The sequence below is a fragment of the Pinus tabuliformis genome, chromosome 2_1 (assembly GCF_031772625.1).
Source record: "Pinus tabuliformis cultivar Carrire ecotype Pingquan chromosome 2_1, CPIR1, whole genome shotgun sequence".
Lineage (NCBI taxonomy): Eukaryota > Viridiplantae > Streptophyta > Pinopsida > Pinales > Pinaceae > Pinus > Pinus tabuliformis.
Window position 1 is genome coordinate 837,250,495 of NC_142299.1, and position 144,179 is coordinate 837,394,673.

Below are 144,179 nucleotides of genomic sequence, written 5' to 3' on the forward strand. Positions count from 1 at the left end.
TCTCAGCTCACAAGCTAGCTCTTAGCCAACACTTAGCCAATTCTACAGCTCTCCAAACCCCTAATCTCTTGCGTAACTCCTAGGATGAATAGCCCGTAATTAAAGGGAATTCATGCTTCCAAAACTGCACAATCCAAGCATAGGATCAATCTCTGATGCATGCATGATATTTACACTCCAGTAAATAATACAATTGATAGTACAATATGTATTTGGGGAAAGCCACTGCTCAAAACCTCGTTATGTTTATTTCATATATCAGAAATATGAGTGAGGATACAAATATTTTTCTCACTAGAGCAATTATGTACAAGTGTGTTCACGTCTCTCAGCTCACAAGCTAGCTCTTAGCCAACACTTAGCCAATTCTATAGCTCTCCAAGACCCTAATCTCTTGCGTAACTCCTAGGATGAATAGCCCGTAATTAAAGGGAATTCATGCTTCCAAAACTGCACAATCCAAGCATAGGATCAATCTCTGATGCATGCATGATATTTACACTCCAGTAAATAATACAATTGATAGTACATTGTCCCTGCACTCTAGTCTCAACTGGGTCTTTCTCAGAATCAACATGCATGAGTATCTGATGAAGGAATATTCAGTTAACTAGAGTGACACTTGTTGATGCACTAATGCACCAATTGACTATTAACTCTCTATTAGTTCCTCAAACAATTTCGAACTAATTTAACTAAACTTAACAAAGTAAACTAAGTGATCTGATTACAACTCACAATTAAACTCATCTTGGACCCCTAAAATTTAGGGAGAACATATACATGACTACAGAAAGACTTCCAACTCGAAATTCCTAAGCTAATTAAGTTAATTAAACTTAATTAACTATTTACAAGTTGCTATGAGAATAGAATTTGATTTTAATTGTTAGTTTAATTCAAGGACAAATTAAACAAGAATTTCTTGTTGACATTTCTCAACAGTATCTCTTTTTCCTTGTCTTTGCTCATCCTCCTGCTTAACTCATGTGTTAGAAGAGCTTTCTCATACAGCTTAACGAGATTTGGTTTTCACTCTTTAATCAAATTCTATGCTTCAGTTTAGAGTGGCTTTGGAGCATTTACTCTCCACACACCTATTCCAAGACCCTAAATTCCCTAGACTAATTGTTGTGTCTATGAAAAAAATAAAAGCCTAGTTCATTTTAAATTAAGCGCTTGATTTTATTGGTTGTTTTTTAGGTCACAGGTAGCGAAATTGAAACTTATGATGTTCTAACGCAAAAAAGAAATCAACAGAAAACTAGGCTACATGCAAATGCAACTTCTTTTTCTTCGATGAAAATCGATCTCTACAGGGTTCTACGAGAAATCTATGAAAGAAAAAACTCTTTTCTTTTTCTTTTAAACACACTCACACATTCAAAATATATCGAAAGATATTAAAATGCCTCAAATGAAAACTACCTTAATGGATACTAGAATGCCTAAATGCAAGATTCCATAGAATTCTCTAAACAAACAAATGTGCTATTTTAGTATCCTAAAGTCAAAATTTAACCAAACAAGGAGAAGCAGATATCCAAGAAAAATATCTCGTAAGCGAAGCAAATTTCAACCTCAAACAAAGATTCACATACTTACTGATAAAAAAAAGATCAAAAACCAAAAACTAAAGGAAATAAAAGGTAAAAAAAAATGTTTTTTCTTTTTCTTTTTAAGTACTTCAAGTACAAGTTTCAAGAAGGCAAAGCAATCAATCACCTTAAGATCAAAATTAAGTGAAAATACACCAAATTTCACCAGCCATAAATGATCACCGAGATGATAAGACCAAAGTGACTAAGAGATCAAAAACACTTGAACAACTTGATCTAAAGGACACATAAAAGATTCAGAAAACAAAAAGATTTCAAAGAACCAAAATCTTTCACTAAACCAAAATTGCAAAGACCTTTCTCAAATAACCAAAAAGAAACTCAATGAGCCAACTTCAAGGATGCAAAACGAAGCAGTGAAAAGATTGGATTATAAAGCAAGTTGAGAATCAACTCACTGTTCTAGAGGCATAGAATAGTCAAACACTTTACCAAAAGGTCTGAAATCCAAACTAAGAATGCAAAACTTCAAAAAATTGCAAACCCTAGGTTGACAAAATATTTTGCAAAAGAGACAAAGAAACCAACACCAACAAGAAACAAGACCATTCTAGACTGCAAATGACTCTAAAAGAGTAGGAAAACTAGGCTACTCCCCCAACTGAAGGAAAAAATTTGAAAAAATTCAAATTTTCCTAAATATATGTGACTGTGTATAAGTAGAGTCACATGTACACATGACTGTTTCTAAAGAAACAATCGTATACGTGAGTTTCTTTGGAAGAAACTGCATGTGTACGCAATTGTATACAAGAAAAAGCGCATATATGTAGAAAAATGGGGAAAAATAAGAAATATTGGCCTGATCCATAAGATCGGATTGATTTCCTAAACTGCAAATGAGTCAATAATACTAAAAAAATCAAGAAACAAGATAGAAAATCCCATATCAAGGAAAACACAACCCTTCTAGGAAATACGAGACTGTATTCCTCAACCGAGTCGCGAGCTGTTGATGGGAAAAACTTCCCTAACGTAAAGGTTGACAACCTCAACAAATTGAAGGCAGACTATCAACAAGAAGCATACATTCAAGCAAGCAAACTATGTAAACTACTAAAGTTGGGTTTGAGAGAAGTACTCATAGGTCCTACATTTGATGTCGATCTCATAGGGTCCAAACCCTCTGCTTCCTCCAAAGTGATCAGACTTGCAACACAATTTAGAGAAGAATATACATAGAAAGTAGTTCAAAGTTCATGCATAATAAACATGTTAGATCATCAAGCATAAACATATAAATCATGATGTATTAGGCATTAATCATAAAAGCATGAGATCATAAAATATGAAGAACAAGACGAAGCTTCTTTATTGGTATCACCAAATAGTAGTGGAAGAATACAACTTGATCCAACCACAGCACCAACGAAACCTTCCTTTGGATTCGTCCAGCCCAAGCCTCAAAGAGCACCTCTCAAGCATGTGAAAAAGGATTTCATATAATCGAAGATGAACATCTCTGCAAGGAAACAAGGGTTTCCTATGACTGGGAGTGAAAGAGGCACAGGGAAAATCAAATCTGATCTGGGGATAAAAGGTCTATAATGTTGATATCTTATCTCCTTCTATGATTTAGGCCTTCCCATGAGGTGTATAAATACCACCAGAAATCAGTTGATTCAGTTAGGCCACGGGCTCCTGTAGGTGGGCTTTCGGTGAAACCCGTAAACCCTGCCCGAGAAATAGGAATTTTTTTTATTTTTTTCATATTTTAAATTATGTACGTGAGTTCTGTATTATGGTACCTGTGTGTGTATTCACTTTTGAAAGGGAAGAGTCATGTATGGAATTGAAAATATTATTTTTTAATAAATGATCAAGTCTGAATGGGAAAGGGCTACCCAAGGCCATATCAGAGCATCATAACTATTGAAGTGTTGAATGATGTTATAACACTTGTAATAATAACAGTTGATTTCACACTTGCAATATTAATAGTTCGTGATTATATAGGGAACCGAAAAATTTTGCAGTTAACCGGCATTCAAAATGTATTGATTGAGAGAGTGTTTTCAGGTACAAAATGGAAATGGTTAACAGAGGAAGGAAATAATATATTTGCATGGATATGATTAACTCACTTGCACGTATTAATGAGAACTTTCACTGGTTGATTGCGTATGAGCAGTATGTGAATCTACCAACGAAAGAGAAGAACAACAAGATTTGGACTAGTGGATTGGCGAATGTTGCATGTGTTCTAGAAGTTTTTTACTTTAGAGACAATTTTCATTTGTGTGAAAACAATTTTGATTCACGAACAAGAAAAATTGTGCTACCAATAAAAAAGATTCATCTAAATTCGAAGGCATTAAGATGGATATTCAAGCTACAAGAACCTAATATGCACTTAAAATTGTTGGAAGCAAATAGTTTCCCAAAGTCACAGAAGACGAGGCTAGCATTATTGGAGAATTCATTTCGCCAAATTCTCAGGTTCCTTTCAAACTTTCTGTTATAGATATTTCTTATTTTAAACAGTCATTTAGGGTCTTTTGTTGGCTTTGTGCCGACGTGATGGGCTCAAAAAATACAACAAATGTTGCAAAATGTAGCCTCTATATGCTTTATCACATATATAGAAAAGATTGTATATTCGACTCGGTTGATACCATTTCTAAGGAATTAGCTTTTCAATTATTTAATTTGTCCAATACTAGTAGATTCTTCATGATGGCATATCTGATAACAACTTTCATTTTCAACCATGTATTCCATGACTTGTCATATAGTCCTAAATTCAATGTGAATCAAGAACCAATGTATTTTTGGTATCTTAACTTTGGAAGCTTAATGCTTCTTTAAAATTTTGCTTAATTCAAGATGTCTTTGCAAATCAGGTCAATTGCATGGTAACTGGATAAGAACCTCATCAAATATTTGCACAAGCCCTGTTTTTCCTATGGGGGTATGCATGAAAAAAGAGAAAGTAATACCCTAATTTGAATTTATGGATTTGAAGATAAGCCAGTGTTGCTCCCAAAATTTGTTATAAATAAGTATTTTGTTGTTGAAGTCTGCAATAAATATTGTGACTAGCTGGTTATATTTGAAAGCAAAAAGAAAAGACAATTTATCTCTTTGTATTTTGATGTTGGAAAAATCACAATGAAGAATGTGGCTCATGTTGCAGAGCTTGTAGAGACTTTACATTCTTTTAACTTAAATGTTGTTGAAGCCATTAAAGCCTTTTATAAAGAGGGTATGTTTAACATAACATGGAAACTATTGGGTATGAGAACTTATTTCCATGAGTTAGAGAGCAAAGCGAGGAAATTCATAATACATTAACAAGAAATAAAGGGCTAGTAATAGATACTAAAGAAATTGTTGAAGAATCAAGCATCAGTACTTCTGGAGAGAAATATATACCTTCCATAATCAATACTGGTGGGAGTTCATCTTGAAGTCAAAAAAAAAGAGAAAAGATATTGCAAGTACAAAACTACTTCACGGTTCACTATTAGGTAGCAAAAATGATAAAGAGCCTCTTAAAAGATTCACTCCAAAAATATTGTATACGGTTGAATCAACCAAATCCTAAGACTTGTCAAAACAAGAAGCGTTGAAGAAGCTATAGACATGGAATTTGACAATGTTGTGCCACCTAATTAGGTTAGCGCTTGTTTGGTACAAAATCAGAAAACAATGCAACAAATTGTTGAAGAAATTATATTTTTCGATGATCATCGTATCACATTACAAAATGAAAATTATGAAAACGGCAGTAAAAAATTGAAGATTAAAAAAGTAAAGGTTCATAACAAAAATGTTATTGATCAAGCAGAAATGAATGTTGATCTGTCTGGGTTTGGAACCACGTGGCTCATGAAATTGGATCAAGCTATTAGTGACATATTTTCACAACCTGTTAGCCAACACAAAGTAGAAAACCTGAGACTAAAAACAAGAATAAAATAGCCATAAAATGCTCTAAATCTAGGTCCTTTGTTAATGACTCCATTGTCAATACGGACACCACCATTGGCAATTTCTACCGCCGACACATCACATAGATTTGATAAGCCCATCAATCTCCTTAATGCGGTGAAAACATATATTATCAATAATATATGCGAAAGATTGCAAATTATTGAACATGCACGGCAAGCAATTTTTTATTTATAACATTTAGTACAAAGAACTAAGTCATTTGTCTAGTGCATTGAACGTGATCTCGAAAGAGACAAGTATTTCATAAACAATGACTTACATGCTTTTAGTGAGAAACTTCATTTACTTTTTGATCTAGAGAAAAAAAAAGCTAGGAATTGTTGAATGCTAATTGAATGAAGCAAATCAACATGGTCTCGGAGAACCAGAAGATTGGAGAGCATTATTTTTGAATGTGAAAAAATAGGGAATCAAACTATTAATGCCTATGTCAAGGCCATAGATATTGTGTGGGATCTAAACGGTCCAAACATCACATGTGACTTTGTATTAATTCTTAGACACATGTTGATGGTTGAATTGGATAAGCTAAAATAGTCAAAGACAACATAATTAGATAGTATAACTGATTTTAGTACAAAGGAAATTAGTAAATGGCTAATTGTTTTGTCAATGTTAATGAACAAAACTATGCTTTAGCTACACAGTTGCAAGAAAAAGATAGGGAAATTGAGAAGAGGATATTCAATCATCATGTTAACTAGGAAATTACAGATTCTCCCACGAAATATTACATCTAGGCCAAGCTAAATAAATTCCTTGAACAAATTGAAAATTTGAAAACAGTTGAAAGTTAAACAATGAGGATTTATGCTTTTACATATTGTGAGCTAGATTAAATCTTAGAAGATTCATTTTCCTATTTACTAATGATTAATTGTTCAAGTTTGTTAGATATGTTATCATGAACTAAGCCAATTTATCGATTCAGTTTATTGCTTTTCTTTGCAAGTACATTTTTTGTATTATGGTTCATGGGAGCCTAATCCTAGTTTCCATTGAGACAAATGCATTTACTTTTGTTGTTAAGCATAAATATTTTGATAAGTGCCTTTGGAATCAAACATTATTCAATACACGAAAATCTTTTGAAGTGGTTTCATATCCAAAATGTGAGTTCGGTTACATAACGCCTTCCATTTGCACATGCCTTCCTTTTTCCAAATAGTTTTGATTCAGAGCTAAATTATCATTTATTATGTGTATTTAATTTATTATAGAACAATTGTTGTTATTTTTTGAAATGCAGGTGTGGAAATTTAAAGAGCCAAAATGCGAGATGCCCATAGTGAATAAGCTAGTGAGCTAAGATATCAGAAAAGCCTCATTATGGATATAAGCAACCTCTGCAACAAAAAATATTGATCAGCGTAAAACAGTAGTCGTAAATATTGTATTTAATTCTGATTACTATCTTCCGATTATGAGTCGATTTACCAATTTTGTAAAGGTTCTCAGGAAATGTTTTGCATGAGATCTTGTATAGGTCTGAATTATGTGACATTGACCAAAAACATTAATTGAACATAAGTTTTGGAGAACTTGCTTTGATATTTTATACTATATACAATGTTCTGTAATTGAATTCTCTATCATTATCCAAAAACATTGATTGAAGACAAGTTTTGGAGCATATGCTTTGCACTTTTATATTATATATAATGTTTTGTAATTGATGACGATGAAAATGAACATTCAACAATAGTTTTGGATCTAATATATATGTTCCATTTATAGTATTTATTTTAATCATAGTTATGATGATTGACATTTGAATCTTGATACAATTCTTATTACTACAATTGTATTCGTTGTTGTTTAAGAATTTTAAACCACAAATATTGATTACTCTGTCCCAATTTTGAGACTATTCACCAATTTCATGGACAATTCTAAGATGATGTTTTGCATAAGTTTTTGAAAATATACTTTGAGCTTTTATACTATATCTAGTGTTCTTTTATTGATCAGAATGAAAATGAATGCTCAATAACAGTTTTGGTTGTCAGGAATTTATTACATACTTGGTGTATATTTAAATTGTAGCTAAGATAGTTGGAATTTGAATCTAGGTACAATTTTTGTTATTGTAACTATTTTCGTTACTGTTAAAGACTTTTCAAGCACAACCAATGATCACTCTATTCTAATTCTGAATTTGTTTGCCAATTTTGTGAAGTGCTCTGAAATGATTTTTTTGCAAAAAAATTCGAGGATATGCTTTGTGCTTTTACCTATATACATTGTTTACTTTCACACAGACTTTAGCCTATTACATGACTTGCTTTGGCATAGTAATTGGTTGGGCACATTCTTATATGTCTCAGCTTTTTCCTTTCACTACACATACTCAGTTTGGCATGTTCGTACACATTTTTGTCCTCGTAGACTTCTTCGGTATACCTATTTTCTGCAAAGAAATTGTTACAAATACGCACAAGTTTTGAATTTCCGTACACATTATGCCTTTCATAGATTTTTTCTGCACATTCTAATCATGTACAACACTTTTACGCAACTCAATAATGGTTAACCAAACTTACATTTTTTCCATTTGCAAATGCAATATGCGTAGTTGGCATATTTGCTTTAGCTTTGCACACATATTTATTTGACAGTCTTTAATTCATATATGCCTTGGTTTCACACATGTCTTATTTAACATATCTCTTAGTTGACAAATGACTGTAATAATATTTTCATCTTGTAACCGGAAGCATACTCTAGGTAGTTGGGTCAATAATCAAAGACATTTGTGTAAAATATTTACCCAATTTGCAAAAAAAACATTATGCGAATGTCTTTTTGCATAGATCCCTTATTTTTACCAGTGTTGGGGCTGGTAAGATTTTTTTCGAGAAGAGGCACTTGCAACATAGGTCAATAAACATTAGCAAATGAGAAATACTATCATTGTTCATTTTTTTTATATGTAAATGGCATTGGAAATCTAAATACAGTTATCGATAGACATTTTCGATTCCATACACTTGTTGCATTGGTCTATATGCCATCTTTATTTTTCCATGTTTCTATATGAGTAGTTAGAATAGTATATAGAGAAGCTAACCTCGAATTACCTTCTGCACAAGTGGATTTGAAACTGATTATCTATGCGACTATGTAGGGCAAACCATAATTAGTTTTTTAATACTAGATGTTGAACTTGTTATCACCTGGATTGATCCTCAGGCTGAAGGAAGGCAATGCCAGGGTAACCACAAACCACGCTTAGCCAAGTAGCTAGCTCTACTAGGCCAGGAGAGGGCTCTCTCCATAAGGGTCTTAGCCAAATTGAATAGATCTAGAAACTGATATTAGGCTAGGAATAGTAGCACAAGGTTTGATTTGATTTTGAATGGTTTTGTGGATCAGGAGGGGCCAAACAGTTAGGGCAAGGAAATTAGGTCAAAAGTGCAGGGTGTTTGATGGGGCAAGGTAGGCACAACGATTAGAATCTTAGGGTTTGATGGATGAGGTGAAAAGACAGGTGAGGAGCTAGGAAGAGCATGTAAACCTCATGGATTCTTCCTAAACTGAATAAAACACAGACTGTGAAATGTCTACCCAAAATAAAGCATAAAAGTTATGGATTTTGCCTTTCAGACTTGTATACATTCACATAAAGAATATGAAATGATGAAATGGAGTCAACAATACATTTTAACACATGAAAACATAAGAAAAACTGAACTGAGCATCATACCACATGGATCCCAAAGAAATAGCTACAATTTTTCATTAATCTCCTGCTGTAACTGGTACAAAATGGTGTCTATCAAAGCCTAAGCAATCCCACTGAGTCCAACCTTTACAATGAGAAAGAAAAAGAAGATATAGACCTCAATTAAACCTCCTCCCATCCTCAAGGATCGAATGCCTAAGATGAGGAACTAATCCATCAAAAGCTAAACAAGAAACTGGAATCTAGGAAACCCTAACAACTTGCCTCTAAAAGGGAGGAAACTGATTCATTTGATTTTCAACATAACTTTTGATCCAATGAATCTACCCTCCAGTAACTAATATTCATCTTATTTACATGCCTAGTCACCATTTACATCAGTAAAAACATCATCCATGAGAGAGAACCCAAAATTTACAGTCATGGCACAGTAAAGTGAAAATTTAGCAGAAAATTGTCCTATGTGTGGTGCCAGAAGGCTATGCGCAGCACTTTTTGCAAGGCCAATTTGGAGGCCTTCCCGGTGTACAAATTGAGCTCATGATAGCTCATTGGAAATCATGTCTTTTCTACTTTTCAAATTTGCCTTTAGTTTCCCATTTGGAGTTGATTTTACCCCTCAAAAATTGATTCTCCCAAGATTGCTTCTATGCGCAGCGCCATGGTCAAAAAGAGGGCAGAAAGGTCATTTTTTAGGTGTTTTTTGACCTTTTGGCTGACCAGTTTTGCTCCAAAAGCTTAGAAAATGCACAGGGTGCATGTACTCATCATTGTGAATCCAAAAATGTTGACCATTTCCTCATTGGATGCCCCTAGGAAAAGCACAGCGCTAGTGGCACTATGCATAGAGCCAATTTTTTTGAAGCAAAAACTGCTAAATTCTTCAAAAATTCAAAAATTCTCAAAACTTACTCAAAATTTATGGAGAACACCACCATCAAGTGTCTGGGTCAGCAAAGGAAGCTTCATCAAGCAACCTAAGCCTATCACCCTCATTTTTGCCTTTGAGGGCTTGTTTTAGCCTTGTCTTCATTTGCTTGACTCTTATGTTACAAATCTTGTTCTGGGCCCTGTAATGGCGAGCCATGTGCCTGATGATTTGATTGTCCCTGTTGGCCCTTTATAGCAGCTTCTCCAAATGCAAATTGACCCTATCAAGCCATATTTCTCTATCCTCTTCAATCTCCTTTTCAAGCCTTTGTTCTATAGTCAAGGTGGTTGGGGTTTCTTCCTCTTGCATTATTGATTTGCCTTTGTCACCTTGCCTCTTTGCTTTGAGAATTTGTAGCTCCATGAGGACCTATTTGTCACTTAGTTGCTTGTTTTCTTGCTCAAGGTATGAAATGACATACTTAGATCTCGCTAAGCTATCCATCAGTGCTTTGATCTATGCATCTTTTTCCTTTATGATTATATTTTCATTTGTCGCCTCATCTTGAGCCTCCAAGTCAACTATCTCAATGCCATGATGAATGTGTGGTTTTTCTGGTTCATCATGTTCCATCAAATCAAATTCCCTTTCTTCTTCATCATTGAGGCTTTCCTCCAGCATCTTTTCCTTCCCTTTATGCACCTGTTGCACCTATTGTACCTGTTGTGTTGATGAAGAAGGCAAAGCCCCTTCCACAGTTTGTGGAGCAAGCATTTGCCTATGAGTTGGTGAAGAAGGCAAGGCCTCTTCCACATCCGTGGACTAAACACTTTCCTTTTTGCTGCAAACAACTTTCTAGCCCCTCTCTGATATGTTTTGTAGGTTTCTAGCTTCTCAGCAACTTTAGTCTCTCTAGCCTTCTTACTTTTCTTTACTTTGGCACTGCTAGAAGGCCTTTCTGCTTCTTGAGGCACCGATGGAGGAACCTGAGGACCATTGAAGATGTCATTGGCAATAAATGTATCCCAGGAGATGTTGAGGAGTTTGAGATGATGTAGCACAATAATCTTAATCAAGGAATAGTGATAAATACTATTCATTTGCTGGGGGTATGGCCTTTTCTGTATAGTGTAGGCCATCTTCTCAATATTCCTGAATAAGAAGTACGGGATGTTCATCATTTTCACTCTTGTCAAGTGCATAAGAAGCCTAATATGATAAGTGTATAATCTAGAAAACCTGTCCTCGCATGTAAAATACTTCATAATGATCCTCATCATAGGGGCATACTTGTCGTGAAGGAATCTGAAAGGAAAGGTCCTCTTCTTTTCATTCCTGTACCTGGATTTGATGTATGGATCATACTAGTGCTCATCCAAATCTTGTGCATTATACCATTTTTCCCCCACATTCGGAATCCTTGTAGCATCAGCAATGATGGAGGAGGAATCTGTAAATGTCACCCTAGCAAGAGTTACCTTGTTATCATGGAGATCGGCTACAAAAATCCTGGTCAGCTCAGGATGATGTTGAACTCTTTGTATCTGCTAACAAAACTCATAACATCCCAGATGCTTGAAACAAGAGACAATCATAGGGGAAGCCTCTAACTCTCTGATGTTTGATGGTTCCTCTCTGATAATTCTGCCTCCCTTATGCGGTTTTTTTTTATGCTGAGGTTCATCTTCCATGCTTTCACTGCCACTTTTTTCCTCCTCCTCAAAATCTTTATCCTCTTTATCCATGTTTTTTGAGTTTGAATCTTTAGAAACCCTAGAGAAGGTAATCAAGAACCGAGTTATGGTGAATAGGGATAGGGGAAGGGGAGAGGAGTTTGTGTGATGTAGGATGAGATATGTATGATGTGAGAGTGAGAAGGGGGGTATTTTTTAGTAGGGATTGTTTTGTAAGTAGGGGTTTAGGGATTTTGTTTGGGGGATTAGGGTATAGGGCATAGGTGTATTTGACAGTAGGGAATAGGGAATAGGGATGATATTTAGGGATATGACAACAAGATGTGGGAATGAGGGAAATGAAAACAAGATGTGGGAATAAGGGATATGACAACAAGATGTGGGAATGAACAAGAAAATGGTAAGCAGGGAGGGTAGTTAGACAACCTAGGGTTTGAAAATTTAAATAGAAAACAAACTCAAAAATCGTGAAATGAGTGCTAGGAGGATGGTTTAAGGAGTGTACTTACTTGCTTTGAGGCTCTAGGTAGAAAAAGGAGTGATTTAGATGGTTGTTAGGATGGTTTTGATGGTTGTTGGCCCTGTGCACAGCGCCATGTACAGGTGCGCAGCGCCCTGTTGTATGCGCAGTGCCGTGCAAAAATACATCGGCGCACAAGCTCTATGCATAGTGCTCTAGTTGTATGTGCAGCACCCTACAACTTCACCCCATGCACAGTGCTCCTTAGTCTATGCGTAGCGCCCAACAACTTTGCCCTATACACAACGCTCCTTGCTCTATGCGCAGCACCCAAGGTTTCTTCAGCCACCAATTCGTTGCAACTCCTTTTTTCTCTCTTTGTCAAATGAGCATGATGAAGTTTGAAAAATGCTTTTGAAACCTTATATAGAGGATGATTTTGATTTTTCCTTAGAGAAAACCCACTTTATAATGTTTGTTTGGAACTTTTACTTTGTCTTCAAATCTTTGTCTGATGCTTTTCTTTCTTTGTCTCTTTTCAGGTGGATGATGCTTTGATTGAGCTTATTTCTTCAATGGCCCATTTCTTGTAGCAAGGAGAAATGCTTGGGCAGCTTATGGGAACACTTATTACATAAAATGACTTGAATTACATCAAAAAATATGAACAAACTAAAATACTCTGTTTTCATCTCAAAAACATGTTTTTGAGATGAAAATTACATCAATGAAATTAGAACTTTGTACAATAACCATGGCTTGCTACCAATCAGTCTTTGTTTATTGGTCTTCCTCATACCTTTGCTGCCCTTTATTTACACTAAAACTATGCTTTTGAGCTTAGAAATGAACCCTAAGACCTAATGGAAACATGATTGCCTTGACTCTAAAAATAGCATAACTAAAACCATAACTGAATGCAACATGGATATGGGTCAGCAAATGTACCTCATGAGGGAAAATTTGATTTCTGAGAAGAAGACAACCATCAGTGGACCATTTTGGCATGACCTAGTGGAATGATAAAAAAAAATCAGTATGAGACACCTAAAATGAAAATGCAAAGAGTAGATTTGATCCCTAATGGAAGTATGCATATATTTTACTAATAGAACCGTCTGAAGCACACAAAATGTTTGTCATTGCAAGTTCCCGCATTAATCAATAAAAAAATCCAATGAAAACATATAATCTAGGGCAAGTTTTATTATTTTGATTATTGAAATCGTGTAGTTATATGTTTTAATCTTTTAAAATTTGAGAAATGTTATATATTTAAATCTTTTTTTTAATTAAGTTAATTTCATTGTACGAAGTGTGGAAATGCAGAGAAAGCATTCATCGTGCTTCTTACGTACTTTGCACAATGAAAGTTTCTTCCTCACCTCTACATTCTACACAATGAAAATATAGCACTAAGTATTGCTATATACATCAAACTCTAATGTAATCTAAAGTACTATGTTATATAGTAACACTGCAAAAAAATGATTCAATGGACATTCATTCACACAAAATGAATTATGTTTTAATGTGAAAGGTCAAGTGTTTTTAGTGTGTGGAATAATGAAAGTGTAGAAAATGATTATGTGTGGGAGAACCTTTACGTTCTGCTTTTCACATCTTTGCACACATTTCCCTATCGCAGAAATCGATGTTGTGTAACATTTCTTTTGCACATTTCGATTGCATATGTCTCTGTCTTGGGTTAGTAATTTGTGTTTTATTTAGTTCTTTTGGCAAACTCCGATCAGTGGTATCACAACAATCCTTTTTCTGTCTTTTTGTGCATGTCTCCAAGGCATCAATTTTCATGATTTTTTTACACATGTGAAATGTCACATAAACTTAATCAATGTTTGGTGGTATGCATTAACGTCTATTAACAAATTAATTAAGGCTTACTTTTGCGAGTAGCAAAAGCTACATTGTCTCTAAATATAAATATACTTTTGAGATGTGTATAGACATAATGCAAGGGATTTGATAGTGCAAGTAGTAGTTAATCATCACATAATAAGCTTAATAACATTTAATCCAATGCATTGTGTAATGATTAGTAATTGTAAAGAAAACAACAATGTGCCGAGCACTCTAGAGTCAATATTAAAAAAAAATGTAAATTGTTTTGGCATTTTTCAGTTAATCTACACGTAATCAGTCTATCGTGCACTCTGCATCAAGTATCTATCAAAACAAATTGCAAGAATGGGAGGTGACACCATGTAGAAAACACCATATCAACCATCAAGTCATTATGTGGTAGAGCTAGTTCATCACGTCTACGCACAATATTTCAGTGCGGTTGTATTGATAGTATGTAAAACAATTTTCATGATGAAAATGAATTCATATTTATTTTAGTTCATAAATTTATGCCACTTAGTACACGTATATCGACGATATTAAAGTAGTGGCAATTTGCGAATTAAAACAACAATATGTTTTTGGAATTTCGAGATTTATTTCCACTAATTCCCATAAACACCCACTTTGGTATTTTCAATTGTTATTTATTAAATGTTCTATGTATGAGATATCGCACGCCAAATAGTAATAGTTACAGAATACATGTCATATCGAGAAATCTATAGTTAAACGACATTAAGAACGTTAAATGGATAGCAGAGGAATGAAAAAAATTATTTTCACTGATACGATTAACTCACTTGCTCTAATCCATGGGCGTTTCCAGTGATTAAGGGTGTATAGGTAGCATGTGAACCTAGTAATGAAGGAGAAGACACTATAAGGTAAAGACCTTCTAGGGGAGGTTTTTGTGGAACTCCCTATAAAAATAGCCCAAAAATCCGTTTGTGGTGGAGTCCACTAGTGGAGGTGGGCAGGCAGATGTTTTAGCATTGTCTTTTGGATGGTGCATATAAAATCTACAAACACACCAGTACTTTACTAAACATACAAGCACCAGTGCTTCATATAACATGGTGCACCGTGGAAAAATTATTTTTATAAAACTAAAAAAACACATTGTGTTAAATAAAACAACGCGTTGGTTCTTTAATAGTAGTTATCACTAGTGCCCTTCATGTATAAAAACGACCAGTAAGGAGAATCATTGTAGTTTTAAATTTTAGAAAAATGCGGTGATATTTTCCAATGATGCTATGGTGCAGTAAATGTACTAAAATGCCCTGGGCTTCTTCTAAAGAGCATCACTAGGCATTTTTTAATTTCTAAAAATAGAGCGGTGCTATAGTACAACCACAAAACTGATGTGGTACATGTATAGAAATGTCCCGAGGCATCTTGAAAAAAGCACTACGGAATTTTTTAATTAAAAAATAAAACGTGGTGCTTTTGGATATATCATGTCCCAGTGCGATTACCTAATGCACTGAAGGAGGGTTAAATAAATAAAAAACCTTCTTGGCTGTAATTTTCATTTTTACCATCTATAGTGTGGAAGAGCTTTGAAGCATCGATGCCACTCTTTCCACATGCAAGCGTCCTGGCATTAGTGCTTCTCTTGCTCACCATCTTTTCGTACTGTTCTCACTGTTTGAGCTTCCAATATTTTCAAACGATGTTAAAATTTGTTTTTCTCCATTACACATCCACAATGCTTCACTGACAACCAAATGTACTATTAATGTCTATGTTTCTTTGTAATTTAAGTTTTTAGCTTATTCGAATTGCAAATTAGGTTAATTTTTTCACTGTTTTTGAAAAAAATATATTGCACAGTGCGCTCGATATGTTCAGCTTGCACTAAGCGCAGTGCACCCTATAAATTTACACGGTGCACCACAAGTTAGTGCATGAACATAATGCACCGCAGTTGTTGTGGTGTGTTTTGTAAATGAAAATGCACTAGAAAATATATGACATATTGTACGTTGGTGTGTCACACCCAGTGTGTTTATATTTACCAAACACACCGCAAAAAATAATATTTACAAATATATTTATAGCTCGATGCGTCCGATAACCTGAACATTCCATACAGGTGTGAAAAGGTTATATGTGCACATTGATGGACAAGTGTGTCACACCGCTATCAAAAGTTAAATTTGTGAACCAACAGTGGTGCATCATTGTTATACTGAATCAACAACTGTGGACATAAGTGTCTTCCCTAGGCCTATTCGACTGACCTAGAACAACATAAAGCAAAGGGAACAATGTCTTCCTTAAAGTAATTGAAGGATGGGATGAAGCCTACCTGGAATCTGTCGCAAGCTTCATTTCTTGCTCAGCTTGTATGCTTCAATCCTAGCTCTGATCTTTATAATTAGAACTTGCATAATCAAACAAGACAAGCCAAATATCTATGACATCTATGTAGCATAATCCAATAACTTCATTCAATAGATCAACATGGTTTTGAAATAAATGAAATCATAACATCATGTATAGGAAAACAATATACTCTTTATATTAATAGAAATGGAGAGGGTTACAACCAAAAATAGGAGTTGATCTTCTAGAACAACTCCCCAATTTGACTTGTCCTTTTTTTCCACAAAGTATGCTTCTATGTCACCCTAATGCATGGAATTATGACTCTCAAAGTAAAAACATGAGGGTAGAATCAATCTCCAAAAGCCAACCCCTTGCCCATGGATGGCTATAAATATATAGATGAGGGAGGTAGTTCATGAATTCTTATCCATTTACCAATCTAGGCTTGAGATCCACTTGATATGGGAGGATGAGCCCAAGGGATAAGAGGTGAAAATTTCAAGGTAGGATAGTATAGGATTCGAGTCTCTTATCCAAGGTAAATGGTTGAAACAACCTCAGGAAGCTTCTGGAAGAGAAAGCTTCAGGATTTTTTCTATTTTTCCTGAATTTCTAGAATCAGTGCACCCCTAAGACTGAAGAACATGTTGGTGATCAGCGCGGGTGCAGAGAAGGTCAACATGGTAGTCAACGATGGTCCCTAAAGGGATAGGGTATGTTGGGCCTTAAAATCTTGGGAAATCAATAGTTAAGAGTAGAAACTCGGGGATTTAGTAGAGTCATGCTTAGGGATTTGTGTAGGGATGACGAAAGATGTTGAAGGATGTGAATTCATCCCATTTGAAGGCCTATTGACCAAATGTCACAAAATGGCCTATAACAGATTCCCCCCTAAAGCACAAAGTTAGAAATGACAATTGATGATTGAAGTGCTTTACCTCGTGACAAGTCAGGATCAAGAAAAATTTCGAGAGAATCAAATATTATAATTCATTTACACCATGATATATTTTCTGAGGGAGGCATACCCATGCTCAGCACATAAGCTAACATTACATGTACAATGACCAAAACAAATTTCCATGGATGACTAATGGTGGACCCATAATTGGATGATTGTCTATGTAATCATATCCATCATACATTGTGATCTTGTATTACACCTGAAATCACAGCCCATATGGATGAAACTAGATTGGTGTCTTCTATTTCATTCCATGACCAACCAATGTACGAGTCTAACCATGTGAATTAATGAGTTGAAGTCAAACATGGTAGACACCACCTGACTACCATCCAATGATGTAAGTCGTTAACGGACATGAAATAAACCATCAATGATGTTAATGGCTCTCAAGGTACTTTAGTACAATCTGTATCATGTGAATGAATGAGTTGATGTTGAATACCACATAGCATATTTCGGTTGAAGGCCAATGATGTAAACATGTCACCGAGAGAAAGGAAACTTATCATTGATGTATGCAAGCACCAAGGTACCAAAGGGGTGTTTCTAAATCAACTTCCTAGATAATGAGCTGATATCGACAGGAAGCAACCTGTCATAGGAGGGCCTTGATATATCCCCCATCAACGACATGAAACGAGTATGATGATTTGAGACAGAATGATTAGAATGATGTTGATACAGAACTAGATCAGGAATGACAGAGATGGAATAAATGCTTAAGAGTATTTTAGTAGATATCAATTGAATGACTTCTCTTGAACACAGTGGCAACACTGAAATGGAGTTGGCATCATTGATCTAAAACCAAAACGGAGGCTTTCAAAGGGTATGATAAAACAAAAGACAAGCAGATTTCCCAACCCAACAGCCACAAAGATGAAGTGGACTGTCATGTGAAAGAGGGACTCACTGCCATTAACAGGTGGAGTATCCATTTTCCCAAATTTCCCAACCAATACTGTTCAGTACCTCTTTATTTTTGACAAGATTGAGCAGGATAATATATGCGTGATCTGTAAGTTCATCCTTCGAATGAATCCCTCCGAGTATGTTTAATGAACCCATAGAAGGAGTGGTTTGGTCCCATCATGATTGATGATTCCATCGTTGTTTGATGTTTTAATGAGTCCAAAAAAGGTGAAAACTCAACATATTTTTCATGTTTAGAGAGCTTGAAAAAGAGGCGAAAAAAAATCTCCAAAGATTCTTTTTCATAGATAGTCTCTTGAGACTGAAAAGGTAGAAAACAGTACTCAGGAGAACCTCTTATCCAGTTCGCCTAAGGTGTTCATTTTTCGTAAGTGGTCTATCTCAGTCCAGAAAAGGGTTAAACTTATATTGACTATACATATTTTAATTTAATTTTATGAGTTTGAAAAGACAAGTGCTCAACAATCTTTTCATATTTTGGGAGTCTGAAAAGAGATGAAAGAGAACTCTAGGGGGGTTCATTTTTCGTAATTTTATAAAACCTGAAAAAGTGATAAAAGTTTACTCTCGGTCGAAATGATATTATTCCATTCAAAACATGACAGAATCTATTAAACAACTTTTTGTGCTCCACAACAACCCCCCATTTCATAACATTTTATTTACAAAATTATTATATGAAATGGGTCCCTTTAGAAGTCAATTGGTATCAATATTGCATTATTTGTAAAAAGTCCGCAAACCAAATGAAGGCATTATATAAACCTTTTGAAAAACCCATATTGAATCAAATATAACAATCTTTTATCATTGTGATAAAGCGATCGCAAGATCGCATATCGCAATGACATAGAAGACGCAAATAAGTGACATATGGGATCCCGCCGATGCGATATCGCTATCGGCTATCGGCAAAACTCCATGCACATCATAAAGCACCCCATGCCATTAGCCCCGACGCGATGCGCAATCGGCGATAAGCTATCGGTGATACTTTATATGCAGGCAAAGCACCTTAAGTCATTCACCCTGGTCCGATGCGATTTCGCAATCGGCAATCGGCAATATCCCATGTATAATAATAAGGCGCCCAGATTCTACCCCCGATGCGATGCGATTTCGCTATCAGCGGTCGGGGTATGCTATCCGTATGTTTATATAACACCTATTCTCCCGATGCGATGCGATATCGCTATCGACGATCGGCGTTTCAAAATTGTCAACATAAAGATTTAAAGTGTTCCCGATGCCCGATTGCGATATAGCGCGGATTTCGAAAAAGCCGTTAAATGGAGGGATATTATGATCCATTTGTATTTAAAGTTTGATCTCTTAAATAATCCATCACCTGCACTCAACTGCCAAAATATCCATAGCACGCTTAAGCGAGTCATTCAGCCGAATAATGGTGTAATGAGCATTTAAGGGGTGGCAGGCCTTAAACGGCCATTTAATGTATCTGTAAGATCTTCCCATGGATTGGATCTGCAGCCATTTTTAAGAGTTAATCTCTCAGCACACTTTGAACGATATATCTTTCCATATTGGATTTTCATTAGCATATCTCTGTGTTACGTTTATTTTTGCCGCTGTGCAGAATTCATCCATAGAAGGAAGCTCAAACAAGATGGGGAAGAAATCTAAGAAGACCGCAGGCGCTTCCACTACACCAGATGCAGGACAAGCTCTCATGGACAAGAAGAAGGGCTTAATATCTGATACTACATGCACGGGTCTCACCAGAGTTACTTGGCAAGGCACTTACAACCTAATTGAAGCCGAAGAACCAGTAAAGATAGTAACAGAAGCTACTACGGATCCTACTCGGAAGTCTGAATGTACTCTCAAGGATTTAGCCGACTCTTTCCTTTACAGAATAATGGCCAGGGAGAAAATTCTCCCATACACAGACGTAGTGCGGTGGGCGATTCAAGAAATCCCAATCTTGGATAGAACTTTCAGCACTAGAGATGGAAGAATATTCAGATCGTTCAGGGCGGATGATCTAAGGCAAATGTATCATTTGCTCGAGTCGGAGAAGATATATAATAAAGCGTTCCTGGAGAAGTTTGCAAGAGAAAATGAAGTTGAATCCGAACCCATCCGGGATTGGAGACAAAATCCAGCCAAACACAAACACGAATCTTCCGGTAAGTACTCGGTTGATTCTTTGGCTTCTCCTTATTGCTATGCGGGAATAATGATGTGTAGATTATGGGGATTGCATGACTCTGCTAATTTTACCATAGAAATGGTTCCTCTAATGGAGGCAGCAGTAAATAGTATAATTATGGATTGGGCCACCATCCTTTCTGACAAATTAGCACAAGCTGTGCGTGATTTTAGAAATCAGACTGTCGTCTCTGAAAGAAAAATTCCCCCATTCTATTACAGTGCATATATCTTAGATACATTATGTTTCAATTCTGAATTTCCCGTGCTCGGCTGGAGGTGGACGCCACAAGATCCCACGGCTATCCACATATACCATCAGAAATTATGGAAGTCCTCTTACAAGCACCATCTGTACCAAATCTGCAATGGCTTTATGGTGCCTATTCATTATTCTATTTTTGATAAACCCATTCCCAAGATTTCCTATCAAGCTTCGTTTGATATAACAGCGGTAGCGAGTTGGTTTGGAGAGGAGAGATTTACCTACATAAGAGTTTTCGGCAGCCAAGCCAACCCACATGTTCTCCCTTTGTATATACCAGATAAACTGCTAGCAAGAGAAATCGCTTATCAGATTACAGCTGAGAGTGTTACACAGACTCTCAAGAAAGAAAAGAAGAGGGGCTGGCCCTCTTTTCCCTTGAGGTGTGGTGTCTATACTCTACATGATCTCAAACATGCAGAAAAGGAAGCCACAAAGATTCAATCCTTAACTCTGGCAACTATCCCAAATAGGCCATATGATCCAATGAAAGTTGCCTACAATGCACTAGAACAGGCCAAATTGACAAAATTTGAGCACAAAGAAGATTTGTTTGACGACCTATTCGTTTCAGCCGAAAAAATAGGTCAGGCTAAAGAATTCGCTCGAATGAAATATAATGATGAAGGGCTGACTGAGTTTAATAAGCTTAGAGAACAGAGGTTGCAAACTCTGCCTCTAGATTTACTAGCAACAACCCCAGCGACATCATCAAGCGAGCCTGTTCGGCAACAGTCAAAGGAACCTCCGGTTGAAACAAAGGATCATAAGAAGGAACAGGAGGAAAGGCAGAGAAAAGAACAAGAAGAAAGGCAGAAGAGAGCACACGAGGAGAAACAGACGAAAGAGAAAGAGGAACAACAAAAGAAAGAGCAAGAGGAAAGGCAAAAGAAAGAACAAGAGGAACAGCAGAAGAGAGAGCAGGAAAAAGTGCGGAAGGAGTCCCAAGCTGAAAAGGAAAAACAAACCACCATTGATGTCAATATAGATACTAATATTGACCCTAAATTGCTCCAGGAGTGGAAGCAATTTGACTCTATCATCAATGGGTTGGAATGTTCCAAGGATACAGACACTTCCAAGACAAACGATACACAGGACATCACTTCACCTCAGGTTCTAAGTGGAACCAGCGGCCCACTCATTTCCAAGGATGTTGAAATAATACCAAAAGATCCCTCCGACCAAATCATTCTCCAGGTAGAAGATATTCCTCCCCTGGATGTTTTCTACAGCCCGAGGCATAAGGCAGTGGTAAAAAGACAAAGGAAAAGGAGGAAGATTGATCAACCTCCCCTTTTTCCAGAACAAACTGTAACGGGCAGCGTGGTTTGGAAGGAGGAATTCGACCCCTCGGATGACCTAACAAAAATGTCACAGTATGCAGGAGCCTATTCGGCAGCGACAATCGACAAGGCATCGGAGGTAAGTCTTCTACTAAAGACTAAGGACCAACAAATTTTCGCATTACAAGCAGAGTTGGCTGAATCAAAGCAGAAGGCAAAGCAGGCGGAGCAGCAATTGTCGACACAACAACAAGTGAACAGTCAATTAACTCAGCAATTGCAGGAAGAAAAGCAAAGGGTCGACCAAAGCGCGATCCAGAAACAGAAGGAATTATCAGAGGCATTGGCACAATTGAGGGCAGCAAACGAGCAAATGATGAAAACAAAAGATGAGCAAATCGCTCAATTGTCATCGCAGCTCGAAAAGATAAAGGGCGCTCAACAAGTGGGTGAATTCAGAGCAGAAGCAGTGCAAATAAACACTGCATTAATATCCCAAATTAGGCTCCTGTGTCAACAAATCGCTTAGGCAGAGCCATTGTGTGAGCTAACGACATCCATAAATCAGCAGGTAGGGAAAGCCGGGAATGAGTTAGACCAAGCCGAAGAGATCATAACCGCATATCTTGACTAGCAAGATTATGATCAAGGGAAAGCAACAAATTTTCCAAGGATCCTAGAAACACATAAAGATATACTCTTCACAGAATGGCACACTCAGGTGATGAAAGCGGAGAGAGCGGCTTCAAGATGTAAATCAACTTCCAGCAATCTAGTTGATCTAGTTAACAACACTCTCTACTTAGCAAATATGATTTCCCAATGTACACCAGGAAAGATGACAACAACAAACACATTGGAACAATCATGCTATCCTGATTTAGAGGAAAAGGGGAGATTAATCGCCGGGATTAATAGTTTAACTATGGAAGCATATTGGCTCTTCCTGGTAAAGCCGCACACACAGAGAGCCGCCCTTAAGTGCCTAACAGATGCGATCGGGTATATAATTCCTGATATTCAGGATGCCACCTATGCCGCCCAGCTCAGCTCGCGCCTCAACAAACCTCCTGAAGTAGAGCCAATGCTTGCGATAAGTCAGCTCAGATTTAAAGGCAAGCAGCCTACCTGATGAATCATCCCGCCGATTGCCAGATCGCTGAGAAAAATAGGATCAAAATTTATTGATACCGATTTAGTTGCATTTCAGTTTAATAGATATTTAGATTAATTTAGTATTTATAGACCCTTTCATTGTTTTGGAAAGGGTCGTAAAGTTTTGTACCAGACTTAAAGACTGAAGTTTGCACTATTGTGCTTCAGTCAATATTCTTTTATGAAACTGGACCAGGTTTTCTTAATTCAACAAGGAGGCTTTTTATGCAATTGTGCACTATTGTCTTTGTTGTGAATGTTTCTGCGTTGAAGAAAGAATTACAAGTAGCGATTGATATCGGGAGTGTCAAAGCAGCTCATATGGTATTTCTATCTATGTCTGAATTCATTCCTGTCATGTGAATTGTTATTTGATTATCCTTGCTATTGTTGATTATATGCATGCGCTGTAACAGCAGATCTATATTCATACCACTATTGGATGTTTTATGATATGCTTTCCTTTTAATCATGTATATGTCAATAATATAAATGATGAGTGCGGTAATATCGCTGTAATCGTTGGGCTTAACTATTTAGGCACAGTAATCTTGAATGAATTAATATCTATGTCTGATCGATGGAGTCATCTATATGCCTGTCCTTAGACACAGACCATTAAACGCTGCACTTTAAAGTTCAATAGATTCCCGGGATAGGTTATAGTTCTTGTATTCTTGTTAAATAGTTTAGTTATTCGCTTACCGCTAGCTTAGTTTATAAATCATACATTCATCCCATTTATCCACTTTTGGGAAACTGGTCCCATTATCCCCAGTCGGAGCCACTATTCCAAACGGAAAAGGAGTTGTACTAAGGTTCGGACCGAGTGGTTATCCCCGATGTTGTTGCAGCGATTTTCGAGGCTTCAACATTTTTGGCACTAGAAGGAGGGCCATCAACTGTGAATGGCACATAAACCAAAACCTATAAGCCATTCTAAGAGTAATCCTCCCTCCGAATCCCCTCGATCTTCCTATTTGCATACTGGTTCGCCGGTATCCAAACAAGAAGAAGAGGAATCAACTACCACTGCTCAAACTCATCATACTCCAGAACAATTAAGTCTTGAATCACCTGAAGTCCAGTCTCTTATCCACAAACTTCAGAGCTTCTCGATTTCACCACAGAAATCTGAGGTATCACAAAGCAATGCAACTTCGCAGTTCAATTTACCTCACCCTCTCACCAGACTTCAGAGCGAAAAGCTCGGTATTGAACCCACTGAGTTCCCTTTACCCAAAAGGAAAAATGCGAAGAAAAATACTAAAGGATCTGATAGTGAAGAGCTTTCATACACATCCTCCATTGCATCTTCCCCTCTGCAAAGTCAACCATCCACTCCCCCATTACATATTGTTGTTCACCAGGGATTAGAAGCTTCAACATCCCAACCTGCCCACTCCTCAGTATTATTTCCTTCCCATACATCTGGAATTCCAACAGTAGTATCAACCACTGTTGCTATTACAATGGCAGATCCATGGACCAGACCTGGTGCAGTCAATATGCCTGCGCCATTGCATCCATTACCAGATTATCCTGAAAAATGGCTACCCAAGTTTAATCCAGATGATGGAACCCAAGCTGAGGAACACATCAATAATTTCATGTTAGCAGTCAACTTGAAAGGAGTAACAAAACAAGATGTTGTTGTTAGACTTTTCCCTTACACCTTACAAGGATCAACAGGATCCTGGTATTTCTCTTTACCCTCTGGTTCCATTACCAGTTGGAACACTTGCCAAGAGCAGTTTCTTACCAAATATGGAGATGATAGGTCTTTGGCAACTTTAATAAATGATCTCTCCAATCTTAGAATAGAGCATAGAGAACCAATAAAGGAATTTAATGCTCGCTTCAATAAACTCCTAAATAAAATCCCTACAGCCTCCAAACCAAGCAAACAAATTCGGAGCGAATGGTATATAACAGCTCTACCTGCCAATATAGCCATCTTTGTAGATAGAGCCGGGAAACCTACCTTAGCCGAAAACATGAAAGAAGCGCTTGCTGTGGAGAAACGCATCAATGCCCTGGAAAAGAAAGCTGCTCTGGAAGACAGAAAAGCCAAAAAAGTCTCTTTCAAAGATGACTCAAGAAAGAAAACCCCAAAAGACCCATACGACATGGAAGGTTTGCAAAAGGTCTTAAAAACGTTATCAAATGAAATGGTCGAAATAAAGAAGCAGGTAGTTGAAACCTCAACCAAAAGACCCTTTAGAACTTTTAAGAGAAATGAGTCAAAGCCCCCAAATGTCATATCTAACGCAGACTCAGAGCAAGAAGAAGAAGAGGAAGAGGAAACAATCACACCGACTGATGATGAAGAAGAAGTAGTAGAATGTCATGGAATGTGGGATTTTATACTCCCCAACTCCGATACTGATAATGAAGAAGAAGCATTACTGGTTACTACTAGAAGTAAAAGTACTCCCGAGCCCGTTCAAGTAACATCCAAGAAAAGGAGTGCTGGTGCCGCTACAACTAAAGAAAAAACGCCTGCTAAGAAATCACCTGCAGCTGTTCCCCAGAACCAGCCTTCAACTTCTAACACTCCTTCAACATCTAAAACATTAGTGGTATCAGATTCAATGGAATATAATATTGTTGATGACATGAAGAAAACTAAAGCAAACATTACTATGTTTGAACTTAGTAAATTAAAGCATCAGCAGAAATTACTTCTTAAGGAACTGAATGCTGTTCCCTCTACACCACTTCCTAGTGCAAAAGCCGCTAATGATTCAGGCCAACCTCCTCCAGGTATGGTTGAAGCTACCAATTCAGTTCTAATTGGAGATAGATCAAATTCTCATACTCCACCCTTCCTGCTAACCTATGAGATTTACAACAGAAACCTGCACAACTGTTTAATTGACTCAGGGGCATCATCTAACATAATGCCAGCTTCAGTTTGCTCTAAACTGAACATTGAACCCCAGAAGTCTGCTATTCATATTGTACAGTTGGACAAGACCAAAGTGCAGGTTGTAGGAGAAATTAACTCCGTAACCATCAGGTTGTCTGCTGATCCCAGAGTAGTACAAAGGATTGACATCCTAATAGCCGATATACCTGAATTTTACGGTTTAATTCTGAGTAGGGATTGGTCCGAAAAATTGCATGGGTATATTTCCACTGATTGGTCACATATGTGGCTTCCCTACAAGGGCAAGCCAAATCAAATAAGGATCGATCGAGAGAAACATATGACCCACACAGTTACTGAATTTGAGCAAGAAAACCAACCCGTAGCGTTCAACAACAACATTTTGGGGAATTATTCGTCAGAGTCATTCTTTGGCAACTTTGTTGCCCAACCATCTCCTTTTTCAGTCAATCATTTTACATCTCAGATTGAAAATTTTTCACAAACTGATAAGTCTAGATGTTTCAATGATGCTGAGAAAACTGTAAATACATTTGTTAATACCTCTTTATTTTGGTCTTTATATTTTGATGGCTCTAAGTCCAACGAGGGCTCGGGAGCAGGTTGCATTTTGGTTAGTCCAGAAGGAGAAAAGACAATGTTGTCCTGTAGGCTGGAATTTGAATGCACTAACAATGCAGCCGAATATGAAGCTTTAGTCCAGGGACTGTATAAAGCGATCGGTCTTAAAGTGCAATATTTGAAAGTATTCGGCGATTCTGAAATTATTGTTAAACAGGTGAGGAATGCAATCCATTGTCTTTCAAATCACCTCAAGCACTATCAATCGCTAGTACAAGACCTTACTTCGCACTTTTCCGCATTCAACATTTCCTCCATCCCCAGGTCTCAAAACTCGGCAGCCGATCTCCTAGCCAATGTAGCTTCTAAGCTTCTACCTTCTGAAGACTACAGCCTAGATAGATTTTCCGTAGAATTACTTTTTAGGCCTTCAATTCCTGACAATGTCACTAATTGGAGAGTATTCAATCATGATGAGGATATTTTACAATTTCTAACTTCTGAAAAGTCCTATGACGATCAAATTATTGAGGAAAATGACCATGATCTACAAATGAAAGAAACACCTCAGGAAAATGCAATTCCTAAGCCTGTGGTAAAGCTGGAAGATCTTTATGATATTAAAGACAGGTTTAAACCTGTAATTAATGCAAAGCTCCAAAGCTCTACCCTTAGGTTTGAATTGATAAATCTAGGTACTGAACAAGCTCCTCAAAATATTAATTTAGGATTAGGACTTTCTTTTGAAGAGAAAGAGGCATTCATTAGACTGTTAAGGAAAAACAAACAGGTCTTTGCTTGGAAGTATGATGATTTGAAGACATATGATACATCCATTATCCAGCATACCATTCCCATGCTTCCCGATCAGAAACCGATTCAGCAGAAGTTAAGAAAAATACATCCAAATTTGGAGAGCCAGATAAAATCGTAACTTAACAAACTCTTGAAAGCCAAGATTATTTTTCCTGTCCGACACTCAAACTGGGTCTCTAATATGGTGCCAGTCAGAAAGAAAAATGGCGACATTCGAATTTGTATGGATTTCAGAAATTTGAACAAAGCAAGCTTGAAAGACAATTTCCCATTACCTACTATGGAGAAAATACTCCAATCAGTAGCAGGCTCTAAATTGATGTCCTTTCTTGATGGTTTCTCAGGATATAACCAAGTTCTGGTTCATCCTGATGACCAGCTTAAAACCACATTCAGGACGAAATGGGGAACATATGCGTATCAGAAAATGCCTTTTGGACTTATAAATGCGGGAGCGACATTCCAAAGAGCTATGGATATAGCTTTTAGAGGGTTGATTAATAGAACAGTAGTCGTCTATTTAGACGATATTACTGTATTCTCTAAGGAGAGGTATAATCATTTGCATGATCTAAATCAAATCTTCCAGCGTTGCAAAAGATATGGTATTTCTCTTAACCCTAAAAAGTCTTTCTTTGCTCTTGATCAAGGAAAACTCTTAGGTTTTATTGTATCCAAAGATGGCATTTATATTGATCCTGATCGGATCAAAGAAATCTCTGAAATCCCTTTCCCATACAATAAAAAGTCGATGCAGTCATTTTTAGGCCAGATCAATTTTGTTAAAAGATTTGTTCCAGATTTTTCTCAAATTATTTTGCCACTTCAAACAATGATTAAGAAGAATTCAGTCTTTAAGTGGGGATCAGCAGAAAAGGAAGCTTTTGATCTAATCAAGCAATCAATAATCAATGCCCCAGCCTTGAATACTCCAAATTTTTCCAATCATTTTACATTGTATACCATTGCATCCGACTTGTCTTATGCTGCAGTACTCACGCAACTAAATGATCACAATTTGGAAGCACCCATTTCGTTTTTTAGCTCAAATCTTCAGGGTGCTGAATTGAATTACTCCGATGTAGAAAAACAAGCCTTTGTTGTATTTAAAGCAGTTAAACATTATAGACCCTTCCTTTTGAAAACTCACACAAAGGTTATAGTTCCTTTCCCAGCAGTTAGGCAACTATTAATCCAAAAAGAACTAGGTGAAAAAAGGGAAAATTGGGTCACAGCACTTCAAGAGTATGACTTAGAAATCAGGCCAGCAAAGATTGTTAGGGGCCAAGGTTTTTGCAGGATATTGGCAGGAGCATCCAACATTCCAGAATCAAGCGATACAGAGCAAACTGAAGAAATCAATCAGATAAGTGTTACTGATTCTGAATCTCAATATGCAGATTTAATCTTTTATTTAAAGAATGGTTATGCACCTCCAAACTTATCTTACAAGAACAAAAGGGCAATTAGGTTGAAAGCAAAGAATTTTACAATTATTGATGACGTCCTTTTTAAGCAGAATTATGACTCCATCTTATTGAGATGTCTTGAGAAAACTGAAGCACAAAAGGTTTTGCAGGAGTTACATGATGGACCAGCGGGAGGACATTTTGGAGCTGATACAACAGCTCACAAAATTATTCACGCTGGTTACTATTGGCCTACCCTGTTTAAAGATGCCCACGAGTATGTAAGGAGATGCCTCAATTGTCAAACTTCTAGTGGAAGACAACGTAAATCAGCTTTCCCTCTGCAACCAGTCAACATTGAAAAACCATTTGAGCAATGGGGATTGGACATCATTGGGGAGATTACTCCACCATCTTCCAAACAACATAAGTATATCCTTACTACTACCGATTATTTTACTAAGTGGGTTGAGGCAATCCCTTTAAAGACAGCAAATTCTGAAGCAAACATTGAATTCATAGATCAATTCATCATTACCAGGTTTGGTGTCCCAAATGCTCTTGTTTTTGATAATGCATCTTACTTTTCAGGCAATGCTATGTTTGATTTCGCTATTAAAAGAGGATTTAAATTAAAATATTCTGCTAATTACTATCCCCAGGGTAATGGTTTAGCAGAGTCTACTAATAAAAATCTGATCAAAATCATTAAGTGAACTATCGAACAGAATCATAAAAACTGGCACAAATCTTTAGTGTTTGCATTATGGGCTGATAGGATAACACAGAAAGCTTCTATAGGATCTTCTCTGTTCAATCTTGTGTATGGAAAAGAAGCAGTACTACCCACAAATCTTGTTCTTCCTTCTTTAGCCCTAGTGCAGTTCATTGAGGAAAGTCCTTCCTCTTCTATTCAGCTTAGACATGACCAAATCCTAAAATTAGAAGAGGAAAGAGAAAAAGCCAGGATTATTCATGCCAAACATCAGCAAGTCATCAAGGCAGCTTTTGATTCAGTCTCATCCAGTTCAAAACAATTCCAAGTCGGTGATTTAGTTCTGAAATGGGACAAAGCCCATGAGGATAAGGGTAAACATACCAAGTTCCAGAAGATGTGGCTTGGACCGTTTCAGATCTGTGAAAAGATAGGCCATTCGACCTTTATATTGCAAGACTTATCAGGGTTGAGAGATTCTCTCCCTGTTAATGGCCTTATCTTGAAGAAATTCTTTAATTGAGGAGGTAACCCCTTCTCTTTCTAGTTTGATAGATTTTTGTAGTTTGTAGGATTTGCACAAAATAATGTTGTGAGGTATCCACTATTGACCTTTGTTGTGTTTGAAAAGTTGTCCCACAGAAGTAGCATGGATATTTTCTTTTTAAAATAATAGAACTCTTAACCAAAAGGGATAATTTCTAGGAAATTAGGTATCATTGTATTCTGAAACTACAGTTCAAGTTTTGTGAACTCCTTTCAAAGTTTAAAAGTATTGTAAATCATTCTCTGTTTTCAAATTGGTCTCAAAAGGTTATCAATATCAAGATAGAAGCTAGTCCAATTTCAGCATCTTCAACTCTTAACTTGTCATCCATTTACTCTTAAGGAGAAAATTGTCCATCCCATTCACTAAAGTTTATGATTACTCAGAGTGTAATTCTAAAATATATGATATTAAAGATAAGAGGTCTTATTGCAAGCCTGCTTACCATGTTCATAGGGAAATAGTTTAACTGACATTACCAATACTGCATACCAAAACAGGGTAATGGCTTGAAATTACAAGACAAGGGGTCTCATCACGAGCCAGCTTGTTCAGTTAAACTAATACCAGTGAATGGCATTGTCAACAGCTGGCCACCAAACCAGGACAATGGCTTTTTATCTTATCAACAACAGAAAAGGAAATGAAATACAAAATATGAAAACATGTTTTGAATTCATTCTGTTAATCGCACTCTTAATTGAATGGAACAATGGACAATAACATGGCTAAAAGGTATCCCTGTCGAAACTATAAACGTTTGCTGGCAGCAGAGGCTCTACCTATGACAGAGGAGTTCACTTTAAAAGCTGATTTGGAGAAGTTTTCTGTTTTATCATTATAAACCCAAAGAGGCTTATTTAAAATTTAGAATGTATCTATTTTCTTAAAAAAGAGAGGAAATTAGCAAAAATAGATTCATTTCACTTGGAATGCATATATACCTAGTTATATTAGAATTTTCCCCTTTGATTAGAATTCTATTTTTGAAAAAGTTTAAGTATTTCTATACTTTTCAGAGATAACTGTTTCTTCAATTGTTGTGCTCCACAACAACCCCCCATTTCATAACATTTTATTTACAAAATTATTATATGAAATGGGTCCCTTTAGAAGTCAATTGGTATCAATATTGCATTATTTGTAAAAAATCCGCAAACCAAATGAAGGCATTATATAAAACCTTTTGAAAAACCCATATTGAATCAAATATAACAATCTTTTATCATTGCGATAAAGCGATCGCAAGATCGCATATCGCAATGACATAGAAGATGCAAATAAGTGACATATGGGATCCCGCCGATGCGATATCACTATCGGCTATCGGAAAAACTCCATGCACATCATAAAGCACCCCATGCCATTAGCCCCGACGCGATGCGCAATCGGCGATAAGCTATCGGCGATACTTTATATGCAGGCTAAGCACCTTAAGTCATTCACCCCGGTCCGATGCGATTTCGCAATCGGAAATCGGCAATATCCCATGTATAATAATAAGGCGCCCAGATTCTACCCCCGATGCGATGTGATTTCGCTATCGGCGGTCGGGGGTATGCTATCCGTATGTTTATATAACACCTATTCTCCCGATGCGATGCGATATCGCTATCGACGATCGGCGTTTCAAAATTGTCAACATAAAGATTTAAAGTGTTCCCGATGCCCGATTGCGATATAGCGCGGATTTCGAAAAAGCCGTTAAATGGAGGGATATTATGATCCATTCGTATTTAAAGTTTGATCTCTTAAATAATCCATCACCTGCACTCAACTTCCAAAATATCCATAGCACGCTTAAGTGAGTCATTCAGTCGAATAATGGTGTAATGAGCATTTAAGGGGTGGCAGGCCTTAAACGGCCATTTAATGTATCTGTAAGATCTTCCCATGGATTGGATCCGCAACCATTTTTAAGAGTTAATTTCTCAGCACGCTTTGAACGATATATCTTTCCATATTGGATTTTCATTAGCATATCTCTGTGTTACGTTTATTTTCGCCGCTGTGCAGAATTCATCCATAGAAGGAAGCTCAAACAAGATGGGGAAGAAATCTAAGAAGACCGCAGGTGCTTCCACTACACCAGCTGCAGGACAAGCTCTCGTGGACAAGAAGAAGGGCTTAATATCTGATACTACATGCACGGGTCTCACCAGAGTTACTTGGCAAGGCACTTACAACCTAATTGAAGCCGAAGAACCAGTAAAGACAGTAACAGAAGCTACTACGGATCCTACTCGGAAGTCTGAATGTACTCTCAAGGATTTAGCCGACTCTTTCCTTCACAGAATAGCGGCCAGGGAGCAAATTCTCCCATACACAGACGTAGTGCGGTGGGCGATTCAAGAAATCCCAATCTTGGATAGAACTTTCAGCACTAGAGATGGAAGAATCTTCGGATCGTTCAGGGCGGATGATCTAAGGCAAATGTATCATTTTCCCGAGCCGGAGAAGATATATAATAAAGCGTTCCTGGAGAAGTTTGCAAGCGAAAATGAAGTTGAATCCGAACCCATCCGGGATTGGAGACAAAATCCAGCCAAACACAAACATGAATCTTCCGGTAAGTACTCGGTTGATTCTCTGGCTTCTCCTTATTGCTATGCGGGAATAATGATGTGTAGATTATGGGGATTGCATGACTCTGCTAATTTTACCATAGAAATGGTTCCTCTAATGGAGGCAGCAGTAAACAGTATAATTATGGATTGGGCCACCATCCTTTCTGACAAATTAGCACAAGATGTGCGTGATTTTAGAAATCAGACTGTCATCTCTGAAAGGAAAATTCCCCCATTCTATTACAGTGCATATATCTTAGATACATTATGTTTCAATTCTGAATTTCCCGTGCTCAGCTGGAGGTGGACGCCACAAGATCCCACGGCTATCCACATATACCATCAGAAATTATGGAAGTCCTCTTACAAGCACCATCTGTACCAAATCTGCAATGGCTTTATGGTGCCTATTCATTATTCTATTTTTGATAAACCCATTCCCAAGATTTCCTATCAAGCTTCGTTTGATATAACAGCGGTAGCGAGTTGGTTTGGAGAGGATAGATTTACCTACATAAGAGTTTTCGGCAGCCAAGCCAACCCACATGTTCTCCCTTTGTCTATACCAGATAAACTGCTAGCAAGAGAAATCGCTTATCAGATTATGGCTGAGAGTGTTACACAGACTCTCAAGAAAGAAAAGAAGAGGGGCTGGCCCTCTTTTCCCTTGAGGTGTGGTGTCTATACTCTGCATGATCTCAAACATGCAGAAAAGGAAGCCACAAAGATTCAATCCTTAACTCTGGCGACTATCCCAAATAGGCCATATGATCCAAAGAAAGTTGCCTACAATGCACTAGAACAGGCCAAATTGACAAAATTTGAGCACAAAGAAGATATGTTTGACGACCTATTCGTTTCAGCCGAAACAATAGGTCAGGCTAAAGAATTCGCTCGAATGAAATATAATGATGAAGGGCTGACTGAGTTTAATAAGCTTAGAGAACAGAGGTTGTAAACTCTGCCTCTAGATTTACTAGCAACAACCCCGGCGACATCATCAAGCGAGCCTGTTCGGCAACAGTCAAAGGAACCTCCGGTTGAAACAAAGGATCATAAGAAGGAACAGGAGGAAAGGTAGAGAAAAGAACAAGAAGAAAGGCAGAAGAGAGCACATGAGGAGAAACAGAGGAAAGAGAAAGAGGAACAACAAAAGAAAGAGCAAGAGGAAAGGCAAAAGAAAGAACAAGAGGAACAGCAGAAGAGAGAGCAGGAAAAAGTGCGGAAGGAGTCCCAAGCTGAAAAGGAAAAACAAACCACCATTGATGTCAATATAGATACTAATATTGACCCTAAATTGCTCCAGGAGTGGAAGCAATTTGACTCTATCATCAGTGGGTTGGAATGTTCCAAGGATACAGACACTTCCAAGACAAGCGATACGCAGGACATCACTTCACCTCAGGTTCTAAGTGGAACCAGCGGCCCACCCATTTCCAAGGATGTTGAAATAATACCAAAAGATCCCTCCGACCAAATCATTCTCCAGGTAGAAGATATTCCTCCCCTTGATGTTTTCTACAGCCCGAGGCATAAGGCAGTGGTAAAAAGACAAAGGAAAAGGAGGAAGATTGATCAACCTCCCCTTTTTCCAGAACAAACTGTAACGGGCAGCGTGGTTTGGAAGGAGGAATTCGACCCCTCGGATGACCTAACAAAATTGTCACAGTATGCGGGAGCCTATTCGGCAGCGACAATCGACAAGGCATCGGAGGTAAGTCTTCTACTAAAGACTAAGGACCAACAAATTTTCGCATTACAAGCAGAGTTGGCTGAATCAAAGCAGAAGGCAGAGCAGGCGGAGCAGCAGTTGTCGACACAACAACAAGTGAACAGTCAATTAACTCAGCAATTGCAGGCAGAAAAGCAAAGGGTCGACCAAAGCGCGATCCAGAAACAGAAGGAATTATCGGAGGCATTGGCACAATTGAGGGCAGCAAACGAGCAAATGATGAAAACAAAAGATGAGCAAATCGCTCAATTGTCATCGCAGCTCGAAAAGATAAAGGGCGCTCAACAAGTGGGTGAATTCAGAGCAGAAGCAGTGCAAATAAACACTGCATTAATATCCCAAATTAGGCTCCTGTGTCAACAAATCGCTCAGGCAGAGCCATTGTGTGAGCTAACGACATCCATAAATCAGCAGGTAGAGAAAGCCAGGAATGAGTTAGACCAAGCCGAAGAGATCATAACCGCATATCTTGACTGGCAAGATTCTGATCAAGGGAAAGCAGCAAATTTGCCCAGGATCCTAGAAACACATAAAGATATACTCTTCACAGAATGGCACACTCAGGTGATGAAAGCGGAGAGGGCGGCTTCAAGATGTAAATCAACTTCCAGCAATCTAGTTGATCTAGTTAACAACACTCTCTACTTAGCAAATATGATTTCCCAATGTACACCAGGAAAGATGACAACAACAAACACATTGGAACAATCATGCTATCCTGATTTAGAGGAAAAGGGGAGATTAATCGCTGGGATTAATAGTTTAACTATGGAAGCATATTGGCTCTTCCTGGTAAAGCCGCATACACAGAGAGCCGCCCTTAAGTGCCTAACAGATGCGATCGGGTATATAATTCCCGATATTCAGGATGCCACCTATGCCGCCCAGCTCAGTTCGCGCCTCAACAAACCTCCTGAAGTAGAGCCAATGCTTGCGATAAGTCAGCTCAGATTTAAAGGCAAGCAGCCTACCTGATGAATCATCCCGCCGATTGCCAGATCGCTGAGAAAAATAGGATCAAAATTTATTGATACCGATTTAGTTGCATTTCATTTTAATAGATATTTAGATTAATTTAGTATTTATAGACCCTTTCATTGTTTTGGAAAGGGTCGTAAAGTTTTGTACCAGACTTAAAGACTGAAGTTTGCACTATTGTGCTTCAGTCAATATTCTTTTATGAAACTGGACCAGTTTTTCTTAATTCAACAAGGAGGCTTTTTATGCAATTGTGCACTATTGTCTTTGTTGTGAATGTTTCTGCGTTGAAGAAAGAATTACAAGTAGCGATTGATATCGGGAGTGTCAAAGCAGCTCATATGGTATTTCTATCTATGTCTGAATTCATTCCTGTCATGTGAATTGTTATTTGATTATCCTTGCTATTGTTGATTATATGCATGCGCTGTAATAGCAGATCTATATTCATACCACTATTGAATGTTTTATGATATGCTTTCCTTTTAATCATGTATATGTCGATAATATAAATGATGAGTGCGGTAATATCGTTGTAATCGCTGGGCTTAACTATTTAGGCACAGTAATCTTGAATTAATTAATATCTATGTCTGATCGATGGAGTCATCTATATGCCTGTCCTTAGACACAGACCATTAAACGCTGCACTTTAAAGTTCAATAGATTCCCGGGATAGGTTATAGTTCTTGTATTCTTGTTAAATAGTTTAGTTATTCGCTTACCGTTAGCTTAGTTTATAAATCATACATTCATCCCGTTTATCCACTTTTGGGAAACTGGTCCCATTATCCCCAGTCGGAGCCACTATTCCAAACGGAAAAGGAGTTGTACTAAGGTCCAGACCGGGTGGTTATCCCCGATGTTGTTGCATCGATTTTCGAGGCTTCAACACAACTCTTGACCTGCTCAAAACACCATCAAACGGATTAAAAATACTTGTTTCGTGATAAAATTGAACTGTAATTAGGTCAAAACATTAAATACAAATAAAATAATGGAGAAATTACCATAAATATCTAAAATGAAAATTCAATTTTACCAATTCACATTCACGATTTGAAATTGGAGCTTTGAGTGTTTTTTCCCTTGATCTTCTACAACTAATTGTGGTCAATCTAGAGGATCATTTCAAGTGTCGTCACTTCCAAGTAGGAGATAAGACCTTTCTCTTTCTTTTCATGGTGGAATTTTGCATTTTCATGCACATTTTTTGGAATTTTGGAGGCACTATGGAATAATATTGCACCCCTGGATCAGTGCACCCATAGAAGGTCGAAAGGTGCATTGATCCTGGAGACTTATCACTGGAGGGAACATTGCAATGCATTGTCCCCCTTAAGGGGGTGAGTTGGGTGCAAAACCCAAATTTGTCCCACTAGTTTCTCTCAAAATCCTAATGAGTCTCTTTATGATGTTTTAAGACTTCATTGCTACAAAATGTTTCTGATATGGTGGGAAAGAGAACATAGAGAACAATATATGAATGCATCAAATGATCCTGCTACCATCCAGGCACTAAGAAACAATGGATTACTAAATTCTTCTGGATTCCTAAAATGAGGCAACAGATGGAATTACTTGAATATCTTGTACGTGCATTGGATGTCCAAGCGCAAGCATTAAGGATAGGAGCACATATTCTTGAGATAAAGGTATAATACATATATTTCTTGATAGGTCTATCTAGACGAGGTGCCCCCATCTCTTTCATAGGTACGAGAAGGTGAAGAGAAACAATCAAGGATTATGTCGCCACTCATTGCAAACCTCGAGCCCAGCCAACCAAATATGGGAAAATCAACATTAAAGATATGGTTTGACTGCCTCTACGAACAATCTTGTTCATTATCTCTAGATTGGCTAGTAGCTCTACACTACATGTGGCCAATAGGTCATACATATAGTATGATCTAGAATGTATAGAGTCAATTGTCTTCAATTGGAGCGAAGGAGTGTTGGTCAACATGAAATAACAGCTTACTAAAGCAAAATATGGGAGACTAAAGAATTTTGGCTATGGAGCAATCTTGGTCTCCTTTGCTATAGAGAGGATTCCAGTGCTATGGCCTCAGCATTGTTGAGAAGCGGAGCCCCCATAGCGAGTTTTTGGGGCTTAAAGCCCGAGTTTTGGTACATCTAGTGTAAAGACCCCGCGAAATGCAGGCGCAAAGCATAAGGGTCTAGGGTTGTCTGCCATAAAAGAATGTAAATTTAATATAGAGTGTGTCAACCTACCCATGGTCCGCGGACCATGGGATTGTATAAATAGAGTGAGGCTCTAAGTATGAAAGTCAGTTTTTAGTTAGAGTTCTTGGAAGAGGATGCGAAGGCATGGTTAGAGGATAGAAGTGGATCTGAAGGTCTTGGGTCATATTAGAGGATAGAGGCTCTGCAGCTGAGTGCACAGAGGCCTATTAGAGTCTGCAGCTGAGTGCGTAGACTCTTGCAGCTAAGTGTGCAGGAAAGAGTCAAGTCTGTATTGAATCAAGCTTTGAAGACAGTAATAATAAAGATCAATTGGTTTGATATCTTATGCAATTGATTATAGATCTATAATTGAATGTTATGCATTGATAATATCTGTTTATTTATGTGCGCTCACTTATATGTATGCTTATAATTGAGAATCTTGTTAGTAATAAACTAAAACCTAATTAAGGAAGAAACGGGTGATTAACATTGATCGCGTTACGGCGGAAGGTTCACAAAGGTAGTTACACAGAACCCCAGAATCTTTTGGGTACGAGTAAGCTAGAAAGTGTGGAGGTTGGATCAGGCATCGATCTCCTTCATCAAGACATCCCTAGAGTGTAGAAACCTAGTTCCAGCACCCTCCCATACTACCTTGGGTGAGACCTCAGTCCATGCTCCATGGACGGTTGCTGAAAGGGCCAGTAGTACCGTGATTTGCTTGGCTAAAATCAATGTTGAACCTTAGTCAGGCCCCAAGTAGCCAACAAATGGTTCCGTTGCTAGGATCGGGATCTGCCTAAGGGATGTCTAATGTCGAAACACTGGAACCCAGTGAAGAAGGAAATTATAGAGTGGTTGGATCAGAAGATTCATGAGTTCGCGACACAAGAAAACAGAACTCCGAAACTATCTAAGAAAAGGTGGTTGGATCACTACATATATACGGAAATCCACAAGATCTTCTTTGCATCCTTTCCAACAGAACTGTATGATTGGATCGCGAGGTTATCCGACAGTCAGGGAAGGTATAAGCTCGACCAATCGAGAGTGTGGACTCTGGAGTTTGTGCGCAAATTAGAGGCATCAGAAGATAAGATAACGAGAGTTTTGGACCACTGGCTTGACCAGATAATAGGGGGATTCATCACTGAGTTCGCAATAGACACAACTGTGAGCCACAACGAAGCTGAACGACGGTTTCTCACAGGACCGCGAGGTAGGTACATCAAATCTTTAAATACCTGGATTAAGATGTTGTTATGTGAAAAGAGGGTTATGCGAATACATTAATGGTTGGGACGATGCAGAGCAGAAAGACCTACAAAGGTAGTGAGGGATTAGAAAATAGTCCCATGATTTCACCATCGCGAGAGAGTGAGGAGGAGCTCACTTGGTTCTCTCCAGAAAGTGTGGTCAGTTTAATAAAGCAGTGCATTCCACAGTTACCACCTCCACCCACGCCACCACCCACTTCACCTCCCTCACCTCCATCCCCTCCCACTCCACCTTCATCGATTCCACATTTCTGCATGGCAAACGTGATCAAGCTACCTGTATTCAGAGGAGTAGGAAATGAGGACCCAGACCAATTCTGGTTCGTGGTAAGAGCAGTGTGGGAAGCACAAGGGGTCACGGATGATAACATTAAGAAGGATACATTGGTGAGCACGTTGCAGGATTTCGTGCTGACGTGGTATATCAAGCACTCTAACAATCACCCGAACGCAGGGATAGCAGAGACCTAGAATGCATTGAACTGAGAATTTGGCTGACCGAAATTCGAGACGCAGTCAATCATTGGGTTCAAAGAGATCGTGATGCTCCCGATTGATACCCCCTGGAATCTAGATTAGCGACTAAAGAGTACAATCTGTGAGGCCAATATGACACTCACACAAGCGCAGCACTGCACATGGTTTGTGGCATCTCTGGCACCGCACCTGAGGACAGCGTTGTCACAGCAAAAGCATTGGAAATGGCGATGAGGTTGCATGAGACCCTGATACAAGATCCTTAGTTGAGAGTTCAACAAATCCACGCGCAACTACAAAATCTATGCTTGGATATGCAGAGTTTGAAGCAGGATAGGGCACCACGACTGGAGGTGCGCGAAGAAGTATGGTGTATAAAATGTATAGGTCAGGGTCACGACAAGGATCACTGTCCAGTATTCCTGAACTACTTGACAGGAGGGGGGCCAATGCTATTGAGACTAGAAGCACAGGCAGGTTTGAGTGTGACACCAGCATTGTGGTGCATGATCTATCAGATAGGAGGAAAACACACGACAAACAATTGTCGCTTGTTGTAGAAGTATACACAGACTCTCCAGCAGTTGTTTTGTAATTTCTATAGGTTAGTAGGTCACGACGAACGCACCTATCACAGCTACGAGCTAATGATGGATCAGACCCCAGCATATAGGATGCAGACAAAAACGCTAGCCCTAGACCCAGCTGCGGGGATGGCACACATAGGATTTCAAGGACGAGGTCAGGGACGAGGAGGAATGGGAACCAGAAGGGGCCACAGACAGTTGATTTATTACAATTGCGAAGGACCAAGGCACTATGCCCACAATTGTACTAATCCAACGAGGATATCTTGTTTGTAATGTGCTCAGTTTGATCATGAACCAGTGGATTGCCCTACGTTAATCATGCAAATGTGCAAGAAAGGGGTACTACAACCCCCTCTGATGCAAAATATCGAAATCATGAGAGCTGAACCCCGCGACGAAGACCCCAATGTAAACATGATGCTCAGGAGTGGTGCGACCACAGGGGAAGATAAGGGGAAGTAGCCTGAGGAAGATACATGGGTTCACAAAGCTCCTGCAAAGGAATCTGAGTTTGACTTGGAACGTACAAAGGAGACATTTATGGAAGCTAAGTAGTAAGGACCAACCAGAGCCGGAGATGGATCCTTCCATGATTGAAAGGAAAAGTAACTCGCACCGCAAAAGCTCCACATAGAAGCATTCAAGAGGGTATGCGAGATCCTGAACAAGGTTCACCAGGTTAGATGGACTACTTGGGATCAATGCAAACCAGTGGTTTTTTGGACCTCTAGGGCCATGTACAAGAATTTGAGCACGGAGGAAATCCTAAAGATGATGGGTAGGGTCAAGGCCATAGGTTTGGAAGGAAGGAATCTGCACATAATTGGAGCAATTCGTATGAACCAGGGCAAAGGAATGATGCATCCACACAGGGGAAACCATATGCAGCTTCAGGAAGCCATTTGCAGGGGTACTCAAAAATTCACGAACTCGAAGAGAATCGGATATGGCTAAGGAAGAAAATCAAGATCCTAGATGAAGAAATCAACAAACTGGAAACCGAAATCACACAGGCAGGCCGCGCCAAGAAACTAAGCCTGACAGAACAAAATATAGGCAGCTACACTATGACATTAGAAGAATTTGTGACTCCGCTACCATGGCCATGGCCACACCTTACTAAACAGAGAAACCGACGAAGCACACCAGATAAGGGAGAACGTGACGCACTGTCTGACGCAAGGGAAATCAAGGGGTGCCCGCGGACTGGGGGGAGGTGTGAGAAAGCCTCGCACAGGTGGTGTGACCAACTAACTATCCATATAAAGCACAGTCTAAGAGCTCCAAGCAGTTGAAAGAGAGCACAGGACTATAAACAAGTCTGTAGGAGAGCTGCATGAGAAGGAGGTTACGCGCAGGGTCAGTATGCCACAGGAGTCACGGTCGCGCGTAGAAGGCTACACCGCTGTGCGGGTCGGCAGGGAAGTGACCATTGGTGTCACTGTTCATGACAAGAGGTCCAAATTAAGGCAAAAGGGAGTGGGCGACGGGCAATTAAGGCACGAATTAAGAACAAGATTTGGGACGATCTGCCGCTAAAAGGGAATTAATGACTCGAAAGTGGGGGGAAGGGTCGAATTCAAATCCCAAAGATGTTATAAAACCACCAGGGCTAGCTAGAGGACAACACTTGGTTGTTTGAGAATTAAGCAACTACATATCACTGAGTGTCGTGTACTCTTACCCTCAGATATAGACATAATGACGGCCACGAGAACAAGAGTGTGATTCGTGAAATTTACCCGGGAGCCCTATATGGTCCAGGAGGAGCCTGGAGAGGCGGCAGCTACACTAGAGGTTCCAAAGTCCCCACACATGTTGCAACCAAAGAAAGACAAGCAAACAATGGGGCCAGTTCAGGTATCACCATGGAACCCACGGTTTGGTAAATTGTCAATGGCAGAGAAGGGCAAAGCAGTCTCCCTTGAAACAGAGGAGGAGGAGGAAGATTTACAAGCTTTGATCACCCCAAAGCACAGGAAGATGAGGTAGAGAATGTCTCCCAAGTGCCTTCAGCAATAAAATTACCCCCCTATATCCCCCTGTGGAAGGGAAAAGCCAAAATACTGAAGGACCTGGAGGCCACGAAGAGTGCGCTCCAAACCCCGCTCCTTCCTGATGATATAAGGTTTGATGGTCAGCCATTGGGACGGGTACCAAATATGAAGTTTGAAGACTGGGACCTTGTGGACAGCGAGAAGTTTCCATGATTGGCCGCAGAAAAATTACTGAGGCATAAATGGCTACGCGGTGTAGAAAGGGTTGGGCTACTCAATATGCGATGGATACCCCACTACCACCATGCACCTGTCACAGTTTTTGTCATCTGGAAGCTACTGTTCTTAGTACATTATGGGTATCTCTGGCTGGAGGATCTAATTCCCATCATGGCCAATCTCATTCACTGGATATATCAACTGCCCATCAAAGGAAACGACCCCGCAGCCATAGCAGGGAAGAGCAACGACTTAGGCCTCGCAGAAGTGATGAAGACCAAATATAAGCTGGAGAAGATGAAGCGGGGGTACGCCATCGCAAGCATCAAGGACCAAGGGGTGTGCGTAGCCACCCAGTTGTTGGTTGGCAAGCTAATGAGTAAATGTCGCGCAGACGAGGTGTCGGTGTCAGTAATTGCATTGGCAGAGCAATGCGCAGAGGGGGTCCAGTTCAACTGGGTGCAGTTCCTTTGTAACAAGTTTTTGACAAAATGCAAGGAGGCCCAAGAGCAGGGTATGACCTTCCACTATGTGTGGTTTCTCTTATCCATCCTTTTGGTTGTAGGAGAGCTACCAAAGGACAACCAGTTTCCCACAGTTGATAATAGTCTGCCTGAAGCCATGAGGTACACCTCGCTATGGGCTACGAAGGATGCGACAAGGCTTTGCAAGATAAAGGTGTTATGGGTGTTCGTGGAGGTGAGCATATGAACCTAGATCGACCGCTAAGGCCATGCTTTTCTCCTACCCTGTATAATAGCTTACAAAGCGCGACAAAATTCAAGGCGGATATGCATAACTTGTATATCCGGGCACGCAACGATCCTGTGTGCAAATGGGTGACGCTCCCGTTTATCGCAACAGACGATGCTATCTTTGAGGTGATGGAGTCATGGCCTCCAGAGTGGCATGCCTGGACTTGTCCATAATGGAGTAGATCGTCGAGCAACAATGGAAAAAGGACACCAGGCTGTGCCTCGCGCAGCTAGCTGAAAAAAGACGCTAGGAACAGGAGAAGGTTGCGCAGCTAAAGGCAGCTGAGGCAACAGTGGCAGCGCAGACAGTAGAGCCCACAACCGTGCCTACCAGAGAGCCCGAAGAAGGCTAGGAAATTTCCATGGACCAGGGCATACAGGGGGAGGATTAGGCAGAGGAATGAATGGACCCTACACCAACTCAAATCAAGAGGCCGTGCGAGCAGGAAAAGTCAACTCCGCGGAAAAAGACAAAGGTATTAGAGACAAAGGATGCCTTTACAGAGTTAATGATGGAGCAAAAAACTATGTTGGGGGCACTCAAAGCATAGTTGTAGGAATTACAGGTATGAACCCTGGGAATAATAACATCATGCATCGTGCCAGGTACATCTGAAGCCGATCATATGGTGCGCGCCCACACAGTGAACACAGTTGGATTACTAGAAGGTGTAGTCTTAGCAACAGCCTCGGGTGGCGGGACCACGGCAAGTCAGATGAAGGGCTAGGGGTTGAATTTGAATTTCCTTCCTAGGGAAACCCTATTCCAGCTGCAGGATGGGGTAACCGCTAAGCTCCATGCCAGGGAGGGTCGTGCTCTCTAGATATTAACTGAGTAAAAGGGAAATCTGGAACTGCTCAATCTACAATGCGACGACCTGGTTATATAGACCTGGGGATTGGAACAAGCCATGGAGGAGGCCTGTAGCAGTGTACCAGAATTGGTTGTATCGTAGGAAGTCCCAGCAGCAGCAAAGATTCACCATATGGCAGTTGGATTCTGCAAGGCCCAGGAGGAGGTAGCGAAGGTTCAGTTGGAGCTGGACCTACAGATTGTTGATTTGTGGTTGAAGGCGCAGCCCTCCACACCCCCCAAATTCAGAGAGCAACATGCCCACACTATCCAACAGGTGCTGGAATAGATTGGCCAAGTAATACAGGATTGCACGGGCTTGTTAGATCAGTCACTCGTTACACTCACATCACTACAGGAAGACCCAACATTACAGTGGTTAGAGACAGAAGCATGGGAGTTACAGTAGGCCTATGACAATCTCTGGGGAACCGTGCAGGTGGTTTTCCTTACTTAGCAACTGGCCAAGATGAGGGAGACCCAAGTGCTAAAGGAAAAGATGGACGTTGCGTGACAAAAAAGAAGCAGTGATTAAAGCGTGGATCCAGCCTTGGGTCAAGGAAGCATTCGTGGTCACCGCCATGATCGAGGGAAAGCTGGTGCAGATGTAGGATATATATGTGCTAAAGCAAGGAGATGCCCCTGAAGACGTCGCATCGGAAAGTCACGCACAACTGGTACAACGGACAATGAAAGAATGTGATGCGGACTTAGAGGAAGTGCAGAAGCTGCTAGATGACCTCTGTGCGAAGATTACTACACCAGCCGAGTGACTCGGGATGAGTCACGATGATTGTGTTAGGGGCCTGTTGGGCAGCAAAGCCCCCATAGCGAGTTTTTGGGGCTTAAAGCCTGAGTTTTGGTACATGTAATGTAAAGACCCCGCGAAATGCGGGCACGGAACATAAGGGTCTAGGGTTGTCTGCCCTAAAAAAATGTAGCCTACCCATGGTCTGCAGACCATGGGATTGTATAAATAGAGCGAGGCTCTAAGTATGAAAGTTAGTTTTTAGTTAGATTTCTTGGAAGAGGATGCGAAGGCATGGTTAGAGGATAGAAGTGGATCTAAAGGTCTTGGGTCATAGTAGAGGATAGAGGCTATGTAGCTGAGTGCACAAAGGCCTAGTAGAGTCTGCAGCTAAGTGCACGGACCCCTACAGCTGAGTGCGCAAGAAGGAGTTGAGTATGTATTGAATCAAGCTTTGAAGACATTAATAATAAAGATTAGTTGGTTTGATATCTTATGCAATTGATTATAGATCTATAATTGAATGTTATGCATTGATAATATATGTTTATTTATGTGCGCTCACTTATATGTATGCTTATAATTTAGAATCTTGTTAGTAATAAACTAAAACCTAATTAAGGAAGAAACGGGTGATTAACATTGATCACATTATGGCGGAAGTTGCACGAAGGTAGTCCCGCAGAACCCCAGAAGATTTTGGCTACGTGTAAGCTAGAAAGTGTGGAGGTTGGATCGGGCACCAATCTCCTTCATCAAGACATCCCTAGGGTGCGGAAACCTGGTTCCAGCACCCTCCCATACTACCTCGGGTGATAACTTAGTCCGCGCTCCGAGGACTGTTGCCGAAAGGGCCGGTAGTACCGGGATTTGCTTGGCTAAAATCACTGCTAAACCTGGGTTAGGCCCCAAGTAGCCAACAAACATATCTCACTCGAGCCCATTGATGCGAAAGTTCCACAGATGAGGAGATGGATAGATCTCATGTCCCGTCATGCAGGTCCATCATCTATGAGCTTCACATCAATTTTATTTAGATGGATGTGCACGTAGTTTATTATGGTAGATGATTATCCATACATGGGGGTGGATTTTTTTGGAGGCCCGGAGCTCGTGCTTCCTAATGGAGAGCAATGGGGTGCTATAGGTAATATATTTTGACCATTTTTTATTTTGAGTTTTACAATTTTTTGTGTTTTTTTATGTTTCCTAGAATAAACCATCAATTTGTACATGCAGATTTTGGACCCGTTCAACTTGTGGGTGTCTCATATCTCCAATGAGCAAGAGACTAGAAACTAGCACTAGTACACATTGTTGTAGTAGGATGGGAAGTACTATAGGATCTCAACATAGCAGAGACCCTTACAGAGGTAGAGCATCATATGGAGGGGTTGACACATGGTATAGCTAAGACCATAGTCAACCAGCTTCCTATACAATTACAGTGACATACTATTGGAGTGTCAAGGTGTATCAGTCAACTACTACGCAAGATAGCTCGTGCATTGGCACATTAGCATGAGCACTATGATTAGTCTACTAGGAGGTGTACTACCATATTTTCATGTATCTTTTTCGATATGATAGGCCATGTGGCCATATTTTTCTGGAGCACAAATTTTGTAAAACCAAACATTTATATATAACTATCTTTAGTGTTTCCTACATTTCAATTATCACTTTCAATTGATGTGATGTGCATTGAAATTATTTACATTTGTCGCAAATGTCTATCTAAAACATGATTAGCCAACTCATTTGTCAATGTATTTAGATTTTTAGAATTGTTGTTATATTGGATGTAATCAAGGTGTCTTTCTAGACGATGAACCGTTAAGAACATGCAAAGCATAGTTGGACTTCTAACTGAGTAGACATTAGTCAACTGTAGTACTACAAGTTGTGAGTCCAATCTGATGGCTATATGGTGGATACCATGTGAAATAGCATTAGATAGTAGTTTGATCATTGTGTTATCCTCAGCGATATTATTGGTAGAGAAATTGAGACAAATACCTTGTAGACTCACTAACTCGCCATCTGGAGCAAGCATGACCCACGCTGCAAAAGATAGGTTTTGAGTACTACAACTAGCACCATTGGCATAACCAATAAATGGTTCCAATAATGTTGACATATGCAAACCAAATGTAAATGGGATCAACAGAAACTGAAGGAAGTTCTTAAGGAACACACTACAAACACACTCAACACACCTATATACAACATGTACACAGTGTACTACACAAAATCAAACATAGTACTTTTTAAGGTACAACCCATTTCTAGGTTGCACCAGTGGAACTCCGTCAAAATCAACAAGCTCATAGGCCCCTTTTGCAAGAACACGTTTGTCAATATATGGACCTAGCCACATTGTGTTAGGTCCCTGTAATACTAGTGTATTCCCTTATTATTATTGTCATTGTAGCCCCTTATTATTATCATTGTGTCCATGTTGTCCCCATATTGTTATTATTGTGCCCCATAGAAACCCACTATTGTTATTGTTGTGCCCTTACATTATTATTGTTATGTCGGCTCTAATTATATTGTGACCCCTTAGACTCCTATATATAGAAAGGAGGTATTGTCATTTGTATCATCCAAGATTGTTCATTTGTGTAATGTAAAGGGGTTTTCCCCTTCAAAGATGTTGATTTTTAAGTCATTTATCTATCTTTTCTTCTATTTTGTGAGTTGGTTGCATAACATTTGGTATTAGAGCTTTGGATTCTAGGGTTTTGTTGCTTCAAAAAGGTCATCGTAGAATGTTCACTATATATTTTTCTATACAAAGATTCAGAAGCTGAAATTAAAACCCATTTGAGCCAAAATATCGAGAAACCTCAGGTGCCAATTTCAGATCTTGTCTTGCTATATTTTTAGAGATATGATCCAAGGAAGATATGGTTTTTGGCGGCTCCCAAATTATATCGCAAACAAGTAATCTAGGGAAAATCGTCATAACTTTCTCTCTAAGCATCAGATTGAAATTTTGTAAAAAGGTAAAAAAATAATACAGACTGTAGTTTTCGATATATTGTTTCCATGTCCAAAGGTTGAAACAAGGACATGTGGCACTTCTTACAAGTTCGCTCTACTAAACTAGTCTATAATCAAGTTATCATGGTAAATTTGGAATAAAAATTTCTTAGAGACTCCAATCTTGATCAGACTTGTGGGATTAAAAAGAGGACTCGGAGGACTACTACAAGATGAAATTGCAGACCTTGGAGATCTGAAATTACATAGATACAGATTCAATATTGAGCTCCTACAAAGCAAAAAAAGGTGTGTCTTTTTAAAATTTTGCATAAGTTTGGTTTGAAAAAATAGTTTGAATGAATTCAAAGGAAATAGTGAAGCATAATTATCATTAATTGATTCCCTGAAGAAAGAAAATGCAAACACCTAGTAAGAAACCTGAAATCTCTAGCGTGACTCATGAAGAAGAGGAAGAAATGCAACATGATATATCAAAATTACGAGACCAAGTGCAAAAAATTTCACTCTCACAAAAGGTAACAGAAGCTAAGATGGATGGTTTAAAGAAAGGCATGGAAGCTAATATGGATGGTTTAGAAGTAAACATTGAAGATTTAAATAAAAACATGGAAGGTTTGAAAGGAGGTTTGGAAAAGTTGCTGTAAGAAATGCTTCCTAATGGCGAAAAGGTAGTAGAGGAAACTCATGATGAGAACAAAAGAAATGTTAGTCATAGTTTCATAGACTATAACGTTGGATTGAAGACCCACCATGTTCCAAAGATTGATATGAGGAATTTTGATTGCAAGGATCCCGTAACATGGATACTACAAATGGAGAAATATTCCAATCTCCATAATGTGCAAAACACACAAAAGGTACGCATTGTGACTTTATATTTGGAACCCAATCAGTTTGTATTATATCGATGGCTTTGCTTTCGTAAACAAATTGTCACTTTGGCAATTTTTACGAAATAAATTATAGCACATTATGAGGATACAAAAAGCAACACTTTTTTTGGCCAATTGATAAATCGCAAACAAAAGGGTCAATGGTGGAGCACATTGAGAACTTCCAAAATTGAATATAAGGGTAAAATATATTCCAGAGGAGCATAGGATTGATGTGTTCATAAGGACTTTAAAGGATAACATCCAACATGAGGTTCGCCTTTGGGAACCTGATTCATTAGAGAAGGTATTCAAGTTGGCAAGAAAATTGAAAGCAAAATTATGGCAACAAGGAAGCCTACCAATCACAACTATAAAGTGGAAGTGTTGTTGCCCCTAGCCTTACACAACCTACAAGGTTGACACCACAACAATTGGAAGAAAAAGAAAAAAATTGCTTTTTTACAGTTGTGATAGAAAATACACTAAAGGTCATAAGTGTGCTGAGAATAAATTATTTTACATAGATTGTGAAGAGGAAGAAGAAAAGGAATAAGAAATATCAAAAGAAGAGGATACACACCAGGAACAAACCTTAGAGAAAAAAGAAATGAATCGAACCATATCTTGTAATGCATTGGCTGGAATTACCCCTTCTCAAACTATCAAGATAGAAGGACAGATCAAGAAGAAAAAGGTAATAGTATTGATTGATTCAGGCAATACCCATAGTTTTATTCATTATAATATAGCGAAGGAATTGAATTTCTTCCTATATCCATCACCAAAGTGTCAAGCGATGGTTACAAATGGACGAACAATAAATTTCTCTAGAAAGTGCCATAATATCAAGCTATCCATGGGATAATATGTGTTGAATAGCCAAATGATTTCCATTCCAATGGGTGGTGTTGATGTTGTGCTAGGAGTCCAATGGCTACAATCATTGGGTACAATAGCTTTTAATTTTCAAGAATTTTTCATTGAATTTTTTTCATAAGGAAAGGAAGTTGAATTAAGGGGTATCGCAAGGAAACCGAGGAAGATAATTAGATCTAACGACATGGAAAAGATTCTAAAGAAATAACAATGTGGTGTAATTTCACAACTATGTTTGCTAGAGGTTCCCACATCGAAATCATCTATTTCTCCAAATCTCCAAAAAGTTTTGGACAATCATTCCAAGGTATTTGATACTCCCAAAGGCCTCCCACCTATTCATGATCATGATCATGTTATTCATTTGATTCTAAGAAGTGTTCCTCCAAACACCAGGCCCTACAGATATATTGATGCCAAAAGAGTGAAATTGAACATATGGTTGCAGAATTGCTAGAGGTTGGTATAATTCAACCTAGTCAAAGTTCTTTCTCTACTCCAATATTATTGGTGCATGATAAGGATGGATCATGGCACATGTGTTTGGATTATAGGGAGCTCAACAAGATCACTATTAAAGATAAATTTCCCATTTCTATCATTGATGAATTATTGGATGAATTTCATGGAGCAATTTACTTCACCAAGTTAGACCTTCGTTCAGGATATCATCAAATCAAAATGAACATTAAAGACATTCTGAAAACAGCATTTAGAACTCATGAGGGTCATTATGAATTTTTGGTCATGCCTTTTGGCCTTACCAGTGCACCCTCTACATTTCAAGGTTTGATGAATTCCATTTTCAAACACTTCCTTAGAAAATTTGTGTTAGTATTTTTTGATAATATACTAATCTATAGTAAGTCTTGGAAGGATCATGTTCAACATGTTGATAGAGTGCTCAAACTATTCGAGGAGAAACAATTATATACAAAAACCTCCAAATGTTTCTTTGGAGTACAAGAGGTGGAATATTTAGGTCATATTGTATCTCATGAAGGTGTTAAGGTAGACCCTAGCAAAATTAAAGACATTAAGGAATGGAAAATCCCCACATCCATAAAGCATCTGTGAGGATTTCTTCGGTTGATAGGGTATTATCACAAGTTCGTTAAGAATTATGGGAGAATAGTGTTATCACTCAGGTTGTCCTTCTGGTCAGCTCAAAAGGATACGGCCGAGGTAACCACAGACCAATCTTTGGATTGCAGGTTCTAGCCCACCTGCAATCAAAGAGGGCTCTCTCTTTCTGATTTAGCTTTGTTGATAAGCTTTTTAGGCTAGTTATTGAGTTCAAGGGGTTTTGTTTTGATTTTTTGGTGGGAAGGATGATGCTTTCAAGTAAAGAGGCAGGGATAGCATGAAAGTTAACCATTGGGCGTGGAGTCAAGGAGTAGGACTTCTAGTGCGTTTTCTTGGTCACAAGAGGGAATTATGGAGCAAGACAGCTGCATATGAAACAATCATTCAAGGTAAAGAGATGGATTGAAAGGCTAAGGAATGAGAGGCAATTAAGAATCTCTCATTCAGGTTAGCAAGGGGAAGATAAATGAGCCCTATCTAGGAGCAGCTAAGAATTCCTAGATAACAGTCATTCATATGTGAAATAGATCAAACATGAGCCATAAAAGAATTCATATTTATGCATAAATCAAGAGAAAAAACATTAAGAAGCCATAGAAACTGAGCATAGAGTGCAGCTAAGCAAATTCTAAACCAATCCTTCGTTCTGTAACTTGAGCATATATGAAATTGAAATAACAGAGGTGAGGAACACTTATTGATTCATATTGCAGCACAAGAATTCCAAATTCATCCTTTAGAAACCATTAAAAACACATCAAATAGTCGATTCTCCAAGCTTTCAGCAATCTTTTATTAAGAAAAACATATCAGATATCCAGTGCGAGTCTCTCATGAGGATTATCAACCAACCAACCCTTTAAACAGTGAATTAGGGTTGCTTATATAAGCAAAATATCTACACTAATCAGATCTCAGGTAGATATGCTGTAATAAATGTCCTAAACCTAAAACATGTCTGAAATAAATGCGGGAAAATATCCTCGAGCTGCGCTGGGTGCAGCTGTAACAAAAAGGAATTAATGTATTGCCTTTATGGCTCTGTGTTGATCACTTAGCCATAACAGTGCTTTGGGTTTTGATCCATGCTCTTGAGTGGTTCTGAGGTGCATTAATTGTGATGGGAGAGCCTTGATTAGAGCTCCACCATTTTTTTTGAGTTTGTTGGAGGTCATTTAATGTTCACCTGCATCGGGAATAAAAGTTTTCATTAAAAACATTCGACTGATACTCTTTGTCGCTTCCTCTGGTACACTTTGGCACTGAACCTGGCCTCTTTAACGTCTTCGAGTGTTTTAGACTGTCTCATCGACCTTTCATGGTAGTTGTTCAGTCCTCTGTTTCTTTAAAACCTACGTTTGCCCCTTTCTGTATGCTTCACGAAGAAATTCTGGTCATTTTGCGCCTTTCGGGCTTGCTGGAGACCGAGTCACGAAGGGGATTTCCATTTTGGCCTATTTCCCGTAGCCATGTGCGATTAGCGCTAGGCGCTAATCGCGCATGAAAAACTACCTCAGGTTCTGATTCCGGGCTTCCTAGGCTGCGATTTGCGCCTTTAGCACTTTTTGACGGTGACGTCAGCAGGCGGGTCCCAGTACGGCGGTGACGTGGCAGGGTGACGTCAGCGGGGTGACGTCAGCAGTATGGCCGGGTGACATGGCGGTACGGCAGAGGAGGTGACGTGGTAGTATAGTGGCGGCTATGTGGCAGGTTCACTATGGCAAGAGGCCGACGCGGGATGGTGACGTCAGCATGACGTGGTGCTTATGCAAGAGGGGGGAAAATGGTATCTGGTTTCGGGCGCACTGCCTTCAAGCAGAAGTGGTTTCGACAGAGGGGGCTCTACCACAGTCGAGAGGGTGACGCGTGGTAGGAGTACGATGGTAAAACTGCCCATCTCCCGGGCGCTAACCCTCGACAGGTTCGGAGGGGAAAGGACCCACCCACCATTGATCTACGGCGCGCCAGATCTGACGGTCGGCGGCACAGATGAGGTGGCGGAGGGATAATGGACGGGGCCTGTGGCGCATTTGAATAATTTATTAAATGGTGGGGGGGGTTAAACATTAGGAAAGTGGGTTTACGGGGTTATAAGCGGGCGGGGTAGATATTTACATGTAAAACTTTAGGATAAGGGCGGAATATGGGTGTTGTAGGGTTGGGGTTAAGGGGGAATGGTTGTTAGCATGACCAGGTGTCAAATTAACTCCAGTTAGGGCACGGATGGGTTAGTAGGAGCCCCAGATGGACTACTGCCTCCTGAACTTAGAAAAATATGGCTATAGTGCCAAGGGGGGGATTATTTAATATTTTTGGGATTTTATATATTTTTGCATAGTAGGGGATAGGAAAATGATTTAGGGAGCTAAATAATAGAGTTAGTAGTTAATATGGAAATGACAAGAAAGCGCTAAGTATGTGGATCTTAGGTTATCAAGGGGGGAAAAGTGACTCATAGAGGAAGAATGGAAATCCTTGAGTGAAGTAGATCTTCACCAAGGCAAATGATATGGAAAATAATGAAACTAAGAGGAATCAAGCAGATCTTGACCTCTTTAGGAAATCAGTGAGTGATTTGGGGAATGAGAAGAAAAGGGGAGTTAGCCATGCCTCGCTTGAGCTCCTCCAAATGAAAATTTCCTGGTACCTGTGATCTGAAGTACAATATCACTTTGAAACACAAAATTGATCACAAATCAACATTCTGCAACCTCAAAAACTACCTACCCAGCCTACTTACCTAGCATTTTTTCTTCTTTTTGGTTTGGGTGCACTTAGACTTGCAGACCTTGCTTTACAATTTTTCTTTTGAGTGCACTCCTATCTAAATCTATCCTTATTTCTACCAAGGGCCCGGATTAAGCAGTTGGGCTCCTTTGTTTCTCTACCTATCTACAAATCTGCCAAGATTAAGCTGTTTGGACAGATATTCATTCTCTATATTCTAAAGCAAGAAATTGAAACCTAGGGAAGCCAAGATCAAGCTGTTTGGACTTCCCTTAACAGAAAATTCTTCAAAAATGGTTAACTCATCAAAAATTGGAATACAGTAGTGGCATTTAGACTGGCACACTTTCATGGTCTCTTTTTTGAGCTCTTTCTGGAAATATGGAGCATTGAAGCATGCAAAGTATGACATATTTGGCATGTAAAATTGTCAATCATGAAAGATGAACACCTGTTGCAACAGGAGGCTAACAGTGGCTCCACTTGGGGATGTCTTTTCCTTGTGAAAAGCCAAGAACAGCGGGTCAGACTGCCTTGATCTTCTATTGTTACTGTGGATTGAAAAAACTTCTTTATGCTCGCTGCTAAAAGTGTGAAACTTGGAAATATAAACAGCCCTCTACTCAAATGCATTGTCATAAAAAGTGAAGCACTGCCTGCTTTCTTCTGCGTGCTTGATATTATATACAATTTTGCTTGAGCATTGCCTTTGAAATAGATCCAAAACATGGATCAAAACTGATGCATTTCCTTAGCCTCTGATCTAGAAACAGTTGCTGATGTGAAACTAAGAAAATGCTCCTCTCTTATTGATACTATTTGACTGAAGACTGCAAGATTGGTTGTGTCTTCACAAACTTTGTTGCTGCTCCTCTAACACTCAGACTGCTTATACAAAAAGATAAAAACAAAGTGTTGATATACACAAATATCGATGTACAAAGAGATATATACAGAGCTTCATTGTATCCCTTAAAAAGGATCATGGTAATGTTTTAACATTCGGCCATTTACAGGGCCTTCTTCAGCAGTGCTGCCCTCTATAGATTTGAGAAAATATGTGTTATTTCCCTGAACAGCAGAAATAACGAATGGCCCTTTCCATAAAAAATCAAATTTTGTATGTTTTCCCTTGTCTTCTCTTCGTGAATCCCACCTTAGAACTTTGTTTCCAACACAGAAATCTTCTGCCTTAGCTCTTTTATCAAACATCTTTTTGAGCTTCTCTTACAAAATCTGAGCTCTGTCATAAACTTGCTCTCTGGTTTGCTGAAGATGAATGGTCTGATTGATTCTTCATTGAATGTCATTTGGTTCAGCCTGAATCTCCTGTAACAGTTTGATAGTAGGGATGCCCAAGGATTAAGGAAATCTGGCCTCCATGCCATATACTAGTTCATAAGGGCTCATCCCAATGGATTTCTTTGTTGAAATTCTGTCTGCCCATAGGGCATTTGTGAGTTTTCTATGCCAGTTCTTCTTGTTTTCTTCTAGCACTTTCTTTATGATATTAATCAGGCTCTTATTAGATGACTCAGCCAAGCCATTACCTTGGGGGTAATAGGCTGTGGAATGCCCCAAGGTGATGTGAAATTTATGGCAAAAATTGATCATTTTTTTGGATTTAAAAGCAGCTGCGTTGTCAGTAATGATCTTCTTAGGGCAGCCAAATCTAGAAAGGATATTGCACTCAAGGAACTGGATAATGATGGAGTCATTGGCCTATCTGCATGGGATGGCTTCAACCCACTTGGTGAAATAGTCGGTGGCTGTTAGAATCCACTTGTGTTGGCCTGAGGAAGAGGGATGGATTTCTCCAATGAAGTCAAGACCCCATTGTTGAAAAGGCTTTTCAGTTGAGATGGGTTTAAGGGGCAGGGGCAACAACTTTCTTTTGCCCTCAAAGATTTGGCATTTGTGACATGAAATGGCAAATTTCCTTACATCTGCAAAAAGAGAGGGCCAATAGAAACCAGCCCTTAGAATTTTATCAGCAGTGGACTTCCAATATAGATGTCCTCCACAGTCACCTGCATGGAATTCTTTCATGACATTGTTAGTTTCATTCATGGTTAAACAATTAAGCAATATACCTTCATGATTTTTCCAAAATAATGCACCATCTATGACACAAAACTTTGAAGCCTTCATTCTTAAAAATCTTTTCTTAGTTCTGGACAATCCTGGGGGAGCAAACAAGTTTAACAATACAAAGCACATATCAGCATACCATGGGGATTGCAAAAAGGTTTCACTAATCTGTGGAGTCGCCAGCTCCTGTTCATTGTCCAATTGGTTGATGTGTAAGGCTTGAAAGTTTGTTTCGTACATTAGTTTGGCTAAAAATTGTCCCTTTATCAGTTTGGTTGGTTTTATTTCTATGTCATACTCAAGGATGTCAGCAATCCACTTGCCTCTTTTGCCCTCTAATCCCTCTTAGGTTAATATGTCTTTTACAACAGCGTTTGGTACATAAGCAATCACATGTGAATATAAAATGTAGACTCGGAAATATTTGATTGCTTTGACCAGGGCATAGGCCTGCTTCTCCATGATTGGGTACTTCAGAGGGGCATCTCTTAAGGCTCGGCTAAAAATGCAATTGGCTTTTCAGCTCCTTGGTCATCCTTTTGCAAAAGGACAGCGGCTATGGAGTGCTCCGATGCAAATGAAAATATGATGAAATCTTTGTCAAATTGTGGACTGGTGAGGACAAGGGCTTGGGTTAAGGCAGTTTTGATACTCTCAAAGGCTTGCTTGGTCTCAAGAGACCATTTTACCTTAGCATCCTTTTTTAACATGTTACTTAACAGTCTTATTAGTTCGGCTAGATTTGGAATAAATCTCCTCAAGAAGTTGATTTTTCCAAGGAATGCTTGCAAATCTTTTATGTTTCTTGGATATGGGACTTGTAGGATGGCTTGGATTCTTTCAGGATCAATTCTAATCCCGTCCTTTGATATGATATGGCCAAGGAGTTTGCCTTCTTCAAGGCCGAAGAGGGATTTCTTGGGGTTCAAGGAAATGCCATATTTCCTACATGTCATGAATATTTGCCTCAAATGTTTTAGGTGCTCCTTATCAGATTTAGAGAAAGGGGTTAAGTCATCAAGGTAGACAACTAGGAAATCATGTATTTCCTTGGCAAATGCAATATCCATTGCTCTTTGAAAGGTAGCACCAGCATTTTTAAGTCCGAATGGCATCTTCACATACTTAAATGTTCCCCACGGTGTGGTAAAGGTTGTCTTGTCTTGGTCATCCGGGTGAACCAGTATTTGATTGAAACCTGAAAAGCCATCTAGCAAAGAGATTCTAGATGACCCCACTACTCTCTACAGAATATGATCCATTTTGGGCAATGGGTAATGGTCTTTTAGGGAGACTTGGTTTAAATTTCTTAGGTCTACACATAGCCTAATCTCACCTGTCTTTTTGCTTGTGGGAACAAGATTGGATACCCATTCAGAAAATCTGATGGGTGCTATGATACCTGCTTCAAGCATTCTTTTCACTTCCTTTTCAATCAAAGGGAGAAGCATAGGATTGATTCTCCTCAGTTTCTGTTTGAAGGGCTTTTGGTTTGGTTTTAAGGGAATGGTGTGTTGGATTACTAAGGTGTCATAGGACTTCAAGTCCTCATAACTCCAAGCAAATACATCTTGGAATTCTTTGAACAAATCAACATATTTAGGCTTTTGATCGGGTGTCAAATTTTTGGATAATTTGATCATTTTGGGCTTCTCTGCTGTTCCAATATTATGTTCTTCTATAGCAGTGTTTGAGGGCTGCATTTTTGGCTTCTTGGGAACATCATTTGCATCAAACATATCTTCTAACGTAGTGAGGCCAGCAGGGAGAAAGTTATCCTTTAGATCAACGATCTCGGCCTCTGTTTCGACTATTTCCTCCAAATGCATTTGTCTCAGCTCTTCTATATTGGTTTTGTCAAAAACAGTTGGGTTTAACATTTGTTTGGTTATTACAGCAGTTACAGCCTGTTGATTTTCATTTTTTTGCTGTTGCTCATCTGTCATGGCATCCATGTCAATGTTAATATTTGAAAACTCATGCTCAAGAGTGAGGAAGTTGTTAATCTAGGCATCATTTTCGAACACTTGTCAATCTTTAACATTATTTGGGATAGCAGACCTATGTTTTATCTCAGCAGTAAAATGGTGATTTGGCTCAAAAGGGAGCTTGCATGTACTAGCAAAAGTAGCTAGGTTGTGTGCATGAATGTTATGCTCTCTTGAAATCTTAGCAAGCAGTCCTATAGGCCCTCATTCTATTATCATTGGTAACAAAGTTACCTTTCATTTGTTGTATGATTAAATCGGAGTCACCTAGGATGGACACCTTTGCAGCTCCTAGAGCTTTGAGCAGTTTAAGGCCTAAAAGGAGAGCCTCATACTCTGCCATGTTGTTGGTGCATTTAAAGTTCAGTCTGTAGGCATGGCCTTCTGCATGATTGTTATGTGTATTGTGAATCCAGACACCTGCCCCTGCTCCTAACTTGTTAACAGAGCCATCAAACTCTAGATACCATGTGATTTCTTGCTTGTGGTTAATATCAAGAGTTTCAGTCACTTTTGTAGTGGATAGATTTGAAAATTTTATTTGGGGAGGTTCTTCTTGTATGGTGGTTGCATCTGTTGTTTTGACAGTTTCATCAGTATGGGCAACCGGTTCTTCATTGATGTGTGTGTTCAGTTCTAAAGCCAATGGCTTGTCATCAATGGGAGGACTTATTTCATCATTAAATAAAATAAAAGAATCCATATCAGAATGGATTGAGTAAATGGGAAAATTTTCAGGCTTGCTCTCACTAGTTACCACATATTTCATCAGTGTTTCTCTATACAGTCTCTTTGGTTGCCCAAAGACAGATATAGTGGCGTAAGAGAGATCTAATTGGAGGGATCCTTGGAGTTTTGCTCCCCAAGATCTCGACAATAACATGCCATACTTTGGTGGAATGTCAACAACCACCACATCCATGAGGATTGTCTTGTTAGGAAATTGGACTAAGGAGACACACAGGTCTTTGATGAGGCCTAAACACTTGACCTGACTTGAGTCAAAGGAGAATAGATTTTTGTAGGGTCTTGTAACATTAAGGTTCAGCTTTTCCATTACAGCTTTGGGCATAAGGTTGTGTGAGGCACCTGAGTCAAACATAGCATTGTGCAGGACTTTGTCATGTATATGTAAACTGACATAAAAGGGTAAGACAGATCCATATGTTGATTTTCCATTAACTTCTGGACCGAACAGCAGCTCAAGTTGATCATCAAGAACATTCACATCATCCTTAACCTCCGGCATTTGAAGTGATCTTTGAATTTGTTGCCTATACACATCATGTTTAGCAAGTTCAGATAAGGGGATGGATATCTTCAATTTACCTATTTCTGCCTCTAAGTCAAATGATTTTTTAGATTGGGTTTTAGTATTGTGAGAGGCAGGTTTCCCTTTTTCCACTGGAGTATCAACAATTTGGACTTGTTTATCAGCATTAAGGGAAGTAATTGCTTGTGGTTTTTCTGTTTTAGGAGGGCCTTTTGGAATGTTGTTCAAATTCTCTTTCGAGGAAGAAGGTGGCAGAGGCCGATCTATAGAAGGCTGCATTTCTGTTATGTCCTCTATAGTCACTTGATGCGGGTTTGGCACAAGTATATCTGTTGGTTCTGTTATGATAGCCTTGCCAGCTTTAATCTTGTTGGGTTGTTTGCCATCCTTTGGTTTGCTAGGTTCAGAAATGTCAATGGTCATAGTTATCAGCTTATATTGTTTGTGGACCTCATACACAGCAGTATCATAGCCTTGTTTAAAATCAAAAGACTCACCAGACTTAGTCTTAAATTGATTAAAGTCATGCTCATCTTGGTCTTGTTGAGTTAGGAAAATTTGTTGTTCAGCCCTTGAATCCACCAAGTTCATGTGAGTGTCCTCTGGGGGCTCACTAGATGTAGATGCTTCCGCATAATTTTCATGAAAAGGGGGTCTTATATCATGGTCTGGGCTAGACCTACCAGCATTTGTGTTCTGCGTTTTCCTAAAATTTGGGTTCCTTATGGTATTGGACTGTTGTCCTTCCCATGATGATTTCCTCTCAACACTTTCTACTCTTTCTCCTAGCCTTTGCATGCCATTGATAATAGCATCAATTTTCTGATCTAAGGCTGAGGGTTATTCTTTGAAGGTGGTTCTTCTCTCCATTCTAGCTCTGTTTCTTTTGGCAATTAGGTTGGCCTCTACACTAACAGCAACATTTTGCATGTCTGCAAGGGTTTGAGGGGCTCTTTCTTTTAACTGGTAGGCCATATCTGGGTCGAATCCATCAGGGAATTTATACAAGGCAAGGTCAGGTGGGGGTCTTAGGTTCTGTGGTATTGCATTATAGACATTGTTGAATCTTGCACAATAATCTAGGACAGATTCTTGAGGGCCTCTTTTTATTGTATCGTATTCAGCTAGTATGTGCAAAGGGTCTTTCTTTTTCTCCCATCTATTGGTAAAGGATTGGTAAAGCTCATCCGGATTGGTTATGGAATTTGCAGCAAGTCCTCTGAACCAAGTTCTTACATCACCTGTTAAACTTTGAACAAAAATTTTCATTCTCACGCTATCATCATCTATTTCATAGTTCTCAAAATAGTCTTGCATTTTCTTTGTATGCTGAAGGGCTATGCAAGTACCAGTTCCATCAAAATATGTGATTTTAGTTTGATAATCCTGAGGCATAGCCCCAGGGTTTGCAGGTAATTGCAGGGATGCATATCTGTTGGCCATGTTTACAGGGATAAGTGGAACAACTGGGACAACAGGGATAAGTGGAACAACTGTAACAACAGTAGTGGTAGTGGTAGTATGTGCAGTGAATGGAGGTGTGGAAGGAGTGCTTTGAGATGTGGATGATGAACAAGGGGAAACAGGGGTTGAATGAAATAAAACTTTGACAGGGGTTGGAACACTGCTTGGGTGAACTGCTTCAGGACTATTATCAGCAAAATCTTTTCTTTGTTTTTGCTTCCTAAGGATATTTGGGATTAAGTTCGGATTTTCAAAAGCAGCTGGGGATTTGGGTCTGGATTTGTCCTTGTATAACGAGAATTCTTTTTGGGAGCCAGATTCTGAATTTGCTTTGGTATTTTCTGTGAATGTTTTTTTTAGAATTAGCAAGGAACTGATCAAATTTTGGGACAGCTATCTGCAGCTTAAAACTAGCATGAAGATTGACTGAAGTAGCATTTATTTACTCCTGTAAATGCAAAGCAAGAACAGTTTCAAAGGCTTCCTGGCTGACATTCAGACTTCATCTGTAGTTTTAATGAATATATAGCACTTGAACAACTGATTTTTGTTCCCATGGAGTTTTCCAACTTGATTTGTGAAATTAACTGAGGATGTTCCCTAGTGGAGTCGCCATTATGTTATCACTCAGGTTGTCCTTCTGGTTAGCTCAAAAGGATACGGCCGAGGTAACCACAGACCAATCTTTGGATTGCAGGTTCTAGCCCACCTGCAATCAGAGAGGGCTCTCTCTTTCTGATTTAGCTTTGTTGATAAGGTTTTTAGGCTAGTTATTGAGTTCAAGGGGTTTTGTTTTGATTTTTTGGTGGGAAGGATGATGCTTTCAAGTAAAGAGGCAGGGATAGCATGAAAGTTTTAGAACCATTGGGCGTGGAGTCAAGGAGTAGGACTGCTGGTGCATTTTCTTGGTCACAAGAGGGAATTATGGAGCAAGACAACTGCATATGAAACAATCATTCAAGGTAAAGAGATGGATTGAAAGGCTAAGGAATGAGAGGCAATTAAGAATCTCTCATTCAGGTTAGCAAGGGGAAGATAAATGAGCCCTATCTAGGAGCAGCTAAGAATTCCTAGATAATAGTCATTCATAAGTGAAATAGATCAAACATGAGCCATAAAAGAATTCATATTTATGCCTAAATCAAGAGGGAAAACATTAAGAAGCCACAGAAACTGAGCATAGAGTGCAGTTAAGCAAATTCGAAACCAATCCTTCGTTCTGTAACTTGAGCATATATGAAATTGAAATAGCAAAGGTGAGGAACACTTATTGATTCATATTGCAGCACAAGAATTCCATATTCATCCTTCAGAAACCATTAACAACACATCAAACAGTCGATTCTCCAAGCTTTCAGCAATCTTTGATTAAGAAAAACATATCAGATATCCAGTGCGAGTCTCTCATGAGGATTATCAACCAACCAACCCTTTAAATAGTGAATTAGGGTTGTTTATATAAGCAAAATATCTACACTAATCATATCTCAGACAGATATGCTGTAATAAATGTCCTAAACCTAGCACATATCTAAAATAAATGTGGGAAAATATCCTTGAGCTGCGCTGGGTGCAGCTGTAACAAAAAGGAATTAATGTGTTGCCTTTATGGCTCTGTGCTGATCACTTAGCCATAACAGTGCTTTGGGTTTTGATCCATGCTCTTGAGTGGTTCTGAGGTGCATTAACTATGATGGGAGAGCCTTGATTAGAGCTCCACCGTTTTCTTTGACTTTGTTGGAGGTCATTTAATGTTCACCTGCATCGGGAATAAACGTTTTCATTAAAAACATTCGACTGATACTCTTTGCCGCTTCCTCTGGTACACTTTGGCACTGAACCTGGCCTCTTTAACATCTTCGAGTGCTTTAGATTGTCTCATCGACCTTTCATGGCAACTTTTCGGTCCTCTGTTGCTTTAAAAACTGCGTTTGCCCCTTTCTGTACGCCTCGCGAAGAAATTCTGGTCATTTTGCGCCTTTCAGGCTTGCTGGAGGCCGAGTCACGAAGGGGCTTTCCATTTTGGCCTATTTCCCGTAGCCATGCGTGATTAGCACTAGGCGCTAATCGCGCATGGCTACGGGATCCGCATGAAAAACTGCCTTAGATTCTGATTTCGGGCTTCCTAGGCTGCGATTTGTGCCTTTAGTACTTTTTGACGGTGACGTCAGCATGACATCAGCAGGCGGGTCCCAGTACGGCGGTGACGTGGCAGGGTGACGTCAACAGTACGGTCGGGTGATGTGGCGGTATGGCGGAGGAGGTGATGTCGTAGTACGGTGGCGGCTACGTGGCAGGTTCACGGTGGCAGGAGGGCGCACCGCCTTCAAGCAGAAGTGGTTTCGGCAGAGGGGCCTCCGCTAGAGTCGAGAGTGCGACGCGTGGTGGGAGTACGACGGTAAAACCGCCCATCTCTCGAGCGCTAACCCTCGACAGGTTCGAAGGGGAAAGGACCCGCCCATCGTTGATCTGCGGCACGCCAGATCCGACGGTCGACGGCACAGATGAGGCGGCGGAGGGATAATGGACGAGGCCCGCGGCGCATTTGAATAATTTATTAAATGGCAGGGGGGTTTAAACATTAGGAAAGTGGGTTTACGGGGTTATAAGTGGGTGGGGTAGATATTTACATGTAAAACTTTAGGATAAGGGCGGAATATGGGTGTTGTAGGGTTGGGGTTAAGGGGGAATGGTTGTTAGCATGACCAGGTGTCAGACTAACTCCAGTTAGGGCACGGATGGGTTAGTAGGAGCCCCAGATGGACTACTGCCTCCCGGACTTAGAAAAATATATCTATAGTGCCAAGGGGGGGATTATTTAATATTTTTGGGATTTTATATATTTTTGCATAGTAGGGGATAGGAAAATGATTTAGGGAGCTAAACAATAGAGTTAGTAGTTAATATGGAAATGACAAGAAAGCGCTAAGTATGTGGATCTTAGGCTATCAAGGGGGGGAAGTGACTCATAGAGGAAGAATGGAAATCCTTGGGTGAAGCAGATCTTCACCAAGGCAAATGATATGGAAAATAATGAAACTAAGAGGAATCAAGCAGATCTTGACTCTTTAAGAAATCAGTGAGTGATTTGGGGAATGAGAAGAAAAGGGGAGTTAGCCATGCCTCGCTTGAGCTCCTCCAAATGAAAACTGCCTGGTACCTGTGATCTGAAGTACAATATCACTTTGAAACACAAAATTGATCACAAATCAACATTCTGCAACCTCAAAAACTACCTACCCAGCCTACTTACCTAGCATTTTTTCTTCTTTTTGGTTTGGGTGCACTTAGACTTGCAGACCCTGCTTTACAATTTTTCTTTTGAGTGCCCTCCTATCTAAATCTATCCTTATTTCTATCAAGGGCCTGGATTAAGCAGTTGGGCTCCTTTGTTTCTCTACCTATCTACAAATTTGCCAAGATTAAGCTGTTTGGACAGATATTCATTCTCTATATTCTAAAGCAAGAAATTGAAACCTAGGGAAGCCAAGATTAAGTTGTTTGGACTTCCCTTAACAAAAAATTCTTCAAAAATGGTTAACTCATCAAAATTTGGAATACAGTAGCGGCATTTAGACTGGCACACTTTCATGGTCTCTTTTTTTACCTCTTTCTGGAAATATGGAGCATTGCAGCATGCAAAGTATGACATATTTGGCATGTAAAATTGTCAATCATGAAAGATGAACACCTGTTGCAACAGGAGGCTAACAAATAGCAGCACCTCTAACAACATTACTGAAGAAAGATGAATTTTCTTGGACTCGAGAAGCAACAAAAGCCTTTGAACATATTAAAGAGGCAATGTGCGAAGCACCGGTATTAACTATGCCAAACTTCACAAAAATCTTTATTGTGGAATGTGATGCCTCAGGAAATGGAATTGGTGTTGTTTTAATGCAAGAATAAATACCCATTTCTTTTGAAAGTCATCCAATCAAAGGAAAGTATTTACACAAAGCTATTTATGAGAAGAAAATGTTGGAAATATTACATGCACTTAAGAAATGGCGACCTTACCTAATGGGAAGACACGTCAAGGTAAAAAAGGATCATGATAGTCTTAAATACTTTATAGAACAAAGGTTATCTTCAGAAGAGCAGCAAAAATGGGTCACAAAAATGTTGGGTTATGACTTTGAAATCATCTACAAAAAAGGGAATCAAAATGTTGTTGCAGATGCACTCTCAAGAAAGGATAAGGATGTGGAAGCATTTCTTTGTGTAATTTCTATTATCCAACTAGATTGGATAAACGAAGCAAGGGATGAATGGAAGAATGATGAAGAAGTGTGGGAACTCATTAAAAAGTTGCAGCAAGATCCCAGTACATCTGATACATTTATCTGGAAAAATGATTCGTTGTGGTACAAAGATCGCTTATACCTCTATAAGAATTCCAAACTTAAACAAAAGATCCTTCTAGAATTGTACACATGTCCCTTATGATGGAATTCAGGATTTTTAAAAACTTACCACAGGTTAAGGAGGAATTTTTTGGGATGGCCTTAAATCTGATATTCAAAAGTTTGTGGCAGAATGTTTGGTTTGCCAACAAAATAAAGTTGATACAATTAAGACCTCGGGTCTATTACAACCTTTATCCATTCCAAGTCAACATTGGGAGGAGGTTTCAATGGATTTTATCACAGGTTTACCCAAGTCTGAAGGAAAGAGTGTCATCATGGTGGTAGTTGATAGACTTACCAAGTATGCACACTTTTGTGTATTATCTCATCCATTTAAAGCCAGTACAGTTACTATTGCATTTATGGAAACAATTAAAAAGCTACATGGAAACCCAAAGATTATTGTAAGCGACAGAGATCCTATTTTCACTGGAAATTTTTTGACAGAAATATTTTCTTGTCTGGGTACTCAGTTAGCTCATAGCTCATCTTATCATCCTCAATCTGATGGGAAAACTGAGATAGTGAACAAATGTTTGGAAGGATATCTTTGTTTCTTTGTATCTGATAAACGGACACAATGGATCAAATGGTTGCCTCTGGTTGAATGGTGGTATAACACTTTCTTCCACACTGCAAGCAAAAATGACCCATTTATGGCACTTTATGGATATCATCCACCGTCCATCACATCTTATTTAAGAGAAAATTCTAAGCTTCAGGTAGTGGAAGATCACATCGAGCATCAACAAAAAGTTCTCCAACTCTTAAAGGATAACCTAACTTTGTCGCAGAATAGAATGAAACAACAAGCAGATCAACATCGCAGCGAAAGAAGTTTTGATGTAGGTGCCTGGGTATTTCTATGACTACAACCATACAAACAAATGTCCCTCAAGCAAGCTAAGAAGGATAATAAACTATCACCAAATTATTATGGTTCATACAAGGTGTTGCAAAAGATTGGTACTATGGCATACAAATTGGAACTTCATGCATCTCCTGAGTGCACCCAGTTTTCCATGTCTCATGCTTAAAGAAGGTTATAGGTGACAAGCTCCCAATTCAAACAATATTGCTAGAACTGGATGAGGAAGGAAAAATCATATTGGAACCTGAAGCAGTCACTGAAACAAGAACTCGACAGCTATGAAATTGATCAATTTCAAAGTATCTCATCAAGTGGAAGAACTTACCCACTAAAGATTCCACATGGGAGGATGAGAATTTTATACAAAAGCATCCAGAACTACTCAAGCATTAAGGACAACACTTTTTTGAAGGAGAGGGACACGTCATGTTCCTATAATACTAGTGTATTCCCTTATTATTATTATTACCATTGTAGCCCCTTATTATTATCGGTGTGCCCATGTTGTCCCCTTATTGTTATCATTGTGCCCCATAGAAGCCCACTATTGTTATTTTTTTGCCCTTATATTATTATTGTTATGTCAGCTCTGATTATATTATGACCCCTTAGACTCCTATATATAGAAAGGAGGTCTTGTCATTTGTATCATCCAAGAATTGTTCATTTGTGTAATGTAAAGGAGGTTGCCCCCTTGAAGAGGCTGATTTTTAAGTCATTGATCTACCTTTTCTTCTATTTTATGAGTTGGTTACACAACACATTGGCTCGAACTTTCCTGATCCTAATTTATCATACTCTTGATCATAAATTAGAACAAATTATCCTTCTGAGAAGATGTGATACTTGAAACTCGTGTCATACTGTGCCTTGATAAATCTCTTATGAGATTCATTAGCTAAAGCAGCATCATGTCATGTCTCATCTAAGTGCGTGAGATGTAAAAGACATTCCTCTTCTACAGAAGTGGCAGGAATAATTTCTATAGCCATTTTCAATGACGAAATCTCACATTTTATCGAAAGGATAGCTTCTAGACCATAAACCCACTGAAATGGTTTAAATCCAGTAGCAATCCTAACGGAGGTTCGGTATGCCCATAAGGCAGCAAAAAGAAGTAAATTCCAGTTTGATTTATGGGACCCTATCATACGTTGAAGCATAGTTTTAAGAACCTTATTGATAGCCTCAACTTGTCCATTCAACTGTGGATAGTAGGGAGTGGAAATTTCATGGAAAATTCCCAACTTGGTTGTCATTTTGGTCATCATATGATTCTAAAAATGCTTTTCGTGATCCATAACTATGGCTTGTGGAACACCAAAGCATGTGATGACATGGTTGAAAAATAAACATGCAGTTGTTTCATAGGTATTGTTAAATGTAGGCATCACCTCGACCTATTCGGTAAAGTAATCGACTACTACAATGAAATAGCCATGCCCCCCAACCGAGTGGGGGTTACATGTCATGAAATTGATACCCCATTTCACAGAAGGACCTACAGTGATAACATCATGCATAGGTGCGGGTGGAGCACAAGTCTTATGATCAAACATCTGGGATGAATGACAGTTTTGGACAGCGAGAATATAATCACAAAAAATAGTAGGCCAAAAGTAACCAGCACGTAGGATCTTCTATGTGGTAGCATAACCAGATAAATGACAACCACATGCCCCCAAGTGGCACTCATTAAGTACTTTCTCAGCCTCTTCATGGGTGAGGCACCTCCGTAAAACCATACCGATACCACGACAATAGAGGGTGTTCACCAATGATTATATAATCTTTGGCTTGATATCAAATACGTCGCAACTCGAGCAAGAGGTATTAGACCATATATTCTGGGTCTGGATATATATAAGGATGTCTCCATACTAAGGGTTAGATGATAAAATCAGAAACAACGACTCTTTTGGGATTGAATTTTCATACATGGATTTAGAACCACCAGTGGGAAGTTCACAAATCATCTTAGCAAAAACTAAGGATTTCTTTGACTTGGATTTGATGAATTTCAAGTCAAAATCATGCAGGATGATGATCCATTTGGAGTACTTGCCCCCCATCAATTGATGTGACAAAATATATTCATAAGGTTGCAATCTGAAATAACCATAGTTTTCCGGAGCAATATATAATGGCAGAATGCTTGGACAGCTTGAACAGCCACCAAAGCTAACTGCTCAATGTGAGTGTACTTGACTTCAGTATCATTGAGATTTCGACTCAAGTAGTAAATGGGATGTTCAGTCTCTACATCATCCTCTTTGACCAATACCATTATGATAGTAGTAACTATAGCAGCGAGATACGAGAAATAATCGCACTAGTAATCCGGGGGATATAACAGAGATGCCTGAATCAGTATATATTTCAAGGCATCAAACATGGTTTGAGTAGCGTCATCCCAATGGAAGGGAATCCCTTTCTTTAACAGGTGAGTGAATCCTTTGGTCAACTCAGCGTAGTTAGGGACAAAACTCTGTAGAAAGTTAGCCTTCCCTTGGAATCGTTGGAGCTAAAGGAGGAAAGAAGGCGTAGACAGATATATGATCGCTTGAAATTTTAGAGGATCGATACGAATTCCGTGTTTTGAAACCACAAAACCGAGAAGTCAGCCAGAGCTAATGTAAAATACAGATTTGTGAGTATTTAATTGAATATTGTAATGCCTGCATCGTAAGAAATGGATCTAAGATGCATTGGGTGATCAGCCTGATGTTTCGAGTGAGCAGGGAGATCGTTTAGATAAGGTTGCACGGTGTGTTTGATATCATGAAAGGTGTAACTCAGTGCCCTTCGAAATGTTTTCCCAACATTCTTCAACCCGAAAGGGATTTTCCAGTATGCAAACGTACCCTAGGGACAAATAAATGCCCTAGGGATAAATAAATGTAGTTTTAGGTTGACCCGCTGGGAGAATGTCGATCTGATTATAACTGGAAAATCCATCCATGAATTAATAGATTTCACAACCAACACAATCATCAACAATTTGTTTTATGAACAGGGTGGGATAATTATCCTTTGGACAAACACAATTTATATCTTAATAATCGAAACATAGACGAATTCAACATTTCGAGTCAATACCATGACTCATCTGTTAGAAAATTATATATTACGAAGCAATGGAACACATAAAATATTGCAGAAATATAAACACAGGAAACGAATAAAACAAGAGAGACACAGATATACGTGGTTCACCCAGTTTGGGCTACGTCCACCCCGAATAGCCATTCCTTCCTTTCTATTATCCAGCAAAATGAAGAGACACAACCTACAGCAGATCCGTTGTAATATCCTTTGTTTTCTCTCTCACAGTCTCACCTCTCTGTTTCTCGCTCAGAGAATACACATCTATATCACATCCTCAAATACAATGCCCTCATACAAAGAGAGGGGTTGCCTTCTAGGGAAAAAAACCCTAAACTAAACATAAGTTCTACCATCAGATCATCCTCCTAATGAACGGCCCAGATTGACTAGAAATTACTATACTTTTACAAGGCAATTTTACATATATTTTTGGCTTCGAGGGCGCTGCCCCCGAACCCCCTAGCCGAGGGGGACAAGTTCCCCCCGCGTGGAGGGGTGTACAATCTTCTTGGGGTATACATCCGGCTGAAACAAAGACCTCTAAACAATTATGCTCCACACACAACATCATCATCAGGAAAAACCTGCAGGTTTTTCCTGATGATGAGTCATGGTATTGACTCAAAAGGTTGAATTAAAAATGAATTTTGTGGGTCCTCTGAAATATCAAAATCAAAATCCTCACCATAGAAACCTACAAACTCTAACATACACAAATTATTCCTTATTTCTTCATGACGAGAACAATATTTGACACCCAATGAGTCAAAGGAACTGGATATATGAAACCAGCGTGTAGAAGTTTTTCAACCTCAAATTTAATCACGACAACCTTCTTAGGATATACCGAATGGACTAGTTTAGCATCAGGATATGTTTTTATTTCATGAACCATAATGTTTGGATCAATCCCTATTATTTATTCATAATACTAGGCAAAGACATCTTAAAACTCCTTAAATAGAACTTTATAAGTCTTAATCTCATCTGGAGAGCAAGACGCGTCGATTTGTAAATTCTCGACAATTTCAGTTTTAATCAGGAGATCGAGAGGGATAGTCTCTTCAATATTCGATAAGTTCTTCTCTTAATCGACATCATGAATGGAAACATAATTCGTAGAGAGTTCGACGATATTAGGTTGATAAATGTCAATAGAATTATCCTTGATGAGATCTGGCAAGGAAGAATGATGGTGATGATTGTCCCACGGTGCATCGTCTGGCATCATGATCTCCATGATTCTCTCATGAGTAGCGAATTCATGAGAGAAAGGATTAGAAGACATGACATAATCCAATGAGCGATCGACCCAATTAATTGAAGAGAGTAAATCGGAATGAGCCGCACAAGCTAAATGAATAGCTTCATAATCAATCTCGATGGGGCTAAGAGGCATAAAGTTGCTAAAACTATCAATGTTAGTTTTGTCTAGTACTTTCCAAGGATCAATTGGAATAGTAGAAGAGGATATCATATTGATATTAGCAACTAAAGAAGAGTTGTTAGGAAGTGGAGGAGGAAGCGAAAATGTTCCCATGAGAGAGGAATCCTTAAGAAATCTGACCACGACATGCTGGTATGGGTGTAGAGTTTCCCCTACGAGAGGGACACTTCCAGTAACTAGAGAATTGGATGCAAAAAATGTGAGTTGATCAATGGCTACTATGACGCCTTTATGAGGAAAGGCGATCATCGAAAAATAAGTTGACACGACAGCAACCATGGTGTAAACCTAGGTGTGACCCAATAGAAGATTATAATCGAGTGGTCAGTTGATAACTTCGAATTCTATGGATACAGATTTACCTCCCAATTATACTTGTAAAGAATTCAAAATCCCACATGTTCTTCCGTCAAAAATTTCAAGGTGTTGGGTGACTAACTCAAATGAGGAGAACCAATGGCCTTCCAGAAAGACGAGGACATGACGCAGGTTGAGGCTCTGTCATCCACAATAGAATGATAAATTTTTTTACCAAAGACAACCTATATTATAAATGTTAATTAAGCCGGAAGTCTAGGTGTATAGTTCTGATGTTTGAAAATGACTAGGTTGGAATCCAAAGGATAGATGCACCAAATCAAGGAAAGCATAGCTTTTTTCTGGGTGGGACAATTTTGCAACACCTCAAGAGTATACATAGTTGATGGAGACTGGGCCAAGTCCTCAACTATGTTATAATTCTGAGCATCTCTCATGCGAGGGTTGAAAGAATATTTATGAATAACACCCTTTGGAGGCTTAGTAGTCAATTCCGTAGGAATCGTAAGAGGAGTAGGATCTGATGGAGATGCATCAATATTTTTACCATTCGGGGTATTCACATTACCATATTCTTTATTGCAGGTAGCCACCATAATATCATATTTTGATTTAGTGAAAGAAACCATCAAAACCGAGTTAGAGGAAGTAGGTCCCGAACAACCAAGTGAGTCTCCTGAATTGGAAACGAAGTTGTCAACATGGTGGGTGAAGTAGAAGACTTCATAAATTGGTTCACTTTTACCTAGTGGGGATAGTCATGAGTGAAGAGTTCCCATTAAAAATCGGGCATCGGTAACGAGGTTTTCGTTTCTCGTCACAAGATTGATTTTTTTGTTTATCATGGGGAGGAGAATATTTCTTCTTCTTACCTTTTTCTTTCTTCTTACTTCTTAGTTGTTGTTGAGATTTACCTTTATCAAAATGAATGACATTGATCTCGGAAGTAGAAGCTGCAGGAGGATTGGATGGAGGGATTTGGGCAGTTTTGGTAAAAGCAGTACCAGATGGTTTACTCACCCACTGCGAACTGGTAGAACCAATCACGTCATTAGCAGCATGAGGTTTTTTACTAGGAGCTTGAGGAATAGTGTTAAAAGGTCGTGGAGAGTTTGGTATCTTATCATAAAATGTGCCATATTGGGTATAAACAAGATCCAAGTATTGGGCACGAGCAATTACTTGTTGTTCAGTTACAACTCCACCCTTAGCCATGTCTGATATTATAGGGGTAAATATAGACTTAGTAAACCATTCCACTAACAATTGATCCAGAACATATGTCTTAACCAACTGACGGTGACGTCTCCACTAGTGAATATGATTAAAGATGTGAGTGGAATCATATTGTTTGAAGTTGGTTAGAAGTTTCGTTCCAGTTTCATATATAATGAGCAACAAGAAATGTGTGAGGAAGATGGTAGCCAAGGCACTGAAATTGTTAAACAAATATCTTGGTAATTCGATATAATTATACCATTTAGTTGTCATACTAGTAAGAGTACATTGGAAAAGACATAATTGAATTGAATCATCATTAAGGGAGTTCGATGAACACCACAGATGATAAGTTATGACATGCATCGATGGGTCTTCTCTAGGATTCCCAATGAATTTTGGGATATCATAAGGAAATTTCACAGAAATAATTGGCCACTAAGGCATATGAGAAATAGGATCATTGGTGAGCTGAGTCAAAGTAACTTACTATTAAAACCTGATGGAGGATAACCTAGATAAGAGGGAATAACTTGAGAAACAGGTATTTGCGCTCCATGATAGGGAGGTTTTTCATAAAGAGGAACCTGGGCACCAGAATAAGGAGGATTACGATAACTAACATATGCATAACCTTGTTTTCCAGCTCCAGGATAACCTTGCAAATGCTGGAGAGGCTAGGATTGGATTTGTTGGCCCTGAGAGGGCACTTGAGGAATACCCTAATAAGGTTGATACTATTTCCACATGGGATTTTGCATCATCCCAACATAAGGTAGATTTGGTGGAGGTTGTGCCATACTATAAGCAATCTGTCCTACTGGAATTTGAGGAATACATTATCCAAGTGGTTGATGTAAGGTACCTTGCAAAGGCCGAGTAAGCAGAATCTAGGGGGTACTAGATATCGACAGAATAAATTGAGTCACAGTTACAGCCTGTAAAGATTGGATTACATGAATTTGATCTTATAGAGGTACAAATTGATAAGTAAAAATTTGAGATGTGGACGACACAGGTTGAGAATTCTAAAATGGATCCACAATCAAACCAGGTTGTATGGGAAAAGTGTAGAAATTTTGAATAATATGACACTTATTCATAGAGATTATCCCGATTATACACTATTTGCGGAATGCATGCATAATACATAACCTCCTCTACGTTGATCATCAATTTTGCAGAATTAAAAAAAAATGAAACATCAATCGCATGCGCACATTAACACAGTTTGTATTGAGGAAAGCATACAACTGAAAACCCCCAACTATTTGTATATTATAATGATAGAGAACATGTAACAATACATAGTACAATACTCCTCACAAGTACTCAGTACTATCTCCACCTGCTACACACAAACTAGCTCAGATCTGAATCAAGTCACAAGTTCAAATCTCCTCCGTTGTCTGCCTGCTTCTACTGCGCAATTCAAATCAAGAATAGGAATGATCCAAGTTCATTTTCCTTGGATTTTACTGCGCAATCCTCATTGACAATCTCAATCACTGATTGTGCAAATATCATGCACAGCTATAGTCACAACAGATAGTAGTCTCCACCTCCAACACCTGTCTCCACTGAACTGTCCATGCACTGAGTTAACTGATGTATTCTTTAGTTGCTTTATGAGTTAATAATTAGTGAATTAATTAATAATTAATTCATATGACTCATCACTAGTGTATTCTGCAGTTAGACTAAATACAACTAGTTCAACCAAGTCAAACTGAACACAACTTCATCAACTCCTCAATCAACTCCACCAAACTCAATCACTTGAGTTCTAACTGAAGTCCATCATGCAATAGCTCAACTGACCCATAAGAAAAGCATATTTCCTTTTGGCAGTTGCATGTGCCACATCTGTAGCTCGAACTGAAGTGCTCCAAGAGGACAAGATAATGTTTATAGTCCAAATATTATTAAGAGCTAATAATATTCGACTGTTCTATTTTTAGCTTGCCAGTCTAAAAATAGACTCCGCCCATATGTCTAAAAATAAATTCCATCTATTTTTACCAACATGACCAATCATCCACAAATAGCATCCTGCAACTCATAGACCATGATCCATATGTCTAAAAATATACATAGTCTAAAAATAGACTTTGCGCCAAAAATAGCCTGCGGGCCCACTTAGTGAAGGCGACTTATTTTCACTAAGCTCCATCATCTTCTTGCATTTTCAACACTCCCTCTCAACAAGATATGGATTATCTGCAACCCCTATCCTGCCTCAGTGGTATTCGAATTTTCTCCTGGTGAGCGCCTTCGTCAAGATATCAGCATCGTGATCCTCCATTGGAATGTATGAAAGTAACATGATTCTCCGCTGCACACAATCTTTGATATGATGGTACCTGATGTCGATGTGCTTGGATCTATCATGAAATAGTGGATTAGCTGAGAGTTTAATGTAACTCTGGTTATCACAATAAAGCACAGTAGGCTCCAAGTGTGACTCGAACAACCCGACCAGGATCTTCCTCATCCATATAGCCTTGCATGCAGCCAAACTTGTTGCCATATACTCGGCCTCTTTTGAACTGAGTGCCACGGATCTCTGCTTCCTGTTGTACCAAGAAATTGTTGTCGACCCAATACTGAAGATCCCTCCAGATGTGCTCTTTCTGTCTGTTGGGCTCCCTGCCCAATCTGCATCCGTGAAGCCACATAGCTTCACCTCATCCTCCTGTCTGTACCACAATCCATATCCCGATGTGCCTCTGAGATAATGCAATACATGCTTGCCTGCCTTCCAGAAGATCTTGGTTGGCTTAACCATAGCTTGTGAAAGCTGGTTAACAGCATAGCATATATCGGGTCATGTATTGACCAGATACATAAGCGAACCCACCAACTGTTGATAAACAGTGGCATCCACTACCTCTGCTGAGGTAGCATCCTCCTTCCTCCAACCTCCAGGAAGAGGAGTATCAATAGGCTTGCAGCCATGCATGTTGAACTTCTCCAGTATCTCCCAAGCATACTTACCCTGAGAAACAAATAGTCCATCATTGCGCTGCCAAATTTCCAATCCTAGGAAATAATGAAGGAGGCCCAAGTCCTTCATTTCAAACTCCCTAGCAAGATCCTCCTTGCATGAAAGTATCAACAGCTCATCACCTGTCAGAATCAAATCATCTACATAAAGTACAATGATAAGTAACTTACCCTCCACCACAATCTGGTATAGGTTAGGATCTGCCTCACTCTTGGAGAATCCAAGTCCGGTGAAATAACTGTCTATCTGTGTGTACCAAGCACATGGTGCTTTTTTCAACCCATACAGTGCTCTCTTGAGCCTGCACACATGCGACTCGCTGCTGAAGATCTCGAAACCTTCAGGCTACTCTATGTACACCTCCTCCTCAATGACTCCATTGAGGAATGCAGTCTTCACATCCATCTGATGAATGTGCCACCCCATCTATGCTGAGAGAGCAAGAATCATCCGTATGGAAGAATACCTTGCGACAGGTGCAAAGGTCTCCTCATAATCGATCCCCTCTATCTATGAGAAGCCTCGGGCAACAAATCTTGCCTTGTACTTCTCCACACTCCCGTTAAATGCCTGCTTCACTTTGTAGACCATCTCGAACCCACCACTGATTTCCCTTCCGGTCTTGGGACAATCTCCCATGCACTGTTTCTGACAATCGAATCATACTCTTCCACCATGGCATCTACCCATGCGGATCCTCCACAGCTTCCTCGAAAGAGGATGTCTCAGTCACATCACATTTTCTCACAAGAGCCATGTATCCAGTGTATTGATCAGGTGAATGTCTCTGTCTACGTTGTCCTGTAGGTGGCCCTACAACCTTCTCTGCATCTTGAGCCAGTCGCTCAGCTTCTGTAGTGCGCTTTCGCCCTCTGATGGTTGGCGCTGCATGAGTGGTCTCTTCCACTCCATGAACTTCATCTTGTGGCTGATCCACATCCTGAAGCTCATCCTTAGGAACTAATAGCTCCTCATCTACATGCAAGTGTGGCTCCCTCTCAAGCGAACACTTCATGGCTTTCTCCTCCTGAAATTTGATATCCCGTCGCACAACAGTCTTGCGATTGTCTGAAAAATACACACGATAGTTGTGGGGTGTATTAGTGTACCCCACAAATATCCCAACCTCTGCGGTCAGCTCCAACTTCTTCCTGGCATCCTTCGTCACATGCATGTAAACGTTAGAACCAAAAATCCTCAAATGAGAATATCAGGCCTCTTACCAAAATAAGCCTCCTCGAGTGTACTCATGCCAAGTATCCTGTGAGGACAACGGTTCTGCACATATACTGTAGTATTGCATGCTTCCACCCACAAGTGAATGGGTAGGCCCTAATCATGCAACATCGCCCGTGCAGCACCCACGATCGTTCTATTCTTCCACTCAGCAACCCCGTTCTACTGTGGCTTATGGGGAGCTATCAGCTCTCTTCGAATCCCTTCTGCACTGCAGAAGTCCTTGAACTCGCCAGAGATGAATTCACCACCATTGTCGCTCCTAAGAGCCTTCACCTTCTTCCCTGACTCCTTCTCAACCAGTGCTTTGAACTCACAAAACTTTGAGTATGTCTCGCTCTTCTTCTGCATGAAGAAGATCCAACACTTTCGAGAGAAATCATCAATAAAGGTCACATTGTACCTGTGCTTTGTTGTCGAAGCTACTGAGAAAGGTCCACACACGTCTGTGTGAATTCTCTCAAGGATCATCGTGGCGCAACTATTCTTCTCGTGAAAGGTGGCTTTCACATATTTTCCCAAAGTACACCCCTTGCACTGATCTGACTGCGCAAGAGTGCCTTTAGGAAGCCCAGTAGTAATCTGCTGCAGTATCTTCAAGGCTCCATGGTGAAGGTGGACCAATCTCCTATGCCACAACTCGCCATCATCTCGGCTCACCAATCCTTCTGCCTTGCATGCCATTGCTTCGCAGCCATCTACATGCAACTAATAAAGGTTCCTAACTCGAACCCCTATCTTCCAGGTTTCTCCAGTTGTCTTACTACGCAGGAAAGCCTTTCCCTCGCTAAAAACAACATCATATCCCTTGTCTTCTATTATAGCCACAAAGATAAGATTCTTCTTCAATCCTGGAACATGCATCACTTCCTTCAATACGAAGGGTTTACCAGACTCCCTCTCAAAGGAAATGGTACCGATGTCGGTCGCACTGTATCTACCATCATCGCCCATATCGATGTGCACTCCAAGATCTTTCTCATCCAAATCAGAAAACAAATCTCGATATCCTTTCATGTGAAAAGATGCACCACTATCCAAGAACCATACTGATCCCATCACACTTGATACCAAGCATGTGATCAATGAAAAGTCCAGCTCAAACTGCGAGGCTAAGGCCTCTCCCGTTGCAAATCCAACAGCTTGCTTATTTTTCTTCTTCTGCGGACAATTTTTGACATAATGTCCGTGCTAGTGACAGTGAAAGCACTTCACCTTGGACATGTCTTGCTTCTTGCCTTTTGCACCGGAATGAGAAGCTTTCTTGTTCTTCCCCTTCTTTGCTTTGGCATCCAAAGCGCAATTGTCTTCATCAGGTGCCTTTGATGAAGATCCATCCCTGGTATTTCGCCTGATCTCCTCTTGCACAAGATCTGACCAAAGTCTCTCCCATCCTGGCAATTTCTCCCGACCATTGACAAAGTCCTGATAGGAATTCCAACTCTTCGGAAGACTAAGAAGAGCCAAGCTCACCAAGTCCTCATCATCGACAGTCACGCCTACACTTCCCAGCTCATCCCTGCATTGGGTGAACTTCGTGAGATACATGGACATATTGTCTCCTTTCTCAAACTTAATGTTTCTGAGTTTATCCTTGAGCGCCAACTTCCTCTGGTCGCTCTTTCTTTGGAATAAATCTGTCAATGCTTTCCACATCAAGTATGGAGAAGCCTTTCCATGTAAGCTGGACACAATGTGATCCTTCACGCCCTCCAACAGAATCCTTCGACACTTTGTTGTCTTCTTTTGCCAAACCTCAACGTGAGCAGCATCAGTAGGCTTTGGGACCTCAGCCTATATGAACTCCTTCAGCCCATTTTCATCTAACACCACCTCCATCCTATCTTTCCATGCAATATAATTCGAGTTGCCCTCAAGAGCATACTCCAATTGCAATCCGTTGAAAGACATTTCAACTTTGACACCAAGAAAACACTGCTGCAAATTCGAATTCCACCAGCTCAAAACTCAACCGCTTCTGATCTAAAATTCGTGAGAACAAAGTATTTCTTGTACAGAGATTGACTGTATGTGATTTTACCGGATATCTCACCTTCCAAAAGAAGGATGAATCCAGAGGCTACATGGCCCGATTACAGACTCTGCCTGAAGAAATAAAATGTAATCACTTTCTGAATAATAGATATGATGATCAACTCTGCTCTGATACCATGTACACTTATTCACAGAGATTATCCTGATTATACACTATTTGCGGAATGCATGCATAATACATAACCTCCTCTACGTTGATCATCAATTTTGCAGAATTAAAAACAATGAAACATCAATCACATGCGCACATTAACACAGTATGTACTGGGGAAAGCATACAGCTAAAAATCCCCAACTATCTGTATATTATAATGATAGAGAACATGTAACAATACATAGTACAATACTCCTCACAAGTACTCAGTACTATCTCCACCTGCTACACACAAACTAGCTCAGATCTAAATCAAGTCACAGGTTCAAATCTCCTCCGTTGTCTGCCTACCTCTACTGCGCAATCCAAAGCAAGAATAGGAATGATCCAAGCTCGTTTTCCTTAGCTTGTACTACACAATCCTCATTGGCAATCTCAATCATTGATTGTGAAAATCTCATGCACAGCTATTGATCCAGGTGGATATTGGTGGCCACCTGCCAAGTCCACCTGGACCCCCACCATTGTCTTTCTCAGCATTTTCAGTTTCCTTAATTGTAGCACAACTTACTATTTTTAGCAGTTTTTCGGGTCCTGAACTTCCGGAGCCGTTTTGAGGCCCTAAACGACGTTTTTTGGGGAATCCGGGGGCAACATGGGTCCATGGAATGGACCGATGTTGCCCGTTCCAACAATGATAGTGCTCGGATAGATCTTTCTAATGAGCTATTGTACGCGTCAAACGGAGATCATATGCCAAAGTCACGACCCCGGGAAGTTGATGTACCAATTTACCCCAAACGGGGCCCACAGTTTGGCGTTTCATCTCCTAGGGTTAGGTTTTGGAATGTTAAGGGTTTTTCCATTGTTTCTCAACAATAAATAGGCCTTCGAGCCTCATTGTAACACAGTTGAGAGGCATGTAGCCATCACATCTCTTCTCAAAGATAAGCTACCATCGCCCTAGCTGGTTTATTTCCATTTCTGGTTGTAAGCATATTTCAGTATTTTCCATTAATGAAATGAAGTATTATTTCCGCTGCATCTTTGTGTATATGGTTATCTCTGTAATTTGTTGCGTTCCTGTTTAAATCCGGATCAGTGGTATCAGAGCGGTCTGTTTTTTCTCTTTTTTTCTTTGCATGTCCCCAACAAGGTCGGGATATAAGGAGTTAGGGCTTGAACTGGTTGAACCTTTGCAAGACCAGCCTCGCAAATCCCGACGGCCTCCCATGGCGGACGAGAAGAAAGACGAGGAGGCAGGAGATCCCATCAAAATCTTGCTCGAAGAAGCCCTCGAGCGACAACGGAACGCGATGATGGACAGCTTTGCCCAGAGCCTTCAGCGGCTACCCAGAAGCGGCGCATCGGCTTCCAGCAGCTCCTCTGGAAACGCCACACCCTTTAAGGTACAAGTTAATTTTGAAATCCCCATATTCGAGGGTCAGATAGACGCCGATGCCGTAGATAAATGGTTAAATCTGCTAGAGGGTTATTTTTCTGTTCATGAATTTTCGAGTTGGGAAAAGATTGTTTTTGCTCTTCTCAAAGCAGCCCCCCACGTCAAGGACTGGTGGGAAACCTACTGCGAGCAGAAGGATGAAAGTACTGGCTCACTATTTTCAGCCACACCCACCTGGGATTCGTTCTGGGATGCCATCAAGGAGCAGTACTACCCTGTCGAAAGCTATGAGGATGAATACATAAAGTGGACCTAGCTGCGGCAGGGAAGGGACCAAGACGTGCCGGAGTTCACCAATCTTTTCCATACCCTTCGCACAAAGTTGGGTATCAAGGATTCGGAGCAACATTTGATACTCAAATACCGTGGCTGCCTGCACAAGTACATCCAGGAAGAAATACAATTCCTAAACATCCCCTCGCTCGGCGCAGCATACCGATATGCCGTCAAGGTCGAGCAGAAGTTTAAACAAAAGAAGCGAGACTTTGGATCTGCGAATCCAAAGCAGGGGAAAGGTGCCCCTAAACCACAGAACAAATGACAGAGCCAAGGCGGGACAGCCCAAGACAACCAGCCGAAGCTGCAAGCAAAGAACAACGCCGCGAAGCCGAGAAAGGACACTGGAAAATGGTGCGAGTTCCATAAGAGCTCCACTCACAACACAAGTGAGTGTCGGGCCAAGCAGTCACTGGTGGCTGAGCTAAAGGTTTCAGAATCAGATGCATGTTCCGACTCTGAGTCAGAACCCGATAAGGGGTATGAAAAAGGGAAGTAGATCATTGATGCGGATCCCAGCGCCACTGTTGCTACCGCAAAGATCCAGAAAAATGAACCCGAAGATCCAGAGGAGGAGGAGCGTCTCTTCCACTCCCAGATGTGGGTAAAGGGCTCCCCGATACAGTTCATTGTTGATAGCGGGAGCCAAAAGAACCTCATTTCGGCAGAGGTCGTGAAGCGGTTGGGCTTACCGACCACAGCACATCCACAACCATACACCATTGGGTGGCTTCACCAAGGGCGAGATCTTCGCGTGAGCCAGCAGTGTCACCTTCCATACAACATCAAGCCCTTCACGGATGAGGTATTGTGTGACATTGTTCCCCTTGAAGTTTGTGATGTATTACTAGGACAACCATAATTGTGGAGCGACATGTTATGATGAATCAAGGCCCCGTGCTGTTATTATTACATTGGGAAATAAGTTGTTCAGGATACCAGAGGTAGCACCACCTGCCGCCATCTCTTTGATTACTGCAAAACAATGCAGTAAGATCATTTCCAAAACCAGGAAATTTGTTTTCCTGATGATACGCCCTCAAGGGAAGAAGAAGACAGTGGCCACGGCCTCCAAACGGGGTCCCTCTGCACGACAGCTACAGATGGACAAGATTGTGGAGGAGTACGAAGACATCTTCACCTCCCCGGCAGGGGTTCCTCTGCACTGTCAAGTCAAGCACTCCATCGATCTGACCCCAGGGGCACCGCTACCCAATGGACCGATTTATCGGCGCTCCGTTCTGGAGAACAATGAAATCAAGAGGCAGATTCAGGAGCTCCTGCAGAAAGGTCACATCCGTCCGAGTTCATCGCCCTGTGGGAGCCCGATCGTGTTGGTACAGAAGAAGGATGGGACGTGGAGACTCTGTATTGACTATCGGGCGCTGAACAAGATCACTGTCCGTAATAGGTACCCGATCCCGCGGATTGATGACCTCCTAGACCAACTAAAGGGGGCGAAATATTTCAGCAAGATCGATCTGAAGTCAGGATATCACCAGGTACCAATCGAACCCTCAGATGTGTGGAAGACTGCCTTCAAATCCAAGGAGGGCCTCTTCGAATTGTTGGTCATGCCTTTCGGATTGACGAATGCTCCTGCAACCTTTATGAGGCTAATGGATGACATCTTGCGGCCATTCACCAACTCCTTTGTAGTAGTATACTTGGATGACATTCTGATCTTCAGCCAGAGTTGGGAAGAGCACCTCCACCACATCCGACAGGTTCTCCAAACACTGCGGCAACACAAGCTATGTGCCAATTTGGAGAAATGCACTTTTGGCATGACCGAGGTTCAGTATCTGGGATACATCATTGATGAACAGGGGGTGCATGTCGATCCAGCCAAGGTCCAAGTCATTCGGGATTGGCCCTCTCCAACCACTCTAACAGAGCTCCGCAGCTTTCTAGGTCTTGCCAACTTCTACCGCAGGTTTGTGCTGGGGTTTTCTCATATTTCTTGGCCCTTGAGTCAAGTCACCAAGGGAGGGGCAAAAGCAAAATTCTTTTGGTCTGAATCTCAACAGAAGGCATTCAGGGAATTGAAGGATCGCCTCTGCACGGCACCAGTTCTCGCGTTACCAGATTTACAACAACCATTTGAGGTCGAGACAGATGCCTCTGACTATGCTATTGGGGCAGTCCTTACTCAACATGGACATCCAGTGGCATATCACAGTGAAACGCTTTCAGACATAGTCCGGAAGTACCCCACTTATGATAAAGAGATGTATTCCATTATACAGGCCTGCCGACAATGGAAGCATTACATTTTGGGGAAGGAAACGGTCATCCACACAGACCACCGACCCCTGCAGTTCATACAAACCCAAGGGAAATTGCAGAATGATCGCCATCAGAAGTGGTCTACATACCTGCAACAGTTTCACTTGAATATCAAGTATAAAAAGGGCAGCACCAATAATGTTGCAGATTGCCTCAGTCGACCACCGATCATGGCGCTGACCACCGTGCTCAACTCTTGTGGGCACGAGACTTCTGATTGGCCACTTCTCTACAAAAGCGACCCAGAATTCGGCCACACATACCAGACACTCTTGGAGGGTCAGCATGTTGCAGATTTTCACCTCCAGGGTGCCCTATTATGCCACCTCGATCACCTTTGTGTTCCTTCAAGCGAGCGTGCCAAGATGATTTGGGAAGCACACTACAGTCGGGCTGCTGGGCATTTCGGGGTCGAGAAAACAGTGGCAGTACTGCAAAATTATTTCTATTGGCCGAATCTTCGACAGGATGTTGGGAAGTACATCTGATCATGTACTACCTGTGCCATTGCCAAACCGACCATTAAGAAGCAAGGCCTCTATACCCCGTTTCCTACCCCTAGTCGGCCTTGGGAATCCATCTCCATGGATTACATGTCAGGCCTTCCTTCCACTAAGCATGGAAATGACTGTGTTTTTGTGGTCGTCGACAGGTTCTCGAAGATGGCCATTATGGTGGCCTGCAAAAAGAATATCACAGCAGAAGCCACTGCTAAACTCTTCTTTGAACGAGTGTGGGTGCACTTTGGGATCCCACAGTCTATCATCTCAGATCGGGACATTCGGTTTCTCAGCACATTTTGGTCCAGTCTCTGGTCAATGCTGGACACCAAACTCACGAAGTCCACAGCCTTCCATCCTCAAACTGATGGCCAGACAGAGGTTGTCAATAGGATGATTGTGCACATTCTGCGCATGTATAACTCAAAGCATCCACGCACATGGGACGAGAGCCTCCCCTATGTTCAGCACAGCTACAACCGAGCTCTTCACAACTCCACTAGCCATAGCCCTTTTCAGGTGGGTTTGGGATTCCAGCCACTATGCCCCATTGATGTGGCCATGCCACTTGCAGCTACTCACATGAATTCAGCTCATGTCCAGTCCGAAATAGATAAGGCCACTAGCTTCATTGAGCGCATCCAACATATTCGCCAGCAGGTCCATGACATTCTTGAGAAATCAAATGCCAAGTACAAGCAGCGACATGATCAACATCAGGTGCCACACAAGTTTCAGGTGGGCGACAAAGTCTGGTTGCATTTGCAAAAGGAACGCCTTACTGGAGCCTATCGGAAATTGAGACCACTCCGATATGGTCCTTACACCATTACTAAGGCTATGGGAGACAATGCATTTGAGCTCAGCATTCCCCCATTCCTTGGACTGCACCCAGTGTTCAATGTGGACCGCCTTCGGCCATACTTTCCACCATTGCTAGACACATCCGACATTGCAGAACAGCTCAAACCCACAGAATTAAATCCAGATTGCATGGAACAAGCTGCAACTGATCGAATCATGGACACACAGATCAAGAACACTCGCCAACAGAATATCCAACTGTATCTAGTTGTCAAAGCAGGCCAACTCCTTCAGCAGGGCAAGTGGCTCACCAGGGAACAAGTTCAGCAGAAGTTTCCTCATCTCATGGAGGAGCTCAACGCAATGGGGACCATTGCTTCCTAAGGGGGGAGGAATGATCCAGGTGGATATTGGTGGCCACCTTCCAAGTCCACCTGGACCCCCACCATTGTCTTTCTCAGCATTTTCAGTTTCCTTAATTGTAGCACAACTTACTATTTTTAGCAGTTTTTCGGGTCCTGAACTTCCGGAGCCGTTTTGAGGCCCTAAACGACGTTTTTTGGGGAATCCGGGGGCAACATGGGTCCACGGAATGGACCGATGTTGCCCATTCCAAAAATGATAGTGCTCGGATAGATCTTTCTAATGAGCTATTGTACGCGTCAAACGGAGATCATATGCCAAAGTTACGACCCCGGGAAGTTGATATACCAATTTACCCCAAACGGGGCCCACAGTTTGGCGTTTCATCTCCTAGGGTTAGGTTTTGGAATGTTAAGGGTTTTTCCATTGTTTCTCAACAATAAATAGGCCTTCGATCCTCATTGTAACACAGTTGAGAGGCATGTAGCCATCACATCTCTTCTCAGAGATAAGCTACCATCGCCCTAGCTGGTTTATTTCCATTTCTGGTTGTAAGCATATTTCAGTATTTTCCATTAATGAAATGAAGTATTATTTCCGCTGCATCTTTGTGTATATGGTTATCTCTGTAATTTGTTGCGTTCATGTTTAAATCCGGATCAGCTATAGTCACAACTGATAGTAGTCTCCACCTCTAACACCTGTCTCCACTGAACTGTCCATGCACTGAGTTAACTGATGTATTCTTTAGTTGCTTTATGAGTTAATAATTAGTGAATTAATTAATGATTAATTCACATCACTCATCACTAGTGTATTCTGCAGTTATACTAAATACAACTAGTTCAACCAAGTCAAACTGAACACAACTCCATCAACTCCTCAATCAACTCCACCAAACTCAATCACTTAAGTTCTAACTGAAGTCCATCATGCAATAGCTCAACTGGCCCATAAGAAAAGCGTATTTCCTTCTGGAAGTTGCATGTGCCACATCTGTAGCTCGAACTGAAGTGATCCAAGAGGATAAGATAATGTTTATAGTACAAATATTATTAAGAGCTAATAATATTCTACTATTCTATTTTTAGCCTGGCAATCTAAAAATAGACTCTGCCCATATGTCTAAAAATAGAAGTCCATCTATTTTTACCAACATAACCAATCATCCACAAATAGCATCCTGCAACTCATAGACCATGATCCATATGTCTAAAAATAGACATAGTCTAAAAATAGACTTTGCGCCAAAAATAGCTTGCGACCCACTTAGTGAAGGCGACTTCTTTTCACTAAGCTCCATCATCTTGTTGGATTGTCAACACAAAGTAGGTTTCCAAACATTAGCAGGTATTCCAGGATATGGAGGATTTAGATAAGGCTAAGCACCAATTTGAGGTATAGCAACAATAGGTTACCCATGTTAAAAGAGGAGGGGATGATGGAGGCAACTTCCCCCCTTGCGGAGGGTACCCAACATTAGGAGAGTTAGGCTTTTTAAGGTAACCAAGCCCACTAACATAAGGACCAAAACGTTGTTCAACTGTAGGTGCAGGTGGAGGAGAAGGTGCAGGCTATATTGTTCTCATCAACGAAGTGTCAAATGGAATTCCATAAATAGGTAACAAGGGAGAGGTCCATGGACTGGATGTTGCACCAGAGAAGGTACCAGATAATGACTGATAACTAGGTGGGACGGATGGGACACCATACAAATGTGCCTCTAGTGATGTCGCAAACATGGATGAAGAAGCAACACTAGTTGCTCAGCCATAAGGGTGGACATAGGTTGGGAAACAATAGTGGATTCAGTCATGGTTAATTGTCCCAAAGAATATTGTCACTAGAAACTCACGGGTGAGTGGGAAGAATCAAGTAAAGGAATTTGTGTTCGAGTCTGAAGAGGAGGAAGAGGATGAGATTAACAAAAATGGATCCACTCCAATGAATAGGAGTAGAGGGACAATATTCTTCCTGTGGGATATATTTGATACTCACAAGACCATGTGGAAGAGGTTCCCCATTGGGTCCAAGATATATGGTTTACAGTTGTGTCTGAGACAGAGGAAGAGAAGAGGGAAGTTATGAAGTAACGAGTGAAGATGGATGAGGTACCTCAGTTTGAATAACCTCTATTAAAAAGATATATAATTTAGTAAATTCAGGTTCAATGACCTCGGGTAACAAAGTCTCAGGTGCTTCAATTGCAATTGTGTCATATTCACCAGCAAGTCATGAAGTATTATTAGGCTTAGTACTCAAAGGGAAAGATGATTGTGGTAGATCAGATTCAGTTGGATGACTAGAAATAGTTCTCAAAGTTCCTGATTCGTTAGTTTGCATCTTATTATGCTTCTAATGATGGCCAGGAGTAGTCTCTAATGGAAGAGGAGGCTTATTTTGCATTCTATGTGAACGACGGAGAGGAGGGTTGTGTTCTTCCACATTGGATCAATAAATTTTAATAATTAAAACAAAAATAAATCAAAAAGAGGGTAATACTAGTCATAAAGGTTTACCAAGCAACCATGAACTGCAATATACACCTTTGCAAACCAAGGACTTAATGTATGTTCAGGAAATCTCCCTGAATGTTGTGTTCAGTGTATCATGGTATACAAGGCAGCTGACTCGGTTACCTATGGTGAGGATAGAAAATTATGGTGGACTTCCAAAATATACTCGAAGATACATGGAATTGTAATCCATAGTAGAGTTGTCTAATGCGTAATCATTTGATGAGAGCATTCCCATATACTTTTCATGTGTGGAGCACCATCTAATATACCCAAAGGTACACAGAGTATGATCTGATACCATTACATACCTGGAACGAGATATTTCCATCGGGATACAATGTTGACAAACAATGAAAACTCCTACGTTTAATGACACATCTCCTACGTTTAACGACACTGGAACACATCTCTAGCCTAGAACTCTAAATGTTTGTGTTAATGTGACAAATGCTCCTTAGTTTGATTCAAAATATTTTAAATTTTATCTTTGATTAAGTTTCAATTTCATGGCTCACTACGAATTTCAACTGCATATCCTAAAATGCAAGATAACATGAATAAATGGAAACTTTCACTTTCAATGATAATTTATCTAAAGGAGGGTAGAGACAACGAATATGCAGCAAATAATAACTAAGTTCAATTCCCTAAAATGCAACCATTCTAATTCAAATTTACTCACAAAACCCTAGATGCCAATGAAAAGAGATTTTTATTTTCAATTTCCTCTTAATTTTCAAAATGAGATAAAACTAAGATGCATGTCTAATCACCGATCAGAGCAAACTTTTCAAAATGTTGACTGCAACACCAATCCTTTCAAGCACTAAATGACTAAACAAATCAGTTTGCTAATGACCTAATGACAAGAACAAAGTAAAATCTAAACAAATTCTCATGAAAGGAAATCAAAACCACAAGAAAACCAAATGGAGGCTTTTTAGAAACACTAAGACACTAAGGGACACAAGGAAGAGCAGTTGGAAGAAGGTTGGACAAAGAGCAAACCAAAACAAGGCAAATTTTGGCATGAAACAGGGATCAGCCCAGCTACTTAAGGGGTGTTAGTGTTATACAATGCAAGCACAGAGAGGGTTGGGTGCATTGCAACATAGGTACAAGGAAGTCTCAGGTGCACTATAATGCACTGTCTCCATACCATAGGGTGCGTTGATCAAGGAAACTCAAGTTTCGAAACCATAAATGCAATGGAATCTCAATGACATGCCTTCCTATGTTTAATCAGTACTGAGTGAAACTATAAAAATAGAAACAAGAGGAAAATAGACACTAAAGGCAAGAAAAAAACACCCAAGGGATTGAATCGATCCCCAGTATGGTCACCAATTTATTAGACATAATCTATGGCTGCGAAGAGAAGTGTCATCCCTAGGCCTAGTGGACTAACCTAGAACAATAGAAAGCAAAGGGCACAATGTATTCCTTAAAGTAATTGAATGGTGGGATGAAGCCTACCTGGAATTTGTCTCAAGCTCCATTCCTTCCTCATCTTGTACGCTCCAATCCTAGCTTCGATCGCTATAATTAGAACCTACACAATCAAACAAGACAAGCCAAAGATATACAACATCTATGTAGCATAATCCAATCACTTCATTCAATAGATCAACATGGTATTGAAATACATGAAATCATAACATCATATATAGGAAAACAATCTACTCTTTGTATTAATAGAAATGGAGAGAGTTACAACCAAAAATAGGAGTTGATCTTGTAGAAGAGCTCCCCAAGTTGACTTGTCCTTTTCTTGCCACAAAGTATGCCTCTATGTCACCCTAATGCATGGAATAATGACTCTCAAAGCAACAACATGAGGGTAGAATCAATCTCCAAAAGCCAACCCCTTGCCCATGGATGGTTGTAAATATATAGATGAGGGAGGTAGTTCATGAATTCTTATCCATTTACCAATCTAGGCTTGAGATCCACTTGAGATGGGAGGATGAGCTCAAGGGATAAGAGGTGAAAAATTCAAGATAGGATAGGATAGGATTCGAAACTCTTATCCAAGGTAAATTTTTGAAACAACCTCAAGAAGATTTTGGAAGAGGAAGCTTCGGGATTCCTTTTATTTTTCCCGAATTTCTAGAATCAGCGCACCCCAAATATTGAGCAACCTATTGGTGATTGGCGGAGGTGCAAAGAGGGTCAACCTGGTAGTCAATGCTAGTCCCTAAAGGGCTTGGGTGCGTTGGGCCTTAAAAGCTTGGGAACTTAGTAGTTAAGAGCAGAAACTTAGGTATTTATTAGAGTCATGCTTAGGGCTTTGTGTATGGATGATGACAATATGTTGAAGGATGTGAATTGATATTTTTTGAAGGCCTATTGACCAGATATGACAAAATGGCATATATCAATCATACTTATGTGGGCACAGGTAGTTGTTCAGTTATAGTTGAAAGCGCACTGGTGGCAGTGTAGTTATAGTAGAAATTTCACCAGTGCTAATGCATGACATTGTTTTGTGCGCACTAGTGATTTTTTTTTATTTGAAAGTTATGTTTCCATATTTGTAAATACATGTTTCATTTAATAAAAAGAAAATTGTATTTTATGTATGAGGTTGGTGTATTCTATGTCAATCAAGTAGCAAATAACTCAACAGAGGAAGCAGGAGCAGCAGGCGGACCCATACAATATGGTCTAAACATGGCATGCAAGAAAGAGGGAGAGGGATTTATACCCTCACCCTATTATAGCAGCGACCCGAGCGCTCTTGAGGAATATGGGCCTCCTCTAGTACTATGAGGAGGCTACATCCCTAAAGGTGAACTCTATTTTATTGGTGCATTTGGTTCATAGATTGAGTGCCAAGGAGAAGGTTTTCCATGTCAGTCCTACGGCATGGTATAGGCCCACTGAGGAGGACATATACTTTAACATTGGCCTATCCAAGAGAGAGGATTATTTTCCCCAGTTCCCTAATATCCATAATGGTATTGTAGCTAAGAGTTAGTTTTTATACACTCAGAGATATGTATGTGGGGATTGATTGGAGAAGGTGTCCCAACATCTTCTTCACATCAACAAAGTCTCCACATGATAGAGGTAATATTAGTGTTTTCTTTAAATTAATCTAGTTTCATTTTCTTGTTTTAATGAATTAGAATAAAAATTATTCTAGCACGTTATTTAACTTGTTTTATTAAATTGTTTAATGAAATTTTCTAATTATTTTTCTGTACTATATATTTTGTAGACATCGGCACATTTGATGGGGACATGCCTCCTCCCCCACTGGATGTCGGAGGAGATGAGGAGATGGGCAAGGCCCAAGAGGGTGAAGCACATCCTCAGGGGCGCATGGGTGTCCAGGGCTGTAGCGCTGGTCTGTGAGTTCAGATGTACTACTGTGATACATTGGCTAGAATTTTGTTTGATGCGGGAGTCCACCCTACAAGGGCTCGATATATCACCTTGGATCCTATTTTTGTGGGTCTGTACAGGGATTATCTATAGGAGATGATGTATTTTATGCAGAATACCATTGGAGCTAGTAGGGTACCAAAAGCGATGAGGGATGCAGGCCCACATCATGCAATGGCAGATACATCAGATGAGGTGGTGATGATGATGATCAGGGGGATGATCATGATCATGATGATGAGGGTGGCGATCATGATGCTTTTGATAGTACCACCCCCATCAGATCATATTCATCAGGGTGTTGGTAATCCATCTAGAATTACATCTCCTCAGTCGCATGATGATTAGATGCTAGAGCTAGAGCATATGCCTCATGTTTCTCTTGACAAAGTAGACCAGCCACCTCCTCCTCCACCACAAAGTTTGCCAGACTGTGTTGAGGGCATGGACGTAATTGAACATCCAACATCTTCTACTCATGTAGACTAGCCACCTCATCCTCCACCTCAGTTGAATTTGACATACATTGATCACGCAGTAGTTAACCATCCATCATCTTCTATTGTAGACCAGCCTAGCACTACATATGTTTTATAATATATTTGATTGCACTTATTTGACTTGATGTAATTATTTGAATTGTATATATATATATATATACACTTAATTTATATGTTGGTGTTGATGTGCATATTTTTAAGTCATGTTAGATATGTTCATTTAATATGCTTGCAAATACATGTGTATGTGATAGCAGTTATTTGAGGATGTGTGTGTTACAATGTTATTGTTTTGTTAGATGTGATCACAATGATGATGCCTTGTTATATTATTAGATTTATGTTTTATCTAATGACGTTTATATGTGTTATAAGTGTATATAATTAGATGATGGCAGTGAATTCAAATGAGTATCTTAGATGATCTTTATGATTGTTAAATGGTTATCATCATGATCTTTATTTTTATGAAATAATATTTATTATAGATTATGTATTGGTGAAGTTATATAAAAATTTTATATATGAAATTGCATGCAAAATAGCTTACTTTTAAAAAAAATGCAAAGATATTTTTATAAATTACAAAGTTTAGTATGGTTGAAACTATGATCGTAAAATTACGATAATTATTTTTCTATTTCCTAGATAGTTCATTGATATTCAATCTAACTTAATTAGTAAAATATTTAAACACTAAATTTGTTTTCTCATGTTGATCCTCCGCCTTTGTGCTCACTCAACCCTCATTGATTGTTGCCCCCCCCTAATGGACCCTTTGTATTCCGCTCTTGAGGGATTTTTCTCTTCCTCTCATGCGTCCCCTCCTGATCCTACTGCCCTGGCCTTCTCCAACCTCATTAGTTCACTCTGGCCTCCTCGGGAGCACCCTTTCAGCGCCAAGTTTGTTAAGAAGATTGAAGCAAATCCAGAAATAAAGTTTCCCCCAACTATCCCTCGCAAAGCCTCTCTTTCTCTAGCATAGCAAGGTCTAGTAGGATAGTTCATTGGACTCTGGCCCTCTCCGAAAACAATTCATAAATGGGTTGATTGAAACTAGGCTGTTAAAAATCAAGGCCAAATCTTTATTTGCTTATGTGGAAGGGGTTATTTTACCTTCTACTTTGAATCCAAGGAAAATCATGATTAAATATTTAGGAATGAGACTTATTTTATGGATACAAGAGGTTTATACCTAAATAGATGGATGCCAGATTTTGATCCTGAAACCGATATCCCCAATGTTGTTCCGATATGGTTTTGTTTTCCTCACCTCCCTCTTCATTGTTGGGGGGATGATTCGGTAAAAGCAATCAACAACGCATTCTGAAAATATATCGACCAAAGCGAGCCAAGAGAAAATCTCCATGCTTGTGCTCGAATATGCATGGAAGTTGATTTAGGCAAGGGGCTACCAGAGGTAGTGAAGATCAAGGTAGATAATTTGACGCACATTCAACAACTGGATTATGTATAGCTTCCATTTAAATGCAAGGTATGTCATGAATATGGTCATTTTCAAAATAGATATTTTAAAACGAGAAATGGAGGAGACAATAGAAACCTAAGAAGCACAATGGGAAATAGCCAGATGAAAAAAAACAAGGAACAAATCATCTAATCTTACAGTGCCCTCTCACTCAGGATCTATGCCATATGATGTTCCCTTCAATCCCCTCTTTTCCCCTGCATTCCCCTCATTCCCTTCTCAGTAACCCTTTTTCTTCCTTAGCGACCCCCGATTCTGACCCCCCCCAGCTTGTGAAGATGACGAGATTCAACTGGATGTGTTAGAGTATCACAATATCGTTCCTTCCCCCTCATCTCCCACTCTCTCCCTTAATGTGGGTGTCATCTATCTGCTCATTTGAAGTGGATGCTTTTGTATAATTTTCTTGGAACGGAGGTCTGATGTCTGGTTCAGAACTGATCTTGCCAGCGTTGGGGTTTGGATTCCTCCTAAAGTTGGGATTCCTGATAGGGTTATTTTGTGGTGCTTCCCATGATGACTTCCTCTCAACTGATTCTACTCTGTCACCTAACCTATGCATGCTAGTGATTATTGCATCCAGTTTCTAATCCCAGCCTGAAGGCTCTTCTTTAAAGGTAGTCTTTCTTTCAGTTCTGGTCCTATTTCTCCTAGCTATCAAGTTGGCTTCTACACTGACTGCTATGTCCTGTATTTCAGCTAAAGTTCGGGGAGCCCTTTCTCTTAATTGGTATGCCATATCTGAGTCAAATCCATCAGGAAAGGTATATAGAGCTAGGTCAGGTGGGGGTCTGAGATTTTGGGGAATGGCATTGTAAACATTGTTGAACCGAGCACAATAATCCAAGACAGTTTCTTGGGGTCCTCTTTTGATGGTATTGTATTCAGATAAAATATGAAGTGGGTCCTTTTTCTTCTCCCATCTGTTAATAAATGTTTGATACAGGGCTTCAGGGTCACCTATGGAATTTACTGGGAGTCCTCTAAACCAAGTTCTTACATCACCTGTTAGGCTTTGCACAAAAATTTTCATCCTAACCCCATCATCATCTATTTCATAATTTTCAAAGTAGTCCTGCATTTTCTTAGTATGTTGAAGGGCTGGATAAGAGCCGGTACCATCAAAATATGAAATCTTGCTTTGGTACTCTTGAGGCATAGGAGCTGGATTGGCCGGTAACTGTAGTGGAGCATATCTATTAGCCATGTTTGGGGGGACAATAGGGATAACAGGGATGAATGGGACAAGTGGAGGAAAGGGAATGACAGGGGTATGTGTAGTTGATGGAGGAGTTGGGAGAATGCCTTGTGAAGTGGATGAAGAACTAGTGGATTGTGGACCAGTGGTATGAAGATGTAGAGAAGCCTTAGCAGGGGTTGGAATGTCAGTTGGGAGACCTGGTTCTGAACTAGAATCTGATAAAGTCCCTTCTGATTTGTGTCTCTTAAGGATTCTTGAAATCAAGTTTGGGTTCTGAAACTCAGGTGATGGGTCAGGATCTGGGTTAGATCTTGTATAGCGAGTTTTCTTCTTAGGAGCCAGTTTTTGTGATTTCTTTTAGGAGAATATTCGAGGAAGCTAATGATATTTGACAAGGACTGATCAGGTACAGCACAATTGTCTGGAACTTAAGACTGGACCGAGATTGAGTGAGGAAGCTTTCATATACTTCTGAAAATGCAAAGCAAAGGTTTTTCTAAGGTTGTTTAGCTGGCGTACAGTATTAAGGATCAAACAGGGGGTTATAAAGTTTATTCAGGTCCCCAGTGGAGTCGCCATTTATGTTAACACCCAGGTTGTTCCCTTTGACTCCTGAGGGAATACGGCCGGGGTAACCACTAACCAAGCTTTGGATTACAGGTTCTAGCCAACCTGTAATCAGAGAGGGCTCTCTCTTTTAACTTTTTAACTTTGTTCTTGAGGATCTTAGGCTAGCTATGAGGTGAAGGTTTGGTTTGAAAATTTGGTTGAGTGATGTCTTTCAGTACCTAAGATGAGATATTTAGACAGTTTTAGTCCATTGGGCAATGGAGTCTGTGGTTATAGGCTGTTTGAAGTGTTTGAGTGGGATTATTTAAACTGCAAGGCCATTTAGATATTCCATGAAACAAACTTGAAATTGTGATGATGAAATATGGTTAGTCAGTGGAAGGCAATTAAGAGTTTTCCACTAAACTGGTGGTGTGAGAATGAGATATATTGCCCAGGAGTAGGCTTGAATTCCTGAACAATAACCAATGTGAAAATTATAGTCTGAAGGTGCAGCAATTAAGAATTACACTATCATAACTATAACTGAGGAAAACATTCATAACAACATAGATTGAGTTCAGGGTATTCCATGAATAAATCCTGAAGCTATTCTTTTTCTTTGCTATCAAACTGTGAAACATAGAACATGAATGGATTATGAAAGAATGAAATACATAACGAAGAGGTTAAAGAAACTTATTGTGCCATGAAATATACAGGAATACTGTAGCATTCAACAAACACACCACAATGCATCAAACAACACCGAACTTTAGAAATTCCATCAGCTCTTTGTATTAAACTCTGAACATTTACAGCATAGGATGTCTTGAAGAGAAAATCAACAACCCCTGCAAGCTTATGCGAGGGGGAATATATACAATCGGTTTTACAAAAATATCTGAACCGCTGAGTCATTTGATTAATAAATACGTTCACCAACTTTCAGAAAAGCAGATAAAGAAGTTATTGCTGCTCTAAATACAAAATAAATACTCTTTAATTCTGTCAGAAGTCTTTTTGACCTTTGGAGGCCACTGAGTCGGTTGAGCATTTCTGCATTAATGCTGAATGATATGTCTTTATGGCTCTATCGTGCTGTAGCTTTCTCGGCCCTGTCATCTGTAGCTGTCAGTGTTGCTTTAGTGGCCGAATTGGTTTGCTGAGTTGGCTCAGTCCATTCTTCTCCAGTCATACTGAATGCATCAAATTTTTTGAACATGATGACTTATATTTTGATGAAAAAACTTGATGAAAGCGTCTTGTTTACAGTAATAATTGTATCATGCTGGTCCACCACTCCTGTGTAGGCAATTGATGCCTCAAAATTGTGCCTAGTGTTTCATCTGCCTCAATGTATTTGAAGTAAGTAGGAGGCACTTCAAACAGATGCTTGATTTCATTCATAATAAAAAACAATTTTTCTACTTTTTCATAAAGGCTTTGCCTAGATGCAGGCCCTGCTTCCTCTGGAGTGCTTGATCCTTCAGTGATCTGATTGGTGGCAAATGTGTTTACCCTTTTTGCATAGTTCTCATGTGATAGTATCCTTCCTGCGCTGTTCAGTAAGCTGGGAAGGCCTCGGGTGTGCAATGCTGTGAACTTAACAGTGAATTTGTTTACTTCTGTTTGCATCTCCTGGCACCTTCTATCTAATGTCTACACCAGATTTCTCAATGTAAGGACCCTCTTTATCATCAGGATGGTTTCTATTGGGGATTCCTATTGCTGCTAGCTGAGGACCTGTGCAGTTATTTAGAACATTGATCATTCTATTGGCTATCTCAGGCATAGTGCCTAGAGATGCCCTTGCTCTTTGGCTTTCCTTGTGTGCCCTGCCTATGAGCTCCATGTGCTCATGAATAGTCTCTATATACTGCCATTGATCTGTTATTGATTGGCCAATGTTGGCCCATAAAAATTTCTTGACCTCAGCCACCACCTTGTCAAGGGTGAGCTCTTTCTCCAGCTCCTTTATCTTCTCCTTAAGGGCCTTCACTTCTCTCCCCTTTTCAGCTACACTTTGCTTAGATTTGTCATATTTTTCATTAAGGGTAGCTAATTTCTCCTTGGCTTCATTCAGCTCTGCCATCTGGGCTTCTAGGACTTGAATCTCATTCATCAACTTCTGCATATCAAGGCTTGGAGCCTGCTCTGATGTTGGTGCTGGTGCTGGTGCTGATGTTGATGGAGCTGTCTCAATTGTCTTCACTGTGGGAGGAGTGACAATTTGAGGGGGATCCTCAAGGTTGATCACTTGTTGAGGGGGCTGTGATGTTTGGCCTCCTTCTTTCTGCTGTAGGGCTGCCTGTAATGCACCCTCTTTCTCTACCAATTTTCCCTCTGTCTGTACCAGTTGCTTGTGCAGTTTTAGCAGCATAGCTGCTACATCCTGGTCCTTTCTTTGCTGGGAAACCTCTTTTGTTTGAGGGTGAAGGGTTGTTGGGAGCTTCACCATCTTTCTTAAGGCTGCAATATCTGCATCTCTTTCTTTTAGCAGCGCTTGTATAGCTTTGGGATCCTTTGGGTCATGCCCAAGCTCTATGATTATATCCTCCAAAGACCTGATCCTGTTGTCTTTGGCCTGAGAGGATGCCTTCTCCAACTCGAGTTGGGCAGTTGTATTGTTCAGGCTATTTTCCAATTATGTGCCAAGAAGGTCTTGTCTGCAAGTGTCGAGTACAGGGAAAATTTTAAGAACCCCCCCCAAATTTATAAATATAATAATTGGGCGAATCTCCATGGTATATAGGAAAAATGGAAGGCGATTTTATCAATAATATAATATGTATATATAATTTTCTGGCGAATCTCTCACCAGGCATGGCGAATATTTTACTCAATTATAAAATCTTGTAAGAACTTGGCAAGTCTTTCACTAAATAATAAAACTTTGTAAAGTCCTAGTGAATTTTAGCATTGTGAACTCTTAGAGAATTTTTTGAAGAAGTATAAAACCATATATGATAAGAGCCACATGGTGGCAATATCACTATCTTTTTTCACATTTCCACGACATGGAACCTGTCTATAAAATTATAAAAAAACCAACCAGGAACAGGAACAACTCAAATGCTTTGTGAGAGCTAGTCTAGAAAAAAGCAACAAATAACATGTCGGCAGAATTGTTCATCGGTGAGCCGCTATTTCGTGGGCAATCTGTAAAGGAGCAGTTGGATATCATATTTCCAAATCCGGGAAAGCCTTTCCCATCCCTCACAAGATTTGTTAAAAATGTTGGGTGTCTAGAAGGTGTGGATTTGCTGAAACAAATGTTACAAGTGGATGGAAACAAAAGAATAACAGCTAATGAAGCTTTGCAACATCCATACTTTCAGTCCTACAGGACTATAAACAGCTGCCATAAAGATTAAAAATGGAAATCAGCTACAAATCTCTTGATGACAACACTATCAAGATAGAGGTCGATGCTCTCTTAAAGACAGAGTTGCTGGAAATGGAAGCAGGTGCTATGAAGCTGACACTAGTAAAAGATGGGACAGCACAGCTTCCCATAGTGCATCCCACTCTGGGACAATCAGTTTTTTGATGTTTTGCAGATTGGGTTACAGTCTTGCAACTTGTTTTGGATTTGTCACCAACTTGATGTTTTGCTTCTAATTTATTTTCATCTGGTGATAAACAAAGTGTCAATCTTTTCTCAGGATAAAATAGTATTCTTTACAGACATATTAACTTGGCTGAAAAGTCCAGGAAAATATGAACAGGACAACTTCCAGGTTTTTTTGAAGATTTCTCCTATCAATTTACTGCCGGAGGGTTTTCTGTGATTTCTTGCACTTCTGAAATTTAATCAAATTTCTACTTGAAATAAAAGTTCAGAAGAGACTATATCACTAATGCTAAACACACATAATTGAGAAGCCGATATGAAGCATTGTTTTTTTGGGTGTGTTACAACTTTGGTGACCATGCAGCTCAGTCATTGCATGTTCAGTTTGTAACTCCACCTTGAAAGAGTGAAATGTGTGGTGTAGGATAAGAAGCTCTCTGTTAAGGCGCAATTGTTTTTCCCCAAAATTCTAATATCTAGATTCTATCTTGTTCATGTCTGTGTCAGGTGATGTTTCTTTTCATGTGCATGTGTTTAGTCAGATATAAAATACTCAAGTTCTCACCAGCCTGGGCTACAGTGGCCATTCTGATGATCTATTTCATACTCATTGCATTTTCTAATAAAATGACATTATATTCATTTAAATTATGTGATTGAAATAGGGATACAAGAGCTTATTTGTATTTGAAGGTCTATAAGGCAGAGTATAAGCTCACACCAATCCTTGTTATTCTCTGCAAGAGAAAATCAGTTTCTATTTCACTCCTCAATAACACTGACTAAATCTCAGTTTGAAAATCAGTTAAATTAAGAAGACTAAATCCCAGTTTGAAAATCAGTTAAATTTAGATGAAATTACTCATTCAAAATCATTTGGATGAGGAAATTGTCAAATAATTGTAAGTTGTCGTCTTAGAGAACATGAAGGGAGCACATTCGTCATATTCTACCAACTGCAACATACCTACCTTCAATGCACTCTCTGTAAGGACCATAACAGGAGCAAATGTGGACCCATGTACAAATTTTTACTGCCTCAGGGTTTGTTTCGTCCTGTGACTACTAGGTTCGTTAGTCCTTCACATAACTCTCCAACAAAATGAATCCAAGAGTGGAATATAGACTCTTTACACGCAATTTATTTTCTAGAAAGTCTATACAGAGAAATGAAAGTTGCAAGTATAAGAATTATGCTTCAAAAATGAATTTTCTTGTGTAGTGAGCTATACCAAGGGTATGCTTTTGCAAAGTTTTATAACAGAAAAATTTGTCAAGAGGAATTTATTAAGGAAATCTCTTGTTAGAAATTAAATCCAGTTGAGTTGAGATAAAGTCCATAGTTACAAAGAAGTATTGTTGTGGAAAGCAATTCCACTATGACATTCCTGTACATTTTAATACAATATAAAAGGAAATTGATGTGATTTCCAAGCTACTTGAATCCATTGAACACAGAGAGAATCAGTTGAGAACTGATGAATGAACATGGAAATCGATGTAATTCCTAAGCTACTTGAATCCATTTTGAACACAGAGAGAATCAATTGAGAACTGATGAATGAACATGAGTTGAAGCAAAAGGACACTATCATTAAGCTAGTCGACCCTGAAATTGAAGAAAATGATCATGTCAAACAAATCTACTAGCAGTGTACTAATAACGGTAAAATCGACTTGCAAGAAGAAAGTAACTTAAATACCACATTTGTTGGAAAATGAAATCAATCAAAAAATGTTCTAACCAGAGATGAAGTTGATTCAAATGAAAGAAGTTCAAATCAGGGTGAGGTGAACCCAATAAATGAGATGTCGATAATCCCAGGAAAAATCAACTAGCAACAATGAAGGAAATCGATTGAAAATAATTAGTTAATTCCATTGTTAAGATTTCAACTTGGATATCATTTGTTGTCCAGGTACATTCTCTTGGAGAAATCGACCTGCATGTTAGGATGTAAATAAGTTCCAATTAAACAGAACATTTTTATTTGAGGGGAATTGAGGTCCAAAAGAGCAGAGTTCTTGGCAGAGGGACAATATAACTGCAAACACCCATTCAATATCTATGACTGTAGATTGAAGTTCTGCAACCTTGGAAGCACTATTGAGTACTTAACCAGAGTTGTAGAATCATTGGTACTTTATTAGATTTGATATGCAATACAATGCTTGATTCGCCTTGATTCCCATTTATTCTGTTTAATTTTTGCATACTGATACCGTTCCAACTGCTTGAAACAATAACATTTTCAAAAGGTCTCTTTCACTCTCACTTCAATTAGAACAGTACCCCTTTCTCTACTACATTCATGCACATATGCTTACATTTCCAATTCTGCAGATTGGTTTTCATGAAATTAACCAATACTTGTTTTGCATCTAACGAATTCACATAACTAAACAAAGCACTGAAAATATCACCAGAACTGAGTGGCCTCTCTAGTATTACAAGAAGATTTATTCAAAAGAAACAAGAAGTTATTTTAAACTACCCTAGAACAAGTCCATGTGGATGCTTATTTATGACATGCCACAATGCTGTCCATCAAAATATTTTCCTAAAAACTGTCTCTATATTGGGTTTCAATGGTAGGAGTTTTAGAGTTTTCCCTGATGATGACTTGATTTTAAAATAACTTACTTACTTGGGACCATTCACCCTTAATTTCAGAGGTGGCCGTGGTAGAGGAGGCAGGCACTCATCTAACAGTCGAAAGCCCTTTACAAAGGGGAATGGTACCAGCATAGAGAAGAAACACAGACGGTTTGAAGAGGATGATGGATCTGCCAAAGATGAACGATCAAATAAGGTCCAAAAGCTGGAAAATGATGGTGAATTACAGGCATCTGAGACTTCCAAAGCTGCTGAGGATAATTGAGCACCTCAGATGATTCAGCAGACCATGCCATACGCTTTATTTTTTTTTATTGATTATAGCTTTATTTTCTTGAACAAAATTTGGGTTTCATATTGTATTTCTTGCCTTTTCTTTTTTCCCTACAAAAGGTGTAGGCATTAAAAATTTTGAAGTTAGAGATGTAGGATAGTTTTAATGTTTTGGATTTGAAGGCTGAATTTTTTAAGGTGTAATGTTAGAGAACAGCTTTGCAATTACCTGAACTCGAGAAGCAGCGTTTCATGGCAATAAAAAATTGCCAAAATATAAATACTATATAATTATAAGTTGAGCTCATATATTTGCAAAATCTGTTAGATTCTTACAATTATTATTCTTTTAGTGATGAGATTAGTATGTTGTTAAGTCAGCAGAATGGTACCTGTCTCTTCATGTTATTATGTAGCAAAATGGTACCATGGAAGGAATATGACCCACGAACATATAGTGGTGGAATTTTACACAACCTAAACCATTCTTATTGAATTTTGTGGATATTGTCATGATTATGGCTTGGTAATTAAATAAAAAAGAATTAGGTTCAGTCCTTTACAATAAGTGATGAATATGCACATTAGTATGGTGACAAGGTCTTTAGTTATTGCTATTGTTAACCATAAATCCTTCCATCGATGGAAACATTTCTATGGATGAAAAGTGAAAATGCAGTGTGGTGTGTGCTGTGATATCCTTGAAGATGAATAAATGCATTCTACTGTGTAGCTTTTAACTTTTGATTCTCATTAATACCATAGTATTCACCAGTACACCTTTGCATTGTCTTCTGTGATATTCAACCTGAATCAAACCCTGCATCTGTTCATTCCTGATATTATGCAATAAAAATTGCTAGTGTTATAAATGAAATTTGAAAATTAGACATGGCTACTCTGTTTTAATAGTTGGTGAATGCTAACCATTAACTATTTGAACCCTTGGTCCTTTTGTTAGACCAAAAACGCATCAGGCATGGCCCTTATGGCGCATCAAAGAAGGATCTCAAGCTTCAGCACATTTGATCCATTTGATCAATCAACCTGGCATCCATGAGAACTGGTTAGTAGTGGGTAGTTCTTTCTACGGTTCTCTCCACCACTTCTGAATTGACAATATAGTAGCATTACCAAAAAGTTACTCTTCTTGGTACTTGTCTACCCAGAGCAGTGTAATGAACACCGTAGATCCATTTTCACTATTTACATGAGATTGACAGTAAAAAGTAGAAATGTGGACACGACACTGAAAAAATCAGCATGCGAACAAAAGATGCCAACTAGTCAAACATTGCTCAGATCTGCAGCCAAGATAATGGAGTACTGACATCTTGATCTTCCTTTCCGCCCATGAGCTTGCTTCTAACTTCAAGGAATGCTTTAACGAAGTCAATGTTATTGTTCAATCCCCTAGTTTTCATACAATCCTTAGCTATTCTTTGAGGTCTAGCATAATACGTCACATTCCTGGCCATATAAGAATATGAAACCACTGTGGCCATGGGAAACTTATAAAGCAACCATAAACAAATGTATTGCTGGCAACGAAACTCACTTCTTTTAATCTTGAATTAAAAGCTTGATGAATTGCTACATCGGCGCAGTCCGTAATCTTCCAAAGAATTGTTTGTTGGCAAAATGCCCACACTATGATCTGTGCTACTAAGTGATACCGTATCATCATCCACCCCAAGCATGGCAAGGGTGAGATGGGTTTGTATATCATGCCCCCCCTGATTTTCTACAATGTCATCCTCATCTGAAGTATCCATATCCTTGATCATTGTATTCTGGCACCACGCCCAGTCAGTCCTCTCATCTTCTCCTTGTAGTAGTTTTAAAATCTGCCATTAATCATATCTTGGTATTAAAGAGTAAGCAGAGATGAACAGATGTGGTTAACATAGAGTGTTTTATAGCTAAAAGAAAATGTAAGAAAAATTGCACCCTAAAGTAATTTTTGCAGGTAAAGAATACCCTCAAAAAACACACAAGGTAGTAAAAACAAGCCCCTGAAGCATATAGAAATGAATAGAGGAAGATAAATTACTCGGCTCATGCAAGGACGGTAATGAGATGTTTCCCTTAGACAAAGCGTAGCAGCAAGCATCATTCTATGCATTTCATTTGTATCATAAACATTTTGCAAACATTTGTCAGCAAGACTTTCCATATTCCCATCCTGTAAGAGTGGTCTTGCCTGGTTTCAACATTTACAGAAGGTTAAACATGAGCCCCTAATAAGGATAATCAATATAAATAAACATGAAGAAGAGAGTCAACTGTAAAAACCAGGACTTACCCACATAATCAGGCTTTCTTGACCCTTGGGACTTGTTGTATCAATTGGCTTCCTTCCAGTTATTAGCTCAAGAAGGACCACACCAAATGCATACACATCCGTCTTCTCATTAACCTTTCCATAAACAAAGTATTCTGGAGCAAGATACCTGTCAAACTACAATCACAATTAGTGAATTTACAAATTGGATAGCTTTAATCTGAAAATGGCCAATCGAAACTGGGAAGATGCTTACATACCCAAATGTTCCTAAAACATCGCTGCAAGTGATATATGAAGATGTTGGTGCCCACCTTGCTAGCCCAAAATCTGACAACTATTATAATAACACGCACATTAATTCTGTTGAAATTTTTCATTAGTGCAGAATTCCAAGTTTCAGTTTACAAGTCTAGATCACTAAGATCTCTTCAAATACTGAATTGTGCAATTTAGTCTTGATTCTTCTTGCAGTAAAAAGATTTATACCTGTGGTTCAAACTCTTCAGAAAGCAAGATATTGGAAGACTTTACATCTCCATGAATGACAGATTGAGAAAAGCCATTATGCAAGTAATCTAATGCTTCAGCAACTCCTACAGCCACTTTTAATCGCACTTTCCAAGGAAGTATTGGCTTTTCCTCTCCTCCTGAAAAATATATACATAGTCAATAGCTAGGACTATAATCAAATCTCAGAAAAGAGAAAATGAAAGACCCTGCCATACAATACATAACACTATGATGCTTAAAATGTACTACTGCTTAATATTTCTACACGATTTCATGATTCTTAAAATGCAATACTATTGAGTATATACCATGGAGATTCTCTTCAAGGTTTCCTCTGGATACAAAATTATACACCAGAAGGCGGTTAAGGCCTTCTGCACAGTAACCGATAAGTGTAATGACATGGTTGTGCTTCAATAGAGTAAGAATCTCAACTTCAGAAAGAAGCTCTTGCTCTGTTTTGGATGATGAATTCAAGATTTTCACTGCCACCGATTGTCCATCAGGAAGAAATCCTCTGTACACCTTACTGCAGCCTCCTCTTCCTATAAAATTCCCTGCAAGAATAAGGATGTTACATAATTGAATTGAGTTCACAAGGTTAATATACATTTCAAGGGAAATTTCCCATTCAAAACAGAAGCACAGAAATGAAAAACTCCATGAGGAAAACTACAAATGCAACCTGTTGAAAAACCAGAAGTAGCAGATTGCAACTCCTGATATGTAAAATGCCTGCAGGTTTTACTTTGACAAAGGAACTCTAATCTCCTTGCCAAACAATTTTCTTCTCGATCAGAATCATTCTGCTGACTGCAAGGAAACCCTTCTTCTTTAGAGCATGATTCAATTGGTGCTACCTCATTTGAAGACCGAGCTTCATGTTCATAGTTGCAAACCTTCTGCATAATCTGTCCTTTCAAATGAAGCTCTCCAGTTGCCTGTGTAAGCCTATTTGGCAACTGTAGTGCCCATTCAACTACAGATGTTTGTTTTGATGTAGACTGTGGAGTAGGAAGCTTGGTCAGTGAATCGGCTCCACGTAAGAGGGGCCATCCAGGTACTGATTCTCCTTTCTCTGTAATCAGTCCCGAAGTCGCCCTTTTGGGAACCTTTTGGTTAAGAACTACCCACTACTAACCAGTTCTCATGGATGCCATAACAAAAGGGAGAAGCATGCCAAGGAAAATGGCATGAGTAAAGAAGAAATTGAAAAGGAGATTTATGAGTTGAAGGAGAGATTCAACATAGTCAAAATGAGGCTTGAAAGAGAATACCAAAGGTAGAGATGGGACCTAAGGAAGAAGGCCAAATTACTTGTCAGAAAAAAGATTTTAAGAGGAAGACCCCTAAAGCTAGAAAGCTAGGGAGGAAGATGAAGCACCTGTTGAGCCTAAAGTTGAATTAGTTCACTATTTTGAACCAGAGCAGGGAATAGTCCTTGATGATGAGGAAGATGTTGAAGAGAGACTATCAGAGAGTCTCATGGACTGCATAAAGAGTTCAAATCAACATATGGATTTGTTGATAGAAGATATGGTGGAAAAAGCATCATAACAGTAGAGGGAGCTACACAAAGAGGATGTCGATGAGACAATAAATGAAAGTCTCATGGGAGGTTAGCTAGAAGTGCTCGTAACATATATACCATATGGGGCTAAAGAGCTTGGTGATTATGATACCGATGCTATGTGTATAGATGCAGATGATAAGGATTTTCAAGAGGGACAATCATTCATAGTTGTCATAAGAATAGAAGAAAGAGAAGGAGTACCTTCCTAAAGCATGGAAGGAAGACAAAATTTGATGTTGGAGGCATCAGAAGAGGCCAGGTAACCTTTTATTTTTAAAATTGGTGAATTTTATGTGAATGCATGCTTTGCATGTGAGGAGAATGGACAACTGGTCCAAAAGGAGAACGAGAGCACTAAATTGATCCAAGAAATCCAAATTGAGGTAGTAGATGCTAGACAATCCTCAAGGAAGGATGAGTTTCCAAAAGGAAAAAACAATGCATAATGAAGCCAAGATAACCTTGCAAGCAATTTTCAGAAGTGACCATGGATCCTAGCAGCCATGTGAAAGATGGATAACAAAACCAAGTTTATGTTAAGACAAGGAAGGAGGCAAAATTATCCCTCAAATGTCATTAAGGAGGAGGCCTTGAACAATCAAAGAATGCATCTATAAGAGAGAAATTGTAGAAGAGGGGATGAACAACATCATGATGCAATGTTCTTTAGAGATCAGTTGATCAATCCAAGGTTTAAGGATTGGCTTGAGTAACATTGTTCAAAGAATGCAATCAATAAGACAAAAGGTGTCGAGCTTATTGCTGCAACTGGAGAGCTTGGTTCAACAACAAGAATTATGAATGTTGGCACCCAAGGTATAGTACAATTAACCACAAAGAGAGACTCATTGTACTTAGTTGTAATATATAGACTGTTGTATAGACACTCTATATAACAGTGCAATTTGTCTTATAGCTTTACTAATTCTTTAGCAACAGTGCAATTTGTCTTCTTACCCTCCACAAGTCTTAACAATCAATTCTTCAATTATATGTTTAGCACCCTTCACTTGAAGATAGGATAATTCTTCCCATCAAGCTTAACGTTGGGTAGAGGGATGCTTTAAGATGAAGCTATCCTCCCCCTTGCTCAACAATTCTCTACAGATCTCAGAACAGAACCAAAGGTAATCTCAGGAACAGCGTACTATACTACTATGACAAAGAACCACAATTCTGAAAGAACCACAATAGTAGTATAGTACGCTGTAGAATTTCTTCCATCAGAGATTATTAGGGACAGAAATATCATTGCATATTAACTTGAGCTCACAATATGATACACCAAAATTATGTGACAAGGCCACTCGATGCATATGTTTGCGATTTCCTATGTTGAAGGTTCCAATAACCTTTGATCGTGGAAAATATCCTGGTCCCAATCATGTTTATGATCAAGGAAGCGAGTTATTTACTAGGCAAGATAATTTGCTTCCTTTTCCCCAGTTAGAACTATGCAATAATTGCATTGCCTAGTGAATGAAGTTTTTATACTTTTTGAGGGACCCGTAGCATCATCATCATTTGGACTGGAGTATTTGTGCTTGGCTGGGCTATTAATGGAAGCAGGGGGTTTACAGAAGGCCCTTGTTTATTATAAGGGGGCAATCAGGTTGAAGCCTATATTTGGATGTTCAATTGAGCCAAGGAAATGTATTAAAGGCTATGAGAGAGCTTCAAGATGTAATTTTGCGCTACCAACCAACAATCCAATTGTGTATTGACTATCTATTTGCCTTCGGGTATTTATCCAACGCTTTTTATGAACAAGAGTTGGCATTACCACTCTAGAAATATTCTATCATCCTGGACTCCATCTTTTTGGAGGTATAGAATAACCTGGGTGATGCATTGAAAATTTATGGGGAAAGTGGACGAAGAAATTGCTTGTTACCAGAACTACCTTCAAATTTAGGAAAATCATCCTCAGGCTCTGACAAATTCTGGGGGTATTTATATGGAATGGAATATGGTAAATTTGGTTGCTGCTCCTTTTTGTGGGATCCAACTGATATATAATGCAGGGGATGTCAAAGGTTCTCAAACAGTTTCCTTCAATTTTCCAAATGATAAGAAAACAATAAACGAGGTGGGAATTGCCATGGTCATGCTCAAAAATGTTGCAGAGGCTAAATTGAGGTCTATTGCAGGTACATGCATTTCTGAAGAACAAAACCAATATGTGGATTCTGAATCCATGTTCACACATATGGTTTTCAAAGAACATTGTCATGGGATTAAGCTTTCCAATAACAAGCAGTCACTTGAGAATAGAACAAAAGGATAACTTCTTATAGCTCCAGATGAAGATGCACTGAATGTTTTGGCAAACTTCATGGCTAATGAACAACGATATGTTGTATAAATTCTACATATTGACAACGTAGAACCAGATTATATTAACACAACATTGGTAACTGTCTTCCATAATTTTATAAGGGAGGATTTTGGTGACATTGTTGTATTCTTAATGAGGCAAGAGAGAATTGAAAGACTCCTGCAAAAGTAGGCTACACATTTGTTTGAGAAAATACCACAATTATCTGTTGTTGTCGGAGTAGAAAATTGCCTTGGGATAATGGAGGTCCTTCCAAGTCCATGGTTGAACTCATTTCCACCAGCTATTCTGTGCTTATAGATACTACTCCAAGGGAACATAGCCTGGTCATTTCACATCCAAAGTTAACAATCGTGCAAAAAGAATCTTCAGACATAGAGCTGGATTTTGCAAATCTGAGTTTTGAGGTAGTCTCACAACTGGTAGGTTGGTTCGATGAACTAGCCAATGAGATTAATTCAAGTAGAAGGCCAATTAGTATACTTGATAATGAAGATCTTCAGACAACTAATCCTTATATAAAAAGTCTAGTGCGCCAAGTGGATGAGAATTGTCTTTCACTGACATTAGATTGGCCTAGTCCTAATGCCATTAATAGAATGAGGCAGCCGAGAATGGAAGAAGAACGAATAAGGCAATGGAACATCAGTTTCATTGTTTTCATGACCAAAGCAGATGGTAAGGCAGCCGAGGATGAAATGCAAGAGTTTAGCTAGGGTGAATTGGTTACACTTCCTTTCCAAGACGATGAGCATCAAATGAACATGATCGACACCATGGCAATGTGTGTGGTTGATTGTAGTTGTGCTTATAAGCAAGAAATAATGGGAAGGGGACGTGACCTTCAATTGATGAATTTCTTAGTTGACCTTAGATTAAAGGAGCATACATACTACATTTTTCCGACCTATTCATTTTCTCAAGAAAAACTACTTCAAACACCGTAGACAAGGCTTTTCACCATGGTAACTGAAAGTGGACAATGGATACCACCATTTTTATCCCAACAGGAAGGCATGAGAAGTCTAGAAAAGGAGAAAGGTTGTAGTGCAACTTATACTGCTGGAAAGAGTGGGTGGGTTGATCTAGAGCGCTCCTCAATTGACAAACAAAAAGGCGGATTTGAAGACACATTGAAAGCCTTCACCCTGGAAAGAAATCAGATAAAAGAAGCTATGGATTTTTCCTTGGATAACATTGATGCCTCAGGGTTTGATGAGACTTGTGCATTATTGTGGGATATAGATACTTCTGTAAAGATGGGAAAATTTCCATATTCAAATACTTCTAGTGAATCTGACCCGAACAACAAAGATGACATTGTCTTAATTGATTCTGTAAGGGTAATTTTGTGGATAATAAGGAGAAATCTAATATTGGGAATGGAAACGCTTCTAGAGTCTATGGATGCCAAGCAAGGCTACGAGGAAATTTTGTTGCATGCTCAATCTGCTCACATGCTTCACTCTGGAATAAAACCAAGTTCAAATTTTGATCATACTATGTATGAAGATGTTATAGTCAAAGATATTATTTTGTGTTTGAAAGCAGCAAGCGAAGAGCAGTGGGAACAAATTGAGTGTGCAATCGATGATGGTACTGGGATTAACTTTCGATATGCACATGGGATTAACTTTCGATATGCTCTGGCCCTTATCACCGCAATAAACAATATGACGTACTGTGCCAAAGAAGCACAACATATTCAGCGAATTGAAATTTGAAATTAACCTATCATCTGATAAAATAACCCTGAAAATAAAAATGACCGCGTATTTTGACCAAAAACACCCAAGAACACATCTGGATTGCACAAAAATGAGCACAATCTACAGCTATAAGAAAGCTAACAGAATGAAAGGGAAAACCAAAGGAAAAAGAAACGGACATTTAACGAAATAGGCGTGATATAAGCAACAGATAAAACAGCAATGACCAGAAAGTTACTGCAAAAATGGTGCAGAAATATTATTTAAACCAACACGAACAATACATGGGAATCAGAAGCAGGAAGTTGCCTTCTCCATCACAATATTCATCTTGGGATACTGGCAGACTGCAAACATCCAAATGCTGTAATATTTAGGGTAAGTACTGATAACTTTCCGTACCGACTGTTGTTGTTGCTGCTGCAGTGGCATGAGCCATTCAAATCCAAGAAACAATGGATACCGAAAACAGAGAAGAATAAGCGGATTGAAATCTGAAAATGCAAGAATATCCCACCGAAACTGCTGCTGCTAGATTTGTGAACTAGGATGAAAAAACCTATTTCAAAACCATTTTTATACAAAAACCCAGGGAGCCATATACACCAAAACAGCGGGCTGAATCCCTCAAAACAGGGAGCCGCCCTCGCTCTGCCCTCCATTTCAAAATAAATCTAACATCCCATGACCAAATCGACCCTCACAAACCACTCTAGGGACCAAATCGACCCTCACAAACCACTCCCAAACCAGAAAATCCAAACTGTAAATCAAAATGGGGGCGATTTTGATCAAATACCATTCCGCAAATATCAAAATGGGGCTATTTTGATCAAATACAATTCGGTTAGTTTATCCGCCCTGGGCTAAAATAAAAAAATAAATTAATTTTTAAATAAAATATGGGCTAATTATATAAAAAAAAAATATTATTTTAATTAAAAATTCGCCCCATTAAAATATAAAAAGCCTTAAATTTCGCCTTTGGGCGATTATTCGCCCCTAAAATTAACCTTGGTCGAGTAGACCATCTCACCCGTTTGCTTGTGAAGTTCTATCTGGTCCATAGGGTGGATGTCTTTTGCAAGAACCTCAAGGTTGGTTCTTATATAGTCTGCAGCTGACTGTGGCTGCAGCATGGTGGGCATGAAATGACTCATGGTCATTTTCCCCTCTGTTATGTCATAAGCTGACATAAGCCTCTGCTGGTTGGTAGGGGCCATCTTAAGCAAGTGATTGTAGAGCTGGAGCCTGACTGGCTCATTTCTCTTCTTGATGTCAATGAATTGTTGTTTAATGCCTGATTCAGCTCTCCTTTGCTGACTTGAGGAGCTGACCTCTCCTCCAAGGGTTCTTTCTTGTTCCTGCTGAAAGGAACTGACAGATGCCTCCATACTTGGTGGGCCCATGCCCAAGGATTGCCCAATAGGCATTTCTTCTTCAGAAAGGGGATTTAGTCTCTGCCTTTTCTCCCCTTGGTTTGTGGATGCGGTGAGGGGATTTTCTTGCTCTCTATCCCTCTTCCTGCTTTTTTCCTCATTCTGTGGAGTCTGGAGCACCGAGGCCTCTACTGTCGTTTCTTGCCTAGGAGGCAAAGTTTCTTGAGCCTGCTGCTCTTTGGATTTTGGGGCCTCAGTTGTTTCTTCTTGCTGCTTTGGCTTTCCTTTTTGCTGTTCTGCTGTAGGAGGTGGTTGTTCCTGCTCCATCTCCTTTTCTTTACCCTTGCTTGACACCTGATGAACAGTTTTAGCTGCTTGCTAGTGGGCTGTAGAGGATGAGGCAGCTGCTCCAAGTTGCCTTTGACAGGAAGAGGAAACCTGCCCACAAGTTTCCAAGTCATCTTCTTTCGCAAGTTTCTTTACCTCTCTTTGTAGTATTTCCTCTCTAATACTTGCCTCTTCTAGAGTGCCTTCTTTCCATCTTAACTGGTTTGCATATTTTTCAATATGAGGCAACCTGACATGATCATAACTAGCCATCTTATATTTGACCCTTCTAAGACTAATGAAGTGATTGGGGTCATAGGGTGACCAGAGGAAACTGGTTTGCAATTGGAGAGCCTCTAGGATGCTATCTGCTTCTTTCCATCCTTCTTCCCTTTTGTTATACAGGAAAGGCCCTAGCTGGTTTTTGATTTTAAGCTGTACCTTCTTGTTTTTGCTATGGAAATGGAGTTGTCTGAATTTCCAAACTGCCTGAAATACTCTAAGGCAAAGAGTCTCATAGGGACATATCTTGGCAGCCTATATGGGGCCAACTCACAGCCATATATTCTGATTACTGTATGGTTTTGGTAGAAGTACCAATCCCCAATGCTGTAGGCCTTTAAGAGCTGGAGTATCCTCTGCATCTCATCTGTCAACCTTGGAGGGGGGGTGCCCAATAACAATGTCATAGCTGGATGGATGAAGAGGTCTATGAACTCACAGTAGCTGTATGGTGAGTAAGAGGTGTGGTGAAAGACTGAAGTCAAAAATATCACAGACCTTGGGTTTCCCTGAGCATCAAGCTTCTTGAGAGGAATAGGGAAGCCATCAGGTTGATAGAATAGAAACAAATGATAGATGTATGAGGTGTATCTGAACACCTTTTCCCTCTCCAGATTCAGCAATTGTTCATGAATCTTGTTGGCAATGTATGCAGCATAATCATAGTGCACAGCAGGAGGCATTCCAGGGGAGAAGATAGACATCATTGCCAGTATGGTTTCATCAGCATCCTCAACTGATCTGTAACCCAGGACATAACTGATCAAATCCACAAGCAACTTGCCCAACTCATTGAAATATACATTTCCTATAGGAGGGGTCCTCAGAGTTTCAGAGCCTGATTCAATGAATCGCTGATTTATCTTTAAGATTTGGGCACTAGACAGCTTGCCTCCTTTCTTTAGTAAGTCCCTCATGGAGAGAGGAGTCAATGGCCTTGTAGAGTGAAAGTTCAGCATCTGATTTATGGCCTCAGGAGTGATATGGAACAAAATTGAACCTGAGGGACTGAGAACAGCTCTTGGACATGGGTCATAGCTGGAACAGCATCGATGGATCAAGTCTGGAAGGACATTGACTTGGGGGAGGTTATAAATGGGCAAATTGGAGTCCCAAATCCCTAGAATATCAGTTCCACTGAGGTGCTGGGCCTTCAGCTCATTGAGTACATGGATATTATATTTGGTGTTCATTGAGAGTGTCTCTGTCATCTGGTAATCCCTATCACCCAGGGCCTGCCATTCCAGCTCCCTGTGCGGGGCATTTAAAGGGGCAACATTCAAAGCCACCGGTGTTTCCATGGTTAACTGGTACTCTGATTTGTACTAGAACTTGTTTTACTGGGCAGAGCAACACAGAGGGGTATTTTTGCAAAAGTAAGGCAAATTTCAGGGGAAAACAGGGTAAATTGTGGTGAGAACAATTGAAATGCTCCCCAAGGGAGTTGAAAGAGCAAATGTCGGGACTAGTAAGACTGTTTTCACAGTGAATTAGTGCAGCAAGGTTTAAGTCCACGAATGCACGAACTAACTGTTAATTGATGGAAACTTGGCTCAATGCGGGTTTCTGTAAGTGAATTTCGCCCTTATAACTGAAGATGAATGCTGGTCACTGGAGAATTGCTGGTAATTACCGTGATTTTCACTCTTTTTATGCTTGCTTGGTAAATTATATTCAAAACCAGGCGCGGAGGGGAAACTCGGATAAATACCTGGTAAAACTTTGGCAATGGTGATCAATGCAAGTGAATTTGCAGGCGCCCAGTGCCCACGGTCTTTAAGTCGAATTCTGCAGGTTGGCGGCGAAATGGTCATAATGTGCATGCAGGAGAGCAAAAATAGTTCTTATGGAAAAAGTGACAAAAACCGTGAATTTTGGCGAAAATATGGACTTTTTGGGTTATTGGCGCTTTTTTTTGGATGACATCATCGGATGGGGTAGGGTACGGAAGGGTGACGCGGCGGCCTGTGAGTGGTCCACGGAGACTGGTGAGGTGGCGGACAGGTCGGAGCAGTGGCGGGCCTGGCGCTGACGCGGCGCTGAGTTGACATGACGTGGGTGTGACGTAGCGATGACGTGGGCAGGCGGTATAGGAAGGGTGGTAAGCGGTTCCATCGGACCGCTTATGGTACGATGGTGGTATTGGCAGGCGGCCTCCCGATAAGATTTGGGAGCGACGCGTGGTAGAGACCTGACGTCACCCTCTGACACTTTTCGGGAGGTAACGTCCGGTCATCGGGGGCCGCCCGATATTGATATGGGCCGTCGGATGGGAAAGCCCAGATCCGACGGTCGACAGGTCGATAAGATGGAAGTATGATACGGTGGCGGGCGGGGAATATTTTATTGTATTCCTTGAAATGCGCGCCCAGGCGGAACTTTAAGCTTTGGCGGTTTTGCGGGTTTTTTCAATGTTTTTTGTAAAAAAATGCGCATTGCAAATAAACTTTGGACAAAGCGGAAAAATGGGTTTTTAGTGCTTATTGCAAATAGCGCGGGTTAGGGGTAATAGTGGGTTTTTACAAGGCTTTATGTAAGTAAAGTGGGTAAATCATTTCAAAGGTTTGTAAAGGGAAGAAGGGGTAGGGCTTAGGTTATTAAACCAACGTGGGGTCAGTTTAATCCCTGATTTTGAACAAAGCATCTTGTTTCAGACTTGGATTCTGTATGGTTGTCCAATATTTGGACATATGGCTATAATGCCAAGGGGGAGGGAATATACATATTGTTGGGGTTTTATACACCATGGTGTTATAGTAATAGGGAAAGGGAAACATAGGGAATTAAGTGTAGATAGAGTTAGTAGTTAGTATTGGAGGGGAATAGGAATGGGAAGTGATAGATACTAAGTTTTAAGGAAACAAACTTAGTTAGGAAGTAGATCAAAATGAAAAGAATTTTACACAAGAAATGTGGCTCTTAATGCAACAAGAATTAACAAAAGAGTTTGACTTCTTTCATGAACATAGGTGGTCTTGGGATGTTAGCAAGGAGTGTGATGGGGGATGATTGGGAAGTTAGACATGCTTCATCTTGCTGCTACAATATTGCTGAAAAAGGAAGAGCTGCACTGACACCATGTTTTTCCTTTGCTTAGGCCAGTGAACAGTCATAAATCATGCTTCTGCAACCCCATCTACCTACCCACTCTATTGCCTAGCATTTTTTGTTACTTCAAGGAGGGTGCATTTGGACTTGCAAACCCTTATGTGCCTTTTCTTTTCCTTTGGCTTTTCTTTTGGTTTTCTATCTAAGGCTAGCCTTATCACTTCCAAGGCCCCAGATTAAACAGTTGGGAACCTTCTTTCTCTACCTAACTACTTTATCTGCCAAGATTGAACTGTTTGGACAGATTTCTTTCTTTAATCTACAACAAAAAATTGAAACATGGCATGACCCAGCTTAGACTGTTGGATCACCCATTCAGAAGTAGAACAACATCAACCAACTGTAGATATGTGTCTTCCACAAGAATATGAGATCTTTGCATCACCAAAGTAGATCATATTGGCACTTCCCTTGCCAATCATGAAAAATGAAACCTATTGGTATAGGTAGCTAACAGTGGCTCCACTTGGGGATGGTTTTTCTTCTTGAAAGACCAAGAACAGTAGGTCAGACTACCTTGGCTTTTGACTTCTTCTCAAAACTTGAAAACTTCCTCTTTGGAGTTCAAAACTGGAATCTGCCACCATTGTGGAACTTGCTGAAATAAAGGCCTTTTCCTGCTTATTTACAACACTTCTTAAACTGAGCTATTTACATGCTGAAAGAAAATAGTATACACAACTGATTATGTATAGGGAAGAAGCCATGCTATATATATGGAAAGTAATCAAAGTAGTACTTTAACATCCGGCCATTTACAGGGCCCTCTTCAGCTTCAGTGCCATCCAGATTTTCCAAGAAATAAGTGTTATTTCCTTGTACTGCTTGAATCACAAAAGGCCCCTCCAAAGGGAGTCAAATTTGCCATGCTTACCCTTGTCTTCTCTTCTTGAATCCCATTTAAGCACTTTATCACCAATGAAGAAATCTTCAGCCTTGGTTCTTCTATCAAAGGCTTTTTTCAGCTTCTCTTGTAGGATTTGGACTCTGTTATACACTTGATCTCTGGTTTGCTGCAAACATATAATTTGGTTTATTCTTCTTTCCATGTCATTTGGTTTAGCTTGACTTTCTTGAAGTAGCTTCATGACAGGGACCCCCAACGATGAAGGGGATTTGGCTTCCATTCCATAAACCAATTCATATGGGCTGACCCCTATAGATCTCTTGGTTGTTAGCCTGTCTGCCCATAAGGCATTTACCAGCTTTTTGTGCCAATTTTTCTTATTCTCTTCTAGTACCTTCTTAATGATGTTGATGAGACTTTTGTTAGATGATTCAGCTAACCCATTGCCTTGAGGATAGTATGCAGTAGAATGGCCCAAAGTAATGTGGAATTTGTGGCAAAAGTTCACCATTTTCTTGGATCTAAAAGCAGCAGCATTTTCTGTTATAATCTTGTCAGGACAACCAAATCTAGAAAGGATATTGGTCTCAAGGAACTGAATGATGGTAGAGTCATTTGCTTGTCTACATGGAACAGCCTCAATCCATTTAGTAAAGTAATCTGTGGCTGTTAGAATCCATCTATGTTGGCCTGAGGATGAAGGATGAATTTCCCCAATGAAGTCCAAGCCCCATTGCTGAAAGGGTCTTTCTGTTGCCACAGGCTTTAAGGGAAGTGGTAGTAACTTTCTTTTTCCCTCAAACACTTGACATTTGTGACATGTAGTGGCAATTTTTTTAACATTAGAGAACAGAGTAGGCCAGTAGTAACCTGCTCTTAATATTTTATCCACAGTGGACTTCCAGTACAAATGTCCACCACAATCACCTGCATGAAATTCTTTCATAACATTGTCAGTTTCATCCATATTCAAACAGTTCAGCAGTATACCTTCATGATTTTTCCATAGTAAATTACCATTTATAACACAAAATCTTGCAGCTTTCATTTTTAGAAATCTAGATTTGGTTCTGGACAATCCTGGGGGAGCACACAGGTTTTGCAATATATAACAGATGTCAGAATACCACAGGGATTGTTCAAAGGCTACATTGATCTTTGGAGTCGCCAGCTCCGATTCATTGTCCAGTTGGTTAATGTCCAAGGCTTGAAAGTTTGCTTCAGACATTAATTTAGCCAAACCTTGCCCTTTTATCAGTTTTGTAGGTTTTATCTCAATGTCAAATTCTAAAATGTTGGCAATCCATTTTCCTCTTCTGCCCTCTAAGTTTTCTTGAGTGAGTATGTCTTTCACAATGGGGCTTGGTACATAAGCTATAACATGGGAGTATAAGATGTAGATCCTAAAGTCTTTGATGGCTTTGACCAAAGCATAAGCTTGCTTCTCCATGATCTGATATTTCAGAGGTGCATCTCTAAGGGCTCTACTAAAGAAAGCAATAGGCTTTTCATTTCCTTGGTCATCTTTTTTTTATAAGACAGCAGCAATGGTATGCTGGGAGGCAAAAGAGAAAATGATAAATTCTCTGTCAAATTGAGGATTTGTTAAGACTGGGGTTTGGGTAAGGGCCAATTTTATACCTTTAAAAGCTTGATTTGCTTCTACTGTCCATTTTACTTTTGAATCCTTATTTAGCATGTTGTTTAGTAATCTGATCAATTCTGCTAAGTTTGGGATAAACCTCCTTAAAAAGTTGATCTTTCCCAAGAAGGCTTGTAATTCTTTGATGTTTCTTGGATGGGGCATCTGCAAGATGGCCTGTATTCTGTCTGGGTCAATTCTAATACCATCCTTTGAAATGATATGACCTAACAGCTTACCTTCTTCCAAACCAAATAGAGACTTCTTAGGATTTAAGGAGATCCCATATTTCCTACATGTTATGAATATTTGTCTCAAGTGTTTCGGGTGTTCTTGGTCAGATTTTGAGAAAGGTGTGAGGTCATCTAAGTAAATGATAAGAAAGTCATGAATCTCTTTAGCAAAAGCAATATCCATTGCTCTTTGAAATGTAGCTCCTGCGTTTTTCAAGCCAAAAGACATTTTGACATATTTGAAAGTTCCCCATGGGGTTGTGAATGCTGTTTTATCTTGATCATCAGGGTGGACTAGGATCTGATTAAAGCCTGAGAACCCATCAAGTAATGAGATCCTTGAAGCCCCTACCACTCTTTGGAGAATATGATCCATTTTAGGTAAGGGATAATTGTCTTTGAGGGATACTTGGTTCAAATTCCTTAGATCAACACAAAGCCTAATCTCCCCAGTTTTCTTTCTTGTGGGCACCAAGTTTGAAATCCAGTCTGAAAACCTGATTGGTGCTATGATACCGGCTTTAAAAAAATTTTGCACTTCTTTCTCAATTGAAGGGAGAAGCATAGGATTGATCCTTCTCAATTTTTGCTTGAATGGCTTTTGATTGGGCTTGAGAGGGATTGTGTGCTGAATAACAGAGGTGTCATAGGATTTTAAATCCTCATAACTCCATGCAAACACATCTTGGAACTCTTTAAAGAGATCAATGTATTTAGGCTTTTGGTCAGGAGGTAGAGAGGCAGACAATTTTATTATCTTGGGTTTGTCACTACTTCCAATGTTGCATTCTTCAATGGCAGCATTAAGGGGCTGCATTTTTGGTTTTCTAGGAACATCATTCGAATCAAAAATGTCCTCCAATGGAGTTAGGCCTGTTGGTAGAAAGTTATCTTTTAGCTCTATGATTTCAGCCTCTGTACCAGCTACTTCATCCAAATGCAGTTGTTCAAGTTCTTGTATGTTTTCCTTGTCAAATTTTGTTGGACAGAGTATTTGATTTGCTGTTTTGGGTGATATTGCTATTTGGTCCTGTTTACTCAATGGTTGTGTCTTTCACAGGATCAACATCAATGTTCAAGCCTGAAAATTCATGCTGCAAGGTTAAGAAATTATTTATCTGTGTGTCATCCTCAAAGACTTTCCAGTCTTTAACATTGTTTGGGACAGAAGGTCTGTGTTTTATCTCAGCTGTGAAACAATGATTGGGTTCAAAAGGCAATTTGCATGTACTAGCGAATGTAGCTAAACTGTGTGCATGAAGGTTGTGGGTTCTAGCTATTTTGGTTATTTGAAATTCACTAAAGGTTTTAAGCATTTCTATAGCAGCAGACCTGTATGACCTTAGTCTTTTGTCATTGGTGACAAAATTGCCTTTCACTTGTTGGATAATAAGGTCTGAATCTCCCATGATTGAAACTTTCATGGCCTGCAAAGATTTTACCATTTTGAGGCCTAGAAAAAGAGCCTCATATTCTGCCATATTTTTAGTGCATCTGAAATTCAATCTATAGGCTCGACCTTGTGCATGATTGCTTTGTTTATTATGAATCCACACCCCAGCTCCTGCCCCTAATTTGTTGACTGATCCATCAAACTCAAGGAACCATAGGATCTCTTGATTTAGGGGATTTTCCACATCTTGTTCATGACTTGGAATTATAAGTTGGAGTTCTTGTCTATTATCTGGTTTGTCCTTTGGAATTGCCTCATCAATTGGATTCTCAATCTTGATTTCTTGGGAACTTGATTGCTCACTCATGTGTAGATCTTGTTCAAGCATGATAGATTTGTTATCACCCATTGGACTTACATCATTATTGAACAGAATAAAGGAGTCCATATCTGAATGGACTGCATAAATAGGGAAATTTTGAGGTTTTTCTTCACTACTCACCATGTATTTCATGAGTGACTCTTTGTATAGCCTCTTGGGTTGCCCAAAGACAGAGATGGTGGCATATGACATGTCTAATTGCAGGGAACCTTGGAGTTTAGCCCCCCATGATCTTGATAACAGCATTCCATACTTGGGTGGGATATCAGCAACTACAACATCCATTAGAATTGTTTTATTTGGGTATTGGACAAGTGACACACATAGATCCTTTATGAGGCCTAAACACTTAACTTGGCTGGAGTCAAATGAAAATAGGTCCTTATATGGTCTTGTAATATCTAGATTCAACCTCTCCATGACTGATTTAGGCATCAGGTTATGAGATGCGCCTGAGTCAAACATTGCATTGTGTAATATCTTATCATGAACATGCAAGCTGACATAAAAAGGTAAAATTCCAGCCACTGCTGTCTTCCCATCAACCTCTGGACCGAAAAGTAGTTATGGGGTGTCATCCAACACATTTACATCATCTTTATTATGAGTAAGTTGAAGGGATTTCTTGATTTGTTGTTTGTAAATGTTATGCTTAGCTAACTCTGAGAGAGGTATGGCTATCTTCAATTTTCCAATCTCAGCTTCTAAATCAAAAGGTCTTTCAGATTGGGTCTTGGTGTTGTGGTTAACAATCTTTTCTTTGTCAATTGAATTCTTAGAGCTTTCTTCTTGATTCTCATTTTGATCTTGAGGCTTGTCCTTTTTGTTTACCTTTTGAAAAGTGTTGCTTGGATTATGCTGCAAGGGTGATGTAGCCATTGGTTGTTGATTTGAGGGAGATGTTGCAGTTATTTCTTCAACTGTTACTTCATTTGTAATTGAATCAATTTTGTCAATTGGCTCTATGACACTGGTTTTCTTAGGCAGTGGAGTGTCATTTGTTTTCTCAGGCTGTGTCACATTTATAGTTCTGCTCCTTAGCTTGTATTGCTTATGAACTTCATAAACAGTTGTGTTATAGCCTTGTTTAAAGTCAAATGACTCACCTGACTTGGTTTGGAATTGCTTAATGTCATCATCTGTATGATCTTCTTGACTCAGAAAAACTTGTTGATCATCATTCAGGCCCATCAAGTTAATGTGGGTGTCATCTATCTGCTCATTTGAAGTGGATGCTTCTGTATAATTTTCTTGGAACGGAGGTCTAATGTCTGGTTCAGAACTGGTCTTGCCAGCGTTGGGGTTTTGATTCCTCCTAAAGTTGGGATTCCTGATAGGGTTATTTTGTGGTGCTTCCCATGATGACTTCCTCTCAACTGATTCTACTCTGTCACCTAACCTATGCATGCCAGTGATTATTGCATCCAGTTTCTGATCCCAGCCTAAAGGCTCTTCTTTAAAGGTAGTCTTTCTTTCAGTTCTGGTCCTATTTCTCCTAGCTATCAAGTTGGCTTCTACACTGACTGCTATGTCCTGCATTTCAGCTAAAGTTTGGGGAGCCCTTTCTCTTAATTGGTATGCCATATCTGAGTCAAATCCATCAGGAAAGGTATATAGAGCTAGGTCAGGTGGGGGTCTGAGATTTTGGGGAATGGCATTGTAAACATTGTTGAACCGAGCACAATAATCCAAGACAGTTTCTTGGGGTCCTCTTTTGATGGTATTGTATTCAGATAAAATATGAAGTAGGTCCTTTTTCTTCTCCCATCTGTTAATAAATGTTTGACACAGGGCTTCAGGGTCACCTATGGAATTTACTGGGAGTCCTCTAAACCAAGTTCTTACATCACCTGTTAGGCTTTGCACAAAAATTTTCATCCTAACCCCATCATCATCTATTTCATAATTTTCAAAGTAGTCCTGCATTTTCTTAGTATGTTGAAGGGCTGGATAAGAGCCAGTACCATCAAAATATGAAATCTTGCTTTGGTACTCTTGAGGCATAGGAGCTGGATTGGCCGGTAACTGTAGTGGAGCATATCTATTAGCCATGTTTGGGGGGACAATAGGGATAACAGGGATGAATGGGACAAGTGGAGGAAAGGGAATGACAGGGGTATGTGTAGTTGATGGAGGAGTTGGGAGAATGCCTTGTGAAGTGGATGAAGAACTAGTGGATTGTGGACCAGTGGTATGAAGATGTAGAGAAGCCTTAGCAGGGGTTGGAATGTCAGTTGGGAGACCTGGTTCTGAACTAGAATCCGATAAAGTCCCTTCCGATTTGTGTCTCTTAAGGATTCTTGAAATCAAGTTTGGGTTCTGAAACTCAGGTGATGGGTCAGGATCTGGGTTAGATCTTGTATAGCGAGTTTTCTTCTTAGGAGCCAGTTTCTGTGATTTCTTTTAGGAGAATATTCGAGGAAGCTAATGATATTTGACAAGGACTGATCAGGTACAGCACAATTGTCTGGAACTTAAGACTGGACCGAGATTGAGTGAGGCAGCTTTCATATACTTCTGCAAATGCAAAGCAGAGGTTTTTCTAAGGTTGTTTAGCTGTCCTACAGTATTAAGGATCAAACAGGGGGTTATAAAGTTTATTCAGGTCCCCAGTGGAGTCGCCATTTATGTTAACACCCAGGTTGTTCCCTTTGACTCCTGAGGGAATACGGCCGGGGTAACCACTAACCAAGCTTTGGATTACAGGTTATAGCCAACCTGTAATCAGAGAGGGCTCTCTCTTTTAACTTTTTAACTTTGTTCTTGAGGATCTTAGGCTAGCTATGAGGTGAAGGTTTGGTTTGAAAATTTGGTTGAGTGATGTCTTTCAGTACCTAAGATGAGATATTTAGACAGTTTTAGTCCATTGGGCAATGGAGTCTGTGGTTATAGGCTGTTTGAAGTGTTTGAGTGGGATTATTTAAACTGTAGGGCCATTTAGATATTCCATGAAACAAACTTGAAATTGTGATTATGAAATATGGTTAGTCAGTGGAAGGCAATTAAGAGTTTTCCACTAAACTGGTGGTGTGAGAATGAGATATATTGCCCAGGAGCAGGCTTGAATTCCTGAACAATAACCAATGTGAAAATTATAGTCTGAAGGTGCAGCAATTAAGAATTACACTATCATAACTATAACTGAGGAAAACATTCATAACAGCATAGATTGAGTTCAGGGTATTCCATGAATAAATCCTGAAGCTATTCTTTTTCTTTGCTATCAAACTGTGAGACATAGAACATGAATGGATTATGAAAGAATGAAATATATAACGAAGAGGTTAAAGAAACTTATTGTGCCATGAAATATACAGGAATCCTGTAGCATTCAGCAAACACACCACAATGCATCAAACAACACCGAACTTTAGAAATTCCATCAGCTCTTTGTATTAAACTCTGAACATTTACAGCATAGCATGTCTTGAAGAGAAAATCAACAACCCCTGCAAGCTTATGCGAGGGGGAATATATACAATCGGTTTTACAAAAATATCTGAACCGCTGAGTCATTTGATTAATAAATACGTTCACCAACTTTCAGAAAAGCAGATAAAGAAGTTATTGCTGCTCTAAATACAAAATAAATACTCTTTAATTCTGTCAGAAGTCTTTTTGACCTTTGGAGGCCACTGAGTCGGTTGAGCGTTTCTGCATTAATGCTGAATGATATGTCTTTATGGCTCTGTCGTGCTGTAGCTTTCTCGGCCCTGTCATCTGTAGCTGTCAGTGTTGCTTTAGTGGCCGAATTGGTTTGCTGAGTTGGCTCAGTCCATTCTTCTCCAGTCATACTGAATGCATCAAATTTTCTGAACATGATGACTTATATTTTGATGAAAAAACTTGATGAAAGCGTCTTGTTTACAGTAATAACTGTATCATGCTGGTCCACCACTCCTGTGTAGGCAATTGATGCCTCAAAATTGTGCCTAGTGTTTCATCTGCCTCAGTGTATTTGAAGTAAGTAGGAGGCACTTCAAACAGATGCCTGATTTCATTCATAATAAAAAACAAATTTTCTACTTTTTCATAAAGGCTCTGCCCAGATGCAGGCCCTGCTTCCTCTGGAGTGCTTGATCCTTCAGTGATCTGATTGGTGGCAAATGTGTTTACCCTTTTTGCATAGTTCTCATGTGATAGTAGCCTTCCTGCGTTGTTCAGTAAGCTGGGAAGGCCTCGGGTGTGCAATGTTGTGAACTTAACAGTGAATTTGTTTACTTCTGTTTGCATCTCCTGGCACCTTCTATCTAATGTCTGCACCAGATTTCTCAATGTAAGGACCCTCTTTATCATCAGGATGGTTTCAGTTCTATTGGGGATTCCTATTGCTGCTAGCTGAGGACCTGTGCGGTTATTTAGAACATTGATCATTCTATTGGCTATCTCAGGCATAGTGCCTAGAGATGCCCTTGCTCTTTGGCTTTCCTTGTGTGCCCTGCCTATGAGCTCCATGTGCTCATGAATAGTCTCTATATACTGCCATTGATCTGTTATTGATTGGCCAATGTTGGCCCATAAAACTTTCTTGACCTCAGCCACCACCTTGTCAAGGGTGAGCTCTTTCTCCAGCTCCTTTATCTTCTCCTTAAGGGCCTTCACTTCTCTCCCCTTTTCAGCTACACTTTGCTTAGATTTGTCATATTTTTCATTAAGGGTAGCTAATTTATCCTTGGCTTCATTCAGCTCTGCCATCTGGGCTTCTAGGACTTGAATCTCATTCATCAACTTCTGCATATCAAGGCTTGGAGCCTGCTCTGATGTTGGTGTTGGTGCTGGTGCTGATGTTGATGGAGCTGTCTCAACTGTCTGCACTGTGGGAGGAGTGACAATTTGAGGGGGATCCTCAAGGTTGATCACTTGTTGAGGGGGTTGTGATGTTTGGCCTCCTTCTTTCTGCTGTAGGGTTGCCTGTAATGCAGCCTCTGTCTCTACCAATTTTCCCTCTGTCTGTACCAGTTTCTTGTGCAGTGTTAGCAGCATGGCTGCTACATCCTGGTCCTTTCTTTGCTGGGCAACCTCTTCTGTTTGAGGGTGAAGGGTTGCTGGGAGCTTCACCATCTTTCTTAAGGCTGCAATATCTGCATCTCTTTCTTTTAGCAGCGCTTGTATAGCTTTGGGATCCTTTGGGTCATGCCCAAGCTCTATGATTATATCCTCCAAAGACCTGATCCTGTTGTCTTTCGCCTGAGAGGATGCCTTCTCCAACTCAAGTTGGGCAGTTGTATTGTTCAGGCTATTTTCCAACTTATGTGCCAATAAGGTCTTGTCTGCAAGTGTCGAGTAGACCATCTCACCCGTTTGCTTGTGAAGTTCTATCTGGTCCATAGGGTGGATGTCTTTTGCAAGAACCTCAAGGTTGGTTCTTATATAGTCTGCAGCTGACTGTGGCTGCAGCATGGTGGGCATGAAATGACTCATGGTCATTTTCCCCTCTGTTATGTCATAAGCTGACATAAGCCTCTGCTGGTTGGTAGGGGCCATCTTAAGCAAGTGATTGTAGAGCTGGAGCCTGACCGGCTCATTTCTCTTCTTGATGTCAATGAATTGTTGTTTAATGCCTAATTCAGCTCTCCTTTGCTGACTTGAGGAGCTGACCTCTCCTCCAAGGGTTCTTTCTTGTTCCTGCTGAAAGGAACTGAAAGATGCCTCCATGCTTGGTGGGCCCATGCCCAAGGATTGCCCAATAGGCATTTCTTCTTCAGAAAGGGGATTTAGTCTTTGCCTTTTCTCCCCTTGGTTTGTGGATGCGGTGAGGGGAGTTTCTTGCTCTCTATCCCTCTTCCTACTTTTTTCCTCATTCTGTGGAGTCTGAAGCACCGAGGCCTCTACTGTCGTTTCTTGCTTAGGAGGCAAAGTTTCTTGAGCCTGCTGCTCTTTGGATTTTGGGGCCTCAGCTGTTTCTTCTTGCTGCTTTGGCTTTCCTTTTTGTTGTTCTGCTGTAGGAGGTGGTTGTTCCTGCTCCATCTCCTTTTCTTTACCCTTGCTTGACACCTGATGAACAGTTTTAGCTGCTTGCTGGTGGGCTGTAGAGGATGAGGCAGCTGCTCCAAGTTGCCTTTGATAGGAAGAGGAAACCTGCCCACAAGTTTCCAAGTCAGCTTCTTTCTCAAGTTTCTTTGCCTCTCTTTGTAGTATTTCCTCTCTAATACTTGCCTCTTCTAGAGTGCCCTCTTTCCATCTTAACTGGTTTGCATATTTTTCAATATGAGGCAACCTGACATGATCATAACTAGCCATCTTATATTTGACCCTTCTAAGACTAATGAAGTGATTGGGGTCATAGGGTGACCAGAGGAAACTGGTTTGCAATTGGAGACCCTCTAGGATGCTATCTGCTTCTTTCCATCCTTCTTCCCTTTTGTTATACAGGAAAGGCCCTAGCTGGTTTCTGATTTTAAGCTGTACCTTCTTGTTTTTGCTGTGGAAATGGACTTGGTCTGCATTTCCAAACTGCCTGAAATACTCTAAGGCAAAGAGTCTCATAGGGACATATCTTGGCAGCCTATATGGGGCCAACTCACAGCCATATATTCTGATTACTGTATGGTTTTGGTAGAAGTACCAATCCCCAATGTTGTAGGCCTTTGAGAGCTGGAGTATCCTCTGCATCTCATCTGTCAATCTTGGAGGGGGGGTGCCCAATAACAATGTCATAGCTGGATGGATGAAGAGGTCTATGAACTCACAGTAGCTGTATGGTGAGTAAGAGGTGTGGTGAAAGACTGAAGTCCAAAATACCACAGACCTTGGGTTTCCCTGAGCATCAAGCTTCTTGAGAGGAATAGGGAAGCCATCAGGTTGATAGAATAGAAACAAATGATAGATGTATGAGGTGTATCTGAACACCTTTTCCCTCTCTAGATTCATCAATTGTTCATGAATCTTGTTGGCAATGTATGCAGCATAATCATAGTGCACAGCAGGAGGCATTCCAGGGGAGAAGATAGACATCATTGCCAGTATGGTTTCATCAGCATCCTCAACTGATCTGTAACCCAGGACATAACTGATCAAATCCACAAGCAACCTGCCAAACTCATTGAAATATATATTTCCTATAGGAGGGGTCCTCGGAGTTTCAGAGCCTGATTCAATGAATAGCTGATTTATCTTTAAGATTTGGGCACTAGACAGCTTGCCTCCTTTCTTTAGTAAGTCCCTCATGGAGAGAGGAGTCAATGGCCTTGTAGAGTGAAAGTTCAGCATCTGATTTATGGCCTCAGGAGTGATATGGAACAAAATTGAACCTGAGGGACTGAGAACAGCTCTTTGACATGGGTCATAGCTGGAACAGCATCGATGGATCAAGTCTGGAAGGACATTGACTTGGGGGAGGTTATAAATGGGCAAATTGGAGTCCCAAATCCCTAGAATATCAGTTCCACTGAGGTGTCGGGCCTTCAGCTCATTGAGTACATGGATATTATATTTGGTGTTCATTGAGAGTGTCTCTGTCATCTGGTAATCCCTATCACCCAGGGCCTGCCATTCCAGCTCCCTGTGCGGGGCATTTAAAGGGGCAACATTCAAAGCCACCGGTGTTTCCATGGTTAACTGGTACTCTGATTTGTACTAGAACTTGTTTCACTGGGCAGAGCAACACAGAGGGGTATTTTTGCAAAAGTAAGGCAAATTTCAGGGGAAAACAGGGTAAATTGTGGTGAGAACAATTGAAATGCTCCCCAAGGGAGTTGAAAGAGCAAATTCCAGGACTAGTAAGACTGTTTTCACGGTGAATTAGTGCAGCAAGGTTTAAGTCCACGAATGCGCGAACTAACTGTTAATTGATGGAAACTTGGCTCAATGCAAGTTTCTGTAGGTGAATTTCGCCCTTATAACTGAAGATGAATGCTGGTCACTGGAGAATTGCTGGTAATTACCGTGATTTTCACTCTTTTTATGCTTGCTTGGTAAATTATATTCAAAACCAGGCGCGGAGGGGAAACTCGGATAAATACCTAGTAAAACTTTGGCAATGGTGATCAATGCAGGTGAATTTGCAGGCGCCCACGGTCTTTAAGTCGAATTCTGCAGGTTGGCGGCGAAATGGTCGTAATGTGCATGCAGGAGAGCAAAAACAGTTCTTATGGAAAAAGTGACAAAAACCATGAATTTTGGCGAAAATATGGACTTTTTGGGTTATTGGCGCTTTTTTTGGATGACGTCAGCATGACGTCATCGGGTGGGGTCGGGTATGGAAGGGTGACGTGGCGGCCTGTGAGTGGTCCACGGAGACTGGTGAGGTGGCAGACAGGTCGGAGCAGTGGCGGGCCTGGCGCTGACGCGGCGCTGAGTTGACATGACGCGGGTGTGACGTAGCGATGACGTGGGCAGGCGGTATAGGAAGGGTGGTAAGCGGTTCCATCGGACCGCTTATGGTACGGTGGTGGTATTGGCAGGTGGCCTCCCGATAAGATTTGGGAGCGACGCGTGGCAGAGGCCTGACGTCACCCTCTGACACTTTTCGGGAGGTAACGTCCGGTCATCGGGGGCCACCCGATATTGATATGGGCCATCGGATGGGAAAGCCCAGATCCGACGGTCGACGGGTCGATAAGATGGAAGTACGATACGGCAGCGGGCGGGGAATATTTTATTGTATTCCTTGAAATGCGCGCCCAGGCAGAACTTTAAGCTTTGGCGGTTTTGCGGGTTTTTTCAATGTTTTTTGTAAAAAATGCGCATTGCAAATAAACTTTGGACAAAGTGGAAAAATGGGTTTTTAGTGCTTATTGCAAATAGCGCGGGTTACGGGTAATAGTGGGTTTTTACAAGGCTTTATGTAAGTAAAGTGGGTAAATCATTTCAAAGGTTTGTAAAGGGAAGAAGGGGTAGGGCTTAGGTTTTTAAACCAACGTGGGGTCAGTTTAATCTCTGATTTTGAACAAAGCATCTTGTTTTAGACTTGGATTATGTATGGTTGTCCAATATTTGAACATATGGCTATAATGCCAAGGGGGAGGGAATATACATATTGTTGGGGTTTTATACACCATGGTGTTATAGTAATAGGGAAAGGGAAACATAGGGAATTAAGTGTAGATAGAGTTAGTAGTTAGTATTGGAGGGGAATAGGAATGGGAAGTGATAGATACTAAGTTTTAAGGAAACAAACTTAGTTAGGAAGTAGATCAAAATGTAGATCAAAATGAAATGAATTTTACACAAGAAATGTGGCTCTTAATGCAACAAGAATTAACAAAAGAGTTTGACTTCTTTCATGAACATAGGTGGTCTTGGGATGTTAGCAAGGAGTGTGATGGGGGATGATTGGGTAGTTAGACATGCGTCATCTTGCTGCTACAATATTGCTGAAAAAGGAAGAGCTGTACTGACACCATGTTTTTCCTTTGCTTAGGCCAGTGAACAGTCATAAATCATGCTTCTGCAACCCCATCTACCTACCCACTCTATTGCCTAGCATTTTTTGTTACTTCAAGGAGGGTGCATTTGGACTTGCAAACCCTTATGTGCCTTTTCTTTTCCTTTGGCTTTTCTTTTGGTTTTCTATCTAAGGCTAGCCTTATCACTTCCAAGGCCCCAGATTAAACAGTTGGGAACCTTCTTTCTCTACCTAACTACTTTATCTGCCAAGATTGAACTGTTTGGACAGATTTCTTTCTCTAATCTACAACAAAAAATTGAAACATGGCATGACCCAGCTTAGACTGTTGGATCACCCATTCAGAAGTAGGACAACATCAACCAACTGTAGATATGTGTCTTCCACAAGAATATGAGATCTTTGCATCACCAAAGTAGATCATATTGGCACTTCCCTTGCCAATCATGAAAAATGAAACCTATTGGTATAGGTAGCTAACATCTTCAAAAATTCTCTCATCAGCGGCCTTAGATCACAATCCTATTTAGCTAACCTTTGGTGAAAACAAAAATCTGGGACCTCTTTCCTTCCACTTCAATCCTCAATGGTCCTCCATCGAAGAGGCCAGGAAACTGGTGCACTCTACATGGAAATCAAGAATTAATGGATCAACAGGGTATTTATGGGGAAAAAAGCTAAAGATGGTTAGAAACACACTCAAATAATGGGTTATAATTCACTACAAGGAGCTAAAGTAAAAGAAAATCGAGCTACAAAGAGAGTTGGATCAAGTTCAGGAAAAAATGGAAAATGGAGAAGACACCAAAGAGCTACAATACAAAGAAAAATAACTCTAATGGGATATTTACCAAGCAAATATGAAAGAAGAGGAAAGTTGGAGGATTAAATCACGGATTTTATTGATACAATTAGGCGATAGGAATACAACCTTGTTCAACAACCAAACTAAAGCTCGAAGAATTAAGAATCACATAATGGTGATAAAGGAAGAAGGGAATGTAAATATTTAAGGGAAAGATGAAATCAAAGAGGAGGCACATCAACATTTTAAAAGATTACTAATAGCAGAGGAAGAGCCAAACAACTTCGAGGGTTTTTGAAGAACTACTCCAAAATTGGTTTCTGAAGAGGCGAATGTAGCATTAATCTAACCAGTAGAGGAAGAATAGTTGCAAAGAGCGACATGGAATCTGCACCTTGACAAAGCTTCAGGGCCGGACGGCTTCACCATCCCCTTCTATTGTTCTTTCTGGGAGCTCATCAAGAAAGATCTTCTTAAGATTATTCGATGGGTTCAACGCAAGCACAAAATAGGAGGTAATACAAACTAGACCATTCTTGCCCTAATCCCTAAAGAATGAAGGCCAACCTCCTTTAACCGCTTCAGACCTATATCCTTGTGCAACTCCTCTTACAAAATCCTCCTCCCCCACCTAATCTCTGCAAATCAAGGTGGCTTTGTTCCCAATTGGCAAATAGTCGACAGTATCCTTTTAGTCCAAGAAGCCATTCACTCCAACCTTTCCCAAGAAGATCAAGGATTTATCCTAAAGTTAGCCATGGCTAACTCCTTTGATAGGGTTAGACACTTTTTCCTTTTTATTGTCCTAGACAAATTATTTTTTGCAAGGGACTTCATAGATCTCATAAAATCTTGTATCCACAGGCCCTGGATAGCCCCTTTAATCAATGGAAGACCAAGGAAATTATTCCAAATCTCTAGGGTTCTTAGGCAAGGTTGTCTTGTCTCTCCTTTCCTTTACATTATCATGGTTGAATCTCTTATAGGAAACTTGAGCAAGGTAGGAAAAATGGTCTTATCATTGGAATTCAGTACAGTAGAAGAATTAAAAGCATGAATCACTCCCAATTCGTCGTTGACACTTTATTCATTGAAGGTACTTCTTCTACTATTGCTAGAAGATTCATATCCATTTTGGATCAATTTCTAGTGTAGAAATTTTGAATAATTTAACACATATTCACAGAGATTATCCTGATCATACAATTATAACCAGAACATGTATAGTACATAATCTCCTCTACGTTGATCATCAATTTATAGAAGCAGAAACATTCACAGGCACACATAGAAGCATCAATCAAACTCATTAACACAGTATGTATCCCGGGGAAAGCATCTCGCTAAAAACCCCACACTATCTATATATTAATGATTGAGAACATGTAACATTACAAAGTACAATGCTTATCACAAGCAATCCAGTACTAGCTCCACCTGTTACACACAATACAGCTCGGATCTGATCTTCAAATCTATTCCACTGCTTGCCTGCCTCTCCAGCTCAATACCTGCTCAAGAACTGATGAGAATGGCTTACCAAACTAGTATTTGACCTACAAATAATCACTCACACTCTGTTGGACGTGAGCACAGGCTACAATTCTTGATATTGGCCAATTCATTGGCATACTCAATCCCTCTGATTGTGCAAATCATCATGCACAACTATAGTCACAACTGATAGTAATCTGATCCTCTAACACCTATCCCTGTTGAACTGAACATGCACTGACATGCAACTGAGTTAACTAATGTATTCTATAGTTGCATTATGAGTTAATAACTTGTGAATTAATTAATAACTAATTCACCCAACTCATCTCTAGTCTATTGATCAGTTAGACTAAATACAACCAGTTTAACAAAGCTAAACTGAACACAACTCCATCAACTGCACCTCCAGTCCACTAAACTCAACTCACTTGAGTTCTAATTGAAGTCCTGCATGCAAATATTAGTCATCCCATAGGTAACCACGTATTTCCCTCTGGGATCTACATGTACCACATTCGTAGCTCATCCTGAAGTGCTCCAAGAGAATAAGATCAAGTTTATAGTCCAAATATTATTATGAGACAATAATATTTGACTTTTCTATTTTTGACAGCCAGTCTAAAAATAGACTTTGATCACTCACACTGTGATCACTCACACTGTGGTCACCCACACTGTGATCACCCACACTGTGATCACCCACACTGTGATCATCCACAATGTGATCAAAATAGAACTTGCGCCATAATTTGCCTGCGGGCCCACTTAGTGAAGGCGACTCTTTTCACTAAGCTCCATCATCTTGTTGCATTCTCAACAAGAATTTCTTGTTGCACACTTTTCAACACTCCCTCTCAATAAGAAAGGCTTCCTCTCAAACCCGATCCTGTAACTCTGTAATGTTCTCCATGCAACACATCTGGCCGGTCCACTTGCTCTGTCATCAAAGTCTCTGACTGTTATTGCCTCTGTCGACTGAAACTCTGCATCTCTGTGCTCTTCAGTATCTAACTGCTCTAGCCTTTGTCACTTTGATCTCTGACTACATCCGTGCTGCTGCTGGTTCTATCTCCCAGCATTGCATCCACACTGCACCTCCCAACTAACCTCCCTGTTGGGCTAGAAACATCCTCTGATGCTGAAGCTCTACCTGTTGCTGACAAGTGCTCCCTCTCTGACATCTGCGCTACTGCAACATCTCCATGCAACTCGCACCATTGCACACCTCTCTGTGCCACCTAGCACTGTGCAAAACACTTGTGCCTCTCACATTGTTGCAGCCTGCTAGCTATGCGCTGTCTTGGGATTCCCTGCACTGTCGCTCTCTCTGCCGCTCCATCCGCATCTGTCTCTACCCAATCAGTCAGTTCCTACTACTACACATCTGGGGCTCCCGTAGCAAGGTCTCATCCAAGAGGTTGGGTACCTCAAGGATCCTACCCCTCCTCCTTGGGACAATCAATCCACATCACCCCACCTCCTACCTGGAGGTATGGCTGCATGCAATCCCTTAGCCCACCTGGCTCGAAGTTTCCCCCTACTGGAGGTCTCTGCATGAGTAGATGTCTCTACTCGATCTCCTCTCAGCTTCCCATGTTGTGTCTCCTCCACAACCTCCTGAAGTTGCTGCACCAATCGTGGCTCCTCCAAAATCGTCTAAGACTTCTTCTGGCTCTGCATGTTGAGAGGTAATATACGCTCCCTCTCAACCACCAAGTCTCCATCAGTTGCCTCACTGCTCAAGGCTTTGCATGCATCTTGAACCTCAAGAGCATACAGGTTCCTGACCTGTGAACCAATCTCATGACAACGAAAGCATCTCACCTTCGACTTGTCAACCTTCTTCCCATCACTGGAAGAACTGGATTCGAAAAGAGAAACCTTCTCCTTCCCCTTCCTCGCCTTACTCACTAAGGCACAGTTCTCCTCATCCTACATGGATGAAGAACAGTCTCTGGTGCTCCACCTGATCTCCTCCTGCACAAGATCCGACCAAAGTCTCCCATCCTGACAGTTTCTCCCTTCCATTCACCGAGTCCTGGTAGCTATGCTAACTCTTAGGAAGGTCAAGGAGTGCTAGACTCACCATCCTCATCCGACAGTCACCCCCACACTTCCCAGCTCATCCCGGCATTGGGTGAACTTCGTGAGATACTGGGGCATACTGTCTCCATTCTCACACTGAATGTTTCTGAGTTTTATCTCTTGCTTTGGAATTAAATTCGAATTCCACCAGCTCAAAAACTCAACCACTTCCGATCTAGAATTCGTGAGAACAAAGTATTTCTTGTACAGAGATCGACTGTATGGGCATTCACCAGATATCTCACCTTCCAAAGGAAGGATGAATCCAGAGGCTACCTGGCCCGATCACAGACTCTGCCTGAAGAAATAGAATGTAAACACTTCCTGAATAGTAGATCTGATGATCAACAGCTCCGATACCATGTAGAAATTTTTTCTACAATTATCTAGCTCTGATACCATGTAGAAATTTTGAATAATTTAACACATATTCACAGAGATTATCCTGATCATACAATTATAAGCGAAACATGTATAATACATAATCTCCTCTACGTTGATCATCAATTTACATAAGCAGAAACATTCACAAGCACACATAGAAGCATCAATCAAACTCATTAACACAGTATGTATCCCAGGGAAAGCATCTCGCTAAAAACCCCACACTATCTGTATATTAATGATTTAGAACATGTAACATTACAAAATACAATGCTTATCACAAGCAATCCAGTACTAGCTCCACCTGTTACACACAATACAGCTCAGATCTGATCTTCAAATCTATTCCACTGCTTGCCTGCCTCTCCAGCTCAATACCTGCTCAAGAACTGATGAGAATGGCTTACCAAACTCGTATTTGACCTGCAAATAATCACTCACACTCTTTTGGACGTGAGCACGGGCTACAATTCTTTATATTGGCCAATTCATTGGCATACTCAATCATGCACAACTATAGTCACAACTGATAGCAATCTGATCCTCTAACACATGTCCCTGCTGAACTGAACATGCACTGACATGCAACTGAGTTAACTAATGTATTCTATAGTTGCATTATGAGTTAATAACTTGTGAATTAATTAATAACTAATTCACCCAACTCATCTCTAGTCTATTGATCAGTTAGACTAAATACAACCAGTTTAACAAAGCTAAACTGAACACAACTCCATCAACTGCACCTCCAGTCCACTAAACTCAACTCACTTGAGTTCTAACTGAAGTATTTCATGCAAATATTAGTCATCCCATAGGTAACCACGTATTTCCCTCTGGGATCTGCATGTACCACGTCCGTAGCTCATCCTGAAGTGCTCCAAGAGAATAAGATCAAGTTTATAGTCCAAATATTATTATGAGACAATAATATTTGACTTTTCTATTTTTGACAGCCAGTCTAAAAATAGACTTTGATCACTCACACTGTGATCACTCACACTGTGGTCACCCACACTGTGATCACCCACACTATGATCACCCACACTATGATCATCCACACTGTGATCAAAAATAGAACTTGCACCATAATTTGCCTGCGGGCCCACTTAGTGAAGGCGACTCTTTTCACTAAGCTCCATCATCTTGTTGCATTCTCAACAAGCATTTCTTATTGCACACTTTTCAACACTCCCTCTCAACAAGAAAGGCTTCCTCTCAAACCCGATCCTGTAACTCTGGAATGTTCTCCATGCAACACATCTGGCCGGTCCACTTGCTCTGTCATCAAAGTCTCTGACTGTTATTGCCTCTGTCGACTGAAACTCTGCATCTTTGTGCTCTTCAGTATCTAACTGCTCTAGCCTCTGTCACTTTGATCTCTGACTGCATCCGTGCTACTGCTGGTTCTATCTCCCAGCATTACATCGGCACTGCACCTCCCAACTAACCTCCCTATTGGGCTAGAAACATCCTCTGATGCTGAAGCTCTACCTGCTGCTGACAAGTGCTCCCTCTCTAACATCTGCGCTACTGCAACATCTCCATGCATCTCACGCCATTGCACACCTCTCTGTGCCACCTAGCATTGTGCAAAACACTTGTGCCTCTCGCATTGTTGCATCCTGCTAGCTATGCGTTGTCCTGGGATTCCCTGCATTGTCGCTCTCTCTGCCGCTCCATCCGCATCTGTCTCTACCCAATCATTCAGTTCCTACTACTACACATCTGGGGCTCCCGTAGCAAGGTCTCATCCAAGAGGTTGGGTACCTCAAGGATCCTGCCCCTCCTCCTTGGGACAATCAATCCACATCACCCCACCTCCTACCTGGAGGTATGGCTGCATGCGATCCCTCAGCCCAGCTGGCTCGAAGTTTCCCCCTACTGGAGGTCTCTGCATGAGTAGATGTCTCTACTTGATCTCCTCTCAGCTTCCCCTGTTGTGGCTCCTCCACAACCTCCTGAAGCTGCTGCACCAATCGTGGCTCCTCCACAATCGTCTAAGACTTCTTCTGGCTCTGCATGTTGAGAGGTAATATACGCTCCCTCTCAACCACCAAGTCTCCATCAGTTGCCTCGCTGCTCAAGGCTTTGCATGCATCTTGAACCTCAAGATCATACAGGTTCCTGACCCGTGAACCAATCTCATGACAACGAAAGCATCTCACCTTCGACTTGTCAACCTTCTTCCCATCACTGGAAGAACTGGATTCGAAAAGAGAAACCTTCTCCTTCCCCTTCCTCGCCTTACTCTCTAAGGCACAGTTCTCCTCATCCTGCATGGATGAAGAACTGTCTTTGGTGCTCCGCCTGATCTCCTCCTGCACAAGATCCGACCAAAGTCTCCCATCCTGGCAGTTTCTCCCTTCCATTCACCGAGTCCTAGTATCTATGCCAACTCTTAGGAAGGTCAAGGAGTGCTAGACTCACCATCCTCATCCGACAGTCACCCCCACACTTTCCAGCTCATCCGGGCATTGGGCGAACTTCGTGAGATACTGGGGCATACTGTCTCCATTCTCACACTGAATGTTTCTGAGTTTTATCTCTTGCTTTGGAATTAAATTCGAATTCCACCAGCTCAAAAACTCAACCACTTCCGATCTAGAATTCGTGAGAACAAAGTATTTCTTGTACAGAGATCGACTATATGGGCATTCACCGGATATCTCACCTTCCAAAGGAAGGATGAATCTAGAGGCTACCTGGCCTGATTACAGACTCTGCCTGAAGAAATAGAATGTAAACACTTCCTGAATAGTAGATCTGATGATCAACAGCTCCGATACCATGTAGAAATTTTTTCTACAATTATCTAGCTCTGATACCATGTAGAAATTTTGAATAATTTAACACATATTCACAGAGATTATCCTGATCATACAATTATAAGCGGAACATGTATAATACATAATCTCCTCTACGTTGATCATCAATTTACAGAAGCAGAAACATTCACAGGCACACATAGAAGCATCAATCAAACTCATTAACACAGTATGTATCCCGGGGAAAGCATCTCGCTAAAAACCCCACACTATCAGTATATTAATGATTGAGAACATGTAACATTACAAAGTACAATGCTTATCACAAGAAATCCAGTACTAGCTCCACCTGTTACACACAATACAACTCAGATCTGATCTTCAAATCTATTCCACTGCTTGCCTGCCTCTCCAGCGCAATACCTGTTCAAGAACTGATGAGAATGGCTTACCAAACTCGTATTTGACCTGCAAATAATCACTCACACTCTGTTGGACGTGAGCACAGGCTACAATTCTTGATATTGTCCAATTCATTAGCATACTCAATCCCTCTGATTGTGCAAATCATCATGCACAACTATAGTCACAACTGATAGCAATCTGATCCTCTAACACCTATCCCTGCTGAACTGAACATGCACTGACATGCAACTGAGTTAACTAATGTATTCTATAGTTGCATTATGAGTTAATAACTTGTGAATTAATTAATAACTAATTCACCCAACTCATCTCTAGTCTATTGATCAGTTAGACTAAATACAACCAGTTTAACAAAGCTAAACTGAACACAACTCCATCAACTGCACCTCCAGTCCACTAAACTCAACTCACTTGAGTTCTAACTGAAGTCCTGCATGAAAATATTAGTCATCCCATAGGTAACCACGTATTTCCCTCTGGGATCTGCATGTACCACGTCCGTAGCTCATCCTGAAGTGCTCCAAGAGAATAAGATCAAGTTTATAGTCCAAATATTATTATGAGACAATAATATTTGACTTTTCTATTTTTGACAGCCAGTCTAAAAATAGACTTTGATCACTCACACTATGATCACTCACACTGTGGTCACCCACACTGTGATCACAGGTGATCACCCACACTGTGATCACCCACACTGTGATCATCCACACTGTGATCAAAAATAGAACTTGCGCCATAATTTGCCTGCGGGCCCACTTAGTGAAGGCGACTCTTTTCACTAAGCTCCATCATCTTGTTGCATTCTCAACAAGCATTTCTTGTTGCACACTTTTCAACATCTAGAAGCCTCGGGAGGACTTCTTAACAATTTAAAGAGTAGAATATATGGTTGGAATATTCCTCCCATAACACTTCAGCACATCTCAGTATTTTTTGGCATTCCTTTCAAATCAAATTGGATGCATTTTAAGTACTTAGGAATGTCAATATTTGAATGCCCAATGAAAGCAAATATTTGGATAAAATCTATCGACAAAATGAAGAGAAAAACATAGCAATGGGAAATGCAATGGCTTAATCTCGCAGGCGGAATAATCTTAAATAATTTCACTCTCTTTTCTCTCCCTACCAATATAAAATTGTGGAGGCTCCCGCTAGAATTCAAAAGAAAATTGATTTAATCATAAGGAAGTTCCTATGGCAGGGAGGTAAAACAAAACAAAAAAGTTTAGTTTAGTAAATTGGAAACAAGTAATAACACCATATGAAAAATGACGGTTATTTATCCGACAACCAAGGCTAATGAATTCATCTTTGGGTGAAAAAATCATATGGAGGTTAATAATAGGAGAAGCATCATGGTGGAAGCAAGTATTAGAATGTAAATACATCAATGCTTCTCGACATCAGCTCGTCATCGCCCAAATTCCTAATAGGCCCTTCTTGCAAATATGGACGTTATGCAAAAAAACCCTACCTGTCATTTAACCCAACACTTCCAGAATTCCTGTGGGAGGACATAAAATAAACATCTAGGATGATAGAATAATGGGCAAGCCCAAACTCAGATCCATGCAAGACATACAACATCTCAAGAACTGGCTTCAAGGTAAAGGCATTATGAAATTGGATCAAATATCAGCATGGAATTAGCAAGACAACATGTGCGAATGATGGAAAACTCCTGCAATCCCACTGGAGCTCCTCCATCAATGATATATTCTTCTCTAACATCTCAAGGGAGTAGCTCCAATATGCTTCAAGCAGCAAGAGAGCTTCAAATGGAATCCAACTTGAAGAGATTATATAGTTAAAACAGGATACAACATGCTTCAAGGAGATCAGGAGCAGCAGCCCATTTGGTCCCTCTAGAAAATTGTTTGGAAATATGAAATTCTTCCCAAAATAAAATTATTTATTTTGGAAATGCTTAAGGGGAATATCCTTATAGCTGATAACCTCATAAAATGAGGCATCCAAGGTTTATCGATCTATCCTTTTTGTTCAGGGGCTGAGGAAACCATTCAACGCTTATTCATCTCATGTGAATTCTCAAAAAAATTGGCAAGACTTGGTAAACCCTCTTCAAGTTCAGGTAAATTCCATTCTTAGCTTACCTGAATTCTTTGCCAATCGGAAATCTAGTTAGCCATATTATTTCAAAATCAAAAATCTACTTAAACAATTTCGGACTAGTCTGCAAGCATTCTTGTGTTGGCATCTTTAGTTAGCTAGGAATAAATATATTTTGTAAAACAAAAATATAGAAAGCAATAAATTTATGTCTAAAACCTGGAGCCTCTCCATGAAAGTCATCCTCTCAAAAGGAAATGGCAAAATCGACACTCAGTCCTTGCAAATTGAATAAGGGCAATGGTTCAACTTTGTCTTAGAGATAACACCCCACAATGTTTGTCTCCCACTGAGAAACCAACTCAACATAGTCAATTGGAAAGTGCGACTGAAAGATAAGGAATTTAGGGATTGGCTAAAATCTCATAGACAGCCCTGCCTCTTCTTCGATGGGGCATCTAAATATAATCTTGGACGAGCTAGAGCAAGAGGATTCATCCTTGATTATGAGGGAATATAAATAGTGACCTATGAGTGGGGATAGGGTTATGAAACAAACAATAGGGTTGAGGCTTACAGTCTCCTTCTAGGCACACAAATCCTCTACAAGTCCAATTTTTAAAATCCAATAGTAATCAAGGATTCAACCATTCTCATGCAACAGATGGTCAAAAAATGAGACCCAACAATGCAGATCTTGGGAAAATTGTGACTCGAATTCAACGTCATATGAAGAACCTAGGAGATGCCTCCTACTACCACGTCCTTAGAGAAAAAAATGGCATGGACGGTGATTTGGTAAACAAGGCTTGTCACAGACCCCAAGGAGAAGCCAAGATCAACGAGAAGATCCTTCTCAAGCATATTCCTTGAAATCTTATCTGATCACATGCAAGAAATGACCTCAGATAGGATCATTTCAAATTGAATTTCCCAGAAATACAACATGCTTCATTTCATCGATCTCCAGCAAATCTAAAAACAACAAATCTCTTATCCCCATGTGGTTCAACATGTTCAAGAAATATATCATATTTGTAAAATGAATATAGTGAAATTATTCTCACGACCATCCTTAGAGACCCCATGCCTGTGTTCTATGCTCACACCCTTTTAAATATCCCTCGCAGCATCCTCTCTTGTTACATTTTTTTAATTGATGTGTAGCTCCCGTAAACACTTCTCTCCCTTTCCTCCATTGCGCTCCCCATCCCCTGTGGTGTTCCTTGTCATAGTGTAAGCGTTATGTGTTCACTCTTCCCCCTACCCTGTGGTGTTCTTTTCCATAGCGTAAGCATTATGTGTTTCATCCTTCAATTCTCTTTGTGGCCCCCAATCCCCTCCTCCATCCTCCTTGTTCTCCCTACTCAATGGCTTCAAATTTTGATTACCCCCATTGCAATTCTCTCAAAGCAAAGTTGGACTAAGTTAAAGCATAGCAGAAATAGTGGAATGAAATATGTTCTTCAAAAATGGGACTCTTATTCCACTAATCTTCCTCCCTCAGAAAAACACTCAATAAGATTTTCTCACGTTGCTCCCACATCAAGCAAGCCTTATACTCACTACGTGATATGGTTGAAAAGAAATTTTCAAAGAACTCTAGCTCCAATGATCATAGCAACATGGACCCACAGAAGGAAGAGATATCTATCAATCAAGAGCAGCAGGAATAGAGAGGCCTAGCTTCGTAGAAGACTCCACAGGAATTTGTTTTCAATCAAAATAGTCATCTTGTCCTCCATAGTTTTATCTCTCATTTTAGTGAACTATGAAATGTAAATGCATATATTTGTTTCAAAAATATATTAGTGTTTACAAAGTAAGTACCTTAGGAAAATTAGGTGTCAATTTGTCTTATGTAAAAGCAAGAAAATATAGTTCAAGGAACACAGCTCTGGTTTCCTTCCTCCATCGGCAAGAAGCATTGTATCAAGGCTATTAGCCTCTCCTTTTTCCAATGAATGTAAGATAACCAACCTTGTTTTATATATATAGATATCGACAAGGAAAATATAATTAAAGGTAAAATCATTTCGTTAGTTCATAATAAAACGAAAATGTGTAACTCATTCAATTTTTAATATAAAATATTATCAATAATAAATTATTCAAAAATACAATTTAACTAATTCAATATTGGTTTAAAAAATCCAATCTATTTTTAAATTTAAAAAACTCAAATCACATTTTTTTTATAACCTGCAACCTAGATCCATCTTAACTTTGGATCTACCAAGCATCGAGAGGGATCAAATCTAATCTTGAGATGCAAACATATTTTAGAGTGAAAAGAGATTTGATCCCTCTAGGTGCTTGGTAGATCAAGAGTTAAGATGGATCTAGGCTAGTATAATATATATGTAGTTGACATTGAAATATTTTATTTATAATTCACATTCTACACATTAAAATGATAAAATACACCGCCTCGTAATTTTTTCTTATATGTATACATTTAATTATTTGTATAATTGATATTTTCTAAAATATTAAAAACCGTATCTATATTAAACATTGAAATTTACAAATATGTCGCATACATTGAATTAGAAAGGAACTATTAATGGAATAAGAATTCTCTCAATCTTTCTCACTAAATTGAAAATATAAGAAAATTTTCAATTTAAATTACTTTACTTTTTTGTATATAAAGTATCTATAAAAATATGTTATTTAATATGGACATTGAAATATTTTACTTATCAGTGAAATGTTTTTTGTTATAAATATATTGTTGTTTTAAATATCACATGTAAATGGAACATAGAATGAATTACACATAATGTAAGATCAATAATATTATTTCTTATCATACAGAAATAATGCCATCCCCTCGTTTGGTTCAAAAATGGGTTGAAAGAAACTAGACATCTTCAATAAATGGAAAAATCTCTATAAGTTTATGTGGAAGAAGATATTACACTTTCCAATTTGAAACAAAGGAAGATTGAGATTTAATCTTCAGAAACGGCCCATACTTCATGGACATGCGAGGGTTATACTTAAATAGATGGACCCCTGATTTTGATCCTGAAATGGATGTACCTAGCGTGGTGCTGATATGGATAAGACTACCTCATCTCCCTCTCCATTGTAGGGGAGATGAATCGGTCAAATCCATCAGAAATGCTATGGGGAAGTATATTGATAGATGCGAACCAAAAGAGAGCATGCATGCTTGTGTGAGGATTTGTGTCGAAGTGGATCCAAGGAAAGGACTTCCGGAGGCAGTAAAGATCAAAGTAGATCAATGGACACACATACAACAGTTGGACTATGAACATATATCGTTCAACTGCAAGGTATGTCATGAATATTGTCATTTTGCAAATAGATGTCCAAAAAAACAAGTGAAAATCTAGAAGAGTCTGAAGCTAAATGGGAACAAGTCAAAAAGAAAAAATCATCAAATAAATAGCCCATCTCCTCATCAAGCCATCCACAGGCTCCCCCAGACCCTTCCCCATCTTCTCCCATCTTAGATAACCCCACCCTAATTCCTACATCTCTCACCAATCCCAATCCTTTTGGACCCCTTGATGAACCTTTTGTCCTCCCTTCACCCCCCTCCTCCCCCTCTCATCCTTCCCCTTCCCATATACACACGCCCTCAATCCCTATAATACATCGCAACCCCCCTCCTCCCTCAGTGGACATAATACTGACAAGAAACCAATCAAAGGAATCTCTCCAAACTCTATAACACCAAAATAAATCAGGAAGAAAATCTAACAAAGAGATTAGAGATGAAGCGACAGCAAAAGAGATGGTTTTAGGAACACAGCAGCCTATGGATTCCTTCTTTTGGAAAATTTCCAGGAACAATGAGAAAAATCAAAATCAACAAAGAGGGAAAGGTCCCTCATCCCACCAAATAAATAAGTAATGATTGTGGTCTCCAGGAATTTTCGTGGTCTGGGAACACTCTTTTGTTACAAATCCATTTGGGCACATCAACCTCGACTTATAGATCAGTACTATTAGGGCCCATCAAACCCTAATTCAATTGTTACATGCCCTAAATGAAGTCAACCATCATAATGCCTCCTTCCTAAGAGATTACATGATTGAAATCATCCAAAAACTACCTCTAAGAAGATCAGCGCAAGCAAGCCTTTATCAGGGTGCACGACAGTGCAGCCAGTACACTGCCAGGGTGCATTGCAATGCACTTGAGCCCTCTTTGGCCTGCGCTGGGCAAATTTGAGCAAAATATGCATTAGAGTTTGGAATATTCTTATCCATAGGATGCTTCTAGAAGTTTCCCAAGGTTATCCACTCCTTTGGGCTTGAAATTGGATGAGGGAGGAAGTTAAGGAACATCAATCCCTTTATCTCTTCCTCCATGGAACTAAATCCTAAGTTTGGGAGGGCATTCATTGTCACCATTTATGGCATAACTTCCTTCATTCACCTATAAAAAGACCACTCATCTAAGTGATCAGGGGCTGGAAATCATTGAATTATACGAAGATGATGTTAGTATGAGACTTGAGTTGGTTTCAAGTATTGTAATGATGTCAAAATGTCTTGCTTGTTATGAGGAGATGATGGGATTGAACTGGAGGAGTGGCACTGAATCAAGAAAATTGGGTTGTAACTCTTCCTTTTACTAATAAAGTGTTCAAAGCTTTTTCCATATGTTTGTATTGTTTATAGATGCTTTCATATGTGTATTATGCACTTGATTCCATTTTATGTGTAATCAATAGATCATTATCATATGCTTTGATCGGTTCTTGTCTTCAGTCTGTGTGTAGGTACTTTTCAAGCAAATTAAGTATGGAAAGGAGTGACAGAATTGGTCAAGGGATAAGGAGTAAGTGAAAGCTTCAGTTAGGCTTCTTTACTGCCATATTTAATCTGTTGGTTATAGAAAAAGTAGAGAATTCTTTGCACTGTTGTTCTAAACTTAGCTACTAGTCTAAGGGTTTAGGCGTTTATCCATAGACACTAAAACTTAGCTACTAGTTTAGGGGTTTAGGCATTTATCCATAGACACTAAAACTTCCCAAAACAAATTGGCGACTCAACTGGTGACATAATATCCATCTTAGTAGCTTATCAGCCTCTTAAGACATTTTTACATACTGTACTTATGGTCGCTAATTGAATTTCAGTCTTATTTCATTCAAAATTGAGTCAAAATTGTGTCAAATTGCCTTCAAAAATGGCTTATTGTCGTGAGCGCATCCCAGTGAAGGACACAGTGCACTGCAATGCACTTCCCACATAGAGCCAGTGCACTGAAGCACACTGTCTCTCACTGCAGCCTGCGCTAATCCCTTGAGTGTCAGTTTCCCATCTAGGAGCTGAAGTTTTTGCTAATTTTCTCCTATTTGAATGATTTGTTGAATGTCAATGATGTCTTGTCTCTAAAAGTAGTTTCTCATCTCCTTAGCTGGCCCTACTTAGACTAGGATTGATAAATGTTTCTTATGTATTTACTTTGTCATTTTCAATCTATAGTCAAAAGTTAGTTTTTTGGTCAGTTGGTCTAAAGTGTCATAAAATCATTTTTTCCTTCGAAAATTGAATTGTCATGAAGTCTTCATTCATGAAAGATCAATTGATTGATGTGTGCATATGATTAGTATTTTCATGTGTCATAATTCCTCATCTCTTTGAAAACGAAAGTGTCATAAAGTCTTCCTTTCCTTGAAAAGAAATTGTCGCAAAACCGTCATTTTTATGAAAAGAGTTTATTCATCGATTGTGCATTAGTTTTCCTTTTTGTTCATTCACATTAAGGAAAATCGAAAAGAAATACATGCATGTTGCATTGAAAATGTTTGTGAATGGTTGAAAGGTATAGCTAGGGAAATTGCATTTGGATGTGCTCTTTGCTCTTTGTCAAAGCTCTGATTGCTCTATCCCTACTAGCTAAGGATTTTCATCGTTAAATTGAATGAAAATAATTCTTATCTTATTAGTTGCATTTTAGGAATTTCAAACATACATCATGTGGTGAACCTTGAAAGGAAAATCCTAAAGAACATCAACTTAAAATTTATCTAAATTTACCTAATGGAGCATTGTCACCTAACGAAAAACATTTAGAGGTCTGGGCTAGAGATGTGTTTCGACGTCATAAAACAAAGCAGCTGTCACTAACTTGTCTGCAATACATCCCGAGTGTGATACCTCATTCCATGTACGTGAGTATATCATAGCTCGTCCACATACCTTCGGGTATATAGGGCGGTGTTACAGTACGTAAAGTATATGGGAATGCTCTCACTGTGCGGTTTTGCATTAGACAGCGCTTATACGAACTGGGCCTCCACGTACCTTTGAGTATATATGGGAGGACAACTCTAGGTTTCTATCCATCCTTAGCTAACCGAGTCAGCCTCCTTGTACATTGTGATACACCGAACACAGCATTCGTGGAGATTACCTGCTCGTACTTCTCGGTTTGTCGGGAGGTATTCTGCAGTTCACAGTTGTTTGGTAAACCTTTTGGCTAGATTATCCCTATTTTGTTTTGTTATGTTACTTTGATTAAAATAAAATTAATTGAATGTGAATAACATCCTCCATGCTTACTCCTTAGTTGATCTTAGGTTGAAACATATGGCAATGAATCCAGAGTCCACCAATCAAGAAATTACTTTTGATGGGAATCCTAGTCCTTTTCCTCTTTTTGGAAATATTGGTGCTCCTTATATGGCTACATTGTCGCTTCTGGGATTTACCATTGGCTTTCCAGTATGGTTTTTTTCAACCTCCTTGGTTCAAAATGTCATGATTTCTCCGCAATCGAGTACTCCTCCAACTGGACAAAATCAACCTCCAGTTGACCCTTTGCCTTCTTCCTCCCCTTCTTCGTCTTCGCTTGGTGAAAGTATTGGTACTAGTAACCAGGTGGCTAAGAAGAAGAAGAAAGGGAAGAAGAAGAAGAAGAAGCAATTTCAGTAGAGGGGCAACCAAGCAATAATTGCTTTGAATGCAAGATCTAATGAGAAACCATCCGTCAAGCCTCACAAAGTTCGATATCCATGCAAACTTTGTGCGGGAGACCATCTTCTTCGAAATTGTCCTGATATTCCTCATATCTTAGAAGAATGGTCTACTTGTTCACATCATCCTATGTTATCAACTTCTAGAGATCATGTTGGTGACACACCATCAACTAGTGGTAGTAAAGTTCATGGACATAAGGGTAAAGTTAAGTTTCCCAGTAGGTTATGTGAAGGGAATCACCCCATTCACCTTTGT

The 144,179-nt window shown here is 39.8% G+C and overlaps 1 protein-coding gene across 1 annotated transcript; it reads right to left on the reverse strand.

The window, feature by feature from the left end:
• Positions 1–100,788: 100,788 nt before the first annotated feature.
• Positions 100,789–103,718, reverse strand: LOC149203258 (protein kinase STUNTED-like). Its single transcript, XM_089403367.1, has 7 exons — positions 103,041–103,718; positions 102,664–102,912; positions 102,332–102,492; positions 102,103–102,179; positions 101,864–102,011; positions 101,612–101,761; positions 100,789–101,405 (listed from the first exon to the last, which is right to left on the reverse strand). The coding sequence occupies exons 1-7, from the start codon at positions 103,261–103,263 to the stop codon at positions 101,133–101,135; spliced, it is 1,281 nt and encodes a 426-aa protein (XP_089259493.1). The 5' UTR covers positions 103,264–103,718; the 3' UTR covers positions 100,789–101,132.
• Positions 103,719–144,179: the final 40,461 nt, after the last annotated feature.

Bases quoted from the DNA above. Each gene is read 5' to 3' on its own strand.
- LOC149203258 (XM_089403367.1), bottom strand. From the start codon at position 103,263: ATGCAGAAGGTTTGCAACTATGAACATGAAGCTCGGTCTTCAAATGAG. The intron at 101,762-101,863 runs GTAAGTCCTGGT...TGTTGAAACCAG, and splicing joins AAGAAAGCCTGATTATGTGG to GCAAGACCACTCTTACAGGA. The intron at 101,406-101,611 runs GTAATTTATCTT...GATTAATGGCAG, and splicing joins ACCGTCCTTGCATGAGCCGA to ATTTTAAAACTACTACAAGG.